Source organism: Ambystoma mexicanum, chromosome 6p (assembly GCF_040938575.1).
Source record: "Ambystoma mexicanum isolate Mex_15411 chromosome 6p, UKY_AmexF1_1, whole genome shotgun sequence".
Classification (NCBI taxonomy): domain Eukaryota; kingdom Metazoa; phylum Chordata; class Amphibia; order Caudata; family Ambystomatidae; genus Ambystoma; species Ambystoma mexicanum.
In genome coordinates this window covers 1,212,778,514-1,212,922,692 of record NC_090935.1, presented here as the reverse complement: position 1 = coordinate 1,212,922,692, position 144,179 = coordinate 1,212,778,514, and the positions used below count along the sequence as shown (strand labels likewise).

The window sequence follows — 144,179 nt, the reverse complement described above, 5'->3', positions numbered from 1 at the left end:
CCACTTGCAAGTGCGCTCCGACGGGTGGGCAGCCCCTCGCAGGACCGCTGAAGCAAACACGCTCGTCTCCTCCGGGGCCCCCCCAACGTTCCTAGAACTGGCGGTGACTGCCCAAATTGCCTAAACCCAAGACCCAGCTGCCGTTAAGCGCGGGAGGACTCCGCTAATCCAACAGGGTCACAGCCACTGCGAACAACTCCAGAGCAGACAGCTGGACCTGCAGACGGCACAGAGCACACTGAGAACCCAGTGCGGCCGGTAACTCCATCCTCAGCTCTGCCCACCAGCTGACCGGCTAAAACTGCACAAGCCACGTTACCGACTCCCACCAATCTATATCAGTGTGATCACTGCAATCAAAAGAGGGAATCGGTCTTGAGCGAAACAAGCTGCATCCCGCATCCAATAGAAGAACCGGGAACCTATCCGCCGCATTTGATCCACACAGCAACCCAACATCAGGCCCCAACGGATCGACCCGCCCAAGCCACCAGGCTCCATCTGGGTGTGCCAGCGGCTACTCTCCACAGTTGCACTCTAAGCACAAGGGATACAAGCTCCCAAGCACTCTAGACTGCCCCATGTTGCTTCAGCTACACACGCCTCACAGCATAGTTAAAACAAGGTAAGATTCAACACTAACCTTAGGGTTGACTATCAGCGCAGCTGGGAAGGAAAACTGCTAGATCGGCCGACAACCCGCCCCAGGACCGCAGCAGAAGCACGACAGCACGGTTTAAGCGAGAACGCTGGTCAAATACCCCCAAAAGCCACGCAATCTTCCCTGCATTAACCGCCGTCACGGTGACGCAAACGGGGGAATGCTGACAAGCCGACCAGCGCAGAAACACAGCACGACCCAGTGGCTGCTCCCTCTCAGCTACATCCAGCAATAATCACCATACAGACTGTACAAAACCTCTGAAACCAACAGCAAAAGCACCTCCAGCGACTGAACACGCCTGAGCATGAACATCAGCGGCGTAAATCACCACCTCGGACCACCCTATAGGAAATATCCAAGGCAAACTATGGGGAAAACTGATAAGTCCAAAAAAAAAATGAACTTTGAAGCCAGCTCCACGAATAAACCCATATCCAGCAGCAGACTGGAGTCACCAACACCTGACATGGTTCAAGCGGAGGAGCAAACCCCACATTTCGACATTAGCAAGATCCTAATGGACTTAAAAGCTGGAATTAGCGGCCTGGGGAGCAAATTAGACACCCTATCGTCTAAGGTAGACCAACTCCAACACTGTCTCGACAAACACGCAGACAGACTGGACACTGTCGAGCAGCGCGTGTCTGACCTTGACGATGGTACAGCGGCCCTCACCTCTAGAGTCTCCACGCTTGAAACCCAGATGAAGGCAGTTTGCGCTAAAAATTAAGATTTGGAGGGACGCTGCCGTAGGAACAATATTAGAATTATTGGGGTCATAGAACAACAACTTCAGGTTAAAATGGAGGAACATGTCGAACAGATGTGCAAAGAACTATTTGGGAAAGAAATCCTCTCCCAGCTAATCGTCATAGAAAGAGCACACAGGATTCCGAACATTAGACCAGCCCCAGGCACAAACCCTCGACCAATCATAGCAAAGCTATTAAACTACAAGGACCGCGATGCAATACTCAAGGCAGCCAGAGACAAAGGAAAACTCCAATATGATGGCGACCCGATCCAATTCTTTCCAGACTTCTCCCCAACAGTGCAGGCGCAGAGGCAATCATACACAGCGGTTAAGCGGAGACTGCAAGATAACCAGATACTCTATTCTATGCTATTCCCGGCAAAACTTTGAATCCAGCACAAGGGGAAAGCTCAATTCTTCAATACACCTAAGGAAGCCAGTGATTATCTAGACTGCGCCGGTTGCAGACCTAGTGCGAACAATCCAAGACCTCGACGCAAAGACCGTATACGAAGAGACCCACCGTAACCTCCGACGCCAGCAACAAATATTGGTGGTACCACACTACCCCCTGTCTTCAGACATGACAATCACCACAGGAACAAAATCCTACTGTAACAGGGAGCCTTTCCCCACTTGGTGGGCTACTAGCGCCCCTAGCACAGCAATGTTCACAGTTATGTTTACAAAGGTGGGTTTATCGTGGGCCAGTTGGGGGTTGCCCACGCAGGGGAGGGATGTTAATTCTACTAAGTTACCTTTGACGGTTCACCAACGTTCTACTGCAAGACAACCGAATGAGCCCGCCTCGTTGAGTCCAGACGTCGACAGCCTCTGTTCTGCATCTATCCAATATTCGCAGCCATCCAACCAGGCCCAGCCCTGTAACCTTCTTTCACCGTACACCCTTGCCAGGACGGCCATAAACACCAACAGCCTACCTCCCATGTCAGGCATTGACCGATTCTGGCGATCATGCAGTCCTCGACAGTCTTCATCTAACCACTCCCAATGGGGCCGCTTAAAATAGCCACCTGGAACATCAGGGGGGCACCAACCAACCAGCTAAACTCAAAAGGGTCCTCCAATACCTCAGAAGACATAAAATCAATATTGCCATGCTACAAGAAACCCATCTGCTACCAACTGATGAACAACACTGGGCCCGATCATGGGGCTGCCATAGATATTTCTGTTCATATTCATCCTTTGCAAGAGGGGTTGCGATACCTATCGACAGGAAGGCTAACTTCAGTTTAATTGAATCAAGGAAGGACACAGAGGGAAGGGCTCTTCTGGTGAGGGGGTTACTTGCTGGTAAAGAAATAGCCTTAGTAAACTCTTACGCCCCCACCACAGACGGGCCAAATAATTTTAACTGGGTCATGTCTCAGCTTGGAATGCCCACTTCAGCAACGATCCTTTGGGGCGCAGACCTCAACACTCTGTTGGACCCCAGAATCGACAAATTCCACAACACAACCAGCAAACCCTCAAAAGCAAGCCAACAGGTGACAGAGATATGCCAAGCATTTTAACTGTCCGATATCTGGTGGCACATCCATCGCGACACACGAGAATACACGTTCCACTCAGCAGTCCACAACACCAGTTCATCGATTATATCATGACATTGATTCAAAGCCCATACAGCTGGGGACCCTGCCAAATCCTACCTTGTTCCTTCTCCGACCACTCCATGGTGACACTTGAGTTTGCACTGTCTGACACCAAGTAGATGGCCCACAACTGGAGATTCAAAGCAGGCTCACTCTCAGACTCTGTTTTTGCATCTGAACTCCAGCAAGAGATTACCACTTTTGTCGAAATCAACCAGGACTCGGTGAGCTCCCCCGGTACTCTGTGGGAAACACTGAAATGCTATGTGTGCGGCGTATGCATGGCAAAAGAAAACGGCATTCTGAAACGAATACGTTGAGAATTGACAAACAGCGAACAACGGCTGAAGGATCTTGAAAGTAAATACACTACGTCCCAAGATCCGCCGACCTGAAGGAGGAACTACGGAAATTCCACGAATCAGCTGAACGTGAACTGAAGTTTCTAGGTCGTAGACACCAGATCCGACAATACGGCGAGGGTCAAAAACCCGGAGCAATCCTAGCCCACGTGTTAAGAATCGACCAAACACCAGCCCGCATGGATCATGTCCGAGACGCACAAGGAAACCTAGTATATACTGAAGAGGAAATAGTGAACACATTCCACGATTTCTACCAAGATCTGTATAGCTCCAAAAACAACACCAGCCCCTAGTCACTTCAAGACTACCTCCATGACACCGAACTGTATTGGGTAGAGCAAGAACTCCGTGAACCATTAAACACACATCTCAGCAGAAGAAATAGAAGCAATTAAATCGCTCCCAAACACCAAGGCTCCGGGCCCCGATGGCCTTACAGGAGAATTCTATAAAGCACACATGACCATCATAGCTCCACTACTCCTTTGAGTATACAAAGAAGCCCTAGAGAAAGGGATACTTCCACCCACACTTCGCGAAGCCAACGTAATCCTGATCCACAAACCAGGCAAGCCCCAAGAAGACTGCGCCTCCTACAGGCCAATCTCTCTAATTAATCTTGACAATAAGATTCTGGCCAAAATTTTAGCAACACAACTTCTCCCTTTCATGCCCGCACTAGTGGTAGGAGACCAGGCCGGCTTTATCCCCGGGCGCAGCACAACCTACGGCATCCGACGGCTATTTGGTGTCATCACAGCACTCGATCCAACACAACAAGCAATTGCCGTCCTACTGGACGCTGAGAAGGCCTTCGATTCCGTAGAGTGGCCCACCTTTTTACGACACTTACACGAATGGGCCTGGGGAAACTCTTCATCAAATTGATTTCACTCCTCTACAATGATCCCCGATCATACATCACCCTAGGTAACAAGAAATCTGCCTATATCAGGTTAGAGCGTGGTACCAGACAGGGCTGCCACCTGTCGACCCTTATTTTTGCCCTAGTCATGGAACCCCTAGCTTCCAGACTAAGATCCCACCAAATCAATAGAGGCCTCACCTTAGGCCCACATAGATTAGTAGTTTCCCTCTACGCTGATGACGTCATGCTATTTGTCAACGATCCCCAGACAAACCTTAACTCGATAATGCGAGAAGTGATCAAGTTCAGCAGCATCTCAGGCCTCAAAACCAATCACTCTAAATCAGTGATATTCCCACTATCACCGAATACTCCCAGGTTCACTGATGATCACGGACTAAAATGGGAATGCTCCAAAGTCCGATACCTTGGCATCTTGATGTCACTGAACTACAACAAAATATTTACAGACAACTATGGGAAGATAGTAAACTCCCTTCGGGAACGCATTCAGAGATGGAAATCTCTTCCACTAACACTATGGGGACGGATCTCACTGACCAAAATGGTGATTTTCCTTAAACTTCTTTATCTATTCACAAATATACCCCTTCTACTTCCACGCTCATTTTTTCAGAAAATTAAAAGCATTATCCTTGAACTAATATGGGCCGGGAAGCCAGCAAGGGTTGCTTACACAACACTGATATTACCAATATCACAAGGTGGTCTTGCACTCCCAGATTTTGAAAAATACTACTGGGCTGCACAGGCACAATTTTTAAGCCACTGGTACACCATACACTTTATACGCCCACGTGTGCAGGTCGAACGGGCCCTAACCTCACCAAACTTTTTAAGAGCTGTTATTCTCAGTAATCTGCCAGTACCACACAACACGATGAACACCGTCCTTTCCACTTACGCCATTTGGAAGAAAATCGCTCACAAATATGAAATCCACACCAGATTCCTCCCTACTACCAATTAAGTTCATTCCCGGTATACCTTTGACAAGCGAAAAGGTATTTCATATCTGGCTCAACAAAATCGATATACAATCCATAGGTGACCTGTTCCCTGAAGGAATGTTCATAACCCCTCAGATGGCCAAAGAGAGAGGAGGCAACACTTCACTCGATATATTAATTTACTTTAGATTACGTCACGCCCTACAGGCCCAGTTCCCATCGTTTCCCAAGGAACCAACGACATGGGCTCTGCTACACAATATGATCCAAGCGAGGGGAGAGGGAAAAGTGTCCATAATATACAAATCACTGTTAATAGATACAATGACCAACGACACACGAGTGCGGCGACGATGGGAGATAGCCCTCCAGTCATCAATACCAGAAGACGACTGGTCCTACATTCTTCGCCAAATGCAGAAAGTCGCCTTAAATACCCGTCTCAAACAAATCCACTTCAACTTCGTACATCAAACCTACTACACCCCTGCCAAAAAACAACGCCACCACCCCAAAGCATCAGCTCAGTGTGAAATATGTGGAGCCCCCACCGCAGCTTTATCCATCTCGCCTGGAATTGTCCTGGGATTGGCCGGTTCTGATCATCGATCCTACAGATAACGGCTAACGTAGTGGGAGAGGAACTCACTCCACATCCGACCATCGCACTTCTGAGTTTGACCAAATACTTGCAACCTCCTTCGAGGAGACTGGCGGCCCTCCTCCTGGTGCTGGCACGCAGAAGGATCGCATTGACATGGGGTCGCGACCCCCTCCCCACACTAGCAGCATGGAAGAAAGACATTACCGATTGCCAAGACATGGACACTGAATTCATAAGAACCTTACCCCTGCACGCGCGGCCCCCCGATATTTGGGGCCCATACATCACCTACCTGCTTTCCAACGCAGACACCTCTGACTCTCAACCACAACCCTCTCAACCACAGCGGGGCACTTCACCCTCACCTGCATCAAGCGACGAAATTGGCTGAAATACAGAGAACAAATCGCCAAAAGTGAACAGACATCACTTACTACAGGAAAGGGGGGGTTAAGTTGGGAATTTTGCAAGCCATGAACGTACCTTTGTTATCCGATTGGTGCAGTCTGTTTTTTGTTAGTTTATGAATAACCAAAAAAGAAAGATTTTCAAAATAATTTTTTTAAAAAGTCTTGGAACGGAACAAATGGGTTTCTCAACCATCTGTCAAAATTAAGAAACAATTGCCATCTGTGGAAAGCTTTCGATCAGCCACAGTAAATACTCGGGCTACAGCTTGCCAAGCTTCTGAACAAACCATCTTGCAAGCTTCTCAACCCAAATAGTGGAAACCAGTATAGAAACTGAACAGTGGGTTCCAGAATGGGTTACTGAAGGGGCAAATTGAAAATTCTTTACTCAACCAATCTTTGAATTGGCTATCATGGAATACACAGGATTAACAGTCTTTCTTGATCGGCTTTTCCATGTTAGAGGCCTCTGACTTATTTAACAGGAAACATGGATCACTAAGTGTTTTGAAATTGATGGTTATGTTATATTACAAAATCTAGCGACACCGTCCACTCGGTGACGAGCTAACTGGTGGTTGGCGATTTGTCTAAATTTCCGTTTAGAGCAGTTCCCGGGCATTATATGTTCTCTCTACATCTTGTCAGCTATGTTTTCCCCCTTCCCAAAATTCATTAACCAGAGTCTTGATTATCAATGTTTATGACCTGCCCAATGGTTTCTATTAAAGTATTCAATTTTTTTTCTCAAACATCTTTATTTATTTTCAAACAAGAATATGCGAAGATATTACAGTATACATTTAAATAGTACAAATGAAATATTGTGTATCCTAACACATACAACTACTAAACATCAAACATGTCCCAAAAATTATTCATACATTAATTGATTACATATTCATCAGGGCGATAATTACCATTCCTAATAATCCCCAAATTAACTGCAAAAATATTATCAATTTTTCCCACACTTGGACAAAAAGCACAAAACAAATACTAACAACAACAAAAATACCTCTCCTATTCCATTACTTGACCATTTAGACTAACGAGCTACTCAATCTGATACTCCACTACCATATAAATCATTAAACGGCTTCCATAGGGTCTGATAAGCTCCTGCCTTACCCTTTCTTTGAAACATGACCTGTTCAAAATCAGATAATCTCAGTATATCATTAATTTAACTCTCAACTTGTGGCTTCTTCCTGCTTTTCCATACTCAAAACTGCTTTGCCGCTATCGCAAGAATTCTGTCAATCCAATTCCCATACAATCGAGCCGTTACACAACGCCCATTATGCGCCAACATTAGCACCTGTAATGGCCTTCTTGGAAATTTGATAGCTAAGATCATATCTAGTCTAACACCTCGCACCAAAAGGCAAGTACTCAGCAAATACTTGGGGACAGTACCATAGCATATGAAGTAACGTCCCTTTCTCTTTTCCAAATCCCCAACATATATCATCATCTACCAACCCTAAGTTGCACATGCGCTCCGGTGTTCAATATAATCGGCCTACATTTTTTTGATGAATAAGTCTTAATTTGAGCTCCAGCTTACTATCAACAATGGGATTTGGAGACACATGTGGCAGGTTGGACACAATAGTAAAAAGTATTCAAAATGTAATAGGTGACATAACCATGCTCTGGTACGAGATTCATCCTAAAGGTCCTATTCTGATCGCAGGTGACTTAAATGATCTACACCTAAAAGAATGTTTACTTGGTAATTCTGACCGTCAATGGAGACTGTGTACGGTTTAAAATGTTTGCACTATAACACATCTACAAACAATCCCCTGAATTACACCCGGACGATGGGCGTTCAGTTTCTCAAATTGATTGTCATCATTGACGGTGTGAGTGATCACGCCTCACTAAATTGGACAGTGAATGTTGCTCTTTCGGGCAGGAAAATCTTTAGTAATGTTAATACCCAGGGAAACCATATCATATGGAATGGTACAATGTTAAACAAGGTTAACAATTCCCTGTTAGTAAATCAATCCTCCCTGGAGCTTTGGGTGAAGCAGCATAACTGGGACATAGAGGCAATGATAAGGAATATAAGGAAAATCACTAATTTAAGTAATTTAAATACTTTCAGCAAAATTTATAGTGGACATTTGGCTCCTTTTGATATTTTAATCCAACAAAAGTTAGCCTTAGCCTATCGTAAAGTTAGGGCAAACATTAGAGGACGTCTTGATATGATTAGTAATGAGAAAGAAACTCATCTAACTCATACGAATTGGCTACATTAGCATACATTTTCTTTGTGTAATGCCAATTGGATATGAATGACTGGTTGTACATTTTGGTCTTGCTGTAATTAATTCTGGGAATCCCATATTGCAGAGCTCTACGTTGACCAAGAAGGTGAATGCCATGGCGTTACTCCACATTTTAATAGTTCAAAAGTTGCATCACTTGGCTATGGCTTGGAAGACGTTACTATTATCAAGAATCTTAAGGCCTTCCCAATATTCTTCTTAAAGCTAATATTGAAGTCTGGGCTAGAGTGTTGTCAAACATTTTTACTAGACTCCAGCTTAGCCGAGTTGTTCCAAATAATTGGAAGAACTCTATTCTCATGCCTGTCTTGATAGATTTGATCCGGCCAACTAGCGCTTATTGGCAATGCTGGATTCTAGTCAAAACATCTTTACAACCAAATTGTTAAAAAAAAAGCTCCCCAAATTGGTATAAGACAGGGCTCTGCTAAAACCTTTTCAGAAAGGATTCATAAAGGGACATGGAACACTAGATAACATTGGTACTATCCAGTACCTATTGGCAGAGGCTAATCGTAGCCCTAGCAACAATTTATTTTGTTGCTATGTATATCATAGGCAAGGCCTTCGATTTAGTCTCACCGCCATTGCTAAAGGGAAAGCTAGAGTTATGGGGAATTGATTCCCCACCTATTGTCTCATTAAAACTTTATACACAAATACGTCAGTCATTGTTAGCTTGAGTCAAGCTAAGGCTGCATACTAGCACCTCTTGTTTAACTTGTATGTAGGTGACATGGCTGACACCATCAATACTGCTCACAACTTCCCTCCTAAAATCAATGGTGAGCCAGTCCCTTAGCTTACGCAGACGATACCGTCTTATTTTATTTAAGCCCGATCAAACTACAACACTCGATCGATGCTCTTGCTAAATATGCTACACAAAATTCCACTGAGATTAACATCTCAAAAATTAAAATCATGTGCCTTGGAGGAAATAGTCCACAAAAAACTCTATTCATTTGGAAACTCAATAATAGTAAATTAGTTGTAGAAGACTACATTTACTTGGGTTTTCCAATTAAATTAAATCCTTCTACACGCTTCTATGGTGAGTTAATTATTCCAAAGATTTGGAAAAAAGTGATGGTGGTCAAGTGTTTTATAGCTAACAGGGGTGGGTCAAAATATTGAGGGTTTGCTGGAAATCTACTTTGTCAGCATCATACCAAGTTTAACGTATGGTTTATCTGTGCTACCATATAGACATTTGACAAACCTACCTTGTTCTGTTCCTGTCAAAGCTCTAAGAATGGAATGTGGGCTTTTTAAAAATCTCATTTCAATGTGGTACTTACAATGAACATTGATTTACCTCAAGTCAGTATTATCAAAAACTAACTTCAAACAAAGTGCAGAGTATAAATAGCAAGAGACTTTTTTATTGGTGATAACAATTCTTATATTTCTGAATTACATTGGACTACAATTCAATATTTAACACTTTTAAAAATAAAACGAGTGCGCTGATTACTCAAAATTTAGAAGCTATTCTGAAGAGAAAGCCGAAGAAACTGGATGCAGCAAACAATATTGAAAAACTATCTGAAAAAAGAGATTATAACGAATACTTGCATCAGAATTTTACATTTAATATTCCTCAAACATATTTATCTACATTTTGCTGCATGAATTTAAAGTGTTTTATTTTATCTTTGCTCTTAGACATTCTTCCCACAATGGAGTATAATGTGGCTTGGGTAAAACCCCTTTAGAAGAGCGAGTATGTCGTGTCTGCAGGAACAAAACAGAAACATGTCATCATATATTGTGTGCGTGCAGCTCACTAAAAAATCAGTCTAATGTAATATTGTCAAGCAAATTGAACAGCTTGAAACAGACCAATTCTGGAGTACACTTTTTGGTGGCCATTCTATTGTAATTACTGTGGCTGCACATAACATTTGGAAGGAAGCCCTACACTTGTTTGATGCTTTTTCAGTGGCTCGTACAAGCTCTTCACAAACTTCTATGAAATCGTGTCTTTTCATTAAATAGCAGTTATACTTGGTGAATTAGATATTGTTTTAACTCTAAATTGGAAATGTTTTAATTTTTTAACTCGTGTATGAGGAAAACTTAACTTGAGATGCATTTTAAATCATGTTCTTTAATGATGTCTAAAATTGTATTTGTAATACTGCTTAAGGTTTGTTTTATAGCAAAATGCACAATAAAGAGAAAAAAAGATGAGCTCCACTTCATACCAAAACCACATGCTCCCCTCCTCCACCCCATGAACTCATACCCTCTTATCCCATGCATTTCTGACCCGTCCCCAACCCCACTTACAAGAAATCCCGGCAATGCTTTCACAGCCACAACCCATTTGCACCACTCCCCACCTCTGCCCAACCGGCCTAACATCCATTCCCCTTGTCCTCACCACCCCCACCTACAAACATTCCCCTCCCTCTTATCCTCTGCAACCCCCGACCTCCAGCACCAGACAATCCCTTTCCCCACACTCAGTTTGTGTCTTCATATTGGGAAAATCTTCCTCGGGACCAGCCCTTGAGAGCAAAAATTACCCAATTCAGCCCAAAATACAGGTTCTATTGTGCCGAGCAGTGAACTCATGCTAGTGACAAATGACACCTTCAAAAAGTTTTAGCATTTATTCTAAACAGTGAATTTCAGCAACATCTTGGGATTCAAGTTAGAGAAGATTACAAAACACAAACTTAGAGAAATACAAAATATAGAGAAACATAGAGCTTAGAGAAACATAGAGAAACACAGTTTTAAGCCCCTTCAATCAGCACTGGGAGACCCTGGCCCTCATAAGCTAGCTGTTGCAAGCCCCGCTCAGAGGACAGCGCTGCAGGGTGCCGACAGAGCAGCAGGTTCCGGACACTCGATTTTGCTCGAATCAAGTCCACAGATCGATCTCCCACATGAGTCATGTGGGCATGCATTTTTATAATCTCGTGCTGTCAGTCCATGACGCACAGTTCCAGAACTTTCCCTGTGCAAAATATAGGCTTGCTCATGGAAAAACCCAACTCTGTGAATTTCCACTGTGCTCCTTTTCTGTGCCCCTCCCTGCTTGGAGTCCATCTGCGCGAAAACTCAGGAATGTCTTATCAGTGCCTTCCGAGAGAAAAGAGGATTTGTTTACGAAACCATGCAGGGCTACAGTTAGAAAGGCAGAATATTCTAAGAGAAGTCAAGATGAATTAACCCTATGTGAGCAAGCTCTAAAAGGCATGCACTCATAGCTTAGTGTTCATAGCGCTTAAGATTGGCTATCTAAGCGCTATATAGGTGCCATAATGTTCCAAACACTCCAATAATGTCTATTAGCTACAGAACTGGGGCCTTCGCCCTGCCTGTCTATCTACAATGCATAATGTGACCTACCACTCCTACTAGGCCTGCATATTCCTTGTAGCTCACTACTGCGTAATGGAAGTGCTACAACAGACTACTGTCAGCATTTTTGGCACATACTTTGAATAAACTATTGGCTTTCAGCGGCTAATGCTGTCATCTAAAGCTCTGATTGGCAAATTTGTAATTTTGTGTATCACTACAGTTTGGCACGTCTTGCCCTTTCCAGAACCCTCTCTCACACACATACCCTTGCACCCGAACACCCAAAACTCGGGCAGACTACCCCTCGCCCTCTACTCTTCATGCCTCGCCACCCTGAATCAGTCCACTGTCCTTGCCTTTCCCTGCCCCTCTGGCAGGACCACCCAGTCACCTGTGCACACCATTTCCCTCATTGGACACTACCTTGCCCCCACCACATCTACCAACCCCCCAAATCTCCCTGCACACAAATCCTGTGCAGCGACAAGGCCGAGCACATCAAATGCACCGGCTCCACTCACCTCCCCCTCCCCCCAACCACTGATCCCACGAAGGCCGGCCACAGCCTGTTTCACTCTTCCTGCTCCTGATCCACCGCCCACACCCTCTGCTCCTGCCAACAGAATCCCCCCAACCAACCAACACCAGCCCTCCAGTCACCCCGACTGACCTGGTCCTACTGTCCTCCCCTGTAGCCCACACCGGCCCACTGACCAATCAAGGCCTTCCAGCCTCAGACACCTGGGGAAACACTGCCCGCCACTTCCTATCAAGTCACCTGCCTCCTTTTCAATGCCCGCTCCGTGGCCAAAGACAGTCGCAGCATCTTTGACCCGCCCCTATCCTCCGACAATCCTGGCCTCATTTTCATCACTGAAACATGGTTCTCGGACAATTGCAAACCAATCGCACTCAAAGAATTGCCTCTTGATTACTCGCTCATCTCCCACAACAGACATTCCCGAGGAGGCGGATTAGCCATCCTCCAAAAACCTCACAGTTCCATCACACTCACCAACACTCAGACCTGCACAGCTTACTGCAAATACCTTCGAGTCAAACTCTCTCTGCTGCTCATTCTCACAGCTTCTTACTCTTCTACAAGGAACCTGGACATGCCTCTGCGACTCACTATATACCACACTAGTTAACCATGCAGCACTCACACTATTGGGGGACTTTAATATCTGGTTTGACATGCCACACAACTCCATGACTCAACCCCTGGTCGGCACACAACCTTACCTGGCATACCACAGGACCCACCCACATCGCAGCCCACGCCCTTGATGCGATTTAATGTTTCTCCGATGTCGTCTCAGCATCCAAACCCCATATCTGGTCAGACCACTCAGCTAAACCTTTCTCTCTCAGCACACCGCCCCGCAGGCCCCCTTCCCTCTGTGATTTCAAATGCTGGAACATGGTCATGGTACTACCTGACCTGGCTGAAGCCATTCTACGCACCCTCCCTGTTCACCCGGCCACAGATAAACCTGTACTCATAGAGCCCTTTGACTCCTGGCTAAATTACTCATTCCTTCCTCTCACGCTTGGCTCCCTCTCGCAAATGACCAAACCCCCTCCAAGTAGTTCACCCCACACCTGACGGCGTTCAAAACCCAAAAATCGCTCCCTTGAGTGCAAATGGCAAGCCTCCAGAACCCCTCTAAGCAAGTCTGTGTTCACCCACCATTATCGAAACTACAATTCGAAGATCTGAAAGGCCAAAAAGGCTTATTCTATCTATTTAGCGTATTTTTGTATTGCGCCAAACACCCATGGGCCTCAAGGTGCTCACATGAAGAAACAATGAAACAAAACAAGTACATTTATCAAGGGGAAGAGTGATCCGTGTCAGAGTAAATGGCAGTGTGGTAAAGAAGAGGCCTAGCCCAGATCGAAAAGATGTGTTTTAAGTTGCTTCTTGAACTGGGCACTTGACTATCAGCTCTTGAGAGTGGACGGGAGCTCGTTCCAAAGCACCAGGGCTCAAGCATGGAAACCTGAGGCGCCAATCCTCTTCAGTGAAAATCGTGGTTGCTGAAGAAGCATGTCTTTATTTTGAGTGGAGACTTTGCAAATAAGGGACTCTACGAATTCTAGTCGATAGGTAGTGCAGAGCTTTACCTGTCCAGCAGTTGTGGACTAACATGATGCCCTTGAATCTTGGTCTTTGGTTAATTGGCCACCATTGCAGTTTTCTGCGAGCATCTGAGACGTGGGTGCGTGGACTATGGCTGCAGTCCGCACAAACTGCTCTGCATCACTTGAAGGCTATTTAAATTTGCCCGGGTGGGAGGAGGGGTTCCAATAAGCAGGCTATTGCAGTAGTTTAATTTAGTATTAATTTAGTATTAATAATGGCTGCTGCAATCATGGCCCAATTTGTCTCTGAAAGGTAGGGGCGAATTTGCCACAATACATGGATATAAAAGGGATTTGAGATGAAATGGAGAACATGTTTCTTAAATGAAAGATGGAAATCAAAGTAAACCCCTAGTGTTTTCACGTGATCAGAGACCTTGATGGTATTACCTGCAATACAAAAGCTACCATAAGAAGTACCTAAATGATTACGTTTGGCTGGTGTACCCAAGATTAGCAGCTTGGTTTTCTTGTTATTGAGTGCCAAGGAATCTTTGGCCATCCAGAATTGTATAGCATAAAAAATAGCATTGACCTTCTCTAGGTCCTCACTCTAAAGGCCTAATAACTGTATCACAATCTGGGTGTCTGCATAGTTTGCGAAACGAACATCCAGTGAGGACAGAAGATCGCACAGAGGTTTAATATAACTATTAAACAGCAATGGGGACAAGCAGGATCCCTGAGGGACCCCACAGGTAAGTATCATTTTAAGGGACTGTGCCTTGTCCTTGGTAACAAAAGCGGTTTGTGGACTGAGGAATGACCTGTGCCAGTTAGCTGCAGAATTGGAACATCTGCCCACTTCGACCAACCTATCTGCCAAAATGGCATGATCAACCAGATCAAAAGCGGCCGAGGGATCCAAGAGAAGGACCCCCGCCTGATAACCTTTATCAATTAACTCAACAATGTTAGATTTAAGATCAAATAGGGAAGTCTCTGTGTTTAGCACGGAAACCACAATGACTACTGGCAAGTATGTCATACTGTAGGACAAAATCCTGATATTGTTTGAGTGCGAGTTTGTCCAGGATTTTCAACAAAAAGGGGACTTTGGTGATTGGATGGAAATTTCCAGGGTCCCCAGCAATGTTCCCTCTAATTATTTTTCTCTATGTGCGGAACAGGTTGTCTGTCGTGCAAGCATTTTCCATGGGCGTAACTGACTAATGAGCAAAGCTAGTTTGTGAGCATGCGTAGTTAGTGAGCTACTGCCTCTGAATAGAGCTTGGAAAGGAATTCTGCTTCCCATCCTTTACAATTCTTCATAAATCTATGTAAAAGTTGGATCTTGCAACACTTTTTCCAAACATGTAGGCTAAAATAATATTTTGTTATTATAAAGACAATTCATCAACTAGTTCAAGACTTCAAGATCTGCCACAGCATCTAGCATAAGTACTCCTGTGCAGAGTAAAATGTGTTTTATGCCAATGGAAAATCACACATATGTAGTACAGAAAAAAAATATCACTTATACTTCATGTGGCTGTCTGAACAGTCAGGCAGAATACAATATTTGCAGATGGAATAATGGCAACTAAAAGGAATGTGTCGAGAACATGCCAATAGAAGTTCATGTGCCACTTTAATGAAGTAATGCAAGGGCCAGGGGAACATGAATAGTTTGTGTAAGGATGTGTAATGTGTAATAATGCTTATTGCATCATAATAACTGTGCCTCAGAATATGATGGTCAGATTCCTGGGCCTCTGCTTACTATCCACATTACGTTGTCCTGTGAGTTGTGACATTTACTCATAACAATCCTTAAAGTTAAGAGAAAAATACACCATCCGTTTTTACTCCCTGAAAACAGGAAAATGTGGACAACAAATATGGCAAACAATGAACACATGGGAGCCTACCCTCAGGTTCTACCCAAAAAGCTGCACTGATATTTTTTCAAGTTAGTTACCAGCTGAGCAGTGGCATAGGAAAGAACTCTAATACGATTGCTGCCCGATCTCATGAGGAATTGTTAAGCTTGAAAGTGCACTTGAGGCAGCAGGTAGGTTATGATATCTCCTTTATACATAGTCTTCAATCAGGTGACATCAGATACATCAATCATAGGAGATAGGAAGGGAGTTGTGGGAATTCTGCAACATCAAACATGCAATGAGGCCCAATGTCATGAATCTGCATGTACAGAAATATTTTGCAGTGCATACAAGATTTCTTGCAACATACGCCTTCAGCCCCATAGTGTGCAACTGCTTAGTGAAGCCGTTTTTGTATTTCAGCAAGTTACCATATCATTTGTTAAGGTTTTTTCCCAATGGAACTCTCGTAAAGGATGCAGATTGTGTGAAAAGCATTCTAGTATCTGAATATCCATCGCCCTAATAATATAGAGGAGTAATGCCAGGCATAGTCCATACCCATTATCCCTTGCAGGCCAAGTAAATGATATTGCACTGTTGCTCTCAACTTAAAGGGTAATGTTAGCAATACTAAAGTAGGAGACGCTTAGGTTACATTTTTCGACTCAAAATCCTTAGACGGCAAATTAATATTTGAATTTCATATTGTGTTAACTTGCAAGGGGACTGCTGCAAAGCAGTTGCGTGACATATGTACAAAAAAGAGGAAGCATCGAATGAGGCTACACATCCAAGTAGATAGCTTAAAGTCAATATCCAATATTTGGCTGATAGTGTGGGTACAAGTCTTTTACCATTTCATAGATACAAGAGAGGAAGAGTCATGGTTGATAACTAAATGTGTTCTGGGGCAGAAGTTAGACATAAAGTAAAAGCATGGTAGAGTCAAGTATCAAGAGTCATGGGTGGGGAGGGTACATTATTTGGTTAATGTGTCCAGTCATATCTAGTTAGATTCTTCTGTAAATGGAGCCCCTTTTTCATATTCGTTTTTAACCTCTTCTGTGTGTATTCTGTTGTTGGGGTTTTTACGTTTTTAATGTCACACTTGCATAGTAGGGTAATGCAAATGATTACCAGAATATCAGGATTAGTTAATTTTAAGAGCAAGAAAATATCAGATAATTTGTGTGGCTTCTACCTTATATCTTTTAGAATAGGTGAGAATTGTCTGTGTGTGGTGCTAAAAATCTTCTGAGCGGCATCCAGAAGCTAGCTGGACAAGCGCACATGCGCACAGCTTAGAGGGAACAATGGTCCCCAGCATCAAGGTTTTCTTTTTTCAACAAGGGGGTAATCCATGCTTCCTTGATGCTATCGGGTACGGCAGCTTCGGCAAATGACCGGTTAACTAGGGTGGTGATCCAGGGTGTCGGAGTATTCTGAAATTCTTGGAAGAGAGAGGCAGGAAGCTATCCCCTTTACATGATGTGGGTTTAAGCTTTCCTGGACCTCACTCTCTGAAACCTCATGAAAGGAGAAGCAGGAAGGGGATACATTGTGAGAGGGAATGGAATTTAAGGGAGTTAAGTTGGCCTAAGATATTCTGTTGGTGCAATGTGATTTTCTGGGCAAAACAATCGAATATGTTGGCACCATTCTTTGTCTGGGTGCTTGTGGGGTTGCCCTTTACTTCTGATAATACCTTAAATAGTTCCCTCAGCTTACATTTAGCTACCTCAATCCTGGCATTGTATTTCATCAATAGGAGACTTTTGAACAATTTTACAGATGCCTTATATGTACCAAGAGATTTTACACCACTCTCCCCTCCGAAAAACCCTTCTTTCTGCTCCTTCAGCCCTAGCTCGAGCGAGGAATTCGTCAAACTACTATCCAGCAGCCACCCTCTGGCTTCCCCCTTGACCTGCCTCTCTCCTCAAAGAAATCTTCACCTCCACTTGTGCAGGAGAACTAGGGAGGTTCATACTTAATGTCTCCCTCACCGCTGGCAACTTCCCAGAACCCTTTAAAATCGCACATGTCAAACCCCTTCTAAAGAAAGCATCCTCAACCCCTGCAAATCAAGTAATATAGGCCCATTTCGAGCACCCAATTCATGGCAAAGCTCATCGACCGCACTGCATGCTCTACATTTAACTGTTTAGTGGAATTCAACAACCTCCTAGACCCAGCGCAATCAGGCTTCCATCCATGCCACAGAACAGAAACCACACAATCTCTATCTGGGATGACCTCACTCTCTGCCGACTCTGAAGTATGCGCATCACTTGGTCTTCTTGACCTTTCGGCAGCGTTTCACACCATTAACCACACAATCCTCCTTAACAGACTACACTCAGATGTGGCACTCAACTGGATTGCCTCATTCCTCAATAACAGACAGCAAATCACCCCCCCACCCCCTCCGTTCCTCTCCACCGCACACGCCCAGTGGACACTGGAGTACCCCAAGGTGCCGGATCTCACCTCTTCAACCTTTAGATGGCCCCTCTGCCAGGGATCATCCGCTCTCACAACCTCACCTGCCATAATTATGCCGATGACACACACATCATCCTGTGAATTCCCAAATCAAGCTTGGATCCTCACCCTGACCTAACAGCATGTCTCACAGATAATGACTTATGGATGGCAAGTAACTACCTCCTTGTGAACTATTGGAACACTGAGATCATGGTGTGTGGCAACACAGCTCTGTTCCCACAATCCTCCCCCCACCACCTTCTGAAGCACATCTTCCCTTACCTCACCTACCCTAATAGAGTGGCTGCAATTATGGCCATTGTCATGTCCAGACTTGACAATGCAAACTCCATTTACCTGGGTGCACCAACTAAACAAACTACAAAGAGTCCAAAGTGCGGCAGCCAGAACTGCTGCTTGTACTGGGATGAAGGGATCACATCTCCCCTGCTCGCCATACCCTAACACTGGCTCCCAAGTGGATGATGGGCCACCTGCAAAATCCTGTGCATTACTCACTGAGCGGTGCACAAAGCCGACCCAATATACCTACAAAAAAAGATGCCTTACCCCCCAACCAGAACACTAGGGTCAAGTACGACCGCTGTCCTAGCAGTTCCCTCTGCAATTCAGCCAGGATTGGAAGGTCTGTCTACCCAACCCTGGTGCCAACACTGAACTCACAGCCTCCCCACATTCGACATAGCCAACACTACATTGCTTTCTGGAAAGGGCTCAAAACTTGGCTCTTTCCTAAAATCATGTATGGGACCACTTTGGGCGACTCGACCCACCACCAATGGGCAGAATTGGTTTAAATTGAATCACCACGGAGAGGTAAGAATCAGTGGCGGCCAAGGAAGCCACCTCTACATCTGTCTCAACGCTAGGAAGCTGCTGGCTTGACCCCATACCACTCTACAATCTGAATGCCCACGAACAAACCCAAGACATTACACTTGTGCTATGACTGGGATCACTCGGTGTCCTTGGCCAGACATGCACCACGCTCTAAGACCAGGAGATGTTTATCTCTATCTGGAAACCAATGCCCTGACTCCAAACCAGAGTCCTAACAACACTCGTGCTCTTCGGCACGACTGAGCTTAATCATTAAAGGCCCTATCTGTGCCTGACTGGACTTGGCTTGCCCCCACTCTATTACAGGCAAAGAATGTGCCATGCTGCTGGGTACTTCCAACACTCGCCTTTGGACTATGGCCTGTTTTCTTTTGCTATAACGCGAGTGCTGCTGATTGCTCCATTTGCCTGCCTCAGTATCCTGTCCCACTCCTGAATTTCTCACTGATCTATCGCAGCTGGCACTTCTCCCCTCCTGTACTTCATGGTCAAAAGTTTTTTGATCGTCTTTGCTTCCTTAGCTCTCACATAATTTTTCTTTCCACTTTGTACTGCAGTACTGTAGTACCTGTGTCGCAAAATAATCGCACCTAGGTGTGCTCACATCCTGCATAGCTTTGTTTATTTTTATTTTAATTAACATGTTTATTAAATTTTATAAACATAAAAAATAAAACAATTACAAAAACAGTAATACAAATAGATTCATCACAAACAGTATTTCATCAACCACCACTCCCTTCTCAAGGGTGAATTTTCACAGAGACCCTACATAAAATGACTAAGAAACATCAATATCACATCTCCAAAAAACGACCCCACATTTGATCAAACAGTTTCATCTTCTTATCTCTGTTAAGAATTATTCTCTCAAACCGGCACACCTGTTTCAAATCCTCCACCCATTCAGAAAACGTTGTCCTCTCTTCAGATTTCCATTTCCTCAAAATGACTTTTTTTTTGCAGAATTTGATGCCCTGAAAAACCAGCACTTCTGTGGAAAAGTAAGCTCCTCCACCATGTCATCCTCACCCAAGATAATAGTATTTTAATCGAAATCATCATGTAAAAGTAGGATCTCATTAATTCTCATGGTGATCTTCCTCCAAAACGACCTCAATTCGTAACACTCCCAGATCATATGTTCAAAAGAACCAACTGCATGTTTACATCTCCAACATGCATCCGAATCAGTAATACCCCTTGCATGAAGTCTTTGGGGTGTCCAAAAAACTCTGTTTAGAATTTTAATTTGTCGACTTTGCTCTCCCAGATTTAATGATGTCAGAACCACTGTTTTGCATATATTCCTCCATCTGTCCTCAGACATCTCTGACCCAATTATATCAGACCATTTTGATAACAAGTCTTTATTTGGTTTCCAGTGTTGGTTCAAATTTTCATACACTTTAGACGCCATGCCTCCTTCAGATTTGTACGTTGTTAACCAGACCTGCCAACCTTTGCCTCCATCCACAGATCTATTTCGTAGAACTTTCTTCAGCTTCCTATACTCTCCCATAGTGCAATCTTTAAGGTCCTTTATTTGTGCAAGCCATTTATAACTGATCCATTTTCCATCTTCAATAAGGTCCTCCAACCACTGTACTCCACCCAGTAACCAGTTTGGCCAAAAAAAAAAAGAGGTTTCCCATTCAAATTTATATCCGGATTCAACCAGATTGGGATAAAACTACTGTCAGATATCACCTTTTTAGACTTCTTCCAAAGATCTTTCCAACACAATCTTAAAAATTCGGTTGGCGGAAATGACTTCTATCCAGACCCATCAACCGTAGACAAAATTGCTCTGGGTGGAAGTGGAGATGACCGACTAGACTCTGCCAGTGTCCAGACATCTGTTGAATTCTCAATGAAAGGAACCAAATGTCTAGCTCCAAATGCCAAGTGATAGTTTTCAAAGTCCGGAACCCCCAGACCACCACAGTCCGGGGATAATTGCAATTTCCAGAGTTTCAGGCGCGACTGTTTATTCTCCCATATAAAGGACTGGATCAAATTCTCAATTTTCTTCAGAAAGGACTGCTTTATACGTAAAGGGATCATACTGAGCGCATAATTAATGCGTGGTGCTGTCGTCATTTTAATCGCATGTACTCTCTCCCATAGACTCAAACGCAACTCATTCCATCTCCTCAAATCCGACTCCTGAGTCAGATTGACATCCCATTAGTTAACCAAATTCCAAGATATCGCATCTTGTCCAGACACCAATTGAAAGTAAAGTTCATAATTTTTAGAATAGAACATGAATCAGACGCCGGTAGAGCTTCGCATTTTGACCAATTAATCTTGTATCCTGATACTCTGTGAAACATGTCAATTTGTTCAATCAGTACAGGAATAGAATTCTCAACATTTTTAATAACTAGCAACATATCATCTGCGTATAACCAGATCTTCTGACATGCTTCACCAAATTGAATTCCTTCAATTCTTTCATCTTCTCTTATTTTCACAGCAAGGAGTTCCATACCAATAACAAATAATATGGGCGACAATGGACATCCCTGCCTTGTCCCTCTCAAGTCCAAAAGTGCCCAAGACCATACCATTTGTGTTCACACATGCTGTAGGTAGAGAATATAATAGTCTTATCCATTCAATCATGTTCTTCCCAAATCCGAATCCTTCTAATGCTGTCAAGAGGTATTTCCACTCAATCTGATCAAATGCTTTTTCTGCATCCAAAAACACCACCACCACCACCACCACCACCACATTACAATGTTCTCTGCTTTCAAATAAAGTCAACAAAAGTCTCCTCATATTATCTGATGCATGTCTCCCTTTCACAAAACCAGTCTGGCTCTGGTCAATGATATCCGTCGGAGCAGACTTTATCCTCAACGCCAATGCTTTTGCAAAAATATTATTGTCAATGTTCTGTAAACTAATTGGCCGATAACTACTTGTTTTAATCAGAGATTTCCCCTCCTTCAAGAAAACAGATATCACAGCATGTCTCGTAGATACCGGGAGACATCCATCATGCAGAGAAGCACGCAGCATTGCCAACATTGGATCAAAAACTTCTTCTGGAAATATGTTATACAGTTCTGCTGACAGCCCATCCGGTCCAGGACATCTCCCTGAGTTCAAAGCACATGCAGCTGTCCTGAGTTCCTCTACACTCAGCTCACTCTCCATGTTATCCCTCAATGACAAGTTTATATTTTGCAAATGGCACTCATTGACGAATTGACTCACTTCCTAATCAGATAAACAAACTTCAGAAGAGTAAAGGTCATTATAATAATCCTTGAATGTATCATTCATTTCAGCAGGTTCAAAGGTCACAACCCCATCTTGCTTTTCTATAGCATTAATGATCCTTTCATTATTCATCATCCTTAAACGATGAGCAAGAAGCCGGTCACATTTCTCTCCCTTTTCCTAGTACTTGCTTCTTGTTCTAAAAAGAAGTCCTTCAGCTCTTGTGGTAAGCAGATCCTCTAATTTTTCTTTTTTTTCCAATTGTAGACTATTCAAAGAATCCCCAGAGAAATTCATCATATTTTCCTTTTCAAGAAATCCAATTTCCTTGGTCAGTTTCTTCATCTCTTCATCCCTCTCTTTTCTTTTTGCTTGACAAACCGATCAACATTCCTCTCATGTAGAATTTAAAGGCTTCCCACACATACTCCACTTTAACTTCACCAGTCCAATTTGTCTCCACAAAGAACTTTGCTTCTACTGTATCATTGTCATCAAGGAGTGTTACATTCATTTGCCTCGTATTAGACTTTGGCAAAGGGAAGATTAGACTAATTTCCATTGAGATTGGTGCATGGTCTGAGATTATTATAGACTTAATGTCTCCTCCTTTGAATGACTGCGTGCAAAGACCAGAAGTAGGTCAATCCGTGAATATACTTTATGCCTGGCTGAGAAAAAGGTATATTGTTTGACAGAAGGATTTTGTAATCTCCACACATCCGAGAGATTCCATTCATCCATACATTTCTTCAAGGCCATTCTTTTCAAATTATTAGAAGTGTCCACAGTGCCTCCACTTTTATCCATAACAGGATTAAGAGCAACATTAAAGTCCCCCCGCCCCACAATAACATTACACACATCTACATTCTGTAAAAACTGTGCGAGGGAAGTGAAGAAGCTTCCATCTCCCCCATTAGGAGCATATATATTGCAAAAACAGTAGGGGACATCTTGAATTTTCAGTTACACAAATAATTCTCCCCTCCATAGCTTTCTCACATTTCATTTCTGTTATCGTTAGATTTTTCTTAATTAGAATGCATACACCTCTTGAACTAGAAGTGAAGGACGAACAATAAGCATTACTGACCCACCCACGTTTCCATTTATCCAAATCTGTCTCCATCAAGTAAGTCTCCTGAAGTAATGCCACATCCGCCCCCATCTCCTCCAATTTCTGTAAAATCCCCTTCCTTTTGTTCGCATTATTAGCACCATTAACATTCCAGGTTATCACCCTTAAATTCCTCTTGTAATTGGAAGACATGAGAGAATGCCGTCCACTACCACCTGCGATGAATCTAAGTATCACAAAAAAATGAACACATATAATAGCAAGAAAAAGTAGAAAAATACTAACAGAAAATACAAAACCTTCTTGGATTTTGACCAACCCAACCCTGCGGAATCTCCCTTCCACAATTACTGTTACCATTGGTATGGTCTGAAGGCGCTTGTAGGTTGAACGCCCTTGGGAACCGAAGTTCGGATCAGTAGAGAGTCAAAAGGTGCGTGTGAGCACCTGGTATGTGTGCAGCTCGTGCGGAATCCGTGTAATAGCTGCTTTTTAACGGTAGGTGTGGTGGTTGAGAGATCAGGAGAATGTGTTCGTTTTGGCAGGATTTGCCCAGACCAGAAGTGGCTGTGTTAGGTCTGAGGAGAACGCCTGGCTGGGGGGTGTGTGACCAGCAGTGATTACTTAGAATGATGTGGAGAGAGCGGCGGATGTTGGTATGAGAACAGTTATACCGAATGGTGTCATAGTATCTCTGTGTTCTAGTTGAGTGGTGATGTAAGGCAAGAGTAAGCGTGGGGTGTGATATGATGGGTTATATGCTCTTTCAAACGTTCTTTGCATTCCAAACCATACTATATACGTCACGCAATTCTATGTGCTCCAGTCCGTTCCATGCACTCCTATCACTCCATGCATTCCGGCCTGCTCCATACTCTCCGGTCCGCTCCACGCACTCATGCAATCCGGCTTGCCTCGTGCGTTCTAGACCGCTCCGTGCGCTCCAGCCAGCCATGCGTACTCCAGCCAGCCACACGCACTCCAGCCAGCCACACGCATGCACTCCTGTCTGCACCACGCATGCGCACGCACCCATCCCTTCTACGCGCTCACCCCCTCTATGCACTCATGCTTTCCACAGCAATATGCTGATCTATATATTCATCTCTACACTCATCTGTTCTATACCTTCATCCGTTCTGTACACTCATTCTCTCTGTACACTTATCCACTCGTCTGCTCTATCCGCACGTCTGCAACGTACTTCTATCAAGAAGCGAACCTGAAGGTAAAGAAATCAAGGCTCGGGAGGATATCTCGCGCTCACACCAATGGCTAATTGAAAGACCTATTATCACTAGTGCTATAATTCTTCTGAATAAGTGCAAAAGTTCCTCAAGTTACATAACACTTGTCAGTTCAGTATAATTTATTAATTTGACTTCCAAAGTAAAGAACAGCCGACACGTGTTTCGACCTTGGTCGTTATCAAGGCTGTACAAATCATTACATTCGTTCAATATATCAAAGAAAAGAAAAAGAGAAAATTCAAAAAACCATACCATATAGTGCCAACATGTCAGATCAGGATATGGGAAAATTCACGCCATAAGCAAGATATAAAATGAAAATTCAAAGAAAAATAAACAGAAAACAATAATTTAGTTTTTCCAAAAAATAAATAAATAAATAAATATATATGTCATCGCGCATAATCGCGCGATGACGTCACGCGCACGCCCGCGCGACGGCACCATGTACACGCGCAATAAGCGTGCTCTCAATTAAGGTTATCCAATAATTCAATATGGATAAGGCTACTTTAACTCGAATTTGACTTGCTGTATTGATTAACACTGATGGTACACTAAAACCACAATTGGTTCTACAGTTACATCCACTAAAACAAATGAATATCATTACACGCCTTAAATTATTTAGTATATTCTACACTTACACTAATAGGTGCACGGAATCCTGTGTTTAATGATCCAAGCATTTGTCACAATTTCCCAAATTGAAAAAAACCCACATTAAATTGCCAATAAATCATATTCATTGGCTAATATCTATAAATTAGAATTACCCAATACTTAAAGTTAGTAAAGCTACTTGAACTCGAACTTAATTGAGAGCACGCTTATTGCGCGTGTACATGGTGCCGTCGCGCGGGCGTGCGCGTGACGTCATCGCGCGATTATGCGCGTGACGTCACTGCGCATGCGTGACGTCATTACGCGTACGTGCGCGTGACGTCACCGCGTTGCGGCCCGCGATCCCGCGAGTGGCAAGACATTTAAATGAAAGGACAAACTCATGGGACCCCTTTAGCACATTGAGGTTCTGGGATACAGCCCATGTATAGGTAAGTGATAGGAAAACATATAATTGTATCTTAAACAAGATACAACGAACTATCTTTTTGGTATGATAGAGGGAGGTCTTTTTAGTAATTCATGATGTGCATATGGGAACTGAATACAAGACAATATATTGAAATGACAACATATGAAATCAGGGGGATCTATGGATAACCCCATGAAGCACAATTACCAAAATATGTATATTCCTTGTAGGAGAAAGCCAATCTGGGAAAAAAATTTGGAATCTTAAGACCACTGTAACATATGGTATGTTAGGAACATAGACTTTCAGGTTGGTGAACATTTTATTTTATTTTTAATTTATATTATAACATGAGATAAAACGCTTATGTAATTTATACTATTTAATCTTAATCTAAAGGGTCTACAATATAGGGACAGAAGATTTAATCCATTGACATAGAGTGGGTAAGTTGTAACTCTATTGTTCTATGTTGCATTTGGAGTATCCATATATTATCTGGTCATGTTGGAATGGCATCACAGGGTGATAACTGGTAATCTGTGTAATTAACACATTGGGGATGAATATTATTGTATAAACAGTTGATAACTGGATATTATGTTGAACATATATATTTATTTATTTATTTATTTTTTGGAAAAACTAAATTATTGTTTTCTGTTTATTTTTCTTTGAATTTTCATTTTATATCTTGCTTATGGCGTGAATTTTCCCATATCCTGATCTGACATGTTGGCACTATATGGTATGGTTTTTTGAATTTTCTCTTTTTCTTTTCTTTGATATATTGAACGAATGTAATGATTTGTACAGCCTTGATAACGACCAAGGTCGAAACACGTGTCGGCTGTTCTTTACTTTGGAAGTCAAATTAATAAATTATACTGAACTGACAAGTGTTATGTAACTTGAGGAACTTTTGCACTTATTCAGAAGAATTATAGCACTAGTGATAATAGGTCTTTCAATTAGCCATTGGTGTGAGCGCGAGATATCCTCCCGAGCCTTGATTTCTTTGTCTACTTTGTACAAACTTTGTGGGAAGTTTGAGGGAGTGATATCACTTGCTGCCGACCCCCCCGCATTTTCATTATATATATATATTTTTTTGAAATTTGAGAGTGGAAAAGAGCGCACGCAATCTGTTAGCGATCCCACAACATTTCTTGTATTTTGGAACCTGAAGGTAATGCTCGGTCCTGCTGGGTGAAAAGGGGCGAAGAGAGACGGCACAGAAAGATGTGGCAAGACAGTGTGACGAGAAAAAAGGGACCCCACAGATCAGGCGAGAAAGGGGAATTGCCTCTACACCGCGATGTAAGGAGCACACATACTCTGCAGAATGGTGCCAAGCGGCGCATAAGGCATTACAGAAACGGAGCCTGAGCAGAGCCCAATACAAGCAGAGATTGACCTTAAACATTGTAACAGTGTTGGCACATAGCCTGACGTGGCCTGAATGAACAGGGCTCCCCCGAGTGCGCGAAGGAAAGACGAGCACACTGATACAAAGTAACAGTGGGGGAGGGCCGCACAAAAGCTGGAGGCCCAGGCAGTATAAACACAGCAGAGCATATGGAGAGGGAAACAGTTAAATGATAAGGGCACCCGATCTGGAGACCACACCGGATGGATTAAATAAACAAAGGAGACATGCCTGCAGAGGGAAGGACTAACTGGGGCACTATTATAAAACGAAGAGCACGGAATTCACGGGCTGCATCTAAACACCAAGGGAAAAAGAATAACTGAAGTGTCAGGATAATCAGCAGACATTAACGTCTGAAGGCACCTCTGGCAGGGCACAGGCGCACTGATCCGGCATAAAAGCCTGCACACAACAAGCAGGCAATACGGGATAAGGTACTGAAATCAGCCTCAATGGCCAGGACCCATGCTGGGCGGACCTGAGAGTTCCAAAAGCCACAAGTACCAGGTCCCGTTGAAATAGTGGATGTGCATTGCAGAAGGACGCCAACAAACCAGAAGACAGTGGCGACTGGACAGTTTGTGTGGGAGGAACAATCGAAAGAGTAGCCGAGCAGAGCAAGGATTGCATGCTGGGGCCGCTGCCCGGTACGGACAGATAGCTTGGGCGGCGCCCAGGAAACAAAGAGTTTTTGCCACCTACACTCAACGAAATGCGGAAGGCAAGCAGAACATTGCTCACAGAGCTGCCCACACCGAGGTGCACACTGCTGTACACTGTTCTGCTGGCAGATGTGAGGTGTCCGTATTGTGATCTGAGACCCTCGTGCGAATACATATGGCTGGGAAGGCCTGCCTGATGCATGTGCACCGAAGGAATGGTACTGGCAAGTGGGGAGGAATGGTCTGCTAAGGTGCCCCCACAATAGTGACTTTAACAAAACCAGCTGCACAGGATAGGAACACACGAGGGCACGAAGAAGCCCAGTCTTGGGGGGCTGGCCATATTGGCATTGTGGCAGTTGGAGGCAGTCTGACCAGTGCCCAGGGCCGCGGAGGACCCCATAAACGGTCAGCTCTGGTGACAGACGACGCCGCGCGGGCGTGATTTGCAAGGAGGAAGATGGGCCCAAAATAGACTGGCCCAAGCTATAAGCTAGTGCCGGGTTGCAGACTCACACCAACGTGGTCTCACAGCACAGAGCATTATATGAGCCTGAGACTCAGCAGCAGTAGAGCGGGACGTGCATTCAAGAGCTCTGAGGGACACGCAAGGCGGCCACCGGAAGTGATATTAGGCTGGATGAGCTTGTGAGGTACTGATGCCCCCATGCCTGAGCGGTGCTTGGGATAGTGGGACTGAGTGTGTGCCCCCCCCCGCCTTGAGGTTGGGTTGAGGTAGAGATTGAAGAGGTAGGCTGACCCACAACACACGGCTGCTGCATCATGTCCAACAAACCTCCAAGACTGAAAGGGAAGCAACCTACGCTGGACGAATTCGCCAGGACGCCGCCGGGCCCGGAAAGCGCCAGGAGCAAAGACAAGCCTCCCGCAGGTGGCATGGCCGCCACGGGTACAAACCAAGAGGTCCTGGCTGCGATTGTGGACTTGAAAGCAGACTTGAAAGCGGCCTGGGAGGCCAAGCTTGAAATAGCGGTGTCTGAACTGAAAACACTGTTGGACCTTAAGGTCGGTGAAGTGCAGGAAGAGGTGAATCTACTCCGACAGGACGTAAGGTCCCTGGCAGAGCGCACAGAGAGCCTCGAGAAAGAAGTGAGCTGGAACACAGCGGACTGTGCCTCACACAAGTCGGAACTGCATGCCCTGGTGCAGAGAGTGGGCAATCTGGAGAATAGGGCGGAGGAAGCGGAAGGACGCGCCCGAAGGAACAACATCCGCATTGTGGGCTTGCCGGAGGAAACAGAAGGCCACAACCCCACAGAGTTTGTCGAAAACATGATGCTGCAAGAGATACCTGGAGGAGTTCTGTCTCAGGAATTCGTGGTGGAACGAGCGCATAGGGCTCTAACAATGAAGCTGCCGCCAGGCAACCCACCTAGGCCAGTTATCGCCAAGATCCTTAACTATCGAGACCGAGAGAGGATACTGGAACATTTCCGCAAAGGCGGAACAATCAAACGAGGGGCGGCAAACTTAACGGCCTACCCGGACTATACCCTGATGGTGCAGCGAAGCCGAATGAACTTCGGGGCTATTAAGAGGAGACTGAGGGAAGCGGGCCATAAGTACATGCTACTTTACCCGGCGAAATTGAAAGTTTTTCATAAAAACGGGACCTTGTTTTTTGACACTCTGGAGGATGCCATGGGATGGCTTGATATGCAGGGTTGCCCCCAGGAGTCCGGCTTCCAGACGAGAGAAGGAGACGGAAGAGATAAGTAATGAGTAATGGGAGCACTGGAAAATGGTGCGGTTTAAGACTGTGGGACTTGATTATAGTCATTGATGCGGCCTGTTAGTAGACGAGACCAAATTAGAATAGATAATGTATTGTGAGCACGGTGACTGTGGCTTTATTAAGGAACCTTGTGGAAGCTAGTTCTTACACCCCCATTTAGTATTAATAGTTAAGTGGCCATTAGGGCGACTTCACCCTACTGAGCTCTGGGCAAATCGGACAGGGCTAGATGTGGGGGTGCCTGAGATCCAGGGATGGAGCTGGGCAACAGTTGGGGGGGTGGGAGGGAGTTGTTGGGGAAGGGATGGGTGGGGGGAGGGGAGAGTTTGGGGTGTATATAGTTATGGGGAGTTTTAGTCTGAACATGAGCCTATACAGGAGAATTGGATGGCTGAATCTGTGTCGCGCAGGAGAGTGGGATCTGCTGGAGGTAGATAAGGGGGACAGTATTGAGCCATGGGCGGATCTTAAAATAATCACATGGAATGTCAGGGGACTTAACAGCTACTTGAAAAGGAATAAGGTCATGCTATATCTGAGAAGGCAGAGGATAGATATCGCGCTGTTGCAGGAAACACATCTGACACGGGAAAAGATGGAGCTGATTGTTAAGAAATGGAAAGGGGTGGTGGTGGGCTCAACATACTCTGCGTATGCCAGGGGAGTACTAATCTGGGTGGCGCTGCATGTTCCGTTCCACCCATTGCAGGAGGTGGCGGAGACGGATGGGAGAATGGTCAAGAATGGTCATGCTGAGAGGGTTGGTGGAGAATAAGGAAATAAGCATTGTAAATACATATGCCCCCAATCGGGATACAGCAGCATACTTCAGGACTCTGAGTGCCAACCTCGGCATATGTATGGGTAGTGCAGTGATTTGGGGTGGTGATTTTAACTGTGTACTGAATCCTAACTTAGACAGATCGGATGGTAAGATTGATAGACCTTCCCCAGCGGCGAAAGCCCTACAGACACTGCTAGATGACTTTCGTCTGGTGGATGTGTGGAGAACTAGATACCCCCGAGAAAGGCAATACTCGCATTACTCCACCCCTCAACAGCTGCACACGAGGCTGGACTACGTCTTTGCCACGTCGGATGTGATAGCAGAGGTTACTCAGGTAGAATATAAGGCGAGGGTCCTCTCAGATCACTCGAGGGCACGGATCCCGACGTGGCGCCTTCGTGCTGAGGCGCTCAAGGATCCAGTCTTTAGAGAAGATATAAGGGAGGAGAATGCCAATTACTTTGAGGAGAATACGGGTAGTGTTGACTCGGCACGTACATTATGGGAAGCCTTTAAGGTAGTGATGCGAGGGGTTGCCATAGCAAAAGCAAAGGGCCTGCAGGGTGGGGTTCTAGCTGACCTACGACGGACGGAAGAGGAACTGGAGGGAGTATTAAAGGGCGGATGTGAAGATATGGAGCGGGTACTTGGGCTGCAGCAGAAATGTGCGGAACACTGGGAGAGGCTCTGCAACCTTAACTATAAAAAGTACATTGAGAGACAGCATGCGGGAGGGGATAAAACAGGACGGTTGTTATCGTGGCTATACAAGAGCGAGGCTCCCAGATACCCGATTAGAACGATAATGAGGGAAGATGGTAGCGTAGTGGACACCCAAGAGGGTGTCAACGAGGAGTTTGCAGAATATTATAAAGTGTTGTATGCAGACGAGATGGGGGGCAGCCGAGAGGAAATAATGGAAACGTTAGAAGACATAGGACTACCCATGATAAGTGAGGAGGAAAGGGAGGAGTTAGATGCACCAATCACCCTGGAGGAGTTAGAAGAAGTGGTGAGGCAGTTACCTACCTGCAAGACCCCAGGGGCGGATGGGCTCCCGAGTGAATTCTATAAGACATACAGGGAGGAAGTGCTCCCCCGATGTTAGAAATGCTCAATGAAGCATTTGAGGTGGGACGGTTGCCGGAATCACTTAGAGAGGCGATCATAATACCGCTTCCCAAGCCTAATAAACCTGCACACAGTTGCGGCTCTTACAGTCCTCTCTCGATCTTGAATCAGGACAGCAAGATATTGACGGCTGTCCTGGCAAACAGATTGCAGAGAGTGATCAGCAAGCTAATACACCCTGACCAGACGGGCTATGTCCCGAATAGGAATATAACTCATAATCATAGGCGACTCCGACGGGTTGTTGAATGGGGAAATACGGCTGAGGGCAAAATGGCGATCGTGTCCTTAGATGCGGTCAAAGCTTTCGACTCGGTCAAGTGGCCATGGTTGCTGGCGGCCTTGGAGAAGTATGGTATGGGGCCCGGTTATATGAGGTGGGTGAAGATGCTATATAGTGAGCCACTGGCCAGAGTCAGAACGGGATCAGTAATATCTGAGAGGAGGCTACTTAGTAGAGGCACTAGGCAGGGGTGCCCTTGGTCCCCGATGCTCTATATATTAGCCCTGGAGCCCCTAGCAATATATCTCAGACAGCAATATGATACGATAGGTATTGTAGTTGGGGGAGAACGACATCTGATCTCCTTATACGCAGATGACCTGTTGCTATACTTAAAGTATCCAGAGGAAAATCTCCAGTACATACTGGAGGTGATGGCGAAGTATGCAGGGCTGTCTGGGATAGCGGTGAATCCCCAAAAATCTAGTATGTTTCCGCTAGGCGACTATAAGGGAACCCCTGAGAGACAGCTACCAGTGTTACAAATACCATGGGAATGCCAGATTAAAACAAATACAACTATATATAACGCACAGAGCATATATGACGCCTATGAGGATATCCAAGTTTGAAAACGCTGGACGACAAGCATGTCCCAAATGTGACGAGGAGAAAGCTGATATGACACATGTGTTTTGGTCATGCCCAGTAATTGAGCGTTTCTGGGGAGAAGTGGCACAAAAGCTAGCCGAGAAAGGGGTCACGTTAATCATAGATACAGCTTGGGCCTGCTTGCTGGGACGGTTCCCCAGATCATCAAAACTTAAGCATGTCGGTAAACTGAAAGATCTGGCATATGTGTTGGCTAAACGAAGGATTGCCATGGGATGGAAGACTTGTCACAGGCCACGGGTGAGGTGTGGTGGAAGGAGTTGCAGAAATGGGCAGAGGCAGAAACAATGGTATGGCAAGAGTCGAACACTGTAGGGGGGGGGGGAGGAGACAGGGACCCTGATGGCATGGAAATCATTAATAGTGGAATTGTTTGGAACAATACAAGAGTGGTCAGAATCTATAGGAAGCGAGACCACGGACACAGAACGATGAACAGACAGGCTCATGAAGTGGGGTGAGAGGGGGGGAAGCAGTGACCAAGATTAAAGAACTGATATAATTATTTGGATGTGAAATGCACTGCGTGTTTGGTTGTATTGTTGTTTTGTTTGATTAAAAATAATAAAATTGTTTAAAAAAAATCTGCACGTCCGCTCTGTACACTCACCAGGTCTGTACATTCATCTGCTCAAGCGATCTACACACTCTCGGCCCTTCCATATTCATCTGTTATCTACACTTATGTGCTCGGTATACTCGTCTGCTCCACACAATTATCCCGTTTACGCTCATCTGTTCTGGACATTCATCTGTTTTACGCACTCCTGCGTTCTACTCGCTTCTCTGTATTTACGCACCCATCCGCGCTCCACGCTCGTCCGTTTTACACAGCCAGGCGCTCTACGCACTCATCCACTCAACATGTACATCCATTCCATACACTCATCCGATCTACATATTCGTTCGATTTCCACACTCATTTGAACTATATAGGTATTTGATCTCCTACTCATGTATTCTTCCACTAAGCGCATTCATTTGTTCCACCTGTTTCATCCATTTTAACTACTTCATCCACGCCATTCATTTTCTTTCAGTCCGCATCCATTCTGTCCATTTTAGGAGTTTAAATCACTTTACTGTTTCCGTATGAACTACTCTTATTAGCCATTTCACTGCTCTGATCTACTTTATTCGTTTAATTCTGTTTGGCCTTCTAGTTTATATTAGGGGTTGTTAGCTGTCAGTTTCTTGCATCAGGTGGTTTGATGGATTGGTCACGTTGAGTTGCTGTTGGTCTGTTTGGGTAAGTTTGGTACGGGTTGGTTTCAAGGGAAGAGCCAGGTTTTCAGCAGTTTGCGGAACGATGTTAAATCCTCAGTTAGGCGGATGTGGGGTGGGAGCGAGTTCCATAGCGTGGGGACCAAGGCTGAGAATGATGATCCGTCTAACCTGATTGAGTTTGTCTTTGGTATGACTAGGAGGCCGGCTGAGCTTGATCTCAGGGTGCGTGGGGGGTGGTAGGGTTTTAGCTTGTCTTGAAGGTATGGAGGTCCAGTTTTATGTAGTGCTCGATGGGAGATGCACAAGGTTTTGAAAGTCACCGTTCGGGCTACTGGGAGCCAGTTCAGCGTCTTAAGGGCTGGGGAGATGTGGTCTCTTGGGCCGAGCCAAAGAAGCAATTTGGCTGCTGCGTTTTGTGCCCTTTGGAGTTTATCAAGTTGGTACACGTGGATTCCGAGGTATAGGGGGTTTGCGTTGTCCAGTCTTAATATAACGATCGATTGGACCGCGGAGAGTCTGTTGGGAAAGGAGAGATATGGAAAGATGTGCCTAAGGGTTTTAAGGTGGTAGTGGCAGGACTTTGAGACGTTGTTGACTTGGCGAGAGAGTGATAGCTCAGAGTCAAGGGTGCATCCAAGATTTTTCACTGAGTTGGAGGGGGTCGTGAGTTGCCCATGGTGGATGGCCAGGGTAGTGGGTGTGGAAGAAGTTCGGGGTTGCCACATACCATGATTTCCGTTTTGGAGGGGTTTAACAGGAGGTGGCTTTGGGTCATCCAGAGTTCTATGTCAAGGAGGCAGGAGGCCAGGTCGGGAGTTGGGTTTTGAGTTCAGGAGTTTTAGTATTAGTTGAGTGTCGTCGGTGTAGTTGTAGCACAGGATGTTGTGCGAACGAATTATTGGTGGGAGGGTGATCAAGTAGAGATTGAACAGGAGGGCGGATATGCATGCTCCTTGAGGGACTCCCGTGTCGACTGGTCGAGCTTAGGAGGTATAGGTGGAGAGTATCGTTATTTGGTATCCATCTTTGAGGAATGAAGCTATCCATTTAAGAGCGGTTCCACAAATTCCTAGGGAGTGGAGGCGGTCTAGGAGGATTGAGTGATTGATTGTGTCGAAGGCAGCGGACAGGCCAAGAAGGATTAGTGCCGTGCATCCAGCAGAGTCTGCCGTCATTATAAGGTCATCCCAGATTGAGGTTAGGGTGGTTTCAGTTCTGTGACGGGCTCTGAAACCTGATTGAGCGGGGTCAAGGAGATTGTTGGCTTCGACAAAGGCATTTAGTTGGGAGTAGGCGGTTCGGTCAATGAGTTTGGCAAGGAATCTGGTGTTTGAGATGGGGCGATAGTTTTTGGGCTCGAGGGGGTCGAACAAAGGCTTTTTAATCAGAGGTTTGACATGAACCCATGCGTCGGGAAAGATACCAGAGGAAAGGGAGGAATTTATAATGGATCTTGCGTGTTCACCTGCGCAGGTGGAAGCGTAAATTTCTTTGAGGGTTGTGGCTAGGCAAGGGTCCAGCGGCGAGCCAGATGGTTTGCGGGCAGATAGAAGTTTGAGGAATTGCTCTGGTGATATTGGACTAAAGGATTCGAACGTTGGTTGCGTAGTGGTCGCAGCTGGTAGGCCGGTCGGTATGGGGAGGGCATTGCTTGGTGGATGTAAGAGAGCCAGTTTGGTGGCTAGTGTATTTGTTCTTTCGAGAGCTGTGGTGAAAAAGTGGAGGGAAAGTGAGTAGCACAGTGATTGTGAGGGAGTCGGGACGGTCGTGTTGCAAGCCGGATTGCTGAATTCGGAGATGATTTTGTGGAGTTCTTTGCTTGGGTTTTTGCAGTTTAGGATTCGGGAGTTGTAGTGGGCTTTTTTTGCTTTCCGGATTTCGGCCTTGTACTGATAAAGGTGTCGGGCCAAAGTGGCCCTGTTCTCCTGGGTTTTGTCTTTCTGCCATTTGCGTTCTAGGTATTTATATAGTTGTTTAGTGATCTTCAACTCAGGAGTGAACCATCTGGGGAAGAGGCCACGGCGGGATGATGGTTTGCGAGGGGGTGTGAGCTGCATCAGAGATGCATTGAGCCATGGGTCAAAGGCATCAGGGGTTAGTTGTTTGTTGAGTTGGCAGGTAGGTGGAGACTGGAGGAGTGCGTCGGCTACGTCTAGGACGATTATTAGTTTTTTCCAGCATTTGCGTAGGTTCGGAGGTTCAGATTAGAGTACGGGAAGGGGGTCGGGTGACTGAATGGCAAACGAGAGAATGTAGTGATCGGACCAGAGGATAGGGTTGGGGGGCTTTAAATGAATCAGTGTGTTGGAGCTAAAGATGGCATTGAGAGTGTGTCCTTTATAGTGAGTCGGGCCGTTTATGTGGGGTTGGAGGTTAATTGCGTCCAAACCGTCAACCAGAGTGTGTCATAGGGTTAGTGGGGATGTCGAGCCATATGTTGAAGTCTCCAAGAAGGGTAAGGTTGGGATGGTTTATTTGAAGGGTGGCAGTAGAGTTGCAGAGGTTGTTTGCGAATTGTCTATCGTAGCCAGGGGCATTGTTCCCTCTAAGCTGTGAGCATGTGCGCTTGCCCAGCTAGCTTCTGGGTGCCGCTCAGAAGATTTTTAGCAGCGCACACAGACAGTTCTCACCTATTCTAAAAGATATAATAAGGTAGAAGCCACACAAATTATCTGATATTTTCTTGCTCTTAAAATAAACTAATCTTGATATTCTGGTAATCATGTGCATTACCCTACTATGCAAGTGTGACATTAAAAATGTAAAAACCCCAACAACAGAATACACACAGAAGAGGTTAAAAACTAATATGAAAAAAGGGCTCCATAAACATAAGAATCTAACTAGATATGACTGGACACATTAACCAAATAATGTACCCTCCCCACCCATGACTCTGATACTTGACTCTTCCATGCTTTTACTTTGTCTAATTTCTGCCCCAGAACACATTTAGTTATCAACCATGACTCTTCCTCGCTTGTATCTACGAAATGGTAAAATACTTGTACCCACCCTATGTCTCCCATCTATCAGCCAAATATTGGATACTGACTTTAAGCTATCTACTTGGATGTGTAGCTTCATTCGATGCTTCCTATTTTTTGTACATATGTCACGCAACTGCTTTGCGGCAGTCCCCTTGCAAGTTGATTTGCCGTCTAAGGATTTTGAGTAGACAAATGTAAACTAAGCATCTCCTACTTTAGTATTGCTAACATTACCCTTTAAGTGGAGAGCAACAGTGCAATATCATTTACTTGGCCTGCAAGGGATAATGGGTATGGACTATGCCTGGCATTACTCCTCTATAATATTAGGGCGATGGATATTCAGATACTAGAATGCTTTTCACACAATCTGCATCCTTTACGAGAGAATTCCATTGGGAAAAAACCTTAACAAATGATATGGTAACTTGCTGATATACAAAAACGGCTTCACTAAGCAGTTGCACAATACTATGGGGCTGAAGGCGTATGTTGCAAGAAATCTTGTATGCACTGCAAAATATTTCTGTACATGCAGATTCATGACATTGGGCCTCATTGCATGTTGGACGTTGCGGAATTCCCACAACTCCCTTCCTATCTCCTATGATTGATGTATCTGATGTCACCTGATTGAAGACTATGTATAAAGGAGATTACATAACCTACCTGCTGCCTCAAGTGCACTTTCAAGCTTAACAATTCCTCATGAGATCGGGCAGCAATCGTATTAGAGTTCTTTCCTATGCCCCTGCTCAGCTGGTAACTAACTTGAAAAAATATCAGTGCAGCTTTTTGGGCAGAACCAGGGGGTAGGCTCCCATGTGTTCATTGTTTGCCATATTTGTTGGCCACATTTTCCTGTTTTCAGGGAGTAAAAACGGATGGTGTATTTTTCTCTTAACTTTAAGGATTGTTATGAGTAAATGTCACAACTCACAGGACAACGTAATGTGGATAGTAAGCAGAGGCCCAGGAATCTGACCATCATATTCTGAGGCACAGTTATTATGATGCAATAAGCATTATTACACATTACACATCCTTACACAAACTATTCATGTTCCCCTGGCCCTTGCATTACTTCATTAAAGTGGCACATGAACTCCTATTGGCATGTTTTCAACACATTCCTTTTAGTTGCCATTATTCCATCTGCAAATATTGTATTCTGCCTGACTGTTCAGACAGCCACATGAAGTATAAGTGATATTTGTTTTCTGTACTACATAAATGTGATTTTCCATTGGCATAAAACACATTTTACTCTGCACAGGAGTACTTATGCTAGATGCTGTGGCAGATCTTGAAGTCTTGAACTAGTTGATGAATTGTCTTTATAATAACAAAATATTATTTTAGCCTACATGTTTGGAAAAAGTGTTGCAAGATCCAACTTTTACATAGATTTATGAAGAATTGTAAAGGATGGGAAGCAGAATTCCTTTCCAAGCTCTATTCAGAGGCAGTAGCTCACTAACTACGCATGCTCACAAACTAGCTTTGCTCATTAGTCAGATGCGCCCATGAAAAATGTTTGCACGACAGACAACCCGTTCCGCACATAGAGAAAAATAATTAGAGGGAACATTGGCCTGGGGGCCTGTAGATTATTAGGAAGCTGTGTGAGAGCGACGGGGAGAGGGATAGTCTAACGAGGAGAGATTCACAGGAAGGAATGGAAGGTTGGTTGTCGATGATTGAGGCGTGGAAGAGAGACTTGAAGACGAATGCTACTCCCCCTCCTCTGGAGGGACGGTTCAGTGGGATGAGGGAGTATACAGGGGGGAAGGCTTCATTAGCGATTGGGGCGAAATCGTCAGAGAACCAGGTTTCGGTGATAAAAACCAGGTCTGGTTTGTCAGAGGCGAGGAGGTCAAAGATGCAGTGGCTGTTTTTCGCTACGGATCGGGCATTAAATAGGATGCAGTTCACATTGGCCGGCCAGGTTGGTTTCGGAGCTGGGTTTGAAGGGGGTGGTGGCGGAGAGAGTGGAGACTGGGGAGGAAAGGGGTAGGGGGGGAGCTGCTCAATTGGAATAGTGGGCGAGCAGAAAAATTGGCAGGCTTCGGGCGGGATTGGGTAGCTGCGTGTGTTAGGGTGATCGGGTTGGGTTTGGGGGATTTGAAGGTGGGGTGTGGGCGGTTAGGAGTTTCAGTTGCAGTTGGTGAGGAATCGAGGGAGAGGGGTTTTAGGAAGGGTGAAGCCACGGGGGAAGGAGGTGATTGCGGGAATGAGGTGGTGGTGGGTCGAGACAGGGGAGGTGAGGAGTGGTGAGAGTTTGAGGGGGACCAGGTACGTTTCCTCTTTAGTTTCATTGTAGCAATTGGAGTGAGAGAGAGGGATGCAGCTTCGGTTCTTGCTAGGGCTAAGCACGCAGTTTTTAGGGAGGGGAAAGGGTGCGGTCGGGGGGAAGGAGGTGGGGGTTTGTGCGCAAGGCGGGGGTTTGATGAGTTCAGGGCGGGGTATGCCTGTTATGATAGTGGGGGGAGCGGGCATGGTTAACATTGGCTGGTCGGTGGTGAGGTTCGGGGGAGGAGTGGTCTTAGGGTGGTTGGTTCGCCATCGTGCCCCTCTGGCTTGGTGTTTGGAGAGGCAAATGGTAGGGAATGCGAAGGGGGGTGGGATGATTTGGGCGGGGGGACGGGACGGAAGGCAGATCGGGGAGTGGGGGCGGTCCACGGTGGTCGTTTCCGACAAACTCTGGTGGAGTGGCTGTACTCATGCTTCGTACAAGCTTTTAGGTGGATTTTATGAGGGCTTTCTAATTGTAGTTCTCAATTCAGGTACGCTTTAAGGCACACTTCTGAGTTCAATATGCACAGGGATGATATTAGACTATTAGGTGCACTTCTAGGTTCAACTGCACACAGAGATGCTATTCAATTTTATATAGAGGGGATAATAGACTATTAGGCGCAGTTCTAAATTCAATCGTACCCTGGGATGATATTAGGTCTACCACTACATTTAATTTAGTATAGAGATGTTATTAGGTCTATTTCTAGAGTCAAGTTTGTGTAGCAGGGATATTAGGCACACTTCTCTCAATTCGACTTTATACAGGGAGGGTATTAGGCATGATTCTAAAATCAACTTTGTACAGAGAGGTTATTAGGGAGATTAGTCAATTCAACCAGGCACAGCATTAGATTAATAGGATGCTGGGCCCACTTCCAATTCAGTTTTCACAGAGGGGCAATTGGGACACTTCTCGATTCACAGAGGTTATTGGGCACACTTCTAAGTTTGGCTTCTAATGGACTTCTAAATTCAACTTTCACAGAGAGTCTATTGAGTGCATTTTGAATTTAACGTTTACAGTGAGGCTATTGGGCGCACTTCTACTTCAATTTCTAAATCCACTTCTGAATTCGACTTTCACGTAAAGTCTATTGGTCACACTTCTAAATTCGGTTTTCAGAGAGAGGCTATTGGGCACACTTCCAAATTCAACTTTGTACAGAGGTGCTAAAGGGCACACTTCCAAACTCAACTTTCGACAGAGAGGCCATTGGTCACACTTCTAAATTCAGCTTTCAATGAGCGGCTATTGGGCACACTTCTAAATCCAACTTTCACCTAAAAGCTATTGGGCGTACTTCTAAGTTCAAACTTTCACAGAGAGTCTATTGGGCACACTTCTATATTCAAAGAGGGGCTATTGGGCACACTTCTGAGTTCACCTTTCACAGAGGGCAATTGGGATACTTCTAGATTCACAGAGAGGTTATTGGGCACACTTCTAATTCAACTTCTAAATGCACTTCTAAATTCAACTTTCACAGAGGGGCTTTTGGGCATACTTCTAATTCAACTTCTAAATGTATTTCTAAATCTAACTTTCACTAAAAGGTTATTGGGCACACTTCTAAATTCAGCTTTGTGCAGAGGTGTTACAGGGCACACTTTTAAATTCAGCTTCTAATGCACTTCTAAATTCAACTTTGCACAGAGAGTCTATTGGGTACACTTTAAATCAACTTTCACAGGGAGTCTATTGGGAGTACTTCTAAATTCAACTTTCACAGAGGGCCAATTGAGGCACTTATATATTCACAGAAAGGTTATTGGGTACACTTCTAATTCAACTTCTAAATGCACTTCTAAATCCAACTTTCACAGAGAGTCTATTGAGCACACTTCTATATTCACAGAGTGGCTATTGGGCACACTTTCTAAGTTCAACTTTCAAGAGGGCCAATTGGGACACATATATTCACAGAAAGGTTATTGGGCACACTTCTAGGTTCAACTTTCACAGAGGTTCTATTGGGCGCACTTCTAAGTTCAACTTTCACAGAGAGTCTATTGAGCACACTTCTATATTCACAGAGGGACTATTGGGCACACTTCTAAGTTCAACTTTCACAGAGGGTCTATTGGGCACACTTCTATATTCACTGAGGGGCTATTGGCGCACCTCTAAGTTCAACCTTCACAGAGAGTCTATTGGGCACACTTCTATATTCACTGAGGGGCTATTGGGCGCACTTCTAAGTTCAACTTTCACAGAGAAAAGGACTGTCCCACCCCTCCCTATTACAGTCCATAAATATAATCATTGAATGTATCAGCAGATAGGATCTTAAACACCATTAAAATATCATTCTATTAACCCAAAATAAGTCTAGCTATGACAGCTATAGAAATCTTTGTACAAATTCTATGCTCCTTCCTTACGCATTATATTCCCATTAAAAGTCAACTAGCAGGATGTACTATCAAAATTACACATATGGTAATTAGAGCACCATACACTGCACATTGTGGATCACATTGAGCCAAGCCAATCCAATAATATGAGCCTCAAATTCTAAACCACTACCATCAAATGCACTTTAATAATCCAATATCTCATTAAGACAACTGACAGAGGGTGTATTAGTGGAAATAATCTTATGGCAACATAAAAACGTCAATATTAGCACATTGTATCTACACGCCAATGTCTCCAACTTTATATGAAAAATTCTTCCACCTGACACAAGCATCCCAAATACACCACCAACATTACAGGATGGCATCTAAATATTTGAAGACCCTCAGAGTACATGCCTTTCACGCCCCTCGAGTACAGCAATGCTATCTGAAAAAAAAATCATATCATGGCTCCTTCTTTGGAAATGTGGAGATTACCATACATTACAAAATTACATTTCTCAGGCAATTACACACACATACCCCACATTGTCTACATAAATATGTACATTCATTGGAGTAGTCTATCAATTGTTACCCCTCTCCTGTCCATCCATACTATAATCCCTGCATATGCTCCTAGTATAATACAGTACTAAATAATGAGTCTCATCATGAACTGGGTACAGATGGATCTGAGCATTCGGACAGAACAACATATCCAAACAGGGTCAAAACTGAGTGAAGCAAGAGTCAGGCATCAACAGCTAGGAATGTTTTTGTGCAATATGGGTAGATTGTTAGGGATCTGATTAAGTAGAGTTCTGTGTGTAGCTGACAGGTTTATGTAGATTAATTAATATATATTGTGCTGCAGATATCATAATGATACAGATAGTTAAAACAATTGTCGGGATTTACAAATGTGTTCAGAAATCTCCAAGGTAACCTCCACAACCATGGCTATACTTCAAGACTAGTACAAGCACCTAGCGCCAACAACCAATGCACACAACCCCACACATCCGTTTTAAACTTATGCGAGGTTAAATTGTGTCAGGAACATAAGACGGAGACAGGAGTGCACATTTCAATCATTAATGGATATACATGTAAAATGTATGGGGATTTCCTCAGTAGTCTCCTCTATGCACCATGTCAGCCTGTGTAAACACTAGCGAGGTTGCCGTCAAGATTTTGCTGAACGCGGCCCCCTATATTGTTTCAGCCAGCACACCTCACCTACCAGACCCGCTAGCTCTCACTGACGCCAGCCACTCAATAGTCACGCTCCCGATACCGGAGGGTTCTACTACACGCTCCCGATACCGGAGGGTTCTACTACGCGCCCACAAGCGAACACGACCGGCTCAATAAGAGCAAACACATCTACAGAGCCCCTTTCATCCCCTGTACTCACCCAATCCACACATGACATCACGGCGATGCGATGCCAGTCCCACCCGAAATCATCCGAAACCCGATCATATATACAGGAAGTCACAAGTGAACGTGTCGTAACACGATCACCTGACAGTGCTGCCCAATCCAGCAGCATTTGGGTCACAGCCACCCCCCACAACTCATTAAAGTCAAACGTGACAAACGCAACAAAGAGAATCATATTCACATACCCAAACAGTGAAAGACTTAACCCGTCATTTGAAGTGTATTCTACTTCCGTAAACAAATGAAATACAATACGAACCAAGGCCCTGTTAGAGTAAGGCACCCACACAGCCACACGAGCCCTATGAAAGCTTGAGCCAAAAGTAACCGTTGATACTAACAAACGACAATCATGGATTGAGTAATAACAATATATAATCAAAAATCATTTTGTGTTTTAAGCATAAAAATCCATCACATTAAATACTATTAATCAAAGGATAACATTAAACTTCTACATCTGTAAAACACATCAGTTAACATTTTTATCTATCCTGTGATTTTCAGCTCTGAGCCAGTTCTCTGCTTGCACAGGATCATCCGTGGACTTAACACCATTAACCAGGAAGATCTTCAGAGTTGCAGGCTTGACCAGCATAGTTTTAATTCCTTTCTCCTGCGCCATAATCCTTGCATTTTTAAAAGCTTTCCTCATATCCACAATTTCTTTTGGGAAGTCTGGGTAGATGGCCAATTGGACTCCATGCAGTACAAGTTTCCCTTTCTCTCTAACAGCTTTCAATATTCTTTCCTTTGCACTCACTTTCGTCATGACCATGATGATTTGTCTTGGTTTTCCAACATTTGCAATTTTGCCAGCTCTAAAAGAATAATCCAGGTCACCATCCTTCAAGACATTTTTCCCCAGAGTCTCAACTAAACACCTTTGATTCTCAAATCAAGATCGTTGTCCAAGCCTGGATCTTCTTCCACTCCCAATAAGCGTAAGTTTAAATTCCTCTGGTCTGCCTCCAGCCGCAAATTTCTTTTCTTCAAATCAGAATCATCATACCTTAACTCCTTGTATGCTCTGTAGCTGCCTACAACCTCGGTGGCCAATGTTGTATTTCAGCCTCCACTTTAGTCACTCTAGTCTCCAGATGACCCACTTGAGAGGACAATTCACTCAGTGTAATTTTCATTTCACCAACATCCTGCGCAGTCTTCAACAAAAGTGCATAATGTCACCAATTCCTGGAATTTCATCCGTATTCTCATCTTGTTTAGATTTCTTTGAAGTAGGATTGTCAGGAATCTCAATCTTTTTCTTTTGAATGGTATTCATTTAATCTGTTTTCACTTATCTATAGGCTGGGAGGGAGCAGGAGCAGTTGGCCTAAGCTGCTGCTCTGTTCACCAACATTGCAGAATCCAAAATAGCAGTTATAAGGAATGTTTTGTTCCCACTCGAAAGGCAAAGCCAACAACCCTCTTAAAACAACCATTCAATCTTATTCACAAATTTAGCTAAAATGAATGGGCTTATATTAGCTAATTTAGGACGCTCAATCAAAACATGTTTTAATGTTTGAGTAGCAGCTGGGTCTCCACAAAAACAAAATGCTTCATCTGAGTCCATTGTTAATTTCCACACAGTCAATATGTCAGCAGTAGGAAGCAAATTAAGTCCAACAGCCTCATTACGAGTGTGCTGGTCCAGTAGCAACAGTGCTGGTAAGACTACCGGCACCGTTGTTACCGGACCGACACACTCCGAGAATGCGGGCGGCAGCCGTCCCGCCCACCAGGTCTGAACAGGCGGGCGGGACAGCAGCTGCTTGCAGAATTACACAGAAGCACCGGCACCAATATTAACTGTGCTGGTGCTTCCGTCATCCCCATTCCCGTTTGAGTCCTATGGGACTCAAACGGGAATGGGGATTAACATTTTTCCGGCGCCTGACTTCCAGGAACACCAAGGTTGTAATCCCCCGGGGTTTCTGTGAAGCCAGGCGCCAGAAAAATGCACGAGTACGACGAAAGCCTGCTGTTTTTACCGGCACGGCTACAGCCGGACTCATAATGAGGCACTAAATCGTAGAAATTGGTCTCTCAGAAACGTGTTCGGGAAATTAGACAAGTATCTTGGTGAAATGCCCAAAGCTTTATCAAATTTCTGAACGTGACTATACATTTCATATTGCCGTGCTTAGCAATTGTATTATGCCAATCATTTAAAAATAATGTCTTCTTTACCCATAAAGGGGTTGAAATCGGGATATCAGCACAAGCCACAATATTACGTAAAATTGCCTCACTCTTTAACTTAAAATCATGTAAAAACCCATCTCTATGATCTAAACTCATTCTTATAAGATCACAAAACAGCGAACATTCGGCAGGTATTAAAAACCTTCGATGAAAATATTAAAAAAGACATGTATAGAGTGAGGGTAGTCCTAATTCAAAGCGAATAATCGCTATTTTGACACAATTTGGGAGGCCTAATCCCTTTTTCAGATTTTTCTCCTCACTATTATAATAGTTAATTCAGAGATCATGACTCATTTCCATTCCATAAAGAATAGTTGTTTGGAATTGAGTCACCCCAGAGCTCCCCATACCTTTTCTCATAAATATACTGCTAATGCTTACCTGCCATCATTGCTTCATGCACTGATTCAACCTTTTAGATGTGGAGATTTGAGGAGAAACCTATGCGCAAGACTTCTTCCTCCGCAAAAAAGATATATACAAAACTCGACTCCTAGCTCTCAATTGTCTTCAGTGAACAGCCAATCATGGATTTAAGTAGGTAACTAATATCACTCATAGAAGCAGGAAAAAAACAAGATGAATGATTATGCAACAGGTAAGATGCTGGCTTGGGAACTCCTAGGTTTAAACCTGTAAAGGAACTACACGTTAGATAAACCTAAAGCAATGCTGCCATGTTCCCTGACCCAGTCTTTATGGCAGATGCCCATTGTGAACACAAGGACAAGTGCCCCATGTTCCTGAAATGTCACTGATACAACAGACTGTCAAAACAAGCTTGCCCTTAGCATCAAACTAAGTTCTCGTCCCTTAATAAGGTTGCCTGGGTGCATAGCGCCGGTTCGTGGAGTTCAGCAAGATCGAGTTCAGTCAGCTGCAGTCAGGCTGCAGGCTGGCTGTGGACTGCTGCTGAGCCTGAGAAAACTTGTGATTAACTTCCGGGTGTCTCAGTCAAGATGGAAGTGGGGGGGGGGGCGCACACTCGACAACTGAAGCTCCAGGACTTGATGGCTACCCCTGTGTCCCCTTTTGTAGCAGAACCAGAGGTGAGACAGATTTTGCTTTTGCCCATTACGTCATCTAAAACCAGTGCTAAAGAGCTTTCAGTTCCTCGTGCGCTTAAACAAGTACCAACGGCTTTGGTTCTGGAACTGATTGACATTGAGATTGTCATAGGGGAAGGAGGGGAGAGCTCCCAAACACTTCTGAGTCTTTTGAGTCTCTCCGGGTACAGAGGGGGTTGAGGGAGAAGCCTCTTATGAACAAATTGAGGTTATGGCTATGCATATACTGTTTTACTTGGCCGCCTGTGAGTTAAAGTCAGAATGGTGCACTGCAGCACCCCCCTTCCCTCTTTATCTCTTTGCCTCTTGCATCTTACCTCTTGCTCGGTCTACTGCAACTGCTACACTATCCACCCTCTCTCACAAAATCTGGACGGAAAAAGCATAAAAAGACATCCTTGCTGCAAACCCTGGCCTCCCAATTGCAGACACCTGTCAGTGCATCCTCCATAGAAATCTTCACTGACATCCTTTTCTCTGTCCCATCTCCAGACCTATGGACATCTCATCTCTACTCTCTCCCCTTACTCTTCCTCTCGCATTAATGACGGCACCAAGTGGAAGTCCTCTTGGCGGGCTTCTTCTCATCTTGCTGCTTCATTACTGTCTACTTCACTGATAACCATCCTGGTTCAAGGCCCTCAGGCCAATCTCCTCCTATTTGACCGGATCCTGCCATTTCATCAGCTTCCTTCCTTCTCCTGCCTCTCCCCCTGCTTCCCCCTTTGCTCTGTCACCCCTGACTGAAGTACCACGCCCCAGTACTACACCTTCAAAAACTTTCAAAGACAGTGATCGTCGCCACCTGGCGACCCTCAACGGCATGCTCAGCCAACCAACACTCTGCTGACATCTGCCTTCTTCTTGAAGACACTGACCTTGACATACTCACACTCACTGACACTGTCAGGACTGCCGTGATGTAATTCCACAGGAGCTGATGCTGATCCCACAGTCCCTCACAAAGAGTTCCCTGCTCAACTTAACTAAAATGTAGCTGAGAAGAAAGCCCCAAGGAAGGGAAAGGGGTAGTGGAGAAAACAACAAATGAGAAAACTGCAGGCTCAACCTTCTGGCTGTCCATGGAATCTGTAGTGAAAAAAGATGTACCTGGTTATAATTATACTGTGTAATTATTATCTTTTTGGTAAATGTTACTTAAGTGAAAGCCTCTTACCTGCTGAGCCTCTGCTAACTGCTCAGAGGCTGAATTGTTCACTTGTAACATGTAAAAATAAGTTTCCAGTTTTCTTCTGTACTAGAAATTATGAGTTGAAAGGTTTGACTGTATATACACACACAGGATCAGTTCTGTAACTCTGCATTAAAACCAGATTGAGATTGTAGAAATTGAATACTCTACTTATCTTTTGCTTATTATGCTGAGCAGCCAAAGTTTTTTTTGTTTTCTACTTCTGTTGAATGAACTTTTGTTTTCTGCTTATCATCTTTTCTGGTAAATGAATAATTAAAGTCACTTAAACCTTTTCTTTGAGAATAAGAAACTCCTTTTAAAATTGCTGTCCTCTTTCTGTTGCTCTGCTTTCATAGTCTTGCAGAATCCTTTAGAAAGTATCTTGCCATTGCAGCAGTTTTAGCAAGATAATAAAAGTATGAGTATTTATTTGCACGTCATGTTTATTGTCCGTGGAAGAGTAGAACACGCACAAAAACAAATCCTCAAAAAGACGCGGGCACAAGAAAACAGCACGCTACGTACTCATGCTTCGTACAAGCTTTTAGGTGGATTTTATGAGGGCTTTCTAATTGTAGTTCTCAATTCAGGTACGCTTTAAGGCACACTTCTGAGTTCAATTTGCACAGGGATGATATTAGACTATTAGGTGCACTTCTAGGTTCGACTGCACACAGAGGTGATATTGGGCAATTAGGTACACTTCTAGGTTCAACTGCACACAGAGATGCTATTCAATTTTATATAGAGGGGATAATAGACTATTAGGCGCAGTTCTAAATTCAATCGTACCCTGGGATGATATTAGGTCTACCACTACATTTAATTTAGTATAGAGATGTTATTAGGTCTATTTCTAGAGTCAATTTTGTGTAGCAGGGATATTAGGCACACTTCTCTCAATTCGACTTTATACAGGGAGGGTATTAGGCATGATTCTAAAATCAACTTTGTACAGAGAGGTTATTAGGGAGATTAGTCAATTCAACCAGGCACAGCATTAGATTAATAGGATGCTGGGCCCACTTCCAATTCAGTTTTCACAGAGGGGCAATTGGGACACTTCTCGATTCACAGAGGTTATTGGGCACACTTCTAAGTTTGGCTTCTAATGGACTTCTAAATTCAACTTTCACAGAGAGTCTATTGAGTGCATTTTGAATTTAACGTTTACAGTGAGGCTATTGGGCGCACTTCTACTTCAATTTCTAAATCCACTTCTGAATTCGACTTTCACGTAAAGTCTATTGGTCACACTTCTAAATTCGGTTTTCAGAGAGAGGCTATTGGGCACACTTCCAAATTCAACTTTGTACAGAGGTGCTAAAGGGCACACTTCCAAACTCAACTTTCGACAGAGAGGCCATTGGTCACACTTCTAAATTCAGCTTTCAATGAGCGGCTATTGGGCACACTTCTAAATCCAACTTTCACCTAAAAGCTATTGGGCGTACTTCTAAGTTCAAACTTTCACAGAGAGTCTATTGGGCACACTTCTATATTCAAAGAGGGGCTATTGGGCACACTTCTGAGTTCACCTTTCACAGAGGGCAATTGGGATACTTCTAGATTCACAGAGAGGTTATTGGGCACACTTCTAATTCAACTTCTAAATGCACTTCTAAATTCAACTTTCACAGAGGGGCTTTTGGGCATACTTCTAATTCAACTTCTAAATGTATTTCTAAATCTAACTTTCACTAAAAGGTTATTGGGCACACTTCTAAATTCAGCTTTGTGCAGAGGTGTTACAGGGCACACTTTTAAATTCAGCTTCTAATGCACTTCTAAATTCAACTTTGCACAGAGAGTCTATTGGGTACACTTTAAATCAACTTTCACAGGGAGTCTATTGGGAGTACTTCTAAATTCAACTTTCACAGAGGGCCAATTGAGGCACTTATATATTCACAGAAAGGTTATTGGGTACACTTCTAATTCAACTTCTAAATGCACTTCTAAATCCAACTTTCACAGAGAGTCTATTGAGCACACTTCTATATTCACAGAGTGGCTATTGGGCACACTTTCTAAGTTCAACTTTCAAGAGGGTCTATTGGGCGCACTTCTGAGTTCAACTTTCACAGAGAGTCTATTGAGCACACTTCTAGGTTCAACTTTCACTGAGAGTCTATTGGGCACACTTCTAAGTTCAACTTTCACAGAGGGCCAATTGGGACACATATATTCACAGAAAGGTTATTGGGCACACTTCTAGGTTCAACTTTCACAGAGGGCCAATTGAGACACTTATATATTCACAGAAAGGTTATTGGGCACACTTCTAAGTTCAACTTTCACAGAGGTTCTATTGGGCGCACTTCTAAGTTCAACTTTCACAGAGAGTCTATTGAGCACACTTCTATATTCACAGAGGGACTATTGGGCACACTTCTAAGTTCAACCTTCACACAGAGTCTATTGGGCACACTTCTATATTCACTGAAGGGCTATTGGGCGCACTTCTAAGTTCAACTTTCACAGAGAAAAGGACTGTCCCACCCCTCCCTATTACAGTCCATAAATATAATCATTGAATGTATCAGCAGATAGGATCTTAAACACCATTAAAATATCATTCTATTAACCCAAAATAAGTCTAGCTATGACAGCTATAGAAATCTTTGTACAAATTCTATGCTCCTTCCTTACGCATTATATTCCCATTAAAAGTCAACTAGCAGGATGTACTATCAAAATTACACATATGGTAATTAGAGCACCATACACTGCACATTGTGGATCACATTGAGCCAAGCCAATCCAATAATATGAGCCTCAAATTCTAAACCACTACCATCAAATGCACTTTAATAATCCAATATCTCATTAAGACAACTGACAGAGGGTGTATTAGTGGAAATAATCTTATGGCAACATAAAAACGTCAATATTAGCACATTGTATCTACACGCCAATGTCTCCAACTTTATATGAAAAATTCTTCCACCTGACACAAGCATCCCAAATACACCACCAACATTACAGGATGGCATCTAAATATTTGAAGACCCTCAGAGTACATGCCTTTCACGCCCCTCGAGTACAGCAATGCTATCTGAAAAAAAAATCATATCATGGCTCCTTCTTTGGAAATGTGGAGATTACCATACATTACAAAATTACATTTCTCAGGCAATTACACACACATACCCCACATTGTCTACATAAATATGTACATTCATTGGAGTAGTCTATCAATTGTTACCCCTCTCCTGTCCATCCATACTATAATCCCTGCATATGCTCCTAGTATAATACAGTACTAAATAATGAGTCTCATCATGAACTGGGTACAGATGGATCTGAGCATTCGGACAGAACAACATATCCAAACAGGGTCAAAACTGAGTGAAGCAAGAGTCAGGCATCAACAGCTAGGAATGTTTTTGTGCAATATGGGTAGATTGTTAGGGATCTGATTAAGTAGAGTTCTGTGTGTAGCTGACAGGTTTATGTAGATTAATTAATATATATTGTGCTGCAGATATCATAATGATACAGATAGTTAAAACAATTGTCGGGATTTACAAATGTGTTCAGAAATCTCCAAGGTAACCTCCACAACCATGGCTATACTTCAAGACTAGTACAAGCACCTAGCGCCAACAACCAATGCACACAACCCCACACATCCGTTTTAAACTTATGCGAGGTTAAATTGTGTCAGGAACATAAGACGGAGACAGGAGTGCACATTTCAATCATTAATGGATATACATGTAAAATGTATGGGGATTTCCTCAGTAGTCTCCTCTATGCACCATGTCAGCCTGTGTAAACACTAGCGAGGTTGCCGTCAAGATTTTGCTGAACGCGGCCCCCTATATTGTTTCAGCCAGCACACCTCACCTACCAGACCCGCTAGCTCTCACTGACGCCAGCCACTCAATAGTCACGCTCCCGATACCGGAGGGTTCTACTACACGCTCCCGATACCGGAGGGTTCTACTACGCGCCCACAAGCGAACACGACCGGCTCAATAAGAGCAAACACATCTACAGAGCCCCTTTCATCCCCTGTACTCACCCAATCCACACATGACATCACGGCGATGCGATGCCAGTCCCACCCGAAATCATCCGAAACCCGATCATATATACAGGAAGTCACAAGTGAACGTGTCGTAACACGATCACCTGACAGTGCTGCCCAATCCAGCAGCATTTGGGTCACAGCCACCCCCCCACAACTCATTAAAGTCAAACGTGACAAACGCAACAAAGAGAATCATATTCACATACCCAAACAGTGAAAGACGTAACCCGTCATTCGAAGTGTATTCTACTTCCGTAAACAAATGAAATACAATACGAACCAAGGCCCTGTTAGAGTAAGGCACCCACACAGCCACACGAGCCCTATGAAAGCTTGAGCCAAAAGTAACCGTTGATACTAACAAACGACAATCATGGATTGAGTAATAACAATATATAATCAAAAATCATTTTGTGTTTTAAGCATAAAAATCCATCACATTAAATACTATTAATCAAAGGATAACATTTAACTTCTACATCTGTAAAACACATCAGTTAACATTTTTATCTATCCTGTGATTTTCAGCTCTGAGCCAGTTCTCTGCTTGCACAGGATCATCCGTGGACTTAACACCATTAACCAGGAAGATCTTCAGAGTTGCAGGCTTGACCAGCATAGTTTTAATTCCTTTCTCCTGCGCCATAATCTTTGCATTTTTAAAAGCTTTCCTCATATCCACAATTTCTTTTGGGAAGTCTGGGTAGATGGCCAATTGGACTCCATGCAGTACAAGTTTCCCTTTCTCTCTAACAGCTTTCAATATTCTTTCCTTTGCACTCACTTTCGTCATGACCATGATGATTTGTCTTGGTTTTCCAACATTTGCAGTTTTGCCAGCTCTAAAAGAATAATCCAGGTCACCATCCTTCAAGACATTTTTCCCCAGAGTCTCAACTAAACACCTTTGATTCTCAAATCAAGATCGTTGTCCAAGCCTGGATCTTCTTCCACTCCCAATAAGCGTAAGTTTAAATTCATCTGGTCTGCCTCCAGCCGCAAATTTCTTTTCTTCAAATCAGAATCATCATACCTTAACTCCTTGTATGCTCTGTAGCTGCCTACAACCTCGGTGGCCAATGTTGTATTTCAGCCTCCACTTTAGTCACTCTAGTCTCCAGATGACCCACTTGAGAGGACAATTCACTCAGTGTAATTTTCATTTCACCAACATCCTGCGCAGTCTTCAACAAAAGTGCATAATGTCACCAATTCCTGGAATTTCATCCGTATTCTCATCTTGTTTAGATTTCTTTGAAGTAGGATTGTCAGGAATCTCAATCTTTTTCTTTTGAATGGTATTCATTTAATCTGTTTTCACTTATCTATAGGCTGGGAGGGAGCAGGAGCAGTTGGCCTAAGCTGCTGCTCTGTTCACCAACATTCCAGAATCCAAAATAGCAGTTATAAGGAATGTTTTGTTCCCACTCGAAAGGCAAAGCCAACAACCCTCTTAAAACAACCATTCAATCTTATTCACAAATTTAGCTAAAATGAATGGGCTTATATTAGCTAATTTAGGACGCTCAATCAAAACATGTTTTAATGTTTGAGTAGCAGCTGGGTCTCCACAAAAACAAAATGCTTCATCTGAGTCCATTGTTAATTTCCACACAGTCAATATGTCAGCAGTAGGAAGCAAATTAAGTCCAACAGCCTCATTACGAGTGTGCTGGTCCAGTAGCAACAGTGCTGGTAAGACTACCGGCACCGTTGTTACCGGACCGACACACTCCGAGAATGCGGGCGGCAGCCGTCCCGCCCACCAGGTCTGAACAGGCGGGCGGGACAGCAGCTGCTTGCAGAATTACACAGAAGCACCGGCACCAATATTAACTGTGCTGGTGCTTCCGTCATCCCCATTCCCGTTTGAGTCCTATGGGACTCAAACGGGAATGGGGATTAACATTTTTCCGGCGCCTGACTTCCAGGAACACCAAGGTTGTAATCCCCCGGGGTTTCTGTGAAGCCAGGCGCCAGAAAAATGCACGAGTACGACGAAAGCCTGCTGTTTTTACCGGCACGGCTACAGCCGGACTCATAATGAGGCACTAAATCGTAGAAATTGGTCTCTCAGAAACGTGTTCGGGAAATTAGACAAGTATCTTGGTGAAATGCCCAAAGCTTTATCAAATTTCTGAACGTGACTATACATTTCATATTGCCGTGCTTAGCAATTGTATTATGCCAATCATTTAAAAATAATGTCTTCTTTACCCATAAAGGGGTTGAAATCGGGATATCAGCACAAGCCACAATATTACGTAAAATTGCCTCACTCTTTAACTTAAAATCATGTAAAAACCCATCTCTATGATCTAAACTCATTCTTATAAGATCACAAAACAGCGAACATTCGGCAGGTATTAAAAACCTTCGATAAAAATATTAAAAAAGACATGTATAGAGTGAGGGTAGTCCTAATTCAAAGCGAATAATCGCTATTTTGACACAATTTGGGAGGCCTAATCCCTTTTTCAGATTTTTCTCCTCACTATTATAATAGTTAATTCAGAGATCATGACTCATTTCCATTCCATAAAGAATAGTTGTTTGGAATTGAGTCACCCCAGAGCTCCCCATACCTTTTCTCATAAATATACTGCTAATGCTTACCTGCCATCATTGCTTCATGCACTGATTCAACCTTTTAGATGTGGAGATTTGAGGAGAAACCTATGCGCAAGACTTCTTCCTCCGCAAAAAAGATATATACAAAACTCGACTCCTAGCTCTCAATTGTCTTCAGTGAACAGCCAATCATGGATTTAAGTAGGTAACTAATATCACTCATAGAAGCAGGAAAAAAACAAGATGAATGATTATGCAACAGGTAAGATGCTGGCTTGGGAACTCCTAGGTTTAAACCTGTAAAGGAACTACACGTTAGATAAACCTAAAGCAATGCTGCCATGTTCCCTGACCCAGTCTTTATGGCAGATGCCCATTGTGAACACAAGGACAAGTGCCCCATGTTCCTGAAATGTCACTGATACAACAGACTGTCAAAACAAGCTTGCCCTTAGCATCAAACTAAGTTCTCGTCCCTTAATAAGGTTGCCTGGGTGCATAGCGCCGGTTCGTGGAGTTCAGCAAGATCGAGTTCAGTCAGCTGCAGTCAGGCTGCAGGCTGGCTGTGGACTGCTGCTGAGCCTGAGAAAACTTGTGATTAACTTCTGGGTGTCTCAGTCAAGATGGAAGTGGGGGGGGGCGCACACTCGACAACTGAAGCTCCAGGACTTGATGGCTACCCCTGTGTCCCCTTTTGTAGCAGAACCAGAGGTGAGACGGATTTTGCTTTTGCCCATTACGTCATCTAAAACCAGTGCTAAAGAGCTTTCAGTTCCTCGTGCGCTTAAACAAGTACCAACGGCTTTGGTTCTGGAACTGATTGACATTGAGATTGTCATAGGGGAAGGAGGGGAGAGCTCCCAAACACTTCTGAGTCTTTTGAGTCTCTCCGGGTACAGAGGGGGTTGAGGGAGAAGCCTCTTATGAACAAATTGAGGTTATGGCTATGCATATACTGTTTTACTTGGCCGCCTGTGAGTTAAAGTCAGAATGGTGCACTGCAGCACCCCCTTCCCTCTTTATCTCTTTGCCTCTTGCATCTTACCTCTTGCTCGGTCTACTGCAACTGCTACACTATCCACCCTCTCTCACAAAATCTGGACGGAAAAAGCATAAAAAGACATCCTTGCTGCAAACCCTGGCCTCCCAATTGCAGACACCTGTCAGTGCATCCTCCATAGAAATCTTCACTGACATCCTTTTCTCTGTCCCATCTCCAGACCTATGGACATCTCATCTCTACTCTCTCCCCTTACTCTTCCTCTCGCATTAATGACGGCACCAAGTGGAAGTCCTCTTGGCGGGCTTCTTCTCATCTTGCTGCTTCATTACTGTCTACTTCACTGATACCATCCTGGTTCAAGGCCCTCAGGCCAATCTCCTCCTATTTGACCGGATCCTGCCATTTCATCAGCTTCCTTCCTTCTCCTGCCTCTCCCCCTGCTTCCCCCTTTGCTCTGTCACCCCTGACTGAAGTACCACGCCCCAGTACTACACCTTCAAAAACTTTCAAAGACAGTGATCGTCGCCACCTGGCGACCCTCAACGGCATGCTCAGCCAACCAACACTCTGCTGACATCTGCCTTCTTCTTGAAGACACTGACCTTGACATACTCACACTCACTGACACTGTCAGGACTGCCGTGATGTAATTCCACAGGAGCTGATGCTGATCCCACAGTCCCTCACAAAGAGTTCCCTGCTCAACTTAACTAAAATGTAGCTGAGAAGAAAGCCCCAAGGAAGGGAAAGGGGTAGTGGAGAAAACAACAAATGAGAAAACTGCAGGCTCAACCTTCTGGCTGTCCATGGAATCTGTAGTGAAAAAAGATGTACCTGGTTATAATTATACTGTGTAATTATTATCTTTTTGGTAAATGTTACTTAAGTGAAAGCCTCTTACCTGCTGAGCCTCTGCTAACTGCTCAGAGGCTGAATTGTTCACTTGTAACATGTAAAAATAAGTTTCCAGTTTTCTTCTGTACTAGAAATTATGAGTTGAAAGGTTTGACTGTATATACACACACAGGATCAGTTCTGTAACTCTGCATTAAAACCAGATTGAGATTGTAGAAATTGAATACTCTACTTATCTTTTGCTTATTATGCTGAGCAGCCAAAGTTTTTTTTGTTTTCTACTTCTGTTGAATGAACTTTTGTTTTCTGCTTATCATCTCTTCTGGTAAATGAATAATTAAAGTCACTTAAACCTTTTCTTTGAGAATAAGAAACTCCTTTTAAAATTGCTGTCCTCTTTCTGTTGCTCTGCTTTCATAGTCTTGCAGAATCCTTTAGAAAGTATCTTGCCATTGCAGCAGTTTTAGCAAGATAATAAAAGTATGAGTATTTATTTGCACGTTATGTTTATTGTCCGTGGAAAAGTAGAACACGCACAAAAACAAATCCTCAAAAAGACGCGGGCACAAGAAAACAGCACGCTACTTACAAAATGTTCAATTTACATGCGCCTCTCTCTCACGCTGTAAACGTAACGGAGCCTCACACTCGCGATTACTCAAAAATCTACGCGCTCCAAAACACACGCATTCAGTGCCTCTGAACTCGCACCCAACTTCAGATGAAACATGCAAAACTAAAAACACACGCGCTTCTCTCTAGCGGTGCGTTGCCCAAATAACGTAACCTCACTCTTGGGATGGCTCAAAAAGTCACGTGCTTCAAAACACGCGCATTTAATTTGTTTCAAACATGCGCTCAACTTCAGATAAAGCAGGCGCACTTAAAACACACACGCTTCTCTCTCGCACTGCCAAAATAATGTAGCCTCGCGCTCACGATGGCTCAAAAATTAATGCGCTTCCAAAACACAAGCATTTAATTTGTTCCGAACTCGCGCTCAAACTTCAGATGATGCCAGGGGGACCTCTCCGGTGGTGATAGTGCGTGGTACAAATATCCTTTAACATTAACATATTGTTGATTTCTTACTTCTGATGCTTTCTCTGGTCTCTGGATAAGGCCTTAAATTAAGGAAACCTTTAACACACTATGAGGTTCCAGGGACTGAAGGGCAGTTATAGAATCCTGCACACAAACCAAGTACCCAAGCCATTGTTCTCCCAGCCAATCAGATAAGCTCAGCATTCCTCCATCTTAACTTGGGAAGCCCTGCATTCCTCCATCTTAACTTGGAAAACCAACTCTTAAAGAAACATCCTCCTATTCTGTGAATCACTACAGGCCTATTCCAGCCCCAGCCCTGACAAGAGACTTGGTTCAATGCCAGCTCAGTCACTGCCTTTGACTGTCTCACTGAGCGGTGGGGTTGCCTTAATATTCCCTGAGTGGATTCCTTCGTCCATCCTATCCACTCAGCTCTATTCGTCCTTTGAGAGCCTACTATGCAAAATGGTCATCTCTCCCTTCTCCACCCTGACCATTGCTACAATGTACCGGCCTCCAGGCGCTTCCTCTGTTTCTCTTTTAGTGGGCTAATTTCTGTTACTCCTTACTCTCAACCACCTCCAACCTGCTACTCCCGGGTGACTTTAACTTCCAATTAGACTCCACGTGCACAGCATCCACCCTCTTCATTGACCTCTGTACCTCTCTAAACCTCCGTTCTTCCTTCTGGTCCAACCCACTCTGCCGGACACACGCTGGACGCCATCATCCACGCCGACCTACCTCTCTCATCTCCTCTGGTCATCACTCTCTTCCCACTTGGGTCCCTATGGCCTTGTGAACACTCCTCCAAAAGCCCTGTCAACCGCATTCACAAACATCCATCTGATGAAATGAGTATCAGCTGCTGCCTTCAATTCCACCTTCATTCCGCCTTGCCCACCCAACTCAGACTCTACCTCTACTTTCAGCAACCTCTAGCTTTCCATTACCAACACCCTTGGCATCCTTGCCCCAGTCATGAGGATCCGCCTGAAACCTGCCTTCAACCGAAACAGCTGGTATGACCCCGAACTTGCATGCCTAACATGTAAGTGCAGGGCTGCATAACGGAAGCAGAAAACCTCAAGTTCACCCTCTGATGAACTGGCCTGCCGCCTGCTCCAAAGGCATTACAGACTCTCTGTCCGTACCAAAAAAAGGGCCCACATTCAGGCATGAGTATCTGGCGTGTCCAACAACACGACTGAATTCTTAAAAAGCTGCAGGAAACTTGCCAACCCGTCCACAGTATCCTCTGCCCCTACTCCTTCCCAGGCCCTTTGCAATGCACTCGCCACTCACTTCACCTCCAAAACCCAGGACATACTGAACAGCCTTCTCACGCACTCTTCCAAGCCACCACCTTCCTTTCCTCCCCCGACCACTCACCCTCCTTCCTCCTTTTCCTCCTTCACCTCTGTCCCTCCAGAAGAAGTTACCAGAGTTATCAACTCCATGAAGGTTCCCTCCAAACAGGTTGCCCCTTGCTCATCCACAACCATCAAGGACAACTTTCATCTCTCGCCCCTGCTCTTGCTGATCTTTGCAACCACTCCTTTGCTACTGGTTCTTTTCCATCCTCCCTCAAGCACTCCGCCCTCCTTAAAAAAACATCAGCAGACCCTTCCTGCCCAGCCAACTATCGTCCCATCTCCTGTAGTGATACACGAAATTGCAACCTTGCCAATCAGGGCTTTAGATGACAGCAGTAGCCGCTGAAAGCCAATAGTGTATTCAAAGTATGTGCTAAAAATGCTGACAGTAGTCTGTTGTAGCACCTCCATTATGCAGTAGTGAGCTACAAGGAATATGCAGGCCTAGTATGAAATAGGTCACATTATGCATTGTTGATAGACAGGCAGGGAGAGGGCCCCTAGCTCTGTAGCTAATAGGTATTTTTGGAGTGTTTGGAGCATCATGGCACCCATATAGCGCTTAGATAGCCAGTCTTAAGCGCTATAAACACTAAACTATGAGTGCATGCCTTTTAGAGCTTGCAGATGGGGTTAATACATCCCTGCTTCCATCTGAATATTCTGCCTTTCTAACGGTAGCCCTGACCCAAGCTAATCTTCCTTTTCTCTGGGAAGGCACTGATAAGACATTCCTGAGCTTTCGCAGATGGGAGCCAGGGTGGGGGGGGGCTCAGACGGAGCAGTGGAAATTAACAGAGTTGGGTTTTTTCCATGAGCCAGCCCATATTTTGCACAGGGAAAGTTCTGGAACTGTGCGTCATGGTGACTGACAGCACGAGATTATAAAATATCCATGCTCCCATGACTGAGGGGGAGATCGTCCTGTGGACTTGATTCGTGCAGAAACAAGTGCCCGGAATTGGCTCTGACGGTGTCCTTCAGCATTGTCCTCTGAGCGGGGCTTGTTTACAGCTAGCTTATGAGGGCCCAAGGGTCTCCCAGTGCTGATTAAAGGGACGTAAGACTGTGTTTCTCTATATTTCTCTATATTTCTCTATGTTTCTCTATGTTTATCTAAGTTCCATGCTTCACTATATTTTGCATTGCTCTAAGGTTTATGCTTTGTAATATTCTCTAACTTGAATCCCAAATGTATATGAAATTCACTGCTTAGAATAAATATGCTAAAACTTTGAAAGTGTCATTTGTCACTAGCATGAGATCACTGCTCAGCACAATAGAACCTGTATTTTGGGCTGAATTGGGTATTTTTGCTCTCAAAGGGCTGGCCCCGAGGAAGATTTTGCCCATATCAAGACATTTGGTGGCAGCTTTGTGGGATTTGTGAAGAGCAGTGCCGTGCTGTGACATGACAAATTGTGTGAGAGAACACAGTGTAGAGTGGGGAGCAGGCTGTCGCATTTCCTTGGTGGTCTCACTGCAGCTCTGAGACTTCAAAAGGCAGCAATGTTGTGTCGGCTTGCCGTAGCCGATAGCTTGTGTGGTTAAGACTCCCTTCAGTAAATCAGTCGTGACTGACTTATTGCTTGGGATGGAGCCAGGGAGTACAAGGCGATAAACAAGCGGGAAATGGCTTTGTTTAAAGCACTCTGATGAATGGTCAAGAAAGATGTATGCTCAATTAGAAAAGAATTTTATCATGCGGTTTCCCCAGTTTAAAGTTGTAATTTGGAATGCATAGTGAGACGGAGTTCTCATCTCTATTCTGTCATGAGGGCAGGGAAAAATAATTGCAAGGATTTGACATGCAAATTGTGAATAGTGATTTAACCATTGACTCAGCCCCAGTGTGCTAGCGAGTGGGGGTTGTAATGTTCGGAGGCGAAGGTTCGCTTTTTTGATGTATGCTTTTGAAGTGTTGGCATTCCTGAAAAATAATGAGGGGAATGAGCCATGCTTAGGAGAAAGAGTAATATCTGTGCTGAGAGCCTAAAGGGTTTGTTTTTTTCTTTTGGCAACTGTAAATTCCATGTGCTAGTGGTGGCGAATTCTGTTTTTAAAGGAAACACACTAAAATGGTTATATTGCATTTTAAGCTGTGCCATGCTTATAATGGGTGAGAGACTCACTTAAAAAGAAAGTGAGTGAATATTATTTGGATTTTCGATTTTTGTGTATTGATTTGAATTTGCAGAATCAGTTTGCAATGGTTTGGGGGAAAAAACAATTTATATTTTTCTAAATTGCCCCTGGAGTATTTTTGACTGTCCCCACGCTATGCCATGGATTTGTGCTGTTGCCTTATAAGTGATGTATGATTTGGAAATAGTGTCCTGTTGACTGTGATACATGGTGAAAAAATGTTGTTGACACATTAAACAGCCCACAAGCAATATAGAGTGTGGGTTGCTCTTGCAGGAAAACAGTGCAGAGAGCTGCACTAAACTAAACATGGCATTTTTATTTTTTAAATGCACTGAAATAAGTGGTTATATTTTGGCAATGGTACAACAGAATGAAAAATCTGTGTGTGATAAGATAGCACAAAGATTTAGTGGGTTGTGAGTTCTCTTGAAAGATCGCACATTACTTTGGATTCAGCTCGTGAAGCCAAAACTACAAGGTTACAAGGAAGAAAAAAAAAACGTATGCTTTTAAATGGGACATTAATCAGTTTAAAACAGGCAAAAAGACGCTTTAACATTTTGCAAAATTACATGGAGTAGAATCTGATGACAAGAGAAAGTGCCGCTTTTGAAAACAAGAGTCTTGCTGTGTGTGCAGAGCTTGTGCCTTGAAGCTGTCTTGGGCGAGGTGCGCGAAAGCGAAGGCAAACAAAAGCAGAAACAGTACAAGAAAGAGTTAATCTGGATGAACTGTCTGAAACGAGTGCCTTTCCATTGAAGCCGCCACAGTGTAAGAGTTATAGGCAAAAGAGATAAGCTTGCTGCGTGCTCATGGCGCTGCCAGGTGCACACGAAAGATAAACAATGCCTGCATTCCTGAGGAAGGAGGTGCAAAGACAGAGAGCTGTTCAGAAGTAAAGAATTTGCCCAGTGACACTGTGGTAGGAAACAAAGGCATGCAGGATGGCAGACGGGCACATCACATCTGAACATTTACCTATGCATCTGTGAATGGGCCAAGAAAAGACAGCTGCCCATTCCAACAGACATTACTGTGCAAACCGCATTCCCATGTGATGTGATGTGATGTGAAGTGAAACGCTATTGCTGTGCAAGCTGCATTCCCATGCTCCATGTGATGTGAACTGAAGTAAAGCGCTGTGCACTGGAGAAGAAACCTCTAGGCGCTTTGAGAAGAGAAAATGCACATCTGGCAAACTGCAAGCTACATTGCCAGGGATGGAGTAACTGACAAAGACATTATGGCATTCCAGATGGAAGCAGAACTGACAAAAGTGCTTAGCCGTTTTGCAAAAGACAACATGCAGAGCGGGGCTTTGAAGTATAACATGAACACTGCACATTAGCCATGATCCAGAAGCCTCATGGCTTAGTGCAAGAATGAATGATTTGTTGAAGCAACAAAAGAAACTGACTTAGACTGTTGCACTCAAAGGGGTAGTCCAAGAAACAGCAAACCCCCTTTGAAAAAATGACAAGTGAAAAAACCAGAGGCTTGAAAGACACTGCCTGTATGGAGAAAAAAACATAAACAAAGCTGCTTGTGCAACTGCAAGCGGTATTGGACTGAAAGACTTTACCTTTGAAAAATGGAGTGATGCCAGCAGGGCAAACTAAATCAAGATCATGAGACACTGGAAGCAAGTTGGCGCCTGGCATTTGTGATCGCTTTGGTGAAAAAAGAAAAGCATTGTGCGACCTGGGTACTTATTATATGGCTTTGTAAAAGCACAGATCAGTCTGAGGTACCATTGACCAACTATGATCGCATTGCACAAATGAGTTTGTGATTAGGCAGTTACACCCCGTATGGTTGAGTGTAAATAAGCCTCCAGAAACATGCAGAAGGGTGATAAATAATTGCAGTAGCAATGACAAAGTGTGTAGTTACCTGATGAGACTTTTTGAAGATGGGGGTGGTATTATGGGAAGGGGTGGATAACGCTGATATTGAAGTTTTGATGAAATCCTAACATTTCTGTTTGTATTTTGCCTAGGCAAATAACCAAGAAATAGATTGGGGGGTAGACGTGTGCAAATGCCGGGTGACACTGATCAAGGAAACAGACGCATTCTCAGAGAAAGCGAGCCACTGCGACATGCTATTTCAACTTCAAACGTGCCCTGCACCGCACTCAATGCTGCAACCTGCGAAAGGTGTCCAACAGAGTATTAACTTTTGCTGAACTGGCACGGTGCAGACTTGGCTAATTATCAAATATTTGATGCTACACATTCAAATGATTCAGTTGCTGGAAATAACTTAATTGACATGGCTTGCCCTTTCTTGTTTAAAGGACTATGGACAATGAGTTGTGGACTGTAACATCATGCACCACAAACAGCTGTGTGACACAGCAATTGAATGCTAACACATTGAAAAATTATTTTTAAATGCACTGTTGAGATGAATCTGAAAAAACGAAATGGTTTTGCTCTTCCAACTGAATTGCTTTAACCAGAGATGTTTTGCTTTTTGAAAAAAAAAAAAACTTCTTCTACGTTGCACGTAGGCAGGAAAATGATTTATGAACTGTTGGGGCAGCAGAATTATGCAAGCAGGAGCGTAATTTATTTTTGAGATAAGATGAGTGCGCACATCAAAGTCACCTGTGCGTAGGTTAAGATTCTTAAATTGAAGTAATGCTGCCAAGTGTGTGAGCTATAATTTGAAATGGTAATCTTTGAAACACTGGATACTTTTACAGCCAGCTTAAGGCAGGTAAATGAAACCATGACTGACTTGATGTTTGATTTTATGACACAGTGTGTGACACGGTTTTTGTTAAACCAACCAGTTTCATGTTTTTGTGGGGACAGCTGTCTTCAGCACACTAATGCAAAGAGTCACCTTTTGATTGTAGACATTTGGAATAATTCTTTGGAAAAGCGCTACAAATGAGTATCCACATGTAATTGCTAGCGTACTGGCCTGGCACATTGTCCGGCATCTTTTGTCACTGAATGGATACGATTTGTTTAATTTGTTTAATGTGATGTTTTTCTGACCAAGAACTGCAGCGAGTGTTCTCGCCAAGATTTTATGGACTATAACTTGACTAAATGCATTTTTATACCATGGTGTGATGAAACAGCCACTGCCGGATAGTAGTATGGTGTTTGTGGCTAAAAACTAATATTGTATATGGTAGATATCCCACTTGAAGAAGGGTATTCTCCAAGTCACAATAGGTAGACACTGTGAACGTGTTAGATTTTCCAGTAGTAAGGCAACATGTAAATTGTAGGCTGGTAATGCACACCTCCATTATTACAGTGATACACTTAGACATAGGTTTATCATGAGGCAATGTTTCCTTAGTACTACCAAGCTGCTACAAATGGAGTCCATTTCTATGGCCCATCACTAGAGTGCGCGTAGCTAGGGAGCTAGATTCATTAATTGCAGGAGCTTTATATGCTTGTCACATAGAAACTGTGCACAATAAGCTAGCCACTATGGTTTCTGATGCCAGCTCTGCTATAGAACCTCTGGCCTAGTGGGGCCCATTGATACGCCCAACACTGCTACAAGTATTGACAACCACTGAAGATGGCAGAATTTTAGGTATGAAGACATTTTTGTCTGCCATAGGGCAGGTCAACAAGACTGCTAAATACACACGATGCATTGTATGGCAAACATTGTTAAATCAGCAGGTGTTGGCTTTTTACTGGGTGGGGGCGACCATCCTCCACACACTGGCACGCAGAGCTACAGTTACCAGCATACATATGGATTGAATTGCTTGCTTTTGATTGCATGAATAACACATGCCATGCTTTGATGTAAATTAGTAGAATTGTTTTTATTTAGATAACCTGGTGCCCATGGGTTCACCTTGTTCACGAAATTAGATGGTTTCTGGTTGGGTTCCACCTACCTGGGGGAAGTGTCTAGTCACACAGCCCACAGTCACGCTTGAATGCCCTGGGATCAGGGGGAGGGTAGGCCCTTAGAGTGAAAGGCTGCCAGGTTTTAGAATTGGTAACCATACATAAATGCAATAGTGCATTGTAGATTAGACTACACTGGATTGCCTTGACATTTTAACTGCATGCTGCTTTTTAACTGACAATCAGTTATACAAAATTGTGTAGGTATTTTTTGTGTAGGCCAGGTTTTGGCTAGAGTAAATGTCCATGTTCACTTTGTGTAGGTATTTTTGTGTAGGCCAGGTTTTGGCAAGGGTATATGTCACTGTTCACTTTGTGTACATTTTTGTTTAGGTAGTGTTTTACTTTGCATGCCACGCTAACTAACCGCTAGAAGATAGTTTGCTTAAACCTCTTGCAAAGCCCCAAGGTCTTTATCACTGCACTAAATACTATATTGATAGGTATTAGTCAGCATTTGTCGCACACACGTTGAATAGGGGTGGAATGTAGTGATACACGAAATTGCAACCTTGCCAATCAGGGCTTTAGATGACAGCAGTAGCCGCTGAAAGCCAATAGTGTATTCAAAGTATGTGCTAAAAATGCTGACAGTAGTCTGTTGTAGCACCTCCATTATGCAGTAGTGAGCTACAAGGAATATGCAGGCCTAGTATGAAATAGGTCACATTATGCATTGTTGATAGACAGGCAGGGAGAGGGCCCCTAGCTCTGTAGCTAATAGGTATTTTTGGAGTGTTTGGAACATCATGGCACCCATATAGCGCTTAGATAGCCAGTCTTAAGCGCTATAAACACTAAACTATGAGTGCATGCCTTTTAGAGCTTGCAGATGGGGTTAATACATCCCTGCTTCCATCTGGATATTCTGCCTTTCTAACGGTAGCCCTGACCCAAGCTAATCTTCCTTTTCTCTGGGAAGGCACTGATAAGACATTCCTGAGCTTTCGCAGATGGGAGCCAGGGTGGGGGGGGCTCAGACGGAGCAGTGGAAATTAACAGAGTTGGGTTTTTTCCATGAGCCAGCCCATATTTTGCACAGGGAAAGTTCTGGAACTGTGCGTCATGGTGACTGACAGCACGAGATTATAAAATATCCATGCTCCCATGACTGAGGGGGAGATCGTCCTGTGGACTTGATTCGTGCAGAAACAAGTGCCCGGAATTGGCTCTGACGGTGTCCTTCAGCATTGTCCTCTGAGCGGGGCTTGTTTACAGCTAGCTTATGAGGGCCCAAGGGTCTCCCAGTGCTGATTAAAGGGACGTAAGACTGTGTTTCTCTATATTTCTCTATATATTTCTCTATGTTTCTCTATGTTTCTCTATGTTTATCTAAGTTCCATGCTTCACTATATTTTGCATTGCTCTAAGGTCTATGCTTTGTAATATTCTCTAACTTGAATCCCAAGTGAAATTCACTGCTTAGAATAAATATGCTAAAACTTTGAAAGTGTCATTTGTCACTAGCATGAGATCACTGCTCAGCACAATAGAACCTGTATTTTGGGCTGAATTGGGTATTTTTGCTCTCAAAGGGCTGGCCCCGAGGAAGATTTTGTCCATATCAAGACATCTCCATCACCCCTTTCCTGGGGAAACTGCTTTAGAAGTTGGCCCTGCCCCAATTTACCTTTCACACTGAACCTGTTGGCGATATGGAAACTGCTCTTCTGAACACCTGTGGTATCTCGAAGCGGGCACTGGACTGGCTGGCCTCCTTCCTAACTGACCGCTCGTCCAAAATCATACTGGGCACCTTCTCCTCCCCATCTTCCTTCTCCTCCTGTTGCGTCCCCCAGGGCTCCATTCTTTCGCCGTGGCTCTTAAGATCTACCTTAATCTAACTTACTCTGCTGGTACACCTCATTTCCTACTTCTACTCCAACTTCCATTGCTATGATGACAACACACAACTCTTCTTCATTCCTCTTTCAGACGCCCTTGCACCCTCCTTCATCCCTGACTGTCTCTCGGCCATCCAGGCCTGGTGTACTGATAATGATCTCTGCCTCCATGCCAGCAAAACAGAGATCCTTCCCATTGTGAACCCGGCACCCGAATTCTTCACTCTGGCCTTCTTCCATGGGCTCTCCCCCTGCTCCCTCCTCAGAAGCCAGAAACATTGGAGTCATCTTTGACTCCTCTCTCTCTTCCCTCCCTCATACTCAGGACATTGCCCAGAATTCCCACTTTCAGCCTTTCCTTCTCAATGGAATTCTACCTTTCCTCACCTTCCCCCAGAGACTCAATGTTACCTGGGCTCTGGTTCTCTCTAGGCTTGACCATTGCAATAGCCTCCTCCTTAATCCACCTTCGTCCACTCTGCAACCCCTCCCGCTAATCCAGAAGAGACTTATCCTTGGCCTCAAGCCCATCTCTCCTGCCCTACAAAAGTCTTTACTGGCTCCCGGTCGCAGCACAGATTAAATTCAAATCCCTCTGCATCATCCACAAGGCTGTCTGAGGCCGGGGACCACTCTATCTGCAACTCGTTCTGATATTCCCCCTCTAGACTCCTGCGTTCCTCTGGCACCAACTCCTTGTGTGTAAAGCTGTTTGCTAAACAGAGGGCAGGTGGTCGATCGCTTTCCTCAGCGGGCTCCTGTTCTTTGGAACAGCCTCGCCCTCCCCATTTGTCTTGAGCAGGACCCCCTTAAGTTCTGGAAAAGCCTCAAGACCTTCCTCTTTACCGCTTCCTTCCCTCCCTCGCTCTCCTGTTAATCACACAGTAGCTTTTGTTTTCTCCACATAACATATTTATTGATTTTCACAACATAACAAAACAGGAAACGTCCAAATTGACCAAGCTTAAAAGCCTGAATGCGTGATTTGGACGAATTTCGACCGTTCGAAAATTCTGAGCAGCTGAAAAGTTCGACCAAATCACGCATTCGGTGCTGGGCGGTGCAGGGCTCACTATAGTGTGAGCGGGAGTTTAGGGGGTGTCCCCCGCAGCCATCACAAAAAGAAAAATGGCTGGCATCCCAAAAAGACACAAAAAAAAGGAAAAGACCCTGGAGCACTGGTTCCCGATCACGGAAGTGAAATGGAACAGGCGTCGCAGAGACACTGCGAGTCGGCGACTGCAAGGTAAGTAGTGGGCTGGGCTGGGGTGGGGCAGGTGCCAAGTCAGAAATGTTCAGGGGAGAAAAGACTGAAGGTTATTTTGGAAAAATAATCTTAGGTCTTTTCTCGCTCAAACATTTGGATCTCGGGCTTTCAACCCCGATCTAGCAAAATAAACCGTAGATTGGTCACCATCAATTAAGATATTACCCGGCGTATTGTCTGCCTGGGTGTGCCATAGTTCAAGGTACAGACAGGAAGTCAGTTTCCAATTACCAATTCCTCCCCAAAGCATCTGTTTGTGCATGTATTTCATTGATCCTTTCCTTCCCTCTGCCTTCTCAGGACATCCTTGTGTAGTGTATACACGCCGTTCCATGGACATACAAACGATTGCACAGTAGCTTGATAGGTGTGCAAGGCCCTTATGCATCCTTGGGGATCTGACCTCCCACATCTTATCCCAGCTGCTGTCTATCCTTTGCACTTGCCTCAGGCTCACCCTCCACCACTGGAGGTTGCACTTACCTTTCTGCATAGCACTTCACCTGCTGCTCTCCATGAGCACCTATCCCATACCCCTCTCCCCTGTGCACTTTCACGTTCTGAGCACTCACAAGGCATAGTAGGTTTGTCTTCCCCTCCCCATTGTCTCTTCTTATTTTGATTTATGTAAGTATTTAACATTGTTGTAATTACATTGTCTATCATCCCGTCCCCTCCCTGTTGCCCTGTGGGCGCTTTAAAACAGTATTTGCTTCCTGTATAACTGCCTAACAAGTGAACAATAAATAAATACATAAATCAGTCCAGGAGATGCCAACCTCTTTCAATCTTACTTATCTTGGAATCTATTGCGCAGAACTACAATCCAGAGCCTAAATAGTACTTATTTTTCAAACATTTTGACTGGGCTAAATAATGTCTTCCACCGGGTATACAAGGTTGCCTCTGACCAAGTTAGGTTACCCTGATCTGCCTAAGAATTGATGCCTTGAACTCCTTCACCCGGGGGTTCAGTATCAACTATGCCTGGTTGGACCTACTCTTTGTCTATTGCAGATATGCACTTTGCGATCCAATCAGATGAGCTCTCTAGCATTCTTAGCATTCTGAAGGGACAATGATGTGATAAAATTACACAACTCTAACCATAAAACTATGACAGGAATACTCATCCACCCACTATAAACAACTACCCGGCAAATGGGCCCACTAGCAAAACGGACTGACTCTGTTCCACCTCAAGGGAATAGGCTCAGAAGCAGGTGAGGAATATGGCAAAGCGAACTCTGGCAAGTGAAATTAAGGTGCGGCCACCTGTTATTGACACTAGCTGCACACCAGATCAGTAACACGCCAACCCTGCTGCCTATAACAATGCCAGTCAGACACACCACTAACATTGCAGCCTCATCTGCTGCTTGACTGTCGGGCTCACCAACTACTAGTCTTCTTTCCTAAGATGCACTTGTCCGTCCGATAGAACAGAACTGAAGTAAATTGACACTGAGAAGATGTCATCCCATAAGCAATCTGCCGACCCATCAAGACACATGGAGGACCATAGCAGCTGGAATGGCAGACCTAGCAAGACCCATGGACATCCATAGACCTGCAACCCGCTAAACCCAATAAAGATTAGGAATATGGCAACTCAACACTGATGACGCTGCCAATCGAGAAAGACAACCCCAGGCTTTGCTTTCAGAACAAACTCCGGTCTACACAGAATTTCTCAGTGAGAACCAATGCTCTGAACCTCTTGAATAGATATTGGCTGCTCAGTGGGCACTGGAAGGGGAGCAGGAATAGGGGTCTCCCCCCAACTCGCACATAGCGATATGCTCCCTCGCTCCTCTACACCAATAAACAATAGAATGCATCTATAGACCTTGATTAATTCTGCCTAGCTGCACACATACCTACACACCACCATGAACACCTCAACAGTCTTCAGAACGCAGTTATACCCCACAAAAGAAAATCGGCCTAGCTGCACATATCTCATACACAAACTCCACCACCACCAGAATGCAGACTCCGAGGTCAACAGCTTGCTGCACACATTCTACTGATCTCACACAACCACTGCACCAAACCTAGCATTAGAATGCAGCTACACACCGGCATACCACACTGTCTGCACACATACACACTTGTGTATAGGCGTGTTACAAATGCCATATCATATCATACTGAGTGCACCCACGCATTACAATACCCTATTCTCTCTAATGACCTGAATTATGGTCCCCGTGGGTGTTCAACCCGCATCGCTTTGAGATCATACCAATGGTTTATTAGGCACCGTAAAAATGCACAATAACAACATATGTGAATGCAGAATGTGTGGAAGTGAGCCTGTGCCTTCCGCTAAGTTGTGATTTTGCAGTGTGCGAGAGGAGAAAGGGGTGCCTGTGCCTTCTGCTAAATTGTGATGGTGCAGTGTGTAAGAGGAGAAAAGGGTTAGGTGGACAAACAACAATGTCTACTTCGTGGGTTCCATCTATGTAGAAGGAGCAGTGCTATGGTTCACAGGTGATCTAAGTGCTATATGAATGTGTAATACCGTATACAATTAGGCTAAATGCACGATATGGCTGGCTAACACAAATGGACTAAAAGAATGGCAAGGCTGCTATACACAAATAAGCTAAATGCAGAATGAGACTAAATGCATGTAGCTATTTGATGTTGGGTAATGAGAGTGGTGGGGTTTTACTGGAGTACAGCAGTTATTAGCTGTACTCCCCACCCACACCACACCACACTTACCTTATCAGTTGCTAATGGTTGACTGTGGCAGGCAACTACGGGCAAACATGGGGTCGAGTTGCTTAGTTGGGAGCTGCCCTTTGCCTTGTGGCCCTTACTTAGCCAGTGGCGCCCCAGACAGCGGCTGCCCAGTTAGGTTATCTTAAATGGCCTAATCAGTGGGAAGGGCAAGGAACACCAGGAAGTGGGGTAGGGGAGAGCGAGGACAAATGTAGACAACTGCAAAAATGAAAATAAAAACAAAGATCAGACAAAGGCTGCATGTTTGCAGCGCGGACACCAGGAGAAACACCAACACGGGCAGGTGCCCCAAAAATCTTAACAAAAGGAAGATTGCTTTCTGTTGGATTTGATGCAGAAGAGACGTAACTGTTATATCAATACCCAGCCTAGACCGTATTTGGGGAAAAAGGGTTACTTTCTCTGAGTCAGCTCTCAAAGGAAGGTTAAAAAAAGCAGTACAGGGCTCCCTACACGTTGCCTAAATGCCAACCTCACAGCCTATGCCTGAGTCGGTAGTGTCAGCTGCGGCTGGGTGACAATCCAGCTCACAAATGCTCATTCCCCCCGAAAAGAAAAACAGGAAAATAGATGGCTTTGGGAGAAAACTATATTGGCAAATGGGGCTACTGCTGTAAAGGCCCCTAAATCTCTGGCAATCATGACCAGGTACAATTGTGAATCTACTGGTGGACACGCAAGGAAGCTCTTGCAATACTCCATGAGGATGCATCTAACCATACCATCAGTATGGCTGTTGACATTGCAGAGAATGGCTTTAAACAGATTGGAAATGGCAGTTTTAAGAAGACACGCCTGGTTAAAATGTACAGACCTTAGACCAGAGGTACACAACAAAGTGTTTGACATGCTGTTCGCAGGTGACCAACTCTTCGGGCCTAAGATTAAGGCTTTAAAAGCAATTAAAGCGGATATGGACATGGCAAAATCACTTACCTCATTGCAAAAAAATGCCTGTTTGGGAGTACTGCAGGCTGTCCCTCATCCACGACTTGTCAATATAAGGCCATGGTCTACAAACCACAGGCAAAGCAGCGTCCTGGCACCCCCTCATCATCTTTGCTTGTATGCTTGTTGTCGGTTCCTGGAGTGCTGTATGTTTGTCTGAGTGAATTTGTTTTATTACGGTCACTTTTGACACTCTGTGTATTGCAACCAGTTAACTCTGCACATCTTACCTGACTCTGCCTCTGAAGCAGTCACTTTGTCAGCCTTATGTTATTTTTAGAAACTGTAACATCAGCTAAGTGCTTTCTTGGAACTTTCCTCTGTTTCACCAGGATTTCCTCCTTAGTGCTCCGTCCTCGCCTCTGATTGCTTCCGCATTGCGCAGCCAATCAGCTTCTTTTTGTAGTTCCCACTTGTCAGGTTTCCTTTAATTATTCCATTATTCCCCTTTATTTCTGTGTGGGTTAGAAGTTTTCTACTGTAGATGGTTTGGCCTTGACTTTTCTATACAGATTCCTGGCTCTGGCCCAAGGCAAGATGGAGTTTTACAATAGAAGCTTTGATTGGCTAGAGAGAACTGCAGGACAACAATGAACATTCTAAACTACCACTCTCTGCCTTTCATCGTCGTAACCCCAGCTGAGAGGATGTGTTTGTAGCTGCTCCTGCTGGAGTCTTGGGCCTAGTGGATTTGTACTTTCAAATCTTGGCAGTCGAGCGGCTACTTATTCGGGGTTGTTCAGGAGAAGTATTCAGGTTTACAGGAGAGTTTTCGGAAGTCCTTTTGGAAAAGAAACATTCTTAAGCTAAGTGACTTTATTTGGATATGTAAATCTGTTGCTCAGATTCATAGGTGACTTTTAGAGGAAGTAAATGTAAATTCAATAGTAGAACTGTGATGTTCCACTGTTAATAGTTCCACGTTTAATTCTTAAAAGCGCACAAGCAAACGGAAGTCTGTTACGTGAATCCTATAGCGCGTGTGTTCATAGCGCGTGTGTGCTCATTGCACGTGTATTCATAGCGTGTGTACGCGAGCGCGTGAAAGGACTGCTACATGTTTTCTACAGCGCGGGTGTTCATAGCACGAGAGTTCATAGTGCATGTATTCATAGCGCGCATACGCGAGCGCAAGAAAAGACTTCTACGTGATTTCTGCAGCGCGTGAGTTTATAGCGCTGAGTTCATAGCGCGTGTACGCGAGCACAAGAAAAGACTGCTACGTGATTTCTCCAGCGCGTGTTTTCATAGCGCGTGTGTTCCTCAGCGCGTGTTCTTCTCCGGCGCGAAATTTCTTCAGCGCGCGTTCTGCGCATGTAAATCTATGAGCGTGTGGACAAGTTTGCAAGTTCTTAAAGAGACTATGTACTTTATTAAGAAAGAAGAACTGGATTCCTTTTAAGCCATCATAACTGGAACATTTTACAGTTTCCAAAGGCATGAGTCAAGGTTGTTAAAGCTACATTACTCGAAAGGAGTTGCTGTTATTTTCAAGATTTTCAAAGCAAAAAAGAAGGTAGAAAGATTTTATCACCAATTACTCCTATCTTCTCTAAGATCCTTAAAGAGAAGAACCAGGTATGATTCTTTACATTTTAGATAAGGCTATAGAGTTTTCAAAATCAAAAGGTAGTTAAGTAATTTGAGGATTTTGTGTGTTCTTATGTATTCACTGCAGGTTCCGCATCAGCTAGTCTAGACGTCGCCAGCCTGGTGTTTCTTATGTTATCCACTTCCCCCTTTCCCTTTGGGGTGTAGTTAACAGAGCCGAGTATAAACTAATTCTGAGGATTACATTTCAGGGGGATTGTCGGGGGTGCAGCAGCTTCCGCGGACACAGGATATCTCTCAGCCTGACACCACTGAACTACAGTTCCCAGGCTTACTTACCATTCTTAAGCACCTCGGCGGTGTGTCAGTGCCGGCGCGTTACGTGGGCCGGTTAGATCTGGTGTGAGTCCGGGTTGCGGACGTTAGACCACCTACGCCCACTTCACCTCTGACTCGGATCCTCACTCTCCCTGCTTCAGGTATCCCTGTTTTATGGCCGCTTTACCTTTTATTTGTTTAGTCCTTCTCTACAACTTAAAATGTGTCCTCTTCCCAAAGGACGCTCGGCGGTTTCTGATAACACGCTCTATAATGATTCGGCCATCTTATCACCTGCCAAAAGAGGGCCGCCTATGCAGTCCTTTACCAGTGCACTCCTCAACACTCGATCCCTGGTGTCCTATGGAGTCGAGGTTGAGGACTTACACAATCATCCTACTACCTCATGGCAATCACAGAGTCGTGGCTCAGTGAATGTATCTCCAATGAGGCCACTCAGGCTATGCCCCCAGGGTATGTCTTACTAAGGACTGATCGCCAGGATGTCAAAGGAGGGGGGGTTGCCCTCCTTCTAAGAGATAGCCTTCAATACCATCTCTGCCCACATGAGCCCCTTGATGACTGAATCATTGATCACTAAAATCAAGATTTCTAGCAATACTACACTTACCCTTATTCTTATCCACTGTCCTCCTCGTAAGCTACCCATGTTTGAAGAACAAGTTTTATATCTGCTTAATAAGGTCACCAAACAACAACGACCCTGTCATTCTCTTGGGTGACTTTAATTTATGGGCCAATGTCCCTTCCGATAAAATTGAACAATTCCTTCTTGGGGCTCTATCCTCTATTGGTTTTTTCCAGCAGGTGACTGAACCCACTCATGCAGCCTGTCATATTTTGGACTGGGTCTTATTTCACGAAATTCAAGCTTCCACCCCTACCACCTCTCTATGCCCCTGGTCAGACCACTTTTTACTTCATTTTACCATCACCATCCCCACTGTATCTTCCAGAGTTGATACCACATCTAGGCTCTCCACCCCTTCTAGAACATTCAAAAAATGTACTCCTGAAAGACTATCTCTTGAACTTACTGAAAGACTAGGCAACTTGTCCAAATTTGAAAACTCTTCTGAGATTTCAGAACATATGAAAAACACACTTGATTCCATCATTGAGGAACTTGGCCCTATGAGCACAAGACTCAAAACCTGAAACCCTTACCAAATATTGGTTCAATGACCACATCCTTTCGTTACGGCATTGCAGGCGAGCAGCAGAACGTGCCTGGTGAAAACATCCTTTGCCTGACTTGTTAGCTGCCTATAAGAACACATTGAAAAAATTCTAAACTGCTGTCACTAAGGCAAAAGCTGTTTACTACAGCAATTGTTTCCATCAAGCGAAATCGAAATCAAAAGAACTTTTCGCCATTCTTCAAGAATTCAACGCTTACACACAGACAACCCTGCAGGCACCTCAGGACGCCTCCTAGTGCCAAACTATTGACAATGCCTTTTCTGCTAAAATTGCCTCATACTTACGAGCTAGTGCGTCTTCTTCTGCTAATATTACTGTGACCCCCCACAGCTTCTCTTCTGCTCCCCAACTCACCTGAACAATTTCCTCCGTCGAAGACTTCTTTCAATGAAGCACAGGACCAATTCTCCTCCAGTGTACCTAGCGAATCCTCCCCCCTGCCTGCTGCAGGAGCCTACACCCAACCCCTCTACAAAAAGCCTTTGTTCTCTTTCACCCCATGCACTGTTTCTGAGGTAACTACGATCATACTGAATATGAAGCCTACTTCTTGCAAAGGCGATGCCTGTCCATCCAGGCTCCTGGTACAATGCCTTGAGACCATCAGTCCCTGGATCATCAAACTGATCAATCAGTCCTTCAAGGAGGGCCAAGTTCCGGCGAACTTCAAGGAAGCATGGATTACACCTTTGCTCAAAAAAGCTAATCTGGACCCTTCTCTTGCCAAGCACTATCGGCCAATAACCAATGTGCCCTTCCTTTTGAAGGTTATGGACCGCGTGACTTATCTCCAGCTACAGAAATGTATTGATGACACGCCATACTTGGCCCTCATCAGTCTGGCTATCGAGCCTGTAACGGCACAGAAACTGCCATGTTAGATTTAAAATCAAATCTCGGATCCATCATCGACCGTGGCCATCCTGACCTTTTGATGTCGCTAGATCGCTCCGCTGCGTTTGACTTGGTTGACCATGTATTACTGGCAACGAGATTACAAACACTTGTCGGCTGCACAAAATGTACGGCGCAATGGTTAGCCTTTTTTCTCGGTCCCCGGAATGCCTGTGTGGTGATCCAAAAGTCATCTTCTATACCCTCTCTGTTCACACGTGGTGTTCCCCAGGGATCCTCTCTGTCCCCTAATCTCTTCAACATTTACATTCTCCCTCTGCTCCTGTTGCTCGATGACCTGGGTGTCTTATATACCAACTACGCTGATGACACCCAGGTCTTCCTTGAACTCTCAGGCTCTTACTCCACTGACTCTAAAGCCACTACTGCCATCTACTCCGTCATCCACTCCTGGATGAGTCAGAACTTTATGGCATTGAATGCCGATAAAACAGAGATCCTCATTGCCGGATCTAGTCACATGTTAAAGAATCTCTCTGAGGAATATGCGTAATTTACGATTGCCAATGTCTCCATTCCGGTGGCCCAAACCGTTAAGACCCTTGGCGTTACTATCGATGCCGAACTCTCCATGCGCCCCCAAAACCTGAGCATCCTGTGGCTGGATTAACAGGCAACTGTGCGCAATGCATCCATTTTTATCTGTTAGCAATATGTCTCTTCTCGCATTTGCTCTTGTAAACTCCAGGTTGGACTATTGCAACAGTCTTCTAGCAGGCACCTCTGCTGGCAACATCGCTGCCTTGCAGATCACTCAAAACGGCGTGGTCAGAGCTGTGCTGCGTCCACCTAGACACTTCCCCATCACCGAAGCCCGGAAGAAACTGCACTGGCTTCCCATCAAGCACATGTTATCCTTTAAGATACTCACTCTTACTTTTAAATGCTTGAACAACTCTGCAACCATCTACTTGACACAGTGCATGCAGCGCTATGTCCCTGGTCGATCACTCAGGTCTACTGAGCAGGTCAGGCTCAGTCAGCTTCGCTTTCGCTCAATCAAATTTGGAAAAACCAACTTCAGTGTCACTGCGCCCGCTCTATGAACTCACTCCCTCCTCACCTTAGGAGCTCCACCTCACTGGTTATCTTTTAAAAGAACCTTAAGATTCATCTCTCTAACACAACCTAGTCCCCTGACTAGCTTGTTGCCTTCTTCTTGTCTCTGATTTTCTCTGTTTCTACTGATTGTCCCTGTCTTGTATTGTTTTTGTTTGCGTCGTGAGGCCTGCGAGCGATCTGGCGCGTTATCAAGAATTAAAATGAATAAAAAAATAGGCTTGACTCCTTAACCAGGACTCCCTACATCAGCAACAACAAGTAGGAAGTAATCTGAGACACTACCCTAATCAGTGGAATGCAATAACCTCAGACAAATATGTTTTAGACATCATACAAAAAGGACATACCCTACCCTAGACTTCAAGGAGATTCTGCCTCTACCAGTGGAGCGCCTGCATGCACACCTTGGTGTCCTCATAAAACAAGCAGTTCAGAGAGTATGAACAAAAGGGAAGGGGATATATTGCCCCCCAATAAGGGAAGGGCTAGTTCCAAACAAGGAATCTTCAGATGGATAACTGCTACCATTGGAAAGGCCCATGGAGATGCTAAGAAGCCTTTTCAGGGAGCGATACAAGCCCACACAACTAGAGTGATGGGGGCTTCCAGGCCATGTGGGCAGGCATCCCACTGCTGGACATTTGCAGGGCAGCTACCTGTGCAGTGCCGCACACCGGTGTCAAGCACTACTGCCTGTAAGGTCAGATCCGCGGTGAAGCAAGAGTGGGAAGAGCAGCGCTACAACGCATGTTTCAGTAAGGTGGGAATTCCTGGAGCAGATTATCTTATCTATAGAGTTGAGTTTTTTCTCCCCTCTCCAACCGTTAATGTTTGCTACTGCTATTTACTCTATTGAAAGCATGTGAGTCCGTGAAAGATCCATGTGAGTCCATGAAAGGAGTTACAGGTAAGCAACGTACTCCTCCAACATTGGATCTTCCATGGATTCACATGTGCCCTCCATCCGCCCTGGGGGATGAAAAAGCTAACATACAGCTGACTACTTTGGGGTTAGAATCTGAAGAGGGCCTCCTGGGTGGAGCCTATTGACGTTCCATTGGGGCTGAATGCACCCAAAGGACACCTATGGGCTACTAAAGTGAAGACATTTTTTATAAAGGAAATTTAATAATGTTACAGAAGATTCCCAGCCTGACAGTGAATATTCAAAGCATCTGAATTCATGAATGAAACCAATGCTGGAGAACAGGAGTTACAGGTAAGCAACTTACTCCTTCCTCTGGTTCAGCAATCCCCCAAAATGTCCTTATGTCATTTTCAGTCTCCTACATGTCTACATCTCAGAGTCCAAAACCCAAAATGACTGCCTGCAGACTATTTTATACCCATGAGGCTGTGGGTTCTTGTGTGAGCTGTGATATTAACTCCATTTGTACTCGGTTTTGCTACAAACCATTTAGGCTGATTCTCCATGAGGAGAAATATACCTAGACCCTCCCTCCCCACGCCCCTTTCTAGGTTCACAACTCTCCATTTTTTACAAGCATCTTTTTATTGATTTCAACTTAGTCCATGTAAAAATGGTGCATAAGATAACCAGTAAATAAACCAAATAGTGCCAACATTACACATCCCCTTTTCCCTCAAACAAAATATGACCGGGAAATCACTAAAATTGACAGCAAATCAATGTCCGACTAGTCACACGTCACATCTATCAAGTATACCGTATTTCTTTAATTCAACTAAGTAGGTTTACACATCCGAGTCCTTCTGGGCAGGAAGGATCCCTTGTGTAAGAAATGTCACAATTGGGTTCCATGCCCCTAGAAAGGTAGCATAGTCTACGGTAATTGAAAAAGGCACTTGCTCTAAGGCCATAACATTTCATAGACAATGAATACAGTTTAGGTGGGTGAAAGGTGACCTTTAATGCCGATCTTTGTATTTTAACAGACGTGGTAAGGGAGTAAAAGAGTTTCCATTCTTTGGTGGCCAAACAATAAGAACTTGAAAAAGTATCTGGCGACCCAAAATCTTATCTATGGAGTTCAGCACCTCTTTCCAGTAGAATTGTAAGTTAGGGCAAGACCAGCTAACATGGAGCATATCCCCTCTTGACCACATCCACTCCCTAGTATTGATCAAACTCATTTGGGTAGATTTTGTTTTAGTTGTGTTGGGGCCAGATACCAAGGCAACATCCTTTTATAGGCTGTTTCTCATGCTTGTATTGATCTACCTCCCCTAAGTTATTTCTCTCCACACCTTCTGGCATCTTTCATTAGAAATGGTATTATTTAACAATCCTTCCCATTTTGCCATGTAGCCCCATTTGTCCTTCCTTTCCACATTCTTAATAACATTATACAACTCAGTGATTATGTGACTGGTATCTTAATGGCTTGCAATGAGTTTCTCTAAAGGGCTGTATGTCCTGTGGCCGCCTCCCTGTTCAGTCAAATCTGGAAGTAGGAAACCTATCATTTTCGGTAAGATCATATTGGTCTTTGCAGTGTGTGGATGATTTCATGAGTCCTCCATAAACATGTATTGTATCACATACCGCTCTCCTGGATCTTTGGCAGACCACTCCCGTTTGCACAGGGTGATGTAAGGGTTCGACTGCATTGGAGGTTTAGGTGAGGGTAAGGTGGTCAACTTGAACCTATCGATAGAGATATCCTAAATGGGCACTGTAGTACTTTTTGTGCTATAGTACGCATTAAAAGGACAATCGTTTTTTGGTAGCCACACCACTTTCTTTAGCGACATCCCTACTAATGCGTGAACCATCCTTTTCAGTCATTGAACAAATCCGTTCACATATTATTTGCAGCTGTGCTGTGTTATAATATTAGTATCTGAATTGGATACTTCCACTAGTTTTTTATTATCGGGGGAGCAGACTCAAATGTGGAAGAAGTCGTACACTTTAAGTACCCCTCCCTTACTGTGAAACGAGCACAAATTGCTCAAACATTTTGAATTGCACAGCTGTCTGCTTTTATTTAGGCTTCCAGCTCAAGAGAGTGCAAACATTTACTAAGTTTGCGTCATTAATTCGTATTTTATTCACAATTACCTATTTTGGTTCTTGTACATTGAGGCACTTGACCGGCATAACCGATCAGAGAAAAAAGAAAGAACACACACAACAATTACATACATATTCATACAGTGTTAACACCAAAAAACATACACAGTGATTACCAAACTCTGCTTCTGCAGCAGTTCTACATAAAACAGAAATATTTAGTGACTTGGGGTTAGTAAAAAAGTGAAACAAATACAATAAGTTCCCTAGTCGGGAACTCACGTCCCCTGCACACTATCCTTTGTCTAGAAAACCAGACCAATAAATAATAGTGTATAAATTGTCGGTAAATTAATTACAAATGCTTTAGAAAACGAATAATCTTGAAAAAATGCTCATTCAAACAAATTTAGGTCACAAGAAACCATCTTCTTTTTATTCATATTCATGATGTGGTAGTCAAGAGGGGCCCAAAGCGTTTCGAGTGCTTCACACTCTTCATCAGGGGCAATAGGTGATTTCCAAGAAAAAATTATATTTACATTTACATTAGTATTAAGTCAACAGAAGTTTAAACAAAGTGCATTTATAACAGACATCCATAATTACATATTTTTTGCATTACAAGAGGCACTGTCCTCTGGTTTAGGCATTTAGCATCATCTTTATAGTGAATTCTTAATGTGAAAGATTAGTCTAGATGGTGACAGTTTTGTTTCAATACATTTAAGCCAGTGTTTTATTTGCCAAAACATTTTCATAAGAAGTGGGTCTATTTACAAGGGTCCACTATCTGGAGTCTATATGAATCCTAATGTGCAGAATATTAGGCTAAAGAGAAATAGAATCAAAGTTGCTAACCTTGTGATTTTTATCCTTCCGGAAATATTTAGGAGATTACAAGTTGATTTCAAAGTGGATCAGTCCTCCATATTGCAATCTCATACGAGTCACGCTCATAGCGGAAAAAATGGCATCCGCTTCTCAGTTTCAAAACCCAATACCTGTAAGTCAAGGCCAAATGATGACTAGGTCATTTACTCAGGGAAGAGAGGGATAAAATCTATTTAGTAAAATAAAATAAAAAACGCACTTACATAGAAGTAAGGAGGGTATCTCTCTGTGGAACACCAGCAGATGTTGTATGCCTAAGCACCAGGGTACCAAGGAACAGTCACTGCGATGTCAAAACGATTTCTAAGGAATACAGAGTAAATAGGTAAGGGCTGAAGTTAGTCTATTAAAGTCCTTTCAGGGAAGGATTCAACAACTATGTTAACCTTCCTCTACATAAGCGCCATTGTCTCACCTGTAGCGTGTTGTTCTGTCCAATGGAGTCAGGAACCCTCGCGATTGTCAGTCTCTGTGTGGTTACCTGTAGCATCATTTATGGGATGCCTAGTGATGACATCATCACGCTGATTCACGTGCGACGTTGCTCATCAAAAAAGCTCAGGCTGCTGTTATTAGCTGATATGGTGTTTAGTCGATGCTAGGGTCTCTAAGTGTAAGAGGATTTTAAAAAAGAACACAGTAAGTGTGTTAAATGTGCATTCGGTATTTGTGTTGTACACAGGACGGGCTCGATGTTTACATAGTGACGTCAACACGCGCATAACGTGCGTGACGTCACATGTAAACAACAGCCGCCAAAACAGGTAATTTGAGTTGCTAATGGAGGCTGTCCATCTTATCGTCCAAAAACGAAGGAAAGGGAAAGCTCAAGGTAGTTCTTTATTCCTGGCTACTGAATGCATTGCCTATGTAAAGATTGATGAGGGCTACGTAGAGACAGGAGTTCTGGAATAGACTGCAACAACATTTTGTGGTCGCTAGACGTGATAGTAAAAAGTTTAAATGTTTAACAATGACTAAGGAACTTATCATTACTGCCCATGGCCAGGTTCACATTCTCCTCTAGATAAGAATCCCTCAAGCAGGGTATGGTCTAATCATGTAAATCATAACAAAGTCTAACCCCAGTCGCCTCTTAACCTGTGATTTAGCCAAACGTTTTAAAGACAGCATAATTCAACTCGTATACCATGTTCTGAATGGTGATTATCCTGGATGATAATTATCCTGTCCTCAATAAGGTTCACATTCTTTACCATTGCTATTAATCAAATACTGTCAACCACACTTGATTTCAGCATCCCTAATCAAAGGGAAGGGGTTGTGGGTGTGTGTTTTAGATGAATGGACCTAGATAATAGTCTTCATTGAGGCCAAGTGGGTACATGGCATCAAGTTTATGTATCCAAAAAAGCTCTCTCTGTGTCAATAATTTTGGTAAGTCTCCTCCCCTTGATAGGGGATGTATAACTTCCAGAATGGCAAATCTCATCTGCGAGATGTTGTGGTTATTATCTCTGAAGTGACGAAATACTGGTGATTTTAGATTATTTGTCCTGATTTGGGACTTGTGTTCAGTCCATCTTTCCTTTGCACGTCGGCTAGTCTTGCCAACATAGTATTTCCCACACGGGCATCTGATGGTATAAATAACATTTTTTTAGATGCAAGTTGCATAACTTTTTAATGGAATCTTTTTCCCATTGTTGGGATGCCTAATGTGGTCTCCTTTTATGATATTTGAACAGTGCTGGCAGTTTAGACAAGGGAAGGTCCCTTGCTTTTGTTTGGTAAGAAGTCTTTGGGTCGATTTTTTTGGTCTCTCTGCTTTGATTAAAGTGTCACACAAATTTCTACCTCTTTTGTAGGCCAACATTGGAGGTGATGGAAAAAGACGCTGGAGGTTGGGATCTGATTTAATAAAGTCCCAGTTTTTATTTATAATTTTCTTAATTTGAAAGCTTTGTCCCGAATACTTCAATGTGTAAATTAGGTTATATTTAGCTTGAGCGGGTTGTTTTGTCAGCAGTGCCTTGCAGGGATTTGCTTCTGTCCTCTGAATTGCTTGAGTCACAATTTCTTCTGGAAAACCTCTTTCTTGGAATTTGGCTCTCATGATTTCAAATTCAGTCTGTAGTCTTTCTGTATTTGAAGTGATTCGTTTTGCTCATAGAAGTTGACTGTACGGGAGATTCTCCTTCAAATGTCTTGGGTGAAAAATATTATAGTGCAGAGAGTTGTTGACATCAGTCGGTTTTCTGAAGATAGATGTGATTAACTCCATGTCCTTCCATTCAACAGAGACATCCAAGAGGTTCACTTGTGGTTTCGCAATCTCAATGGTAAATTTAATCCTCGGATTACAAAGGTTGATATATTGCCTGAATTCCATCAATTCTTGTTCAGAACCATTCCAGACTCCAAAAATGTCGTCTATGTATCTTGTCCAACAATGTATGTTATTCTTCCATTGTGGATGGTCAAGCACATGTGTTTTTTCAAAGTTGAACATAAAGATATTTGCGTATGAGGGGGCCACAGCTGAACCCATAGACGTACCTGAGACTTGCATGTAATACTGATCATTAAACCTAAAATAGTTGTTATATAGAATCAGGTTTATAAGTTGAATTGCAAAGGTCTTGTGGATAGAGATCTCATCGTTTAAAAAGAACCATTCCAAAGCAGCAATTCCCTCATTGTGAGGGATCGAGGTATATAAACTGCTGACATCCATAGAAAACAACAGAGGGTTAGGGAAATTGATGTCCAATGCTCTGATTGTCTGTAAAAAATGCGTTCTGTCTTTTAGGTACGTGGGGATCTTCTGTACTAGAGGCTGAAGGGCAGTATCAAGATATACTGCCAGGGGTTGAAAGAGGCTGTCGGTTCCTGCGACAATTGGTCTAAATGGAGGGTCTCTGGAATCTTTATGAATCTTTGGTAATCCATAAAAAACTGGAATTATTGGATTCTTATTAATCAGAAACTCTTCAGTTTTTTCCGATATCCAGTCCTTTGAACTGGCTTTCTCCACCACTTGTTGAATGATCAGACAGATTTTATTTGTTGGGTCAGTATCCAAAGGCAGATATGTATCTCTATCTTCAAGAAGTTTTAAACAGCCTGTGTTGTATAGGCTGGTGTCCATTAGAACAAGGGCTCCCCCTTTATCTGCCTGCTTGATTGTCCTCTGCTAGGTCTTTAATTATCTTTAGTTGATGTCTGCGAATATTTTGTTTTCTTGGTGCTTCATATTTAATTTTCTTTAGATCTTTTGTGGTTTTATGTCGTGTTTTTTAGACACTTGGTAAAAATTGAAGTGTCTCATTCAATATTAAGAGCATAGGATAAGTGAAAACCACACTGTTTCCTTATCTAGATTGTCAACTCTTGTGTCGGCTCTCGATTTGTGTTGCACTGTACCCACGTGCACATGATATGCTGCTTATAGAGCCATCTTCAGGGCATATAGTTATTCATACAACAGGTTAAATCAGATGGTGACCTCCTATTCTCAAGACCTACAATACATAATAGACAATACCACGGGTTGGTTGCAGAATTTTGATTTTTGCAGTTCTCTTGTTATTTTAATAACATATGCTTGTGTTTTAGTAATTAAAAAAGGAAATGCTACCTTCAATTAAGGCAAGGACAAGTAGGGAAAAATCGCTGTGCCAGTTGTTTCTTGTCAGGGAGTACTCAGTCGCCTAATTTCTTCTCAGTTGAAAAAAATATATTTTTCTGTTCAGGGGCAAAACAAGAACACAAATTGGTCTAGTGCCTCCTGCCCACATATGTAGTTTACTGCTGTATTACTTTCGTTTTACTATACAGTAAAGTTAATAACAGGTTATATAGAAAGGAAAAATGATGCCTATCCATAGTTTTTGATCTGTGGGTGTTTGATCGTGGGTTGTTCATGCACCGTGTTCATTCAATTGTTGGTGTCAGGACAACTGCTGATCTGTGATTGCAAAACACAGATTACTGTGTGTATTCTACGAAGCAGGCTAAGTGCTCTGCCATCATTCATTATATTGCGACAAAATACGTCAGTTCTGTATACCGATGAACACAATTTCTGTTGCTAAATATATATATTTTATTCTTCAAAAAAAACAACACATTTATGCTACAAAGTGACATACGGGCAAAATTATTGCAAATCTGTGGGTTTATGGTTTTTCCGATTCTTGCAGATCCTTTGTCTTACTTCTCTTTTGGTTTTTCCTATGTATAGAAGGTTACATGGACATTTGATTCTATATATATCCCACTTGCTTTTGTAGTTCGTGAACGTTCTCATTTGCCACATGCATCCGTTGAGATCTACTTCTTTCATATTGCGTGTGAGTGGGCACATAGAACAACCACTGCATCGTTAGTGTCCAATTACTGGCGGTAGGGACCACAGAGTCTGCTGTTCACTGATTATTTTTTTCTGATCATTGTACGTGTGCACTAGAATATTTTTTAGGTTTCTCTGCCTTTTGTATCCAAACCTTGGTCCTACTGGTGCAAAATATCTGTGTGTATCATTTCCAGTTCTTCACTATGGTCCTCTGCAGGATGTTGCTTATAGTGCTGAAGGTTGTGATACATGTCATTTTTTCATCAATTGTAGTTTTGTCACAAGGTACCAAGCAATCTGCCCCAGGTGTGTGCTTAGCTCATTTTCTGGCGATACGAATTACTTTTAACAGAGATCCCCTTTGTTTTAATCTGGTCGCCAGCTCTGTGCTATGCTTCTCGAAATTTACATTTCTGCATTACTCGCAAAAACAGGCCTTTTCGGGAGATTGTTTCTTAGGCTCAGTGGGAAGTCTCCAGATTTCTAGCTGGGGACTTGGTGATCAACACATCCAGAAAGGCCATTTGTTGTCTGTCAATGTGTGAATTTGATATTCCGGTCTTTGTTATTCAACCAACTGAGGAAATCGTCCATGTCCCTGGCGTTGCCTGACCAGATCATGAATACGTCGTCGATATATCTGTGCCATGAATTGATCTTGGAGGTGAAAGGATTGTCTGTGTGGTATATGGTCCATGTACAAATTGGCTACATCTGGGGCAAAAGTGGAGCCCATGCTCGTCCCGTGCTTTTTATTATAGAAAGTGCCGTCAAAGAGAAAATAATTCTCGGTGAGTGCCAAACGGATACACTCCAAAATGAAATCAGTCGGGACCTTGATGATTGGTTGGCGATCTAAAGATTATCTCATGACATTAAAAATGCCCATTTGTGGTATGCTGTAAAGGGCTTTTTTAAAAAAAAAAAAAAAAAATCACTGTATGAATATGTATGTAATTGTTGTGTATATTCTTTCTGTTTTCTCTGATCGGTTATGCCTGTCAAGTGGCTCAATGTACAAGAACCAAAATATGTAATTGTGAATAAAATATGAATTAATGAGGCAAACAGTAGATTTTTGCACTCTCTCTTGAGCTGGAAGCCTAAATAAAAGCCGACTGTGTAATGCAGAAGGCCTGAGCAATTTGTGCTCGTTTCACAATAAAGGAGGGGTAACCAGTCTCCTCTTGACTTAGACTATGTTATAATATGTCTCAAAGTAAAAAAAAAACAGTTCCCCTTCGTTTAAAGGGCCTTAAGCAGAGTGCTAGAGATGCATGTTTTTTTTATCTCCCCAAACATAGGCCATGTACAATTTTTGTAAATGGAGAAAAAATGGTTTTGGAATTGTAACTGGTAGTGTCTGGAATAAATATAGGACTCTCGGCAAGACCATCATTTTAATTATCTCTATCCTGCGCAACTAGGGGAAGTTCACCTTGTTCCATTTGTAGAAGTCTTGTCTAACTGGGATTAGCAGCTTGTGGAGGTTAGCCACGTATAATTTGTCTAACGTAAATGTCGTCTGAATAAACCTGTATTTAAAACTCTTTGGGCAATTTGAAATGTGTTCTTTTTAGGGCATGAAGTTGGTCTTGGGGGAGGATTACGTTTAGAATTTCTGATTTGTAGGTTTACATTTTAACTCATGCCACCACACCAGATTGCATGAGCAACTGAAATAGGTATATAGCTCCGGTGTCATTAGTGAAGAGACATATTTTATGCTCCATGTTTGTGAATTAGATTCCTTTCACCTCTATGCTCCATCAAATCATGTTTGCACACAGCGCTATGGAGAGTGTGAATAATAAAGGTGAAGAGGGCCACCCCTCTTTAGTGTGCCCCTTTTTAAATAAAAGGGCTCAGACAAATGCCTGTTTGTGTCTATTGTGCCTTTTGGGTTCCGATAGCATGCATGGATCATGCAAATAAAATTGGCTCCAAAGCCCATAGATGGTAGGGTTTTAAATATTATCTGTCTTTTCCTAATGGACGCCTGACTGGTTGGCATCAATCAGATGCGGCATGTATTTCTCCAATCTATTTGCTATTTGTGTATATATCTTGGTATCTGTATTCATTCTTTTCCCTGTTTCGGCATGACTATTACATTCATCGTCGGGGTGATAGAGCCTGCTTTAATAAAAGAATTAAAGAGTTTAACTAGCACGAGAGTAAGGAGTGGTTGAAAGGCCTTGTGGAACGTCCCTGTTAAGCCATACGACCCAGGTGCTGTGGGGTTTTAGAGGGTTACATGTGATTTTTTTGTAGAAAAAAAACAAAGAATTAATTTTTAAAGAATCCAAAACATCGAGAGAAAAAAATAACGAATTTAACTTTCATTGTTTTGGGGGGGGGGTTTCTCCTCCCACCCGCAAACGCTCATTTTTTCATACTTTTCCCCACCCCCAAAACTACTATTCCCATTCCCCATTACATGTGTACACTTTTGTAAAATTCGTTATTTTTTCTCTTGTTGTTTTGGGTTCTTTAAAAATTAATTCTTTGGTTTTTTTCTCTCGATAAAATAACTGCATATCTTTTAGAGTTTTTAAAGCTTCATTTATTCCTGATTCAGTGATATCCGAGCCTGTTCCTGTGTGAAGGTTTGGAGCCCCTCCTCCGAAAGATACTTAATCTGGTTATTCTGTGAATAACCTTCAGCGGCGTATATGGTCCTGTAAATGGCTATAAAAGCTTCAAGATTACTTTGCTCTGAAGTAAAGACTTGGCCAGACAGGTGTTTCAATGCCTTTATGTAGCACAAGGATTGCATTTGTCTTCATTGATGCCTTCAATTTGTTTGTTTTATTGAATTGCGTGTAATAGTTCCAGGAGGGTCTTTGTCCCCCCTTTTTGGGGTATAGCATGTTCAATTGTCTCCTCACTACCCTCTTTTTTGGTGTATAGCATGTTCAATAGTCTCTTCACTGCCCTCATATGTAGTGATTGTCAAGTGGGATTGGATTTATTGAGGCTCTCTATTGAGCAGTAGCCCAATATCAAGGCCCATGGAAATGGGTTAGCTCTATAATTCTTTAGCATTATTGAATATTTTACCTCCAGAAAATATTAGTAAGGATTGCATTAGATATATCCTGTAACCTGTCTTCCCTGTCGAAAAAAGTGACGTGATTATGAATCGAAACAAGGTTCTATCACTTTTTCAAGATATACTGCCATTAAGAATTATTTCATCAAGAGACATTACTAGTGTTGAACTCATATGGGACAATAAACTCGATGTAGCAGTCTTTGCCATTCCATCTCAATGTGTTAAAAAAAAACCTCTTCACGTCAATTGACGAGCTAAGAGTATGTGAGAACAAAATTCAATTCCAATCTGAATACACAGAAAACATTTCCTCATTCGTTATCAGTCACTTAGCAAATAACTTTTTGAGGTGTATAACAATTCTCAGATTATGCCAATAACTGTGTACTGGTCATTAGTTACTATTAACCCAGACTCGAGTACTAAGAGACCAGGTTTTTTGATGTTCTCAATTGGAACACCTGCAGGTTTTAACATCTTACGCAGTCAAGTAACTATCACAAAGCTTGATGGCGATGACCTTATTTATAATCAAGATAAATCTTTTTTTGTTAAAGTCAGTGACGTTAGATCGGTATTCTGTTACTCAACAAAAAGCACTGGGTGGGTTATTTGGGAGACCACGTGGTGGGTTATTGGTGGCCGTATATTTTCATTTGGCAAGGACTGTGGATGTAGTGATAAACTATCCTCTGTGTATTCAGGCAGTACATATTTGCACACGAATGGACAGTATTGAATTTCGGATCATAAATGTTTACTTTAATTACATAGCCACCTGTCCCAGGTAATTTAAATTGAGAAAAGAGATCGTATTATAATGTATTGCCATAGAACACATAAGGTAAATGTGATTGTTATTGCTGGGGATTTTAATTCAGATAGTCTTAGTCTGCCCAATAAAAAGTCAACAAAAGGAGGGATTAGCAATAAATTTAACAAGCATTGGCAATGCCAATGGGTTGGACTTTTGTGTAGGCATGCGAAAGGCACTTGCCAGGTCCTTTCGTAGTTGTATTAACTGCCATTGATGGTAGCAGGTACAAAATAATGTGAGTACACAGACATCTAATAGCAGTGCCTGGAAAATGTCTAATACATACAGATAAACCAAAACTGTTGGCTTTGCCAGTGCTTGTTTTTAACAGTGAAGGACACAGTGCTTATAAGTCGAGTGGCCGAAGGCAGACCTGGTTCAGACATTTGTTTACGCCAGTAGCAGGTTTACAGCTCCAATTAAGTAATTAACTCTAAGAAGACTGCTTTGAAAAAACACTGGCAGGCACTTGAGGCTTGATTAAAGCGAGCTCAAAGAGGTCCCCTGAGGAGGTGTTTTGGGGAGGGGCATGGCCAAAGGGATTAGCATGGCCATGGGCAGTCACTGGGCGGGCAAATAACCAAAACACACCTATAAACTGTGTCCCTCCTCATATACCATTTCTCCCTAACTGTACTTTAATGCAACAGTTTCGGTTTATAGACACCACCTAATAGCCCAAACTAAAAAGTAGTTACACAACCCAGGGTTTCCATGAAACCTGGATATAGCCTAGTTGGGCAGAGAGAAATCTACCTAAAGTAATTTAGCTCCAATATGAACGGAACCAAAGTGGTTTAATCTCACACAGTTCAAAGGTTATTGTGCAGACACAGTAACCGAAAAAACCGGGTGCAATCCACCCACTAAACCTGGTGCTCACTTATTACTCCTTTCAGGAGCTAAATTCGTTCCTTTAGATTACTATTATATCCGAAGACTTTTCTTTCCATTTAGCAAGTGCTCAACAATATTAACACAAAATGATTACATGAACTCAACTGTGAGTTTTATGTAAAATAATTGTGTTTTAATCACACATCATTAATTTAGGCGATCACAAGACTTTGGGCTATTGCCAATGCATTCGGTGCCTAGCACCATCTTCAGGGCTACATTTGTCCATATTACAATTTATAACAATACATTAGTAATTAATCATTCACCAATTGTAATTAACGATGTATGCATTCAATAGTATTTCAAAATAGGGCATATACATACCATCATCAAGGAAGTACAATGATTCGTGTTCAAATATACAGTAGAAAAGAAAGGAAAAAAGAAAGAAAATAGCGACATTGATGTCAGTTCATACGTATATGAGAATAATTCCTGTGATTCCCCACATAATGAAATACCATAATTAAAAGGTTCTATCATGTGTACCTCAGCCTTTTCAGATGATCGTCCTCCTCGCCTCTATCGTATCAAGTACGATGTAAATAACTGCCTGAAACAGTGATAATGGTATGTGTTACTAACCACTTGCATGTGCAGGACTACTTTTTACAACAACTAAACTTTGCCCATTCCTCACCTGGAGCGTCCATCCGCGTCGATCTTCTCTGTCAGGGCGCTGCATCAGAAGTGCACGCGACCGGCTGCTTTTGTAGGTTGCCATGGTGATCATGGTGTCGCCCTCTGGCCGGAAATGGCCGTCGAGGGCGCGCTTCGTGTCCCATCTCCCATGGAAACAGGGAGGCGGGACGTGCGATCACCATGGCAATTGTAAAAAAACTAATTCCTTACGCGTGTGTGGCTCGAAGGAAAGCTTATGTATTGTGCGGGTGGCAGGGCAAAGCTCCGCCCATTAATTAAGATAATATTGTAAAAATGTATTATGTTGGAAACATTTGATGGTTCAAAGCTCTGCCCATTGACCGCCCGTATGTCAATAGAAAGACGCTGTGTATGGGCTTATCAGAACGATCCTGAGCTCGATGTTTCACTAGTGTTACTGGATTTAGGTTTTTGCTTACCTACTGGTGGTCCAAGGCCAGGACACTGCAGTGCTGCACTATCACTATGACCGGTGGGCAGTCATAATGTCGACAGTCAAAATTTCGAAAAATAAATGTCGACAAACAATAATGTCGACATTTTTTCGAAATTTTGTATTTATTGTATGAATAAATAAATAAATATATATAACTAAGATGTGTTGAGTATGAGGGGTGGGGGGTCTTGGGTGAGAGGGGGTTGGGGGGGACCCCCCCAATAGTAAATGATAGTCTTTTTGGTTATTTATTTATTGAAAAAATAAATAAATAAATATATAATTAGAATGTGTTGAGTATGAGGGGTGAGAGGGTGGTTGGGGGGGTGTGGGGGGGTGGCAGGGGGGTGTTGGGTGATCCCCCCCAATAGTAAATGATACTCTTTTTGGTTATTTATTGAATAAATAAATAAATAAATATATAATTAGAATGTGTTGAGTATGAGGGGTGGGAGGGTGGTGGTGGGGGGTGTGGGGGAGGTGGCAGGGGGGTGTTGGGTGAGGTGTTGATATTTCTAAGTGACATTTTTTTTCTAAAAAATGACTTCACATTATAAGTATAGGATGTCGACATTATTGTTTTCGAAAAAAAAATTTCGACATTTTTGTTTGTCGACATTTTTTTTTCGACATTATGACTATAAACCACTACGACCATATGACTGAGATCAAGCTGTACTAAATCAATGTACAGAGAATAACGCACAGTATGGAGCATCCTGCTGTCCCCAAATGCGGGGAACCATCTGCACTACGAGGCCAGGACACTGTGCAGTGCCGCACTATATTATTACAACCAAACTGCACTATATCAATGCACAGAGAGTAATGCACCTGTGCTGTGCTCTGATTTCACTTAATGCGGGGCATCTGCACTACGAGGCCAAGACACCGTGCAATGCTGCACTATATCCCGACCATATGACTAAGAGAACACCGCACTAAATCAATGTACAGAGAATAACGCACAGTGTGGAGCGTTTTGCTCTCCCTAAATGAGGGTTGTCATCTGCACCACAAGGCCAGAACACTGATGCACTATATCACTGAGATCAATACTGCACTAAATCACTGTACGGACGGTATTATGTGGAACTATAATCCAGCGATAAGTCGTGCTCAGCAGTAGCAGGATATTACGGTAACACAAGGTAGCAAGGTTGGCTACACACTATCTCTGCCACCGGACTACACAGGGTGAAACTAACAGAATTGTCCGGATTCACAGAGCTTTGTTCAATGGGAACATGCCATTGAAAAACAATTTGGGAATCGTGCCGTCAGCACCGCCACCCACTATATCAGCATAACCCAGAGTTTGGCGTTCACAATGTTGTTACTCGAGGTGTGCTTAGCACTCAGTTATGTTGTTGTAGATGAGTTATTCGCAGCAGCGCACTAATATTGGGCTTTTTCACCTAAGGAGCCCACACCTCATTTGTTTCAGCCACCCACTCTTTAAATCTCAAGGGTAAATGCCTGAGGAAGGGGCCTATATGAGCAATACCCCTGTGTACGCCTCATAAAGACTTGTGTACAGACTGTTTGTTTGCTCTTTTGTCTGCCGAGCGCCATCGACTATTCCTCCAAACGCACTTTCTCAATCATTTCACCACTAATGAAGATTGCAGCTAAAATAAACTTGCCTAACTTTCGCGAAGCATGGCTTGAAATATTGCATTATTGCATTTGCATGCTTATGTGCTTGATATCTGTCAAGGTCCTATGTGACAACCAAAGTGTGTGGTGCTAGCCCCTCACAAAGAATATAACACAAATAAAAGAATACAAAGATATACACATGGCAGAGAGGAAGAGCTAGACCCCACATCCCTGACCGACCCGGCTGATTGCATCTGCGCATACCTAGGGTGGGGCGGTGCGATTTTCGGGCGTGTGCCATCATTGTGAAGGCATGGGTGACGTTTGCGTACCTCCAAAGTATCCTAACAGTTTCACTGTTGTGCCAGTGCCGGAAAAGTGTTAAAGTCCCTGAAGTGTGGTGCTGGAAACAATCCCCAGAAAAAAACAGGCATCCCTGAATGCAGCAATATTATCGGGGTGCTGCGCCATCACTGGGGTGAAAAGACTACTGTGATGTGCATCAGGGCATCGCTGCTTTACTGCACAGTGTTTCACACGGTCACCACTTGCGATTGTGGGTTGTATAATTACGTAAAAACAGCAACCCAAGGAAGGATGGATTGTGTAAGCGACATAGAAGCCGTCCCAATTTCAAAGACTGCCGATTCCGTTGCATTTTAGAATATGTTGCGTCCTTGAGATATATTTGTGTACACATTCAAAGAGGGTGGGTTCAGTGATTCGGGCTTTGTAGCTAAAACAGGATGCAGGGTTGAAGCTACCCAGTTAGTTTGTGGAGGCCTCCTAACCCAAATATATGCTTTTATTTCCAAGGGTTTGCTTGAACATACACCACAGCCATTTCGGACTGCAAAGCCCACACACCCGATATGTGTAAACTACACCTAGATAAACCTCATTCTAATCCACAAATCCTGAACAGACTCACTGGCGACCTCAAGCCCATTGGGATAAACGTCCCGGCAGCGGCGGATCATTCTTTGCAAATGCAACACATTATGAAGGACAGTACCTGTCAACACGCTGCATTTGCAAAGATTTATGCTTTTGAATTTGTCTTAAGGGAGTTTAGACGTGGCTGCAATGTCAGCCTCGCGCCAAATCACCCGCACCAGAAAGGCTCCTGCGTGCCGAATCGGCAGCTGCGCCGAACCGGCCCGTGGTGAAACAGCAGCACCAAAAGAGGGCGTACTGCCTCTTTGGGCCGTGGAAGTCCATCGTAGACAACAGCGACCAACATAGATCCAGATGCCATAGCCATGCTCCTACTCTTGGTCAGGAATAGGTGACCAGCAGTACAGTATAGTACACTACCACCCAGAACAGGAAAGTGTCACAAAGCACGTCAACAACGTATCTCTCTTTTGAACCAATTGAGCTGTGCCCATTTTAAGGTGGCACCCGCTAACTACTTCACATTTTTCCCTGTACGACGGTTTTTATTTGTTGTCTATTTGCTGTCCCCGCTCCACGACCATTCACTGCACAACAACAATTGACATAGAAAAGGGACACGTCGTCACTGACAGTACTCTTACAGACTGTATTATGAAGATTCAGAACAGAAAACAAGATCTGTGGAGACTTCCTGCCCCGAGATCGCGGGAAGGCGATCTCGCGAAATCTCCCGCATCAGAAGTGTGAGGAACATGCGTAGAGGCAGATGCGGGCCAGAGAGCACAGTGAAAGGACTACCCCCATGCTCCTCCTGAAGCACGGAGCTTGCAGGCTTCCAGGCCTGTACACCCAGGATATATATATATATATGATACATTACTCACCGTAATCGTATTTCTGATGCTTGTATCTGCTTGGATTCACATGCTGTGCATAGGCCGACATCTAGTGAAGCTGCAGAGTATTACAGTTTGTTTATCGAAACTCGAAAATGGGCGTCGACACAGGGCGTGCCAGTAATACTATCCCTAGTGTGACGTCCACTGTACCCAAGATCCCTCACGCGTCTAGGATCCTCAGATTGTATTTTTTCTGACATGAGGTAGCATGAAGAGTAGCGTGAGTACAGATAATCCAAGCAGATAGATAGAAAGACTACAAGCAACCATGCGCCTTCTCTCAGAGGGGAGGAAGGGTGGGTCGCATGTGAATCTAAGCAGATACAAGCATCAGAAATACGATTACGGTGAGTAATGTATCCCTTATGAGGCTTGTGGAATCTGCCTAGATCACATGCTGTGCATAGATTAGCGAGCAGTACCTGAAGAAGGAGGTGGGATGTGAGAAGGGTCATGAGCAAATAAGTGTCTTAGAACCGCTTGTCCCACTTGTGCATCTGCCTTTGAATGGGTGTCAATGCAGTAATGCTGAGTAAAAGTGTGAATAGAGCTCCAAGTAGCTGCTTTGCAAATGGGGAACATTTGGAATGAAAGCCAGAGTGGCCCCAATGCCTCTAGTAGAATCGGCTCTTGGCGTGAAAGGCAGAGTTCTTTCAGAGAGTGAGTAACACAGCTGGATACAGTTAATAATCCACTTCGAGATGGCACATTTAGAGACGCGATCCCCCTCTCTGCCTGGAGCTACGGAGACAAACAGTTGATCTGTTTTCCTTAGCGGTCTGGTTTTATTTACATAGTAGAGGACCGCCCTACGCACATCTAGGGTGTGTAGTTTCACCTCAGCCGAGCTTTGAGGGTCCTGGAAGAAAGCCAGAAGCTCGATGGACTGGTTTACGTGGAATTTAGATATAAACTTAGGTGAGAACCTAGGGTGTGTGCGTAAAACCAGCTTGTCTTTATGGACAGTAAAGAAGTGATCCTGCACTGACAGAGCCTGAATTTCACTGACCCTTCTTATAGAAGTAATAGCTACTAAGAAGGCCGTTTTATAAGTCAGGTGTTTGAGACTGCTTTTATGCATGGGCTCGAAAGGTGGTCCCATGATCTTAGATAGCACCTGGTGGTGGGTTCGAAATAGGAGGGTGAAGTCTCTTTACTCCTTCCATGAAGGCTTTAACTACTGGTACTTTCCACCACGAGACCTTGTTATTGGAAGTGGTGTATGCCGACAGGGCTGCCAGGTGTACTTTCAGTGAGTTAAAAACCAATCCTGCATCTAGCAGGTGGAGCATGTATGTAACAATAGTGGAAGGAGTGCAATCAACTGGGTTGATTTGTCTACTCTGGCACCAGATAACGAATCTCTTCCACTTGTCAAAGTAACAGTGCCTTGTGTTTGGTTTCCTAGATTCCTTTAGGATGTCCATACACCTCTGTGGTAAATTGAGATGTCCAAACTCTATGACCTCATGAGCCATGCTGCCAGGTTCATTGAGTTGGGTTGCTGATGCACTGTTTGACCTTGGTGCTTGGACAGTAGGTTGTACCAGGCTGGAAGTTTGATGGGCTCGCACACCGCCATCCTGCGTAGGTATGGAAACCACGGTTGTCTTGCCCACATGGGAGCAACTAGGCCGAGCGTCATCGACTCTCTGTTCATCTTGTTCACCACCTTCCTGATGAGAGGAGTTGGTGGAAAAGCGTACGCAAACATCCCTGACCAGTTCATCCACAGGGCGTTCCCTTGGGAGTCTGGTTGGGGGAACCTGGATGCAAATCCTGGGCATTGTCTGTTTTCGCTTGTGGCGAATAAGTCTATAGTGGGGAAACCCCACTGAGAGAAGATATCTTCTACGACCTCTCTGTGTAGAACCCATTCGTGTTCCTCTGGGAGGGAGTCTCTGCTCAGAGCATCCGCTAGGGAATTGAGCTCCCCTGGAACATGTTGTGATGACAGGAAGATGTTCCGTCTGAGTGCCCATATCCAGATTTTCTGGGCAAGCTTGGACAGATTTGGCGAACGAGTCCCTCCTTGATTGTTCAGGTAGAACATGGCTGTTGTGCTGTCCGTCCGGATTTGCACTGACAGGTTTAGTAGGTGGGGCTCGAACGCTTGAAGCGCTCTGAATACTGCCAGAAGCTCTAGCAGGTTGATGTGGTTCTTGGCCACTGAGGGAGACCAGAGACCCTGAGCTGTGTGGTGGAGATGGTGAGCTCCCCACCCCGTCAGACATGCATCGGTAGTGACTACTGCCTGTACTTCGGGATCGTAAAAGGGTTTTCCCTGTGCAAGATTCTCTCTTGTCCACCAGTGAAGGCTTTGTACTAGTGTTGGCGAAACGACCACTAGATCGTCCCACTGACCACTTGCCTGAGACCACTGTTTCGCCAACCATTCCTGCATGGGACGCATGCGCAGGCGCGCGTGGGGGACCAGGTAAATACATGACGCCATCATGCCCAGTAAACGCATTGCTTTGCGTACCGTTATTTGGTGACCGGACTGATATTGCGGAATTTGCAGTAGTATATTCCGAATTCTTTCCTCTGAAGGAAAGGTCAACCCCTCTTGAGTATCTAGGATTGCTCCTAGGAACTGTTTGGAGGTGCTTGGCACCAGGCTTGACTTTTTCTCGTTGATTGAGAAGCCTAATTCGTGGAGGAGGTCGATAGTCCTTTGAATGTTTGACCTGCAAATTACTGGGGTTTCCCCCGTTATGAGCCAGTCGTCCAGATAAGGGTACACCGGGATTGCCTCCCTGCGTAGGTGTGCAGCCGCCACCGCCAGTACCTTGGTGAATACCCTTGGTGCCGAAGCTATCCCGAAGGGCAGTACCTTGAATTGGTAGTGCCGACTGTCAACCTTGAAGCGCAAGTACCTTCTGTGCGCTGGCAACATGGAAATATGAAAATAGGCATCTTTCATATCCAAGGTTGCCATGTAATCCCCCTTTTTTAGGAGGGGGATTACCTCTTGTAGTGTAGTCATACGAAACTTTTGGGGCTTGACATACCTGTTGGCAGGGGCCGTAAGTCCAATACTGGGCGCATTGTCAAATCTTTTTTTGGCACAAGGAATTAAGTTGAATAAATACCCTTGTTAACCTGGTGTCCAGGGACGAGTTCTATCGCGTCCTTTGCTAGCAGAATGGCGATCTCCTTGAGGAGAATCTTCTGATGTTCTAAAGAGTGTACTCTTTGTCATGGAGGATGGTTCCGGGGACGCTGCAGTAGTTCTATACAGTACCCTGTGGATACTGTTGACAGCACCCATCTGTCTGATGTGATCCCTTCCCAAGCCTGGGTGAAGTTGGAAATGCATCCCCCTACTGGGGTTGCGTGAGAAGGGACCCTGAACTGAGCGTCACTGCTTTGGTGGAGGCGTGCCGCCTCCTTTGCTGGGGCTGCCTCTGCCTTTACCACGTCCTCTCCTATTACCCCTGCCCTAACCCTGGGTAGACTGTTGACTGTTGTTCCACTGTGTACCCTGCCCCTGGGAATAGTTAGATCCTCTCTGGGAATTTTAGCCGCATGGGCGACGAAAATTACTATTCCCTCTCTGGTTAGGGGGTTTATTGGTTAACTGGCCAAGGGACTTAAGTGTCTCGTATTCGTCCTTGGCATTCTTCAGTGCATCCTCGAGCGCCTTACCAAACAACAGATCGGCTTCCACCGGTTTGTCCAACAATGATGCCTGGGTTTCTGCCTTAAAACCAGACTGCCATAACCACGCATGTCTCTTGATAACAGTACCTTCTGCTATCAATCTGCCTGCGTTGTCCGCGGCGTCAAAGGTTGCTTTTAAAATGCAACCAGACACGGCTCTACCCTCTGCGGAAATCCGAGCTAACTGGCCCTTTAAGGGTTCTGGTGCAGAGGCTGAGTGCCGCGACTTCTTCCCACTGATGGCAGTTGTAGCTGGCCAACAGGGTGGTGGAGTTTGCAATCCTTGCCTGATAGGCGGACGTTGAGGCTACTTTCCTGCCGAAACCATATAGTTTTTTGCTCTCCTTGTCTGGAGGAGCTTCGGACGATGACAAGGGTGTTCCAGCCCTCTTATGAGTGTTAGTGACAACTAGGGAGTCCGGCTTCAGATGTCCTCTTATATAGAGAGGGTCAGACTGGGCTGCCCTGAAAAGTTTTTCAACTCTGGCATTGACTGCTCTGGTGAGGTTCGGGTTCACCAGGGACGGGTCTATTCTTCGCTGAATAGACTTGAGGATAGGGATGGTCTGGGCAACAGACCTCCTTTCTCCTACTAACTCCTCGGCGAAGTCCCTCTCCTCCTGGACACCGTGGGTGTCAATATGGAAATGTTCTGCTGCACGTGCGAGAACCTCGTTTAGGAGGGGTTGGTTATCGACAGGGGAGTCGGTAACCGGGGCTTCCTTTTCTACCGGGGAATCTACTCTGTAGGTTTCGGGGTCTTCCTCTTCCTCTTCTTGGTCCTCATCGTCCCCATAGTAGCCCGTCCCGGTTTGCTCTTCTACCATGCCAAAATCTTGGTCCTCACCAAAGGAAGTCTCTCCTTGATATAGTGAGTATGGTCGTGAGTATGGTTGTACCTCGAAGGGGTCTGTAGACCTCATCGGTGTCTCAAACCGGGGCTTCTTACTCGGGGGGGGATAGGATCATTAGAGCCTGAGGGTGTAGCCCCTTGTGGATCATATGAAAGGAAAAGGTCTGGATTTTTATCGTAAAAGTCTGCCAAAGAAGACATCCTTGACATGACCCTATCTATGTCATCACTGGACCATTTTTTGGAACTGGGAATGACTCTCTCAGAAAGTTTTGGAGATTTATCTTGAGTAGATGTGCTCTTTGAAATATCAGCAGACCTGGTCTTGTCTGCCTGTTTAGCAGGAGTGGAGTGTTTCACAGGTGTGGAAGAGTTCAGAGGCTGCTTCTTCTGCTGTTTTCCCCCCTCCCCGTGAGTGGAAAAGTGTTTTCCCTGTCCCTTTGTGGCTCCGGAGGTTTTCGACGCCTGGCGTTGAGGATCGGGGGTAGAGTCCCTGTCCTTCGAACGTGGGGCCATGCTGATCTTGTCTGCAGGCCCCGACTCCTGGAGTGCGGCCTGGGGGTGGAAGTCGTCTTCGTCTTCCGACGATCGAACTTCCGTTAGCCTAGGGAGCGAGGCACTCTTGGCAAGAGTGGATGATTGCCTGGAGTCATGCGGCGATCTCAATCTGGAACGCCCAGAGGACACCGATTCGGACCGTTCTGTTTGTGCCTCTTTTCGAGTCTCGGTTGGACTTCGTGTGTTTAGTGTGGGTGGTGTGTGAAGCGCCTGTGTCGCCGGGGGTCTTCCCCATAGCCGCCCTGTCGGACGACCTTCCGAGGTTGGGGACCTGCGCTCGGCTGTCTTTCGACGCCGTAATGCCCTCGCCGTCCGAAAGCACGGTGTCGCTGCCATCGCTGAAGGCGCCCTCCGCTGCCATGGCCGCCTGCCTGGCGTGGTGGGCCCAACGCTTCGTCGAACGGTCCTTAAGTGTCTTAGGTTTAAACCTACTACACGCTCTGCAGTTCGCTTCGGGTGGTCCCTCGGCAAGCAGAGATTGCACGTGGCGTGCCTGTCGACCCAAGGGTATTTGCGATTGCACTTGGGGCAGAATTGAAAAGGGGTACCCTCCATACGCACCTTGAGGCAGCGGGCTGTTAAGTGTAGTAAATGTATAAGGTGTACCTATATACCAAGAGTGTAGAGTATGTCCAACCCCCCACTCTCCCTACTTGCAGGGCCGAGGCCAGAGGCCTTCCAAGGCCCGGACCGAGGCCAGAGGCCTTCCAAGGCCCGGGCCGAGGCCAGAGGCCTTCCGAGGCCCAAGTCCGTCGTGCAGCAACCGACGGTCGATTTCTTCTCCAGCCGGCGTCGAGTGTCGAAGTTCGACGTTGGGATGGGGAAGGATGTCAATTAATCAATATTTTAGCAAATATTTTAGCAAAAGTATGGCTAAGGCCAGGGGACTCCGCAAAATGCTTCCGACCAGTATGGCGGAAAAAAACAATCTGAGGATCCTAGACGCGTGAGGGATCTTGGGTACAGTGGACGTCACACTAGGGATAGTATTACTGGCACGCCCTGTGTCGACGCCCATTTTCGAGTTTCGAAAAACAAACTGTAATACTCCGCAGCTTCCACTAGATGTCGGCCTATGCACAGCATGTGATCTAAGCAGATTCCACAAGCCTCAGAAATATACATATCAGAGCGTAACGCCATGGCTGAGGACAGCCTCCTGGGGGCTCTGGTGTGAACTGTGTGTCCCACCCGAATCTCCCCATGTCGCCATCCAGATCCACCCTCCGAACAAGGCAGACCACAGCATGAGAGAAGGAAGCCCAGCAAGTTTGCAGACTTTGTTATGCACTGACCACCTGTCCTTTTTCCCCCCCACCAAAGGAGGTGTGTGGGGACTTCCTGCCGCGAGATCGCGGGAAGGCGATCTCGTGAGATCTCCCGCGCGAGGGACGTGCGTAGGGGCAGATGAGGGCAGGAGAGCAGAGTGAAAGGCCTACCCCCGCGCTCCTCCTGAAGCACAGAGCTTGCAAGCTTCCAGGCCTGTACACCCAGGATATATATATATATATATATATATATCTCTCTCTCTCTCTCTCTCTCTCTCTCTCTCTCTCTCTCTCTCTCTCTCTCTCTCTCTCTCTCTCTCTCTCTCTCTCTCTCTCTCTCTCTCTCTCTCTCTCTCTCTTTCACACACACACACACACACACACATATACACATACACATACACACACACACGGCTGAGGACAGCCTCCTAGGGGCTCTGGTGTGAACTGTGTGTCCCACTGAAGGACACATCAAGCAGCAGGGAAGCAGCTACTTATAAGAGACTGTCTAACTGTGAGTACAGTTAATCCCCTTGCCCCTGGACATTACATTCCCAAGTTGAATACTTTACCTACGGTATCAATAAATACCACAGTTACTGCATACTGTGTCCTGTCTTCATTAAGGCCATCACATAATTGGCAATGAGGATCCAGAACCCTGCGTAACCACCATGCAAGGTGCCATGCCCCCCCCACGTTCCTCCCCTCGCCTGGGACCCCAATGATTCTGTGGCAGCAGTGGGAACCACTCTTTTCCACATACCTGGAGGCGATGGGCGGAATGGAGTACGCACTGGCCAGGAAGAAAGCAATGTTGTTGAACGCCATTGGGGTCGACGGGCAGCGCCTATCTGCAGGACTAAAGGCCATGCCAGAGGCTGGCGAAGATGACGATGCATACCAGGAGGCAATTCGCCGCATTGTGAAGAGGTTCACAAATAAAGAAAACGTGGTGTTGCACAGACTGAGGTTTTACACTCGCAAGCGAGAGGGCAACAAAACAGTCGACGACTATATTACCAGGATGAGGGAACTAGCATCCCTTTGCGGATTCGGCAACAATGCAGAACAAGTCATCTGCGACATGCTCGTGGTCCACACTAATTCCAGAAAAGTGCAGGATAAATTCATCCAAGAGAAGGAAGTGGACCTCGACAAAGCCATCCAAATAGCCAGAGCCGAAGAGGAGACCACCAGCAGGCGCAAAGAGGTTGGGAGTCCATCGCTGGTACCCCACATATCGGCGCTAAAATGGAGAGGGCACAAAGAAAGACAGCCCTGCGACAACCCTAGAGACAAAGTTCCCAGACAAAAAGATGCACCCAAGTGCTGTAGATGCGCCAGCACTGAACACAAGGCCAGTGATCCCGAATGCCCCGCCAGGAACAAGGAGTGTTCAAAATGTTGACGCTTCGGTCATGTGGCCCAGGCCTGCATGTGGAGGGGAAAAGCTGTCACCCGCATCAACGGCGACAAAGAGTCAAGTGAAGACGATGAGATACACGACAAACCCATGGTCATCGCCCCCCAAGCCAGGATGGAAAAGCCCCACTGCACAATAAAAGTGGACAGCATGGAGACATGAGTCATGGCTGACTCAGGTTCAGATCTCACCATCCTGCTCATTAACACCTACAAAGAGACACTGGGGCGAGACAAAGTGGAAATCAGAGCCACCAGACAAAAGCCGCCGGTCTTCGGAGGAGCCACCATGGATCTACTTGGCTACATTAAAGCAAGGATCAAATTCAAAGACAGGTCCACCGCGACAAAAGTCTACTTCGCTTCTCGAGGCTCCGCCGTACTAGGGTGCGACGATCAACACAGGCTCAGCAGAAGGCTAGACCCCAGCACACCAGAACAGGTGCTTGCGGTCTCTTCAGGAGGGGCGCCGAGTTGGAAAGAAGCCCTGGCCTGTTCTCCGAAACTCTGGGGAAAATCAAGAACTATGTCCATAAGATCCGCTTCAAACAGAACGTAGTACCCGTGAATCACAAGGACTGGTCCGTACCCGCCACAGCGAGACCTGCGCTGGAAGCCCGCCTCCAGAAAATGGTTGAGGAGGGCACCATCGAAACAGTAGAGTCCTCAGAATGGTTGAGCCCAATAGTACTCATTAAAAAGAAATCTTCAAACGACCTCAGAGTCTGCATTGACCTCAGAAGCCTCAACCTAGAAGTCTTCACTGACAGCTTCCTGCTCCCCAGCAACAGTGAAATAGTGCTCATGATGAAAGAAGCAACAGTGTTCTCGAAGCTAGACATGCGTGACGCATAGCACCAGATCAGCCTGCACAAATCCTCGCTCCTGCTCACGGCGTTCATCTCCCCGTTCGGCACGTTCCAGTATACCAGAATGCCGTTCGGCTTGTCCTCAGCGGCATCCGCATTCCAGAGGATGATGAGCTCATTGCTGAAAGGAATCGCGAACATCTCCTACTTTCAGGATGATATACTCGTGTACGCAAAGAACTCAGAGACCCACGACAAGGCACTCGCTGCAGTACTGAGTAGACTGAGGGGAAAAATGCACCATGAAAAATGCATTTTCTGTGTAGGGGAGCTTGAATACCTCAGCTATCACATCTCGGAGGAGGGAGTGAGCCCCAAGAAAAACCTCCTGGAAGCGATAACCGACGCCCCAGACCTGATATCCAAAGACGAACTCTGGTCCTTTCTGGGCCTCGCGGAGTACTACGTGAAATCTGTCCCGAGATTCTCAGAAACCACGTCCCCCAGGTGGGAACTCCATGCACCCTGTTTAAAACCCTTCAACCCAGAATGGGAAACATGCATCACGACCGATGCCAGCACCTACGGGCTAGGCGCCACACTAACCCAAAAAAGGGGTGACACAGAAAACATTGTAGCGTTTGCCTTAAAGGCCCTGTCAGCATTGGAGAAGAACTACTCCACAGTGGAAAAGGAAATGCTAGCGTGTGCCTGGGCCGTGGAATACGTCTGATCGTATGTATGGGATACAAAATTCTGATTGGTCACCGACCACAAACCCCTCATACACATGCTAAGCCCAGGTGGCACAAAGACCGCCACACCGAGACTGGCCAGAATCGCCACCAAACTCCAAGAATACACCTATGAGATAACCCACATTGCAGGCTGGAAGAACGCCCAAGCAGATTGCATGTCTAGGGTCCTGAACCAAAATGCCCCAGGAACCACATTCCTCGAGGACAAGTGTGTAGTGGCCTCCATAAGTGATCTCAGGAATGGCGAATTTATGCAACTAAATGAATACGAGCAGGACGAAGCCCTCTGCCGCGTGGCAGAGTGGGTCTGCGAAAGATGGCCCAACAAAATAGCAATCCCAGAACGCCTACGCCCCTACTGGAAGGGGAGCGACAAAATTACGGCCATGAAAGGTCTCATTCTGTGACGTGACCGTGTGATCCCCCCCGCCCAGAGGCATCAGGAAAGTTATCCTGTAAAGAGCACATTCGGGCCACCTAGGCAGCAACACGACGAGGCGTAGAGAGCGCAACGCTTACTGGTGGCCAAGCATGGACCAGGACATACGGGCGATGATAGAGAGGTTCCATGAATGCATCAACAGCGACAAACGCCTGTCCATGAGACAAGCCCCCATGATGCCCACGAGGTCCCGAAAGGAGTGTGGCACAAAATAGGACTGGACTTCATCGGCCCACTGGACAGCATGTCCTCAGAGCACAAGTATGGAATCGTCATGGTGGACTACTTCTCCAAGTGGGTGGAGGTTGAATTCGCCTCAGACATCACCACCAGCATGGTCATGGAGGCGCTCACCGCCATCTTCCAGCGCAAAGGCCTTCCCGAAGAGATAGTGACCGACAACGGGGTGCAACTAGTTTCCTGAGAAATTTAGAAATCCCTCAAAAAGCACAACATGCGACAGTTGAGAGCGAGTCTGTACCACCCACAAGCCAATGGGCTCGTCGAGAGAGCAAACCGCTTCATCAAAGGGGCGCTACAGTTGGCGCATGCATCGGGCTTAGACCCCAGCAAGACAGTAAAAGAGGCTGTCGCGGCCCACCGCATCACACCAAACGCCATCACAGGTGTTTCACCCTTCCAACAGTTGAGAGGGAGAAGGGCGGTGTCCACGCTGGTACCGCCCTGGCTACACCAAGTAAGAGTAGACGAAGATGTGAACATGCAAGACATAGAATTCCGCATGCAGAGAAACAAGGAAACAATGAAGGTTCAAGGGGACAAATGCAGGGCTGCTCAACGCACAGCAGTTACCGAAGGCGACCTGGTAAAAATATGCCTTCCCCATAAAGACACCATGACCGGCTCCAAATAGAGTAGACCCATAGAGGTCATCGCAAAGGGACCCAACCACATATGCACCAGCGATAGTAGGCGATGGAACTAGGAAACAGTGGCCATGTACCGCAGAAGAGAATCTACCAACCACCCATCAAAGGAAGCAGGAGAAGGACTGGCCCAGCAAAGTCCATCCAGCAACCCACATCATACCTGGGAGAACTCATCGGCAACGCAGCACCACGAAGAACCCGCAGGCATGAGACCGTCGTCCCCGCCCGACAGAGAAAAATGACACAAGTGGAACCCGATCCACCCGAATCTCCCCATGTCGCCGTCCACATCCACCCTCCGAACAAGGCAGACACCAGCATAAGAGAAGGAAGCCCATCAAGTTTGCAGACTTTGTTATGCACTGACCACCTGTCCTTTTTACCTACCAAAGGAGGTGTGTGGGGACTTCCTGCCGCAAGATCGCGGGAAGGCAATCTCGTGAGATCTCCCACGTGAGGAACACGCATAGTGGCAGATGAGGGCAGGAAAGCAGAGTGAAATGACTGCCCCCGTGCTCCTTCTGAAGCACAGAGCTTGCAAGCTTCCAGGCCTGTACACCCAGGATCACACAAACACACCAGAGCGTAACGCTGAGGCTGAGGACAGCCTCCTAGGGGCTTTGGTGTGAACTGTGTGTCCCACTGAAGGACACATCAAGCAGCAGGGAAGCAGCTACTTATAAGAGACTGTCTAACTGTGAGTACAGTTACTCCCCTTGCCCCTGGACATTACATTCCCAAGTTGAATACTTTACCTACGGTCTCAATAAATACCACAGTTACCGCATACTGTGTCCTGTCTTCATTAAGGCCACCACAAGATCTCTCGATTGAAAATTAAACAGGGCTGTCGCAAACTAAACAGTTGGACACACAGTGCACATAGTTGCACTCTGGAAATATGCATATGGGGCTGGTACCCAGGGGAAAACGAAAGTAGCAGCAAAAAGCAATGGCACGATTCCTACTGATTCTAGACAAGCGGCAGATAGCAATATCGTGGAAATGCCCCAAAGATCCATCCATACAACTTTGGACAAAAGACGCACATTGCTGGGAGATAGTAGAGGTGATGAGTGGAGTGGGGAACCGGGAGGAAGATGGGGATGAGAGATGGGACAGATGTTGAATGAGATGATGGCGACACTGGACCTACGCCCACCTTGAAGGGGAGTCATGGGAGTTTCAGATCAAGGTCAACATCGTTGGTAACGGTCTAGGGGAAGGAGAGGATGGGAAGGTCACAGAGTCGTTACTCACCTGAGCACTAGTTTTGCATATTGGAGTGGAGTGCTCAGTACCTAGTGTCACAGCAGACAATATGATGCCAATGAAGAGCAATTGTAATATGAACGTTGTTCTACGTAATTCATGTTTTATTTGTTGGTAAAACGAATAAAGAGATAAAAAAAAGCAGGGCTGTCACAGGTTTTGATGAAACTGCCTTAACATTTATTTTTCCACTGGCAATGGTGGCGCCACCAACAGGAACCCCAATAACTCTCCTTTAAGTTTATTGATGATGCAGGAACAAATGTATTGTTATTTTTCCCTTTCTGCAGCCTAAAATAATGAGAAAAGAAATGAGAAATGAAAGCCTTCTGAAACAAAAGCTGATTCGTCATGGTCCTGTAGAAGAAATGTGTTATGAACGCGTGCTGTAGCAGTGCTGTTTCACCTAAGAGCACTATGGGCTACATTTAAATTCCAAAACGTGCCTAACAATTAGATGTTGCTGCTTGCTCATGTGAGTTATTTTAAGAAGCGTCTGTAATTACGGCTATCAGCACCCCAACTGCTAAGGATCTGTATTGCAGCAGGTAGGTTTGTGTTCTTTTACGTTTATCATTTCCTGAAAGGGGAATAAATCATATTTTCCACACATTCTTTACAGAAAGTCATCATTCTATTAAAGACACGGAGGCGAAGGATTATGCTTCTCAAGCTTTACTCAAACTCGAGCAGCACATATCAAACCAAACTTTACATCATCAAAAAAAACACATTCAAACTACATTTCCCATAATGTCTTTTGTGTGAAAGTTTCATTCTTTTGATGTTCATGAAATAACAAGACACGTGATTCCATCTACCAATCCTCACACACCATGTCCTTTATCCTCTTTAACACTCTTAAGTCCTTCCTCTTTCTTTGTCTGTCCAACTTTAAAACAACTTTGCGTCCCAACTGGTAAATGCTGTAAACTCCAACCTTATTCCTCATACTTCCATTGAACCGTGAACTCATGAACCATTCGGTTTGTTCTCCACCCTAGAACCTGAAACACAAACCATATTTCCGTCTAATGTCCTCAGGGTGGGTAATCAACATGAAAACATGTTCTCATATATCTTTTGACAACAATATCATCTTTTATAACATTTTCATCACAGAATGTAGTACATTGACATTTACAACAGCGATTATTGGGTGGGATAATCCTTCACCTCAGTGTCTTTAATAGAATTATGGCTTTCTGTAACGAATGTGTAGAAAATTTGAATTCTATGTCAAGACACAGAGGCTCATATTATGCTTGTTTAAAGCTCACTTACCACCAACGCAGCAATTGTTTCCACTGGCTTAAAATAAAAGGTCTTAAATGTCGATTCATTCGACCAGTCCGCTTCCTTCATGATATCCTCTAGTTTGGCTCCTGCCAGGAATGCCAATCCTTAAAAGCCATTGCACCTCTCACTGAGTGGGCCCCATATGCATCTGTGTCTACTCCATCCTGTGTCATCACCCATCTAATCCACCTTTCTAACGTGGCCGTCGCTACTGCCCCAAACGGTTTCCTTATGGCTGTGAGCAATTGATTTACCCCTGGGGGTCTCCTTCCCCTAGTCATGGACTCATATTCTGTAATGCATCTCACTGGACATAGTTTCGGTTGACCTGGGAAAGCCTGGTAAGAAATTGATCTCACCCACGTCTTAGTTCTCTTCACTATATAAAAAGTTATGCCCTGAGGAGATAATGACTTCCTATTAATCTCTAATGCTTTTACATCTGAGACTCTCTTGCATGATAGTAAGCATAATAACATAGTCAACTTGGCTGATAGAACCTTCCTATTTAGGTCATCATTGTCTGGCCGTGATAAGAAAATCTTTAAGACTTTGGGCCTCATTACGAGATTGGTGGTAGTCATGTCGCTATTTGCGCCATGACTGCCACCAATAAGGTGTCCGGCACCGGTCTCGTTCAATGGGGACTTACCGGTGTAGTCCGACCTTTGCGTGACCGGTAAGTCCTCATTGAAAAAGCCTTTCCCCATTCCCATTGAGCGCCTATAGGGCTCAATGGGAATGGGGAAGGCGCTAATAACGGTTCCGCAAATTGCAGTACCGTTATTGGCTCTGAATTCCCTTAACAGGTCCCGTCCATAACGCCTGGTCAGACCAGTCGTTAAAGGAGTGACCCGCTAAGGGAACTCGTAGTAGGGCGGTAAGGGATTACCGGCACCAGTCTCCTTACCGGTGCCCGGTATCCCTTACCGCCCTACTCGTAATGAGGCTCTTCGTCTACATCCCATACCTGATTGTATTTATGTTTTGGAGGTCTAATTATTCTAACCCCTTTTAACAGTTTGTAAACTAAAGGATGTTCACCCATGGCTAACCTTTCAATTCTAGGGTGTCCTACCGAAATAGCTGATCGGGCTGTATAAATCGTCCTATACGCCTTACCCTGGGCTGCCAACTGAGCCAAATAATTCACTACATGTACTACATCTGTTCTAACAGGATGCTTGTCCCTTGCCACACACCAACTGTGCCAACCTGACCAGGTTGTCCTATATGCCTTCTTGGTCCTAGGTGCCCAAGCCTTGTCGATAATCTGTTCAGCTTCTTCTGATAATCCTGGCCTAGCCCATGTTCTCCTGAAATTGGCCATGCAATGTAGCTGAGGCTGGCCGACTTCACTAGAGGGTGAACTTCCACTGTGGGATCTCTCACTATGATATCTAATCTCGGTAATGCTATCTACCAGGTCCGGGAACCATGCTTGACCCCTCCAATCCAGTGTAATCAGTATCATGGATACCCTCTTTCTCCTCACCTGTGCTAACATCCTCGCAATCATCCCAAAGGGAGGGAAGGCATATTCCTTGCTCGGACCCCACTGTTGTAGAAAAGCGTCTATTGCTTCCACCTACGGGTCCGGTCTCCAGCTGAAAAACCAGGGAATTTGCTTGTTCAACCTCGACGCAAAGAGGTCTGTCCTGCATGGACCCCATCTCTGCATCAGTGCCTGGAACACACCTTCGTCCAGCTTCCAGTCGGTGGCATCCCTGAGGAATGTGGAGTTCCAGTTTGCTATCTCGTTCTGACGGCCAGGCAGATATTCTGCTGTCACTGAAATCCCTCCGTAGGCAGAGATGCCAGATTTCTTTCGCTAGCATCGCAAGCATTCTTGACTTTGTGCCTCCTAGTCTGTTTATATAACGTACTTCTGACACATTGTCCATCTCGAGGAGTACGCAACATTGTGCCCTCTCCTGAGTCCAGCATTTCACCGCAAAGGATCCTGCTAGAAGCTCTAGGCAATTTATGTGGAGATTTAATTCTTCTCCCGACCATCTGCCCCTGTCAACAGATCTCTGCATCTGGCTCCCCATCCCCACCTGCTGGCATCCAACTCTATCACCAGGTCCGGGGATGAGCCAAATATTGCCCTTCCATTCCAGGCATTCATGTGCTGCAACCACCATTGCAGTTTCTCTTTCGCCTCCATAGACAGTAGTATCCTTTGTTCGTAGGATGCTCCCTTCCTGAGGTGTTGTATGTTCAGTCTCTGAAGGGCCCTGTAATGAAGGGGTCCCGGAAATATCACATGTATTGACGAAGCTAGTCGTCCCACTATTCTCGCTAACTCGCTCAGGGATATCGTTTCTGAAGACAGCCTGTCCCGTATCTCCTTTATGTCATTCACCTTGCTCAGTGGGAGGTTCAATGTTCCCTGCACTGTATCTAATCTGAATCCCAGAAATTCCATGTTCTGGTCTGCTTGTAGATTCAACTTCTCCCAGTTTATTAGGAATCCCAGTTGTTGTAACTAATCTATCGTAATTTCTATCTGTTCCTTGATCAGCTCCCTGTCCTGGCACATTATACAAATGTCGTTCAGATAAATAATTAGTCTGATCCCTCTTTCCCTGAGGGAAGTCACAATTAGTTTCATCATCTTCGTGAAGCACCAAGGGGCTGATGCTAGGCCTAATGGTAGGCAGGTGAATTCCCACACTTGCCCTTGCCAGCGGGACCTCAGAAACCTCTGTTCCACTGCCATGGGTATGGTCAAACAGGCATCTTTGAAATCTATTCTCGCAAGCCAATCCCCTTGTTGCAAGATGTCTCTCAGCAAGTGTATGCCCTCCATTTTGAAGTGTCTGTAAACCATAAACGTGTTTAGTTCCCTTAAGGTTATTATCGGCCTTGTATTGTGACGGCCTCTCACTACAAACATGTTGCTTATGAAGCTGTTTCCAATGTTTGTTACCTGTTTTATAGCATATTTCTGTGCTAACTCTCTTATTTCAGTATCTAGTAACTCCTTGTCTGCTGTGCTGACCCACAATTTGGCCATTTCTCCTGTCTTGGTAAACTTATCCAGTCTATGTGGAAACTCTGTACGGTGTCTAGAACCCAAGCATCTGAAGTGATTTCTCTCACCTGTGTTAAGCTGTTGCTGGTTTCCGTGGTGTCTCCACCCACGCCCTCTTCCTCTTGACGGGAAGCAAGGGTTAGGTTTTCTTTCGTCCTGTTTCCAGTGATACCTGTCACTTTGGAACCTGTTATTGTAGAAACAGCTGGAGGAGCGGCACCTGCCTCTTCCAGCCCTGTCGAAAACCTGTCTGCCGAATACCCTCTTTAGCGAAGCCTGAGCTTTGTCAATTGCCACATAAGAGTTGACGAATTTTGTCAGCTCTTTAATAAAAGTGTCTCCAAAGAGCTTCCCTTTCGCAGAAGCTGCTGCCTCCGATTTGGCCAACTCACTCAATTTGGGGCCAATCTTAACTAAGATCGACCTTCGCCTTTCTGCCCTGATTGCGCTGTTGGCGTTACCCAGTAGGCATATAGCCCTTTGGGCCCAGCCTGATAGAATGGTCCGGTCGATAGGTTCCCTCTTATCTTTTGCTTCTTCTGCCATCTCCATAATCTTAGCAAGTGGTCCAACCACATCCAACATTTTGTCCTGACATGTTCGCCAGGATCTGTCTAATCCCTTCTTTATATCTTTTGCGTATCTCCCTATGAAAGTGACCATGAGGTCATCGATGTAGGGGGTCTCCGCGATCCCTTCTGGCAGGTGTGGCCTTGGGTATTCAGCCCTCAATTTGTTCCTGGTTTCTTAACCTCTTCTTTAAATATGCTGCAATCTTCAACGGTGGTTGCCATTCTGAGGAACTCGGTTGAATGAGTGCATCCGGATCAAATTCATCTCTGTCCCCCTCTTTCTCCTCTGTTCTCTTTTTCGTAGGAACTCTCTCTTTATCTTCTTATGAAGAAAGATATCACTTCCACCTCCTCCGATGATGGACTATCCCAATCATCTCCGTCATTACCCTCAGAGGTATCGGAAGTATTACGCCATCTCTGTTGTTTTCTTTTCTGGCTTGTAGCCTTACTCTTGCCCTTACTCTTTCGTGGTGAGCCCGGGGAGACGGGGGAGGAGGGATCTTGCCTTTCTCGGCCTTGCAGGCTTTTTTCCTTCCCCCTTTATCTTTTCCTGTACCCCTTATCCCCTCCAGCTCCTCCATCCATTTGGAACATTTCAGCCAGTCCTCCATCACTGCCATATGTTGGGAACTGTGCCCCATGGAATGACCCAGTGCTTGCTGCAGTATCTCACCCATGCCAGGCTGTATTCTTTTTTGGCTCACTTGAACCCTGCTTTCCTCGCTTGAGCTGGACATGCTGGGTATAGTGGACAGTAATGCCACAGTATGCAATTACAGGAGTCTTGGGCCTGTACCCATCTTAATATGCTCTTAGGGCAGATATCAACTTTTATTTGCGTGATGTGAGCTCCTTTCCTCCTTGAAAGGGTGTTGTGCCTTATTTGGCCACAAGGTGGTGCTAGCGTATCGTTAACACGCTTTTTCCCATGTCAGCCCGACCTGCTTATCTCCCTGCACTCACCATGTTAGACAGAGACTTCTTTGATCAGTTTCGTTCTGTGCAATCTATCTGCTTTCCACCTCTCTCTGGGATTCTCCTAAGAAGGCCAACTGTCACTCTCCAAATGAAGTAACTGACAAGGAGCACCAGAGCCCTTATAGCCACATTGGTTTTGTCCCTCCCTGCCTGGGTGCCTCGCAGGGGGTTAATCACTGCAATAGGACGCTCATGCATGCTAATTCATGAGCGCCCTATGTCAATGAAAATCTCCAGGCTCCTGCGTCGGAGCAGGGACGTCATCATCATGTGAATGGGGTGCTGATGCTGTGCATCAGCACCCTACAGTTATTAAAATTGCCCCACCACCGCGGGTGCATTTAATAACAAAAGGGCGCCTGCCGCAACTTTTCTCACTACGCCAGCTTGGGGGAGCTCTTAAAAGACTCCCCCGACCTGGCATGGCAGGGGGCTAATGGCACCCCGGGCTGTTGCCCAGCCGAACCCCCCCACCGCAAACCCCAAGGTTCTGTACAGACCGTATCACGAAGATTCAAAACCGAAAACAAGATCTCTCGATTGTAAATTAAGCAAGGCTGTCACAGGGTTTGATGAAGCTATCTTACCATTTCCTTTCACTGGCAATGGTCACACCACCAATAGGAGCCCAAAGAACTCTCCTTTAAGTTTATTGATGGTGCAGGAACAGATGTATTACTATTTTCCCATTCTATAGCCTAAAATAATTTCACTATTTTAACTTTAGCGATTTTAAAGAAGATTATACACATAAAATGCATGGTATCGTTCCCATTCAAAGATGGCCGATAGTTTTGGCTTGTTTCCAGAGAGCTTCCTTAGAGATGGCTGCCTCTGTGGAAGAGCTCACACAAAATCAAGAGTTCAGAGATGAGCAGGAATGGGTGGGATTAGCCATAGGGATTACATTGGCTAAAGTCAGAGAATGGATGGGATTACAACAGTGTTTCCCTCCTCAAATATCTCCATTGGAAAAGCATTACAAAGCCTCATTCAAAGCCCATATTTGAAGCTCTTAAGTTAATGACAATAGTTTCAGCTTTGAAGGTAGCACTTTCAGTGCCACCTAATAGCCCAAACTAAATAGGGATCAGCCTGGGCAAACATTTTAAAACAGTGGGCATGGTCAAGTGGAAGGAGATTTAGAGGATAATAGCACATGGCATTGGGGCATTAAACATTCAAGAATAGATTTTATTTTTGTAAAGGACAGCCTATTTCAGTACTGTAATGAATTTAAGATCCATGATGGGCAACCCAGAGATCATCAGAACTTGCTGGGCGCCTTTCCTGAATTAGAGGCTCCTCATTTTGGTGCTAAATGACCACGGGTTGCAATAAATGGGGGAAAAAACTGACTTGTTTGGTCCAACAAAATAATAAATCAATTCACGTCAGTGATTAAGGAACGATGTCTAGACTCAATTGAGTATGTAAAATGTAGTATTTGTACACTAACTCATTTTCCTGGGTTTATATGTAATAGGGTAATTTATTGTACTGCTCTGCCTTTTCTACTACTCTGAGGACAAAACAATTTAATTACAAATGCAAAGTCTCAAACGAGAAATGAGATTTAATGTAAGAAAGCTTAGGAAAAGCTGTTCTGATATTACACTAAACCTGCCTTGAATTAGGCAGGAAAAATAAATATATAAGAATAAAGTAACAGCCCGACAGTCACTAATATATCAATCAGAGGGAGAGGCAATGCTGAGAAGCCCGATACAAAAATCGGATATAGGCTATTGGAAATTAGCCATTTTGGGTAGTAAGTTCAAATATTTCAGCCAGGAAAATTAAATCCTGTAGGAAATTTGGGTTAAACATTTGGAGACAGTATATGTGCCTCTGACATGCCAACTGCTATCCTGACTGAACCAGAGAACTTGGGTATACAAATTGACAGGCTTGATGTTGAACTATTGATTAACAAATGTCACTCTCGAGCCCCTGGCCGAATGGGCTTTGTAACATGGTGCTTGAAGCAGACTCATCATTTTGGGCCTTTATACTGTTTCACTTGTTCAAAATGATTATTTTACAACGTAAAATGGCAGCCACTCGGTGTACAGCTAACATAGTGCCCATATACAAGAAGGGAAACAGGTGCAACCCATTTAACTATAGGCCAATTGCTCTAATGGCCCCCGACTCAAAGATTTTTGCATAATTGATTTTAAAATACCTAAAACTAATCAGATTGGATTTAGAGCAGGGCTCGGTTTGACAATGGCAGATTTTGTACTAGACTATTTTCAGCAGTTGACATGGCAGAAAGAGGTTCCGATAATTTATGGTGTGAGTGTGGACCTTTTGTTAGTCTTTGACAAGGTCGACAGAAATTTGTTGTGGAGCAAGATGCAAAAATGGGGCTGGGGTTGTTCATCTCCTTAATGTGATAAACCATCTCCACACAAACTGAGTCTAGCCAGAAATACTTGTAGAGTAATCCACACTCACAACGGACTCCGGCAGGGCTGTATTCTCCCCTCACCCCTCCTTTTTAATATATATTTAGCAGACATGGGGAGAGGCCCTGGAAAAGGCAGCATGTGTTTACCCTGTAGTACACTCAAGAAACATTTGGTCACATATACTGATGACATCATGTTATTTGATTGTATCAAGGTTTGTATAGTACAGATGTCTAATGCTTTTAATCCTTTTAATCAATATGCCTGATGTGAAGGCCTCATGAAGCAAGACACAGACAACAGATTTAGGATATAAAATAAAGCACTTTATTAACTTAAATGTCAGGATGGAAAAATGCCCAATATACTCTATGCTAAGATGGGATTTCCCTACCTAAATGAAACTAAGGAAAGTCTGAGCCAAAGTGTTCAATTTAAGAATCTGTCTGTGTCCAAAACCTATACTTGCCGTCACAACTGATCTATACAATGTCCAGGGATGTCAGCAACCAAAAGAAACAGTTTCCAACATAAAATTCTGAGCTTCTTCCACATCGCAGCTTCCTTTCAGCTCCCTTCCCCAAGTATAAAACAGTTCCAACAAAAGTCTCAAAATTACCTTTCAAGATGATACAGTTTTAGCCAATACCCGGGGGGTTCCTTTCCTCAAGTTCCAAGTAACACAGTTCCAAACACAAAAGAACCATCTGACTCCATCCTCATGGTAGTAAATGTTTCACGTCTCAGGGTTCCCTTCCCCAAGACTTAGTTTCAGTTTTACAAAAATATCCTTTGTCTTCTTGATATGATATGATATGATATGGCATTTGTAACGCGCCTATACACAAGTGTTTCAAGGCGCGACGAGGCAGGGGGGGGAACAAGGGGAGACAGACAACGATCTTACTAGGCCAGGTGTCATTCAGATCGCGCAAGTGCAAGGGTAGAGGGGAAGGGAAAAGTGCATGGGGGAAAGGGAGAGGGGAAAGTGCAGTACAGGGTTAAAAGCATACAGCATACAGGATAAATAACAAGGGCCAGCTGGTGGCAAGTGCGAGGTAAGTGCAAACAAGTGCTGGGAAGGGGGGCTGTATGGATACAGACACAGTCCCGTAGTGCAGGGGTTGCCGTGGAGGCAGTGCAGGGGAGAGTGGCTGGGCCGAGAACGGTGAATGGCCCAGTTGCAGATTCAGTGCAGTTTCAGTAGTATTAGCAGGGGAGAGGGGGAGAGAAAGCGGAGGCAAAGAGGAAGGTTTTGAGGTGCTTCCGGAACCGGAGGTGGTTCTCCTCAAGTTTCAGGGAGGTAGGAAGGCTGTTCCAGAGGGAGGCCCCTGCAGTGGAAAGAGATCTGCCCCCAACTCGTTGTTTGGAGAAGCGGCTGACCCTGAGGGAGTTGGAGGCGGATGAGCGAAGAGCTCGATAAGGAAGATATTTAGGAAGAGAGGGTTGAAGGTATTTTGGCCCAAGGCCCCAGACGGCCTTGTGGACAATGCAGAGGGTTTTGAACTTGATCCTCGCAGTCACTGGGAGCCAGTGTAGTGATTTCAGTCCTGGAGAGATACGGTCCCTGGGCTTGAGGCCAAGGACAAGTCTTGCAGTCCTGTTCTGGATGAGTTGCAAAGGGCGGAGAGTAGAGGCGGGCAGATTAAGATAGAGGCTGTTACAGTAGTCCAGCTTAGAGAGAACCAGGGCTCTAGAGACAGTGAGCTTCTGGGGGAAGGAGAGGAAAGGAAGGATACCTCTGAGGAGGTGTAGCTGGTAGTGTGACTTCTTAGATACGTCGGATATGTGAGGAGAGAAGGAGAGTGTGGAGTCGAAGATGACCCCAAGGTTTTTTGCCTTGCAGGTAGGAGTAGGAAGAGGGCCCAGAGAGGCCGGCCAGAGAGCAGCAGGGAAGGAGGGAGTGGGAGTGCCGATGAGTAGAATCTCAGTCTTACTGGCATTAAGGCAGAGGTCGTTGGCGGCACACCATTCCTGGATAGCAGAAAGACAGTCAGAGATGAGGGAAGGAGAAGAGGAGGCCGAGGGTAGCCTGAAAATGAGTTGGGTATCATCCGCATAGCACTGAAAGTAGGGGCAGAGAGCGGCGATGTGGTGGGCGAGAAGTACATAGGGTTCTAAATATAATTGGATACTTATAACGCGCTTAATACCCAGATGTTTCTAAAGCGCGGACCCGGGGATCAAACCTGTGTTGCTCCGTGTCATCTTGCTTCCAAGGCAAACACGTTGTCCCTGAGCTATCCTCCCAAGACACTTTGCCACACTTGGTCCCTCTTTTTATGGTTGGTTTTCATGTAAACATCTTGATTGTGTTAAATTAAACTTCAGGGTTCCAGTTAATTCTGCTTTCAAGGTTTATTTCTGTTATAGGTGGTTTGCACACAATTTGGTAGTCAATAAGCCTCTCTTTGGTACAATGTTAGAGTTCCATTCCGTTTAGAATTCTGCATACAATGGGTTTGCTTGGATTTCATTTTCGATATCAGCATATAATGGTTTTACTTGAATTTAATGTTTTGTTCATTTTAGAATTCATCATATAGAGGTTTTGAAGGTAAAGTTTCATTCACTTCTAAACTCAATATGTAACAGTTCTGCGTATTTGTAAGGTTTTCATTCAGTTAGGTACTCAATAGACAGGTATTAGCCTAGTTGACCTAAAACATTTGATCTTTGGACCAAATTGATCTTTTCTGAGTGTTCCAAATGGACCTTTTTTTGCATCCGATCCAAATTGACCTTTTTGTTTTAGGTCAAATAGATTAATACCTACGTACCTGAACATGGGTTGTGGGGGTGTCGCCCGCTCCTCATGTTCATGTAAGTAGGTCAAAAGGTGGTTGCAGGGGTGTTCCCTGCATCCTTAACCATGGAGTTCAATTTGGTCAAAAGGTCAAATGTTTTAGGTCAAATTGCAGAGGGCAATTTGCAAAAGGTCAGACATACCCAAACCAATAGACATGGGTTGTATTCGTTAAAGTTAAGTTTTCATTCAGTTCGGTATTCAATAGACATGGGTTGTATTTGTAACACACTTTCAACTCAACCCGCTGTTTATTATTCTTTTAGCTTGCTTCAAATGAAAGGCCCAGCACTCAGAGACTTTCGACAACATGTTTCGTTAAACATGCAACCACTCCGATACAAAGTATTCCTTTCTAATAGAAAAGTTAAAACGCTTGTGTACCGGGTTTCTCACTTGTTAGAAACTCACTGGTCGCCTTCACAGCTTTCCCAGCAGCGCAGATCACACAGCCTTCCGCTTTTCAGGTCAGGGGTCCAACTTCTTCCCCTCAGACGCACCTGTGTGGACCGCTGAACAGGGGGGAACGGGTATTTTGAACCCAATGGAAAGGAACAGCCTCTCCACACAGCTCCCTTCGTAACATTCAGTTTGCTCCACGGAGCCTCAGCTCATGCTTCCATAGGCTGCATCTCTCTGCAGACCTCAGCGTCTCGGCATGCTTCTCAGACAAGATTCCCTGCTGCTTGCACTGGCCTTCCTGCTGCTTCTCCTGTCGTACTCTTTGCTTCTGCGCTGGTCTCCTTTTATACACCTGCAGCCCCTTGACAGGCTGCAGGTGAGGATGTCCAATTATCCTAGCCTGACCACAATTAACTGGACATGCCTGACTCTCACAGTTCATAGCAGGCATCTTCCTCATCCCAGTGGCAGAGTGGTAAGAGAGTGAAGTCTTCACTGCTCTTAGTTGCCTCTTCTTCGTCCCAGTACTGTCAAGTGTCATATGTGGAGAAATGAGGGGCACTGTCTTATAACAGCCCATTAAGATTGGGGAAGGGTTGGTCATCAATAGGAAAAGGGGGATACCATGTCTCGCCCAAAGGCACCCCAGTCCCAGTCCCCAAGGACCCTCCACCCAGGTGATCCCCCCTCGCTTCTCCGCCCCCAGGGTCAGGATCCAAGGGTGGTGCCTGTCAGTGGCCACCTGTGCAGAGGATCCAAAGGTCTAGGAGTGAGAATACCCCTGTGTGTCTCACACCAGATGAATACATTAAACACAAATGTGACTAAAACTAACATTTATATATTTAGGACATCTAGTGGAAAATTGACTGAGGTATCGCCTGATAAGTTCATGGAGAAGGTTTGAGAACTGAAGTATTTGGGGTTTCAATTGTCCACAAAAGCAAGCACTGATTAAATTACTGGTGGACAAATAAAGCTGTTAACTACTCAGATGAAACATTTCTTTAATAGATAAGGAAAATGCTCAATAAAATCTTTGATCAAATTCTACAAAGTGAAAATAATCCCAAGAATCTGTTATGGTCTAGAAATCTATCATAAATTGGACGACTTCAACAAAGATATAATTGAATAATTGAAGGAAAAATATGGTAGGCAATTTTAGGAGTTTCACAATCAGTGTCCATGATTTTATTACGTTATGAGCTCAGCATAATTTCCATGAATACAAAGGTTTTATAGGAAAAAGTAGTTTTGTGAAAAACTCCTTTGCCCTCCAGCCCACTCTTTAAATTGTGACTTTGATATAAATTCTTGCAAAATTGGCAACCTGCTTCTTAAAAGAGCGAACATTGAACAAAATGAATCTGAGTTTGGCAGCGACAGTACAAGACCTTGGAGTAGGCAAAAAACCATCTCTGGATGCAGGATTGGTGTCTAACACATGACAGTCTAAATAGATATAAAAGCTATAAAGACCTAGTGAAGAGCTATCATAAGGTGGGTTCCCCCGCAAAGTATCTGGAAAAATATCCTTCCTGGAGATTCGCAGGTCTGTTCGGAGACTTCGTTCAAACTTGCTGTATACTGACAAAAATTGCCTCATGTGGAAAGAAAGTGGGTTGACAAGCTTGAGTTTCCAGATTTGTGCTTTAGAGGAAGAATCACTTAATCATTTATGTGTTGAATGTATTGGATTACAAGACCTCCAATTGAAATGTTTTCATAGAGCTGTTTTTGGTCTGGTTTTATCCCCATGGAAAACATTGTGGGAATGGTTTTTCTCATATCACTGCACTGTAACAATATTGAATGCACTTTATCGTTGCATTAAGCTGATCCAATGTTAATCATACAAAAGATATTGATAGGCTTTTATTGAAAACGAACATTAGTAAATTAATTGATTGGTGTATGAACATGACTCTGAAACAAGAATGAAATTGTGTTTTTATGTCGAATTAGTAGGAAATTTCAATTGGTATTTGTTATAATGTATTATTTTTAAATTTGTGAAATGTGTAAAGGTTTAAATGTAAACCATGAGACACTAATACAACATTTAATAAATACTTCTGTGGGACAGTTTTGTGAAATTTCTTTGCAAGTATAGAATTAGCCAAGAGGCTAAAGGACTTGTTAAGAATAGGTTTTGAACTTGTTTTGTTTGCCATCACCTTTTTGGCTATGTTTAGTAGAACAGGTCACCCCTGAAGGGTCACAGACAGGGCTGGACTGGGAACCAAAAGTGGCCCTGGAAAATGTTTTCAAAGTGGCCCCATATTTTGCCGAACGAGCAAGCACAGCCCGTTAGCCCAACTTTTCTATGCAGGGATCGGGAGTATCCCCCAAGAAAATGTAGAAAACAATTAGTCAAAATGAGTGCATTTAAAGCATGTTTTAAATATATATGATTAAAAAGTCATGTTTTAAATACGTTCATGATGGGGCTATATATACAAGGACAGTTGGGGCTGTGCAGGGATGTTACACATGTTAAAGATGAGAAAAACAAATGAATACGGTATTAAAGGTGCCCAGACGACATGCATCCCGAATCCATTTCATGCTAGTCCCGTGTTGGGAAGGGCACACAGTAAAAGGCATTCTTAAATGGGCATTGGCAATGGCAACGATTTTTGCTTTTGTGTAGGCATGGGAAAAGGCATTTTCCAGGCACTGCCGTAGTGGTATTAACTGCCCATTGATGGTAGCAGCTGCAAAGTGGTGTGAGTACTTGGGCATATGAGTGCACTGCCTGGTGAATGACTTATATTACTACACAATATTAAACTGTTGGCTTTGCCAATGCTTTTTTTAACAGGACTTCAGTGAAGGACAGGCATAGTAGTTATAAATCGAGTGGCTGAAGGCTGACCTGGTTGATATTTTTATTTCACCAATAGAGCTTTTACAGTTCCAATTAAGGATGTGTTGTGTGTGGGGAAGAGAGCAGAGCAGCCAAGGAGGAAGTAGTCACAATTTCCTTTTTAAAAGATACAGTGATATTAAAATCACAGTGATTCAAACAAACACTTAGTCAAGGTTTCTTGGTAAAGCAATATACATTTATTTACACAGTCATTTGGAAAACATTCCACTAGCAGGAGCAGCTCAATATCACAATCGAATACACTACAATACACAACCAATCAGTTCCTGAACAAGTTCAGCTCCCCTGAAGTGGGAGCAAAATGGCACCTCAGTTACTTTAAAAAAGGGGTAAAAAGACAAGGGGCCTCATTACGAGTCCGGCGTTAACCGAGGCGGTAAAACCGCCTGGTTAACGCCGGACTCGTATTACCATTCCGCCTCCGTGACTCCCGGAATTACCGGGGCATCACAACCCCGGTTTTCCGGGAATCACGGAGGCGGAATGGTGTAAATCCTCATTCCCATTGAGTCCTATGGGACTCAATGGGAATCGGGATCATGGAAACACCGGCAGCATCTTGTAATGCTGCTGGTGTTTCCTCGTCCGCCTGCAGGCGGGCGGTGTTAAACCCGCCAGGTCAGACCTGGCGGGAACATCACCTCCCGCCTGCAGGGGTCGGGATCAGGCGGTCCGGAAACAACGGTGGCGGCGGGTTTACCGCCACCGTTATTTCCGGACCGCCACGATCGTAATGAGGCCCAAGGTTATAAGAATCAAAAGCACAAATACTTTCAGAGGTAGGGCAAATAGTTTCAGTTCACTACAACCAGCAATTCAATTCAATAGGCCTGGGCCAGAGTCAATGGTTCAAGTGTTATATGGGATAGCACAGTTCTGGTAGTAAACAGTTAAGTCTTTGCCACGGTTTTTTAGAAGTAGTTGGTCAGGCGAAAAGTTAGATGTTGGTTTAGGGAAGGACAAGCCTTCAAAGCTGGGAAAGTTTCACAAACTGTCATTGCGGTCGAACATAGGTCTGCACCGCACTTGCACAGTACCTTTTAAATGAAGAAGAGCTTTAGCTGAGGCAGTTGTTCCTGGCAGTTCGAGCAGATCTCGCTGTTACTGAGCTTCAGTCGTGGGGACAAGAAGGAGGACGTCAGGAGGTTCCTGTACTGGCCAGGGAAGAAGCCACAAGCTTGGCAAAATGTTGGTTTAAGGTGTGAGTGCCTTAAAGACCACAAACTGGTATCCTTCTCACTGGCTATCCAGTTTTCAACAGCACTCTGAAGAAAATACGACCAGTATAGGGAGGATGTCCAGGTGACAAGCGAGTTGGTTGTTCCCACCAAACTCAAGGGAAGATGTTAACCTTGAAGGGCATCTCTGTCACTTGAGTTTCAGGCATTTCAGACATGCAGCAGGGCTTCACCAGTGGACCAGGAGTTGCAGCAGTCGTCTTCCTTAAGCTAGTCTTCGGTTCTTTCTTTTCAGTGGTCGACATTCCTTTCCAAGTCCCAGAGACATGCTTTTAAACAGTTTCCCCCCATTAATTCCAGCCTGGCTGTCACTCACACAGCAGGATGGCTGTCCTTGCCGGACAGCCAGCTGGCCAATAACGCCAGAGTGCATTCAGGTCTCCTAGGAGACTAAGCACAGGGAGTTTCGGGCACCACCCTCATATCCTGTCCACCCCAGACACTCAGGCGCCAGAGGAGGGCTTCAGCACTGAAGCCCGCCAAAGGCCAACAAACAAAGGGACCAAACCGGTTAAATACACGAAGGACCTTTCCTAAAAGAAGCGGCGAGAAAAGTCAACCAGAGTCTGTTTTTACAGATAGGTCTTGGGCCCCGTATTGGAAAACATGGCTGACCTGATTTTTAGCTACAGGTGTTCACGGTCAGAAAAAGTCATGGTAGTTTGTTAAAAACCACTGCCACCAGCCATTTCAAGTAGAAAAGGGTAACAATTGACTGTTACATGAGTGTTTAGACTCAGGGGATGCTAGGCAACCCCTCTAGCACTCTACAGGAAGATAGTGTGTGCTGGGTCTGTACATTTAAAAAGATTAGTAAAGTCAATTTAACTTTACATGCTCTGGGAGACAGTAGTCAGTTACAGAGAAGGTATTTAAACCTTGGGGAGTCTGAAAAACACCCCTGTGCCACTGCACTGAAGGTGCTGTGTGACACTCGAGGAAAAAATGATGCCTATGGAGTTGTTTTAAAACTCCATATCCAAAGAACACAAAAGTAAAACACACATCAAAATACATGAAAGAGTGGGAAAAAAAGGCTCACACTCTTTCCAGTTAAAAATTTAAATCCTAGAAATCCAGCGGATTTGCTGGGCGTCTCAAAAGGTAAAGGACATTTGCACATTTTTGAGAATTCTCCCTAACAATGGCAAACTTGGCTACAGGAAAGGGTTTATGGAAAAATGTACTACTGAGCTTGACAGGTGTTTATCAGAGTATCAATACTTTCAATGGGACAGCAGCAGTGCCCTGTGCAAGGTTACAGTGCTCTAATATGACAGTAACTGCACTTCTCAGCAGGGCTGCAATTCATTCACTTGCACAGCACCATCACCTTGGAATAGGGCTGCAGAAAATAAATACACTGGGGCAGCAGCAACATGCAGTGCTGTAATGCATTGAACTTCACCTCATAGCTGCTTTAATTTACTGGGAGAGGACTAGCACTTCGAGCAGGGCTGTCATACTTAGGATGTGAACGTACTTTAAAGTATGGGATTAGCTGCAATACGGGAGCTGCATCCCAGTTTCTCAGAAGGGCTTTGGTATGTTTAACGGACAGAAGCTGCACATTTGAGCCCTGCTGCAATACATTTAATGGTACAGAAATAGATTTTCTCAACAGAGCTTTCATACTTGTGATTGTTTTGTTTGTTTGTTTATTTAATATAGCGCAAAACCAAACCCGCACGTAGCCGAGCGCAAACATTATAAGGATACTTGAGAACTTAGTTACAGTGGCACACACAAAATAGGCAGTAGGACAGTTCAACAACATTACAGTCTGAATATACTTATGCAGTTAATGCCAGGTGTCGGAAGCATAAAGAAATAGGCAGTAGGACAGTTCAAGAACGTTACAGTCTGAATATACTTATGCAGTTAATGCCAGGTGTCGGAAGCATAAAGAAATAGGCAGTAGGACAGTTCAACAACGTTACTGTCTGAATATACTTATACAGTTAAAGCCAGGTGTCGGAAGCATAAAGAGCTAAGTAACAATCAACCACAGTTTGTAGTCCTGGTAGGATCCAGTGAAGTTCCTAGATACTAGCAGTGGTAGTCGGAGGTCCCTATGGGGGGGGGACAGGTTAACAATGGGCATAGTCCGGAGGTGTCACTCAGGACGAGTGGTTCTAGTAAAAGAGGGTGATCACATTAGATGTTGTTAGATCGTATCCATGAAAGAACCTTACGCCTGAAGCTTGGGTAAGGTTGGTCCTTTCTAAGTTCTAAGGCGAGTTTCTTCCAGGTTTGGGCAGCTATGACTGGAAAGCTGGTGCCGCCAGCTGTACTCTTTTTGTATCTAGGCCCCATCAAGGTATAAGCGTTAGTCATTCTTGTGGGACGGTTTGAGATTCTCTTGTTGATTCTGTTTGCTAGATAGGGAGGAGCTATATTGTTGAGGCATTTGGACGTGAGCAAGAGAGCTTTGATGGTGATTCTGTCTTTAATTTTTTGCCAGAGGATATTCCTTCTGGCGGTAGAGACATGGGCTCTGTTAGGAATGTTTAAGGCTACTCTAAGAGTGTTATTTTGGAGTGTTTGGAGTTTGTTAAGGATATACTTGTTAGATCCCGCATAAAGGGCATTACAATAGTCCAATCTGGATATGATAAGTGCATTCGCTAAGGTAATACAGCTAGCCTCCGTTAGGAATGGTCTACATGCTCGGATCAGTTTACAAGTATAGGCTGTGGAGGAGGCTAGGGAGTTAATTTGTTTCTTAAAAGTGAGTGCTGAGTCCAGATAGACCCCAGGGGTTTTGACTGCGGGCATCACTTTGATGACATTGTTGTCAATGTTAAACGAGGCATAGTTAGGGTCAAGTTTTTTAATCGCTGTCTCTGTGCCGAGGATCAGAATCTCCCTTTTGTTTTCATTCAGACAGAGGCCATGGGATGCCATCCATGCCTGAATGAGGAGATATATCTTATTTACCAAAGCTGAGTCTTCCAAGAAGTTACCCGAAAGGGGGATGAGGATCTGAGTGTCATCTGCATAGTTAGTGTAGATGACACCCAGTCTATCCAACTTGTCAAACAGAGGTTTGGTAAAGATGTTATACATAGTAGGAGACACATATGATCCCTGGGGGACACCGCAGGAGACTTGTATGGGATCAGCAGCTGCTAGGGGGGAGAAGACTCTCATAGTCCGGTTAGCAAGGAAGGATTGAACCCAGGTTATGGCATCGCTTGAAAAATGGGCAACGGAGCCAAGGTGATTGCATAAAACTGCATGATCTACTAGGTCAAAGGCTGCCGAAAGGTCAAGGAGGAGTAGCATAGCTGATTTTCCATTATCCTTCAACTCGTCAATTTGAGTCTTGAGATCAATCAGGGCTGTTTCAGTGCCGTGAAGGGGGTGGAAGCCGGATTGTCGTGAGCCTAGAAGGTTGTTAGTTTCAAGGTAATCCTGGATTTGCAGGTAGGCTACCCTGTCGATAATTTTGAGTAGGAATGGGACGGTAGTGATGGGTCTGTAATTTGGCGGGATGGAAGGGTCGAGAGTTTGTTTTTTTAGCAGAGGTAGGACCCAAGACTGTTTAAGGTTATTGGGCACTAGGTTAGTCTTAAAGGAGGCGTTGATCAGTTTAGAGATGAAGGGAGCTAGGTCTCTCGCTGCATCTTTTATAATTTGAGGAGAGCAATTATCTCCTTTACAATTAGAAGGCTTTAGGGAGAGTATAATTTTTTCTGTCTCTAGTATGGTTATTTGTTTGAAGCTAAAGGGGTGAGGATTGTTATTGGACTGGTATAGGGAGGGCTGTACCTTGGGAGTAGGCTCCGCTGGCAATAGCAAAGCAGCTTTTTTAATAGCAATTTTGGTTTGAAGAGAGCTAATTTTTCCTGCAAGGGCATTTTGTATATTAGTGCACCAAAGCTTATTTTTGGGAGTATTATCAGTTTGCGGTATGGGTGATTCCATTTCACGCAGGATGGAGAATAATTCCTTAGTGTCAGATTTGGCTTTAGCTATTCTGTCGTTGTAAGTGTTCTTTTTTGTGCTAATAATTTCCTTTTTATATCGTTTGGCATGGGTGGCTAACTTGATTTTGTTCTCCTCAGTAGGCGAGTGTCGCCATATTGATTGCAGTTTTCTTTTTTGAGTTCTAAGGTCTTTCAGTTGAGGTGTGAACCAGTTATTCGTTTGGGAGAGTTGTTTGCCTTTACAGATTTTGGTGGGGGCGATCAGATCTAGTGCCTTGGTCATGGTGCTATTATAGGTTTCCACAAGTACAGTCGGCTCTGTAATATTGTCTACATTGTTAAGGGTGGGGAGGAGGTGTCGAAGGAGATTTTCTACTGTGATGTCTTTTTTACTTCTAGTGGGGAGTGGCGGGGTCATAATTATAGGTTTGGGATGGGTAAGGTCAAGTGAGGCAGAGAATGAGATTAAATGGTGGTCTGTCCATATTTGAGGAGTTATACTGGTGATACTGATGTTGCAGTTCAAGTCAGCAACCCAATCTAGAGTCCTGCCTTTGGAGTGTGTAGGTGTAGTGGCTTTTTGCGTTAATCCATAAACATGCAGTAGTGCGGCGACAGATGTGGCATGTTTGTCATTGCAGTCATTGAAGCCAAGGTTGAAGTCTCCTAATAGTAGGATTTGCGCATGGTATTTTGTATTGTTAGTCAGGATACTAGTTTTGTCCCCCTCAAAGGTTCCTAGTGGTCCAGGTGGTCTGTAGATCACATAGATGGTGAGAGTACGGTTACATGAGAGTTGGAGTTTGGCAATGAGGAGTTCACAGGACTGAAATGGGATAGTAGTAGCAGCTAGTCTGATAGGCAGGTTGGCTTTGTGGATAATAGCTAAGCCACCTCCTTTGGTGTTAGGGCTGTTAACTCTTAGCAGTTGGTAGCCGTCTGGTATTGCTAGCATAATAGCAGGGACAGCAGCCTCATGGAGCCAGGTTTCAGTTATGTACGGTGCAATCTTGGCTGGGTGGGGATGCAGGATTTATAATGGGGCTGCACCAGCATTTCTCAGCAAAGCTGCAGTGCATTAAATGGGGCAGTATGGGCACTTCTCAGCATAGCACAGCAGACCAGAGCTGCAATACTTTTAATGGGAGACTACGGGCACTTCTCAGCAGAGCTCCCATGCATTTGATTAGATACTGCTATCAAGTCTGTGTAGAGCAGCAATGTATCTAAAGGGGCAGCACCAGCATTTCTCATCAGAGCTGCAGCACATTTAATTGGGCAGTTTGGCATTTTTCAGCATTGCTGCAATACTTTTAATTGTGCAGTAACAGTATTTCTCAGCAGGGCTATCATAATTGCAATGGAATAGTGAAGTCTTGCCTAGGTAGGGCTAAAATGTGCATAATTCCCAAAATAAGTTTGCAGAATTGTTGAAAAGTGCTAATTCTGTCTGCTGTCTAATTATATGTACTGCACCTCTTCTAAGAAATGTCGGTGCTTGTCATTTCTTGTTGCCAGATGACCCGAAGCGGTCACCATGGTGGACGCATGTACAAACCATTTCGATATTTTGTGGGCACAAGGGGTGACTAATCTGGATCTAAAACGGACCACTGATGGCCCCCACATCTCCTCACTTGGCTCGGACGCTGCATCATAGTAGGGCTGCAATGTTTAAAAGTTTAATGCCGGATATTCTCAGCAGCCCTGTGATAAGTGTAATGGGACAGGGTGGTCACCCTGGCGCATGTTTTCCCTATTTGTGCCAGCACGTCACTTCCGGACATTAGTACCTACTGTTGTGCCTGGATCCCGGAGGCACCAGGGTCCAGGAATGAAGTGGCTGGGGGGTCACCCAGCCAAGACACGGGTGCAGGGTACAACCTACTAGACCGTAGGCACCCAGTCGGACCATGGCCTGCGGGCACCCAGGACATCATGCCAGTGTCACAGCATCCGGTATGAGGAAATGAAACATTGGGCCAGCGGGCCGGCCCAGTAGGGAGCTAAAGCAACTGATGGATGTGACAATATGTAATTATTAAATGTAGGCAGCACAAGCACACATGCACCCACCTGTGTGGAACTGGAACGAATGATGGTGGGATGGTCCGGATCATGCAGCAGGCAGGCGTCAGCGAACTATCTCGCCTGTGTGACGGAGCAGCGCACAGCAGGGCATTGGCATGGCCGGTGGATCTAGGCTACACCTCAGAACCTGTGCATGCAGCAAGCACACTAGTGCAGGGCGGGGCCCCACACAATGCGCAGGTGCGATATGAGCAACAGCCGTAGCCTGGCAGCCAGGAACTGGCAAACCACTCAGGCTAGCTCAGGCTGGATGCATGACATTGATCTTTATGTATCCTTCCTCCAACAAAATAGGCCCATGACCCCGAGGCCTACCGGGGAAAGTCCCTGTGTCCCAGTGGGTCAGTCCAGGCCTGGAGAGAGACTCATAAGATCAGGTTTTAGACTTTTATGTTGTAAGAACTTGATATCCTCAGGTGATGGGAGCTTCTGGAGACCCTCAATTTGTGTTAGCCCATCCTTGACATCGATTTACAAAGCTATTGCTTATTAATTATGGATCATTTACCTAATCCCTATAGGCGTTTTTCAGCCCATGCTCTACAACTACACACAGTTAGTAAAGATGCTTTAAATTGGACCTTCTGACTCCATTTTACCTTTGCTCTAGATTCCGACACATGGTATCAGACATGGGATTTGAGACCTCTGATATAATATGCCTAACCAATCACTGAAACTGAGACTCGTTGTTTAAATATTGGGGTCTTGGAATGTCAATTTAGGGTGCCCTGCGCCTGTAGAGGTGTCGCATGCTTGTGAAGTACGGAGAGTACCCCTTGCTCCGTTGTAAGTATATCAATATAAAGGAAAGATATTTCTTCTTCACTTGCTGCGTTGCGCCACAATAAATCATGCAAACGCTATTTGTCTTAATGAAGCCTAATGGATATTTACATAACAAATAATGGCAAATTAAGTCACAGAAATAGCAGAGGGGGGAATAAGGGTGGAGAATTTAGGAAATGAGAGAGAGCACATTCAAATTCGCACAAAGACAAAATATAAAAAAGATAACTTTAGTATGGTTTCATATTGGATAATGGAATTATTATGGTAATAGGTTGTGCAGAAAACTTGGGGTATTCCTACCCAGTCACAATTTTCATTTCCAATAGCTGTGTTTAGAGAAATTCTTGCAGACAAATTACGGGTTAAATCCCACCTATAAGAGAGAATTGTGTGCTGTAACTTGCCTTAGGTCATTTAGAAGTCAGGCAGGGGCTAACTCTTGTAATAGACTTGGTTGTCATTGTGCTATCGCAACATCCACGGTATAATATGATATATATTCTGTAAGTGAGCTAATCTTTTTGAGTGGGCGCACTGCTTGTTCTGCAGTTCGCGCGTGTGGCCGCGTTATACTATTGCTGCAACGTTTAATGTGCGAGCTGAATGCTCTCCCATTACTACTTCGTACCACATTACATTGTTGTTAGTTCAATAGATGACATTACATTTTTAGATGTACCGTCTTAAAGTTAAGCATGCCAAATGTCAAAGATATAGATTACATCTTTTACATGCATTGCGTGAGCGGCTCACACTGCCAATAACGTTTTATGCCGCGTAACGCTGATATCAATTCGTTTAGTCTGCATACTTTTTCAGATGTACAGTCAATGGGTTAACAACTCAAATATCCAATGTATGGATTTTCCAAGACTTCTGTCTACTTGTCTTAAACTGACATCATATGCGGTATGCGCTTACCTGTAGAGTAGGCTGTCATTCTCCTCACGCCGGCGGTGAAAAATCTGCGAACGCGCATATTTGTTTTGATGGCGTTACCCTAGCAACAGTAGTCCCTTTGCAGTGTTTACATCTCTCACTATCCCTGGCCGTAATCTTGAAATATCTACTTGTTGCTCAAACCAATTAGTATCCAGGCAAGAATCTCACCGCCTGCATATTTAAAGGACTAAGATGCTATTCTGCACATATTTATCGAGCTTGGATTTAGACTAACATGTAAGGCAAAGTAGTTGACTTGAATAGTGCTCCTAATTCATACATCCTGGAGTCACATATCACAAGTCTATTTTCTGTTTCTACAACAAATGAGTACTCTGCCTCTGAAATTTATTTCCAATATGTTTTGGGGTGCTTGCTAAATATGCTTACATTTTTTGATTTTAAAACACAAAATTTGAACTAAAGTCTCAGTTACCTAAATATATATTCTGTCCTAATTTTACCTGTTGGTAAGTGTTATAATACGGACACTGGCATAGACCTATTGGGGGCATAAATATGTCACAGAGTTATATATTGATTATGGTGAAGTCCATTGACACATTCTCCATTCCTATAATTTGATTATCCACATTCCTAGTTAAATTTTACATAGTATCAATACATGCAAACACAATATTCCTTATTATGGGTGTGCTGCTTTGGATCTCCTTACAGGTCAACCCCCATTTCATTGTCCGTGTTAAGTCCAACCACCGTCAATCTGAATCTACAATCTGTACGGGCTTCTTCTTGTCTCAGGAGGTTTTCACGGTTTCCACCGCGTCTCCCTAGTTCTACTTTTTTCAGACCAATGAATCTAATATTGCACTTGTCATCCATTTGGTGAGCAGTCTGCCAATGGACCGCCAGTGGGAGTGTTCCATCTTGACTTCCAATCGAAGACATGTGTTCTCGTATTCAAAACCTCAGTTCTCGGATAGTTCTTCCAATATATATTTGTTGACAGGTGAAATGATGGCATATATTACATATTTGGATTTACAATTTATATTTTCCTTGATATTAACCATAGTTCCATTCATATCTCTGAATCTGTTTATGGGTTTGTGCCACATTTTCCGAAGCCAGGTGCTCCTTCTTGTAACCACGTTTTCTGAGTCACTATTTTCTTCTTTGGGCAGGAGTGATGGGCTAATTGTCATTTTTACTGTGCAGGCTCTTTTGTAGATAATCTTGTGATGATCATCGATGTATTTCCTAATATGTTCGTCTAGATGAAGCAGGTGCCAATTCTTGCGTAGAAATGTTCTAATTATTCCATTGTTATTGCAAAATGTAGTAATACATTTGACTGTTTCTTTTCTTGTTGTCGGTAGTGTTTTGGCGGTCAGAGTCTATTCCCTAGACATTATTTTTGCTTGTTCACATGCTGTTTCGATGCACTTGGCCTTATAACCTCTTGCTCTGAATCTTCTAAATAGTAAATCACATTCTAGATTGAAAATATCCTGATCTCCACAGTTCCTGCGAGCCCGAATGTATTCACCCTTCGGGATGTTCCGTTTTACTGGATCAAAGTGACAACTTTTTGTACTGAGGGTTGAGTTCACTTCAGTTTCTTTACGATATGTCCTTGTGAGTAATCTGTTTTCCTCCACGTAGATCGTTCAATCGAAGAAATTGATGCTAATATTGCTATTCATGTCGGTGAACGTTATCCCAAAGTCATTGTTATTTGCTCTTATCATAAATTGTTGCAGATCTTCTGGTGTTCCATTCCAAATTAGGAGCACATCATCTATGTACCTTGCCCACATGACGACCTTACTATGAAATCCCTTGTCTGTGTAGATATACATGTCCTCATACATCCCCATAACGAGGTTGGCTACTGCCAGGGCGTATTTGACACCCATTGCCACTCCAATTTTTTGTCGATAGAATTTATCATCAAACATGAAGTTATTATTTTCTAAAGTTGTTATCAGCATTTCTTTCAGCATCTCCACGTATTGGTAGTAGGATGCAGTTTCTTCCCTGAATGTATAATCAAGAGTTTTAATTTCTAGGTCGTGTTGGATGGATGTATACAATGCTTTTACATCCCATGTTGCCAAAAGAACTCCAGGTTGCCACTTGATCTTTTCTAGTTGTAAAATCGTGTCAGTTTTATCTTGAACACACCCGTGTGGTGTATATGAACACTTTCATTTACACCAAAGCCAGCAGCTTCAATGTTGCAGGATGCAAGGTTAAAGCTGCTCGCTTTAAATGAAAGTGTTCATATACACCACACTGGTGTATATGAACACTTTCCTATACACCAAAGTAAGCAGCTTCAACATCCCGCAATGTTGAAGCTGCTCACTTTGGTGAATAGGAACTGTGTTCTCAGCAGCATTTTTGTAAAATAACGAATATGTCGTTATTTTACAAAAATGCTGCCGAGATTGGATTGCGCCCGTAACACCTTAGAACAGGCGCAATCCTCACAGAGCACTGTCGTGCTCTACGAGGACGCCACTGTCATGATGCATACCCCCGGGCATCCAGACCACGTCCATCAGCCCCGGGAGCAGGCATCATGTTGCCTTGAGAAAACCCAGCAACCCCTGCTAGGGGCTGTCTGGGTTCAGTGCTGGCGCCTATGGCGCCAGGCTCATATGGGGCATCAGTCCTGGTGCCATAGGCGCCAGGCTCATAAGTGCACACTTACCTGATGCAGACCATGCTGCAAGAAGATCCAAGCCCATGTGAAGCCTGAAAGGGACTATTTTGTTACTTGGGTGTGGTCGGGGAGGAATACCTACCTGGGACTACTTTGAAGGCTATTTAAACTACGCCCGAAGAGCAGCACACGCTTCGCGTTATTCTGCATCCAGCAGCGTAACGTTCACCGTGCCAGCAGCAGCATCCAGCCTTCTGCCACGCCCGCCTCGACCCTAGAGCACCTAGAAAGAAGGAAAGAAGCAAAGGTTAGAACAAGAGTATTACCTGATTTCTTACCTGATTCCGGATTCATCGCATCTTCAAACCAGAGGAAAGGCTTTGTTTTAAAAGCGTTGCATCGCCAGCAGCAGCGCCGTGCCATACTCACCGTTCCACCCAGCATCTCTTCGATTCGGTGCTGTCTCCATCTTTACATCGCCAAATCCCAGCACCTAAGGGGGACAAGAATCAACAAGGTGAGCAGAGAGAACAGACAGAGACAATCTCTTTAGCCGCCATATGCTTACCTGATTTTACCGCCGGAGGTATAATTCATCAGCACGCCACATCTTCTTATACCGCACCTGTAAGATAAGAAGAAAGCAGCAAGTTTAACCCTTGGCATTATTTACCGGACAGTGTTGGGTAACACAGACTTTTACCGGAGCGCTTTCAGCTGTCAATCTTCTTATTGGGTCAAAGCTGCAAGATAAAAGAGGAATTGGACAGGAGTGAACTCCAGACATTTTGAACTCTTACGAACTATATACTTACGGCTCTTCGCCAGGACCTTTTGGAGCCAGGATTCGTCTACAACTCTTCCAATATCCTCAGGCCAGTGAAGTAACTGGTCATCAACGCGCCCTTGCGTGCTTCGCAGGATGGAGGGCTCATCCTTCAAGAATATAAGGTGAGATTGCTGAGAGGGCGCTCAGAGGTGATTAGTGGGGCGGACAGTGGGGGTGCTATCATTTGAATCCACAAGTGGCTAAATCCATCTCTCCACTTGTAGGAGAATATTTCTACGGGTGAAGCTGACAAGATTAGGAGGGCAGATCCAGTCAGTCATCGCTGCACTACGCATCACGTGGGTGGAGGCCGCAGCAGTCGGGGTCCGACTGACGCCCCTGTGGGAGCCAGGTGAGCGTAACAGAACGCGAAGCCTATCTACAAATCCCCACCCGGGCGTTATGGAAACCTCAGAAACTGACCAACTGGCCCAACTATTGGGGGAATTTAGGGCAGAAGTGCACTCCGCTCGCCAAGAGACTAATGCCCTCAGAAGAGAACTAATTGTATCGAAGGAGTGCACAGATGATCTCGCTAGACAACTGCTGCAAAATCAAGCTGGACAAGCACCCCTACCTGGTTCCGGGGAAAATCCAGCTCCTGTGTTATCGAGTAACCCTGTCCAAATAAACATACCAGGAAATATTCCATTAGCTCCACCCGAACGCTTTGCCGGAGATCCCAAGAGGTTTGCCGTGTTTATGAACCAATGCTGCTTGCATTTTTTATGCAGACCAGTAGCCTTCCCAAACGATCAAGCCAAGGTAGCCTTTGTATTATCATATCTCAGCGGCAGTGCAGCTGATTGGTCAATTCCACTAGTTACTCAGGATGACCCAATTCTTCGGGATTTTCAGGGCTTTCAAACGAGCATGGAAAGACTATTTGCCCGGCACTCCCAAGGACAGGCCCTGGATAACGAACTTTTGTCCCTACGACAGGGTAACCAGGATCTGCTAAGCTATATCGCAACCTTCAATAGATTGATGGTGGAAACCGGATGGCCTGAGGAAAAACGAATTACATTGTTTCATCGTGGACTTCGGGGAGAACTTAAAGACGTCTTGGCTCAAGTTGTGAACCCACCTCAGGATTGCGCAGAGTTTATGGACTTAGTGGTCCAGCTGGATCATCGACTCCAGAATAGAAAGGCTGATCGAGCTAAGTTCGAAAATCGGGTATTGGTTAAATCCAACGTTGCTCCCAAAGGAACAGATGCATCAGAACCTATGCAACCTATGATCCTAGACAACCCTAACGTATGCACGCAGTAAGGGCATACATTGATAGCAGGGCCATAGGGAACTATATGGACCACGAATTGGCTTCAACGATGAATCTACCTCTTTGCAGAAAGACCACTTCGGATGTCATCACCACAGTCGATGGAACTGAAATTGCCTCTGGGCCTGTAACTCATTCCACTACAGAGATGACATTGTTGGGTCAAGATGGGCATCGAGAGACTATTGTGTTTGATTTAATCAAAGCCCCGCAGTTTCAAATAATACTGGGGATGCCGTGGTTGGAAACACGTAATCCTTGTATTGAATGGCGAGAGAAGAGAATAACCTTCCCGGATTGTGCACACACCTGTTACCCGGAGAAAACCCCGAACAAAGGCCTGGCCACAGTCATCAACCCAATTGTGCAGTTACCTCAGGAGTATCAAGAATTTCAGGATGTTTTTCAAAAAGAACAGGCCAATACATTACCACCTCACAGATCGTACGATTGTCAGATTGACCTTCTACCCGGTGCACAACCCCCATGCAGTAGAATCTACACCCTCACGGAACCTGAAAATCTTCACCTACGGCAATACTTGGACCAATATCTGGCTAATGGCTTTATTCGCCCTTCCAAGTCTCCTGTATCCTCCGCTTTGTTCTTCGTGCCAAAAAAGGAAGGTGACCTTAGAACGTGCATAGACTTCCGCGCACTAAATCAGATTACGGTAAAAAAATTGTACCCATTGCTTTTGATCCCCGAATTACTAGACCAAGTAAAGGATGCTTGTATCTACACCAAGTTAGATATCCGAGGGGCATATCATCTGGTACGTGTAAAGAAAGGCGACAAATGGAAGACGGCCTATCGCACCAAGTACGGATTATTCGAGTATCAGGTGATGCCCTTTGGGTTGTGCAATGCACCAGCAGCCTTCCAGTATTTTATGAACGATGTCTTTCGTGACGTCTGTGTTGTCGTATACATAGAGGATATCCTTGTGTACTCCTCCTCAGAATCAGACCATGTTAAGCACATACGTGCAGTCCTTGTGAAACTACGCCAACACAAGCTATATGCAAAATTGGAAAAATGTGTTTTTCATGTTACGGAAGTTGAATTCCTTGGATTTATCTTGACTCCAAAAGGAGTCCGAATGGACTCACGAAAGGTGGACGCAATTCTCAAGTGGCCATCACCTAGTTCAGTTAAAGGGGTACAAAGCATGCTCGGATTTGCCAATTTCTACCGCAGATTCATTCCGGACTTCTCACATGTTGTACATCCCATCACAGCACTTTTGCGAAAGAACAAACGTTTCTTGTGGACCGAAGAGGCTGAAAAGGCCTTCCAAGAGCTGAAAGCGAAATTCACGTCTGCGCCTGTCTTAAAGCATCCACGCCCAGAGCTTCCATACATAGTGGAAACTGTTGCATCCAGTTTAGCCATGGGAGCTGTCCTGTCCCAGAAGGATTCTGAAACTGGTCAACTTCACCCAGTGGCATTTTGGTCCAGAAAGTTCTCGGCACCCGAGTTAAACTATGCGGTTACCGATAAAGAGTTATTAGCCATCAAATCCGCCTTTAAGGCTTGGCGACACTATCTTCTCGGTGCCAGGCATACCATTAACGTAATCACCGATCACCGGAACTTGCAGTATCTAAAAACAGCCAAAGCCCAATCATCGCGCCAACTTCGATGGCATTGTTCTTTGCCGAATTCGATTTTGTGATCACTTCTCGACCAGGCTGTAAAAATGGCAAGGCAGATGCCTTATCCCGAACAGGAATGGAAGAAGCATATGCGAACCCAGAGCCGGTGCCTATAATTTCTGAACAAAGAAATCTTGGCATAACTACTTTGAAGACACTAGAAGAAATTCATTTAAAAATCCAACAACTCTTCAATCCAGCAGCCCTGCAGGACTGGGTTAAGAAAGGCCCGGATTACTCAGTCATCAATGACCTACCCTACTATCAAGGACAACTATTTCTACCACACAAGGAATTACAGGGACTTGTTATCTCCAATTATCATGATACCCTAATGGAAGGTCACCCAGGTATCGCAAAAACCAAAGCTAAAATTAAGAGACAATTCTGGTGGCCCTCCTGGCGAAAAGATATAAAGTCATTTGTGATGTCTTGCGGCATTTGCGCCCAAAAACCAGCTGGCCTTTTACAACCTTTGGATATTCCACCTACACCATGGCACACCTTATCTTTAGACTTTATTACTGATCTACCTCCATGTAATGGATTTAACACCATTCTAGTTATCGTGGATTTTTTTTCCAAGATGGCCCACTTTATTCCTTTGAAGGGATTACCTTCTGCTTCAATTCTGGCCAAGGAGTTCCTCGAAAACATTGTTCGAATACACAGGTTTCCTTCTGTATTGGTCTCTGACCGAGGTAGTCAATTCATTTCACATTTTTGGAAGAAATGTTGCCAATTGGCGCAAATCGACGTAAGGTTATCAACCAGTCTCCATCCCTAGACCGATGGTCAGACGGAGAGGACCAACCAGACCCTTGAACAGTACCTTCGTCGCATGCTTCACCAGACCGAAAGTAATTGGAAAGATATCTTATGGATTTCCGAATATGCATACAATAACTCTGTACATTCAGGAACCGGACAAAGCCCCTTTTATACCATATATGGACACCACCCTCGAACCTCAGAACTCGATTTGCCTCAGCACTTAGAAATGCCTGCAGTTAGTCATTTACATTCTACTATTACACAAGCCTTCAAGGAAGCTACAGAACATTTGAAGCAAGCAAAAGAGAAATACAAGAAAAATGCTGATCTACATAGAAGTGAAACTCCACAGTACCAAATTGGAGATCAGGTTTGGCTAGCTACAAAACACATACCTCTGAAAGGAACTCAGACTTTTAATCCTAGATATTTAGGACCTTACACCATTAAGGCCATTATCAACCAGGTGGCCGTCAAACTGGAATTACCCTCCAGTATGCGAATTCATCCTGTCTTTCATGTTTCACTTTTAAAACCAGTTCAACCAAGAACAAGATTAACCAAATCACCAAATCCTATCTTGATAGATGGAGAACCTGAATTTGAGGTGAAAAACATCCTGGACTCCAAGGTGGTTAAATCGAAACTTTTTTACTTAATCGATTGGAAAGGTTACGGGCCACAGGAAAGGTCATGGGAGCCTAGTGACCATGTTCATGCACCACGATTAGTGAAGAGATTCCATCGGAACTTCCCAGACAAACCAGGACCAAGGGGAGGAACGGCCTTAGGAGGGGCATTGAGGGGGAGTGCTGTCATGATGCATACCCCCGGGCATCCAGACCACGTCCATCAGCCCCGGGAGCAGGCATCATGTTGCCTTGAAAAAACCCAGCAACCCCTGCTAGGGGCTGTCTATGGCGCCAGGCTCATAAGGGACATCAGTCCTGGCGCCATAGGCGCCAGGCTCATAAGTGCACACTTACCTGATGCAGACCATGCTGCAAGAAGATCCAAGCCAATGTGAAGCCTGGAAGGGACTACTTTACCTTAGGGACTATTTTGTTACTTGGGTGTAGTCGGGGAGGAATACCTACCTGGGACTACTTTGAAGGCTATTTAAAACACGCCAGAGCAGCACACGCTTCGCGTTATTCTGCATCCAGCAGCGTAACGTTTACCGTGCCAGCAGCAGCATCCAGCCTGCTGCCACGCCCGCCTCGACCCTAGAGCACCTAGAAAGAAGGAAAGAAGCAAAGGTCACAACAAGAGTATTACCTGATTTCTTACCTGATTCCGGATTCATTGCATCTTCAAACCAGAGGAAAGACTATGTTTTAAAAGCGTCGCATCGCCAGCAGCAGCGCCGCACCATACTCACCGTTCCACGCAGCATCTCTTCGATCCGGCGCAGTCTCCATCTTTACATCGCTGAATCCCGGCACCTAAGGGGGACAAGAATCAACCAGGTGAGCAGAGAGAACAGACAGAGACAATCTCTTTAGCCGCCATATGCTTACCTGATTTTACCACCGGAGTTATAATTCATCAGCACGCCACATCTTCTTGTGCCGCACCTGTAAGATAAGGAGAAAGCAACAAGTTTAACCCTTGGCATTATTTACCAGACAGTGTTGGGTAACACAGACTTTTACCGGAGCGCTTTCAGCTGTCAATCTTCTTATTGGGTCAAAGCTGCAAGATAAAAGAGGAATTGGACAGCAGTGAACTCTAGACATTTTGAACTCTTACAAACTATATACTTACGGCTCTTCGCCAGTACCTTTTGGAGCCAGGATTCGTCTACAACTCTAGCAATATCCTCAGGCCAGTGAAGTAACTGGTCATCAACGCGCCCCTGCGTGCTTCGCAGGATGGTGGGCTCATCCTTCAAGAATATAAGGTGAGATTGCTGAGAGGGCGCTCAGAGGTGATTAGTGGGGAGGACAGTGGGGGTGCTATCATTTGAATCCACAAGTGGCTAAATCCATCTCTCCCCATTTAGGAGAATATTTCTACGGGTCAAGCTGACAAGATTAGGAGGGCAGATCCAGTCAGTCATCGCTGCACTATGCATCACGTGGGTGGAGGCTGCAGCAGTCCGGGTCCGACGCCCCTGTGGGAGCCAGGTGAGCGTAACAGCCCAGGCCCACTTGAGAATAGGAGTGGAGCCTGGGCGTCCTCTTTTGGTGTAGTGAATCGTGCTATGGAACAAGTTACTTACCTGTAACTGTTGTTCTAAAGCATGGGTCTGGCATGGATTCACATGCGCATGAATATTCCCCGTCGTCAGGCCGGGAATCCTCGGTATAGAAAAAAATCAGTATCAGTTTTGTTTCTGATCTGTCTTTCTTAGTAGTAACCAATCACTGGTCTCTGGGTCATACTGCCCCCAGCCAATGACTGCCCTCTCCCTAAGCCCCGCCTTGGGCAGCCATCCTCAGATTTGGTAGTACATAAAGTGGCAGTATGACCAAGTGAAGAGCCGCAGAGGGGTAGGCGGGAGGGTTCGCATGTGAATCCATGCCAGACCCATGCTGGAGAACAACAGTTACAGGTAAGTAACTTGTTCCTTCTCCAACATGGGGTCTGGCATGGATTCACATGCTCATGAATAAGAGAATACATAGCAGTACCCACATGCACAACCACGGGAGGTGGCAACAGGCTCAACATTAAGCAATACAACAACTCAACATTAAGCATCTCTTACCTCCTCACCAGGCTCACCTTAGGCGTACAGGTTGCGCAGCACTGCTTGGCCGACCCTGGACTCCTCCCTGGAGTCCCGTTCGACACAGTAGAATCTTGTGAAGGTGTGCGTCGACCTCTACGTCGCAGCCCCGCAGATGTCCAGCAGGGGCACACTAGACAGGAACGCCGTGATAGCAGCGATCGCTCTGGTCGAATGGGCTCTCGGACGGCCGGGCAGCGGTCAGTTTGCCAACCGGTGACAGTGCATGATGCAGCCGGAGAGCCATCTGGAAATGGAAGTCTTCGAGAGAGCCTTCCCTTGATTCACAGTCCCAAAGTTCACAAACAGCTGTGACGTCTTCCGAAAACTCTTTGTGCGGTCCACGTAGAACTCCAGCGCTCTAGCTACATCCAGCGAGTGCAAAGTCCTCTCAGCCGGCGACGAAGGCGACGGGAAGAAAACTGGAAACAACAAGGGCTTGTTGAGGTGGAAGTCCGACGGCACCTTGGGCATAAAGGAGGGGTGCGTCCTCAGCACCACCCTCGTGTCATGAAAAGTCAAGTATGGAGGCTTGCAAGATAGGGCCTGGATCTCTCCCACTCGTCGTGCGGAGGTGATGGCCACGAGGAAAGCTGTCTTCCATGACAGGAACTTCAAAGGCGCCGAATGCATAGGCTCGAATGGGGCCCCCATAAGCCTGGTCAGCACCACATTAAGCTCCCACGCCGGGGCAGAAGCCTTCACCGGCGGGAATGATCGGAATAGTCCCTTCATGAATTCTTTCACCAGGCGATGAGACCACAAGGACGCCCGTCCCGTAGTCCTGGTATATCGGGAGATTGCAGCCAGATGTATTTTGATGAAGGCGTGAGCCAGTCCAGCTTTGGCCAGCGACAGTAGGTATGGCAGTACTTGAGGGGCCGTAGTCCGCAGAGGGTTAATCTTCTGTGCACGGCACCAGACAGAGAACCTCTTCCATTTATGTCCGTAGCACTTGAGAGTTGAGGACGCCCTGGCCTTTGCAAGAACCTCTCTGCAGTCGGCCGGGATGTCGTACCCTCCAAACTCTAGTGCTGCAGGAGCCAGGCCTGCAAGTTCAGCGACTCCGGGTTGTGGTGAAGAATGGCACCTCCTTCTCTGGAGAGAAGGTCTGCGTCTGTCGGCAGCTTGACTTGTGTGGACGTTGACTAGTCCAGAAGGTCCGGGAACCAGATCTGTCTCGGCCACGCCGGTGCGACAAGGATCATCCTGCACCGGGACCTCTTGAGCTGGTTGATGAGCCGGAGCAGCAACGGCAGCGGAGGGAACGCATAAAGAAATAGGCCTTCCCAGGGCAACGAGAAAGCATCGCCCATGCTCCTCGGCTGGGGGAACATGCTGGCGAACCTCCGGCACTTGGAATTCGTCGCCGTCGCGAACAGATCGATTTGGGGTTCGCCCCATCGTCGGAAGAGTTGATCCACTTGATCCTGGCGCAGCTCCCTACTGAGTGAGTCGGCGATCGTGTTTTTTATTCCTGCCAGATGAAGAGGCACCAGAAACATCGTTGGGCGACGGCCCAATGCCACAGATCCTGGGCTTCCTTGGATAGGGCCGGGGACCTGGTTACGCCCTGCTTCCAGATGTAGAACATCGTGGTGGTGTTGTCAGTGAAGATCCTCACCACCTTGCCCTTGAGGGACGGAAGAACGGACCTGAGGGCCCAGAACACTGCGCAGAGCTCCAAGATGTTGATGTGGAGTGACTTCTCCTCTGGGAGCCAAAGGCTTCTCGCGTGAAGATCTCCAGAGTGCGCTCCCCAACCTTCCAGGGAGGCGTCCGTCGTCACCGTCACCTGGTGAGCTGGGGTCTGAAAGTCCGTGCCTGCCGACAGGTGAGAGCGGGTACCCCACCACCGGATCGCCTGACGGAACGTCTCATTGAGAGGGATCCTGTCCTCGAAGCTGCCTCTGGACTGGACCCAGCGGGCGTCGAGGAACTCTTGCAAGGGGCGCATCCGAAGCCTGCAAAGGCGCACCAGATAAATGCAGGAGGACATCATCCCGAGGAGGGACTTGATAGATCTTACCCTGGCCATGTCCGTGGCCAGCAGACGCTGCACCTTGCCCAGAATGGCCCTGGTCCTTTCCTCCGACGGCGAGGCCAGCCGCGCCACTGTGTCGAGCTTGGCTCCCAGAAACAGGGCGACTTGCGACGGAACCAGGTGGGAGTTGGGAAAGTTGATGGAGAATCCCAGATCCGTGAGCAGCTGGACGGTCTTCGCAGTGTGCTCCACGGCGAGCTCCCTTGTCCTTGCCCGGATGAGCCAGTTGTCCAGGTAGAGGTAGACGTGTATCCCCGGTAGGCGCAGCCGCGCCGCCACCGGTGCGAGGCACTTGGTGAACACCCTGGGTGCCGACTTCAATCCGAACGGGAGGGCCTTGAACTGGTAGTGCCGCCCTTGGACCACGAACCTGAGGAACTTTCGGTGTCTTTTTAGAATGGGGATGTGGAAGTACGCTTCCTCCAAGTCCAACGACGACAGGAAATCGCCCTCCTCCAGCTGTCCCAGCACGTGCTGGAGGGTGACCATCCGGAACTTCTGTGCCTTGATGTACTTGTTCAGTCGTCGCAGGTCCAGGATGGGGTGCCATCCTCCTGTCTTCTTTTTTACGAGGAAGTACCTTGAGTAAACTCCAGAGCCCCGAAGCCTCTTTGGGACGAGCTCGATGGCACCCTTCTTGAGCATCGCCCTTACTTCCAACAGTAGTTGAGGGATGTGATTTCCCTTCCTGGCCACGGGAGGAACGCGAGGGCACTTCTTCTGAAACTCAAGGGCGTGCCCTTGGGCCAGGGCGTCCAGCACCTAACAGTCAGTGGAGATGGACTCCCACACGCTGACGAACCTCGCCAGCTGGCCTCCCATTGGGGTGCTTCGTCGGGGGCCCGAACCCACGGTCGGTTCAATCTTGTTTGGAGGCCGCCTTGCCTCCTTGACCTCCCTGTCGACGACGACGGGCACCACCTGACTTGCTGCGTCCCCCGTAGGCTTCCTGGGACGAAGATCTTGCCGCTTGGCGGTACGTGGAGGAGCCACTGCCGGATTCCTTGGAGGCACCTTGTCTGCCTCCGGAGCTCCGAAAGGACGGCCGTCGTTGTTGGAGCACTCCCAGTGCCCGGGCAGTCTCTGTGTCTGTCTTGATGGCCTGAAGGGACTCATCAACCGCCTTCCCAAACAGGTTGTTCCCGTCGAAGGGCATGTCCAAAACCTTGGTTTGTACGTCCTGGCGGAAATCCGTGGCCTTGAGCCATCCTCGTCGTCTCAAGCAAACGCCGTTGCCCAACTGACGGAAACCGGTGTCGGCGATGTCCGTTGCCACCGTGATGGCGTGGTCCAAAGCAATCTCACCTTCCTGTAGGATTTCAAGGGCCTCAGCCCTTTTGGCGTCCGGAAGGAAGTCCAACAGAGGGGCCATTTTGAACCACAACTCCCTGTCGTAGCAGGCTACGATAGACAGGGCGTTGGCCGTCGTCGCTGCGGATGAGATGATCCGTCGTCCCATCGTGTCCAGCTTCCTGCCCTCGCCGTCCGGCGGGGAAGATGATGTTGAGGCCGATGCCCCCCCCAGCTTTCTTCTTTGCCGCCGCCGAGACGACCGAATCCGGGGTAGGTTGCGCCCGAAGGCACAAGGGGGCAGCATCGGGGACCCGGTACTTCTTCTCGTACCGGTCCCTCTTTGCCGGCGCCGTGGCAGGGTTCTTGAGGAGGACGAGCCCCTCATCCCAGATGTCATCAAGAAGCGATATGGCAAGGACCATCTTCCTTTTAGCCTTGCGCCGTTGGTAAAGGAACCCTTCCTTCTTCTTCTCTTCTGGGGAGAACTGGAAGAGCTTGGATGCCCTGGAAATCATGGCATGAAAGGGTCCAATCTCGTCGGGCGGGGACGCCCGAGCAGGGGGCGACGGGGGACACGTCCCGTCATCGCCTCCGTCGTCATCTGTACCTGTCATAGCCATGTCCGTGCCTGTATCATCCCCGTGGGTAGTAGACCGGGGGAAGGCAGAGCAGGCCGCAGAGGTGGGAGAGGTGGCGTAGGATGCGTCCTCCTCCTCTTATGCGGTGGACTTTCCGAAGGTCCTGGCTCTGGTTCCCCCGTCGGGTCTGGCTCAGGTACCTCCGTCGGGGGGAGGGGCAACCTTGTCCTTATCTCCGAGCATAAGGACTGAATCGCTGACAAAATTGCCGCCGAAGTGTCCTGCGGTGCTGGAAACGACGGGCACGAGGGCTCTTGAGGAGCCTCGTCGGCGACACCGTCGCTCACGTCAGGATCCCTCCCGATGGGCTGGGCCTCTTCCACGACTTCGATGAGCTCTTCTTCAGAGGTCGTGTCCATATCCACGATGGCCACCAGCCCCTCCCCCACCTTTTCCAACGAGGACTTTGTGGGGGTCTTCTCAATGGGCCTGAAAGACGACTCCCTCCGAGGTGGTAGGGAGACTCTGGGTCCTGAGGTCGCCTCCACTGGTGTAGCCTCCACAGGCTGAGCCAGGGCCGCGGCGATATCCTCAATCGAGGTCTTAGCAGGGTGAATTAAGGCCATCGTCACCTTCTGTATGCCTGGGACCTTCACCTTCGGGGGAGAGTCCAAGCCTCGCTCCCCCTCTGCCGGAATCTTCGAGATCGACCGGGGCCTCTCCAGAAGCTTCGCCGGGTTCTCGGACTTCCTCTTACCCGAGCCAGAGCGTTGGCTGGTGGTTGATGGCGCTGGGGAATTTGCGCCCTGCCTTGCAGCCAAGGAGCCTGACCGTTCGGCGCTCCCGGGGCCCGCGGACTCGCGGTGCTTAGCCTTTTGTTGGGCCCCCGTCGCCGGGGCGCCCTCACAGGACTTAGAAGACTGCTCGGACTTCTTTATCTTCTTCTCGCCTGACGGGCTCTTCCCTTCCAGCCAGTTGGCGAGACAGAGGTGGCGATCCTTCATGGTCCGCTCCGACATGTTCCCACAAAACGCACAGTCCTTCTCCGTGTACATCTTGTCCTCATGGAGACAGTAGAGGCATAACGAATGCTTGTCCTCCTTGAAAACATTCTGAAGCTGGCATCCAGGGCAGGTACTGAACAGCTTCCCGGGCGTCGAGCTTCCTTACTCCTGGGCCATGTCCAGGGGTAGGCCACGGTACTTCTGGAATCCTCCAAAAGCGTAACTCGACGAAATCTTCACCCTTGAGGGGCGTAGAAAACTCCGAAACGGATCCCCGTTGATCGGATGTAGAAACGGTGGAGCTTGAGGCTCTATCTAACTGAAAAATGAGAAAAATCTCCTGAAAAAGCGCGAAAACGCAGCAAAAGCTCGAGAGCTATAGCACGAGGACTCCCAACACTTGAACGTGCGGTAAAAATCTGAGGATGGCTGCCAG

The 144,179-nt window shown here is 45.0% G+C and overlaps 1 long non-coding RNA gene across 1 annotated transcript; it reads right to left on the bottom strand.

The window, feature by feature from the left end:
- Positions 1 to 89,167: 89,167 nt before the first annotated feature.
- LOC138511027 (uncharacterized) lies at positions 89,168 to 89,802 on the bottom strand. The gene is made up of 3 exons (XR_011280545.1): positions 89,704 to 89,802; positions 89,553 to 89,616; positions 89,168 to 89,275 (listed from the first exon to the last, which is right to left on the bottom strand). It is a non-coding gene; the product is annotated as an uncharacterized lncRNA (long non-coding RNA).
- Between the last annotated feature and the right edge of the window lie 54,377 nt (positions 89,803 to 144,179).